Genomic DNA, 144,179 nt, shown 5'->3' with positions numbered 1-144,179 from the left:
GGGTTTCTTAAATAATTCTATACCATCTCTTTTAAATAAATAAGAACAATATTAAAGCACCTAAGAGTATGATTTCACACAAAAATACCAATACAAATAATAACTATGTGCTTTTTCTTTGTGTGATCACATAATTTATCATCCAAACTTTTAAGAGACATTTTAAGAGTGAAGCAGGTAGTTATTAATACTTATACTGAGATAACAAGCATATTCCAGGACTGTGTCTGGCAAACTGGAATATGTGGTCACTGTATTTCTGTCTCACATTTTTAAGCACAAAGAGAATGATTCCTCAAACATCTAGCTATAAGGTAAATATAGGCATAAATGCAGAAAGAAAAACAAAAAAATAGCTATAAAAGCATGGAGAGTAATCTAATAATCACAAATAGTCACTTTTCAGTTTGTCCAAGGATCAAAATCTTTTTGTAAAGTACATATACAATCTTTGGTATAATTTGTGAGTTGAAATATTAAATATTATTAATGACATTGTAATATATTTAAATCATTTTTGAAGACCAATCTTTGTTCTCTTGGTAATGAACAAACCTAAAATGTGATTCTTTTGGAATTGCTTCATTTTCCTAGGCAAAGTATTTGAATTTTAAGAGAGTCTTTATTTCTACTATGTTAAATTTATCATTTAGAACCAGGGAAAAGTGCTGAGAGAACAAAATGTTTCCCCCTGTGCGTTGAAAATGTAAGAGCACGAGTGGTTATTGTGTAAAATAAAGCACAATAGAAAGGGTATGTTATAATTGTTGGGGATTTATGGAGGCAAATAAATAATATTTCTTCCCCTTCCAATTTTGAAAATAATTGACAGATACAAATATCGCACAAAATATCACTTTTATTTTCTAATGAAACAGATTGGATGAACTTAGGCATGCAACTTTATCAGACACCTTAATGCTTTACCCTGAATTAGACAGACTTACGTTTTCAGGCAAATGCAGTACTGGATGGATGTAGGCTTACCCCCAAAGACAGTCAGAAGGACCTGAGTCCAAGCACTTGGCAGCAGTCAGGCTGAAGAACACAAGAGGTCTCACAGAGAGAAAGAGAATAAAGTTGCTCAGCTCCTTCTCTCAAACTCACTAGATAACCCACTCCTCTCTGGAGGAAATAATGAAGTGTAGCGAAAGAAACTAGAACATTACTGTCCATGATCCCTTTTTTATAAAAAGACAACAATAGGTATACATACAGAAATTGACATTCTTTGAAGGTTACCAGGGATGGGAAAATGAGGAAGGGGAAATCACTCTCTAGACAGTAGACACTTGTTAGTTTTGGTAATGGGAAAGGCAACACCGAATGTCTATGAAGTGAGCAAAACTTAACCAAGATAAATGATGACACTAAGAAATACACTAGAATAAGAGACATTTTTGGTAAATGCAATAACATATACAATTTGGCAACAATAGCAGTAACAACCAAAAAAAATATGTGGATGGTTATGTATATGAATATAGGAAGGTATATGTTTATATATGTGATCTTATATGGATTTGTCTACACTTTTCACAGGCTCACTTTCCAGAGACTGGGAGAATTAGATAGTACCTGGCTAGAACTATCAATCTTTCTGATTGGGGCCACAATAGATGATCACAAATAGAATGGGAGAAAATTGTAGAACAAAACTCAAGTTCTTTAAAAAAAAAAAATTCAGACTTAGTGAACTAAAGGAAATCCTGAGACTACCGCCCTGAGGTTCCCTTTAAACGCTGAACTGAAACTATCCCCGGAGGTCACCTTTCAGCTAAATAACAGATTGTCTCACAAAACAAACACTATCATCCTTGAGTACTGTGCTTTTAATTAAGAAAAACATCATCTATATCACACCAAAAGGTCAACAATTACTCTAAAGCAAAGATGAGAAGGGCAGGGGGTGGGGATGGCAGAGAAGCAAGAATAACGGAAATGGAATAACCAGAATGGAAATAATGAGAATGTCGACATAATGAGGAAAATGTAGCCAATGGCACTGAACAATATGTATAGAAATTGTTAGATTGAAATCTAATTTTCTGTGTCAACTTTCACTAGAAACTCAATAAAATATTTTTTAAAAGGAAAGGAAATAGCTGTGTGATTAAGGAAAATAATTAAATGTGAGAACAGGTAAAAATCATAGATCAAACATTCAAAAATATTTGAATGTGATGGAGAAGAGAGTCAGTAGGGTCAAATAAAAATTTTAGAGGATGGAGAATATTTGGCGAGGCCTAAAAATTTTGGAGATTTCCGTAAAAGCTAGAATAAGCTATACTGGAGAGGAATGGCTACAGTATTTATACTAAAGGTGTGCTCAAGCCTGTAACGCTTCCTAATAGTCCCTTTTATATTTTCCCAACATAGTACAATCAAAAAAAAAAAAAAAAAAACCAAACCAAAAGGCAGTGTAATTTCCATTTCTAGTTGTACAAAGTCTCTCTTCATATGGCTGTTGAACATCAAAGAACTGTAATAGTCCTTGTAAAAGGGACTGTTTTCTGTGTCAGAGTTTCTATTGCTTAATGGCCATCATAACGCCCTAGGAAAAAAAAAAAGAGTAGAGTATAATTTGACAGAATTGGTTCTGTGACTTACTACAGCAACTGCCTTAAAGTGACACATGATTTTAAGAATAACTTCCTGACTAAATGTTGATACATTTTTTGTACACTTAAACACTATCAATGTTTAGCTAAGAGAAACATATTTAAAATCATGCTCACTTTTATTCATATGTATCTTGGGATAAACTATCCAAATTTCTCATAATGTAGCAATTTATACAACTTCATCCCAGTTCTCATCTAAGCTTCTAAATAGCTAAAATTTTTTGAGTTCCGTTAGAGAGAAACACTTCGTTAAAGCCTACTTTTGAGATGCAGATGAAATCTCCCTATTTCATTGAAAAACGATCACTTATGAATTCCAATAATTTTTTCACAAAAATTTTTATTGTATTATAATCAGACATTTCAAAATCATTTCAATGTATCAGCTATTCTCAAAAGATAGTCAATAGTTAATATATACAATTGAACTGTAATAAGCATCATGTTGTCATTTATCAATATTACTTTCACCATATATTTCTAATTTTTTAATTATGAAATAAAATTGAAAGTATTCCTGATAACAAAAAGTAACATAAATATCAGATTTCATGCTAGAATTGAAAACATGTTTTTTACTTCTTAGCTTAATTCCATTTTTATATCAGGGCTGCTTCCTTGCTCAGAGAATGATGTTATTTTATCACTATAGTATTTAAGAGAGTCTGTTAGATTAATAGAATTCTATTTTTCAGTACAATTGCAAAAATATCTTCATACTTTGGACTCTAGTATCTCATCCACTTCTGAAACAACACTACTCAGTCATTGATACAGAGGAAAGAGTCTCATAAATCCCTAAGCCATTATGATTCCAGATGATTCTATTTTAGAGCAAATTTTAACAAAATTTGATCCCAGACATCTTGGAACTATATGCTCCTGGACACATATGTAAAGTTAAATTACCAGGGTTATCAGAAATGCATGTTCTTTTCCTTTGAGAAAATGAGCCAGAATTGACTCGACAGCAATGGGTTCTTATGGGAAAATAAAATAAAAAGAGAGCTGTTTTCCTTTCTGTAGTATCTAGTTGTAATTAATATGAAATTCTTCAACTCACAGCGAATAAAATAGCGTTTTCCAGGTGATAAGGCCATTAGGTGGTCCACTTAAGCCACTTGCTTTAGTCAAATATAATACCAAGTCAGAATGCTCTAGTTCTTATTAAATTTAATAAATATATTAAATAAATATAAATAAATAAATTTATAAAATGAAAGATTAATGCCATTTTGAATAAACAGATCAGTTAGCAAATATTTATTGGTCACCTTACATCAGGTTAAAAAAGCTTATGTGAGGTATCTGAAGGGAAATGTCCTGGTCTTATTAACCCGGGATGTGGGGAGGGGTACAAAATCCATTGCATCTTTTTGACCTTACCCACCAAACGACCTTAGGGTTATACATAACTCATCACCTCTAATCTCAATTACTCATCTCAATTAAGAAATCTCAAAAGATTCTCAAGTTGTTGGTAGAGTCAATAAGACATAATGATTATTGCCATGTTGTTATTTATTTTAAGGTGTTTTTCTTCTATTTTACAAAAAAAAATTCTTTGTAGAAATACTTGCTAAGGTGCATTGTTTTGTTAAGAGTTCTGCTTTAAACTGATACCGTCTCTACTTGTTATATAGGCTCCAGATCACACAGTGTAAGCTTATATGGGTCAATAAATTTTTCAATTCTCTGAGGCTGTACTATTTGCAGCCTTTCAAATGGACAGTGTTGGTCATAAAGCTAAAAAAGAAAAGAGCTCGAACTCTTCTCAGTTAATGAGATCACAATTCAAAGACCTTCAGGTTTCTAATGATATTTAACTAATAATTACTAGGTTTTTTAAGTAAAGAAAATCATATACTAAAGAAAGCTGAAATGTTCCCTGGCTCTTTAAAATATTCAAGATATATTAAGACAAATACAAATAAAATCAGTTCTAAGATTTTAATAGGATCAATTTATTCAGTCAATTCTGGTAGGTTAGGGAGGATTGTGAAAAATCCCCACTTGCTTTTAACTCTCAGCAGAAAATTGCAACAACAAATTTCTGAATAGAGAGGTAACCACAGTTAAATGATGTATTTCATACATTTCAGAGAAGCAATATAGAATAGTGTGGTTAAAATTGGTCTCTAAGGCCAGTTTATCTGGATTTGAATCCCAGCTCTGGCTCTCTCTAGCTTAGTAACATTGGACAATTTATTAACTCTGAGTTTCAATTTTCTCACACGTAAAATAGGAACAGCACTAGAAGCTAGATCTGGATTTGAATCCCAGCTCTGGCTCTCTCTAGCTTAGTAACATTGGACAATTTATTAACTCTGAGTTTCAATTTTCTCACACGTAAAATAGGAACAGCACTAGAAGCTAGAGTTGTAAGGAGGAGTTGTTAGGAGGTTAGGAATAGTGCCTGGTACATAGTAAGCCCCTGATAAGCATTAGCTAAGTGTAAATTGCCTGTACATTAAAGTTTTTATATCTTTCTTTAAAAAAAGATTTGGTGGTTGCTTTCACTAACTAAATCAGAAAAGAGTTACTTTTTAAATTTCTCAATGCAAAAATAAATTTACTAAATGTGAGCTTCAATGTGGGGCTAACTAGAGAAACGGGTAAAACAACAGAACATTTTGTGAAATCAATCAATAACTCAGTATGAAACATTCCTGATGCTTGCCTAATTGCATTGCCCTTGATATTCCTTCTGACAAACAAGCCAGTGACCTGAATTAAGTCTAGCCTTTCAGGCCACATCACCTTGCTAAATCTTACAGGTAACAGGGATCTACCAGCCTGTGCTCACTGTTTGCTCCTTTAGTAAATATATCCAGGAAAATTTCCTTACCCACAAACAAGCTCACCTGCTAATCATGGTTCCTTGCCTACACAGGGAAATAACTTTGCAAGGATTGAAATAAATTTCTCTTGTAACTTCTCTCCTAACACCAAATCTGGAGATGTCAACATCATTTTCATAATAAAAAGAACTCAATAGCCCAAAGTGTTGTTTAAGAAGTATTTCCTATTAAATTAAAATGCATATTTTGGCAACTTATTTTTCTCTTCTTTAAATGAACAATTACTTTAATCATAGGCATTTGCAAAACAGTTAGATTTTTCATAATTAGTGTCTGCTAAATTTGTTTACGATAGACACACTCATTTGCTAGAAGTAAAACAAATCAACTGTGTAGTTATTAGTCCCTAGTTAGCACCATAGAAAATTATTAATTGAGGTGGAATTCTTCTGCCAATGTACTTGTTTTTGGTTTTTTTTCCCAAACGAAAAGATGTAGGAGTGTGACTGCCATGCCCACCCAATGAAAGTAGTAATTTTTTGGTGCCTGTCAGCTTGAAGACAATGTTACACCCCATGATTTTCTTTCATGGAGCTCCAGAGGAAATTTAGCAAGATTAGGAAAGACACAATGGAATTATACAAAAGTTATTGGCTATTTTTCTTCTTTTACACATTCTATACACAATAGTGACATCTTCTGGTAGGCTGGAATATTGATGTTTGGATGCCTTGAAACCACATCCAGCTTTTTTTCTGATCATCAGTCAAAATATCCTGTTTGTAAAGACACTATATAAAATATTCCTTGATCAGTAACATGTCATCTTTGCTGTTAAGCAACAAAATCCCAATTTAAGTTTTTTAGAACAAAGCATAAAAGAAGAGCAGACACTATTTTTTTTAAATAAATTCAAGACACAGGTTAAATGATCAATACAAAATTAATAAAAAAAAAAACGGACCTTAAAAATTAACAAAGCATCTGCTATGAAATTTTAACTGTGTAGAAAGCTGAGTAACAATTGAAGAAAATAATAAAAACAGAAAAGTTCAACAACGTGATATTTTAGGGTTATTTCCAGTGGGAAATGAAAGAGACTTGGATTGTCTAAAAGGATTAAGAGTCTAACACTAATGGCACTCTTTTTCCCTCCATTTTTTTTTCATAAGGGCCTGTCCTTGTGCAGAACACCATGATCTCCTGAGGATACCCCAGATTGTAATCCACAGAGTGCTACTCTTAAACTGTCATTTCATCTTCTCCTAATGCAGGCAGCCAACCCAGAGAAGTGCTGGGTCAGAATTGGTTTCAGTGATTGCAAATTCATGGAACTAGAATCCTAATCCCTTCCATGAAGATTGAGGAACCAGGCATTGAGGAGATAATTCCTTCTCAAGACACACAGATTTATATTATGATCCTTTTCCTCAGACAACATGAGAAAGAGTGATTCCAAGATGATTTTCTTGTACCTATCACTGTTGTTGTTAGATCCCGTCAAGTCAGTTCCGACTCATAGCAACCCTATGTACAACAGAAGGAAACACTGCCTGGTCCTGGCCATCCTCACAATCATTGCTGTGTTTGAGCCCATTGCTACAGCCACGGTGTCAATCCATCTCTTTGAGGGTCTTCTCCTTTTATCACTGACTCTCTACCTTACTAAGCATGATGTCCTTCTCCAGGGACAGGTCCCTCCTGATAACATGTCCAAAGTATATCCTGGCTTACAAGGAGTACTCTGGATGTACTTCTTCCCAGACAGATTTGTTTGTTCTTCTGGCAGTCCATAGTATATCCAATAGTCTTTGCCAACACCATAATTCAAAGGCATCAATTCTTCTTCACTCTTTCTTATTCATTGTCCAGCTTTCAGATGCGTAAGAGGCAATTGAAAATATCACGGCTTGGGTCAGGTGCACCTTAGTCCTCAAAGTGACATCTTTTCTTTTCGACACTTTGAAGAGTACATCTCACTAGAGAAGATGAAAAGTACCACATATACTCATCGTAAATCAATCAAATAATTAACACCAGAAAATTCTAACCAAAGACTAAGGCAAACACCAATCTTATATTAGCAACTATATCTAAAAGTAGAATATAAAATTAAGAGAAATTGAATTAAAATTGTTCCATTAGTCATGAATGCAATACAGTGATGAGCATTATAAGTCTCCATCACGTATTTTTTAAAAAGAATTTAATCTTATGAAAAAATATGTAGATCAGGATGATTTTAAGTGGTTTAAATAACAATAAACCAGAAAAGCTTATTACCAGAGTTATACTAAACTGATTTATTCTATCATCTGGATCATCTAGCATTTCTCTTGATAATGACAGTTCTTTATAATTTCATTATTGTAAGACTAAATTTATATGATAAGAACAGACCATAAAAAATTTTAATATGAGAAAATATATTACAGAATATAGGTCATAGTCCTCTTTTCATTTAGACATTAAGGCATTAATGTTATCTGAAATTGCAAATCAAATTTTACCAAAGAAACTGCTATAAATATTGCATAATTATCCCTTATGTGTATATTTAAATGATGCATAAAACGTCATGATTAAGAGGAACTTACTACCATAATCATGATTGTAAGCTGAAATAAATTTCCGAATTAAGAAAAAATTATTATACTCAAAAGTGATAGAAACAATTTATTCATTTCTTAACTTAATAAAAACTCTTCTGGTTGTTTCTGGTATTGTTATTACTACATTACTCAGATTTCTAATTTCATTTTCAAAAATGTCCTGTGTGTAAAAAAATAAACAAGCTCCATAGAATATATATGGCCACATACATTTTCTCAAATAGAAAAAGATTAAAAACATCCTTCAAGTATAAAAAAAAACAAAACCAAACTCAGTGCCATGGAGTCGATTCCGACTCATAGCGACCCTATAGGACAGAGTAGAACTGCCCCATAGAGTTTCCAAGGAGCACCTGGTGGATTCGAACTGCCAACCCTTTGGTTAGCAGCCGTAGCACTTAACCAGTACACCACCAGGGTTTTCCCTTCAAGTATACAGTAGTAAAATAAGCAAGCTATAAAGTATGGGCCATTATCTGGATGACAATAAAATTGCAATATGTTCCATGTAAGAAATGTAGAAAATATAAAATAAAATTTGCTTTGCCTTTAGATACAATGTATACAGTCCATCAGCAATTTTACAATTTTACTTGAATATATTAGATAAATAGAAATTCTAATATTAACTTCCTAATCATAATTCATAAGAATGGGACTAGATCAAGAAAAGCTACAACATTGAATTCATCTGTACTATGATCTACTTAAGCTATTGTATTTACCAAAACAACTTTTTAAATGATCTAATACCAAGGAAACTAAAAGTAATTGAGCTACAAAATTACCAAGAACACCATTCTAAGATAGTTTTAGAATAGCTATTTCTGTAAAAAGATTAAGACATTTTTCAAAATAAAATTAAACACTGATTTTTAAAGATGTTCATCTCTTCCAAATTATTCGCAAGATTTAATATAATTCAAACCAAAATTTTAATGGAAATTTTTAAAATTTCATTGAAATTTGGGTGCTTTTTAGTTCTTAAAATAAGTGTTTACTGATGCATAGCACATGTATAGAGGAATGTACAACTCTTAAGTATATAACTGATTTAACTGTTCTTCACTATTCTAAGAATTTCATAACCCTCCTTTCAAACTCATTTTTAAAGCAAGAATTATTTAGTAGCTCTGGACTGGGTAAGACAGTGTGCTTTACAGGGGACTTTGGCAGGGATTTATTGAACCTCTTTGTGGCCTAGTCCATTGCCAACTTTTGTAAATATCTCATTGTACTTGAGAAGAATATTTTTCTCTCTCCTTGCTGGATGTAAAGTTATTTACACATAAGCAAAAACATCCATTAATACAATGAAACCTGTTAGAGCTAGAACTTGACAAGATTGTCTTGTTTTCCAGGACTCGCAAGTTTTCTGCCTTTGACAGGGTGCAGTCTTACCATATGATCAAAAACCAATGGTACTGAAGGAAGAAGTTCAAGCTGCTCTGAAGGCACTGGTGAAAAACAAGGCTCCAGGAATTGATGGAATATCAATTGAGATGTTTCAACAAACAGATGTAGTACTGGAGGTACTCACTCATCTATGCCAAGAAATATGGAAGACAGCTTCCTAGCCATTCTGGCCTACTATTGAGAATAAGATATTAGCATAATAAAGGGTTGTTAAGAGAAAATTCTAACGAAGTTAAAATTAAATTTGAACCATTTATTTGGTTTCAGAAAGGTTCATGAATCCAGTAGCACAGTCCCAGTGAAACCAGGAAGAGATCCATATTTATGCCTATTTCCAAGAAAGGTGATCCAACCAAATGTGGAAATTATACATCAATATCATTAATATCACATGCAAATGAAATTTTGCTGAAGATCATTCAAAAACAGCTGCAGCAGTATATCGACAGGGAACTGCCAGAAATTCAGGCCAGTTTCAGAAGAGGACATGGAACCAGGGATATCATTGCTGATGTCAGATGGATCCTGGCTGAAAGCAGAGACTATCAGAAGGATGCTTACCTGTGTTTTATTGACTATGCAAAGGCATTCAACTGTGTGGATCATAACAAATTATAGATAACATTGTGAAGAATAAGAATTCCAGAACACTTAATTGTGCTCATGAGAGACCTTTACATAGATCAAGAGGCAGTTGTTCAGACAGAACAAGGGGATACTGACTGGTTTAAAGTCAGGAAAGGTGTACGTCAGGGTTGTATCCTTTCACCGTACCTATTCGATCTGCATGCTGAGCAAATAATATGAGACGCTGGACTATATGAGGAGAACGGGGCATCAGGATTGGAAGAAGATTTATTAACAATCTGTGTTATGCAGATAATACAACCTTGCTTGCCAAAAGTGAAAAGGACTTGAAGCACTTATTAATGAAGATCAAGGACCACACCTTCAGTATGGACTGCACCTCAACTTTAAGAATACAAAAATCGTCACAAACGGACCAATGAGCAACATCATGGTAAACGAAGAGAAGATTGACGTTGTCAAGGATTTCATTTCACTTGGATCCACAAGCAACAGCCATGGAAACAGCAGTCAAGAAATCAAAAGATGCATTGCATTGGGTAAATCTTCTTCAAAGGACCTCTTGAGAGTGTTGAAAAGCAAAGATGTCACCTTGAAGACTAAGGTGTACCTGACCCAAGCCTTGGTATTTTCAATAGCATCATATGCCTTTGCAAGCTGGACGATGAATAAGGAAGACTGAAGAACTGATGCCTTTGAATTGGGTGTTGGTGAAGAATATTGAATACACCACGGACTGCCAAGAGAACGAACAAATCTGTCTTGGAAGAAGTACAACCAGAATGCTCCTTAGAAGCAAGAATGGAAAGACCACATCTTACATACTTACATACTTTGAACATGTTGTCAGTAGGGATCAGTCCTTGGAGAAGGACATAATGCTTGGCAAAGTACAGGGTCAGTGGAAAAGAGGAAGACCCTCAATGAGGTGGATTGACACAGTGGCTGCAACAATGAGCTCATGCGTAACAACGATTGTAAGGATGGCGCAGGACCGGGCAGTGTTTCATTCTGTTGTGCATAGGGTCATTATGAGTCAGAACCAACTTGACAGCACCTAACAACAACAAGGGTCTTACCACTTTTCTATTGTTCATTTTAGTGGAAAATACTTGTGTTTTCCTTCTCTGACAGGTTTCCACCTTGCACAGGTTGTGGCCTCCTTAGGTTTTACCACACAAGCTTACTAATTGTATAATTCAAATATATTTGTTATTTTTTTTTCCTGAGTATATTCTGATATTCTGAAAGACGTATGTTAAAATCTCCAGCTACATTTATTGGTTTAATTATTTATTCCTGTAGTTTCAGCAGTTATGTTTTGTGTGGGTCAAGGTTATATTATTAATAATCTTACTACTAAGTACTATGTGTTTGACCCAAGCCATGGTCTTTTAAATTCCCTTATACTCATGCAAAAGTTGCCTAATGGAAAAGGGAGACAGAAGAAGAATATAACTATGGTATTGGTGAAGAATATTGAATATACTGTGGACTGTCAAAAGAAAAAACAAATCCGTGTTAGAAGAAAAACAACCAGAATATTCCTCAGAAGTGAGGATGGTGAGACTTCAACTCACTTACTTTGAACACGTCATCAGGAAAGACCAATCGCTAGAAAAGAACACGTTTGGTAGACTGTCAGCAAAAATAAAGAAAACCCTCAGTAAAATGGATTTGACACAACAGCCACAAGAATAAACTCAAACATACCAACTATCACAAAGAAGGCACAGGACTGGGCAACACTTTGTTCTGTTACACGTAAGGCCATCATGAGTCAGAGTCATCTCAATAGAAACTAAAAACAACAACACAGAGTTCTACTTTTTGAGTGCTTTCCCATGTATTAGTCACATTTAGCATACAAATTTAATTTTTTGTCCTACATCTTAATATTCTTCAATCACTCCAACCATTCTGGCCTACTGTTGAGAATAAAGTATTAGCATAATAAAGGGTTGTTAAAAGAAAATTCTAACAAAGTTAAAATTAAATTTGAACGGTTTATTTGGTTTCAGAAAGATTCATGAATCCAGTAGCATAGTCCCAGTGAAACCAGGAAGTGCTTCCCTTCCCAACAAAGGCAAGCTGAGAGGTTATATAGAAAACAAAAGGCAGAGAAAAATCGAACCAAAGAATTTTTCATGTATTTTGATCATACTATCAGCGGAGAGGAAGATATACAGGATCCATAAAAATCTAAGCTTAGCTAAAATGTCTAAGCAAGTAGGCAAGTCAAAGTGTATGTGCAAGCAACAATATTTGTGCATGCCAATGAGATTAAAGGAATTAGGAACTTCAAACAGGGGCCTTGGAGGTGAAATCTTTCAGGCATTTCAGCTCTAGTAAGTCTGAAGGACAAAGTACAGTTTTCACAGGGATATAGAGTAGCACTCTGCTGGGGTATCTGTGTTCATGAATTTTATGCGGTAATGAGCTCCAAGCGTAAGGTGGTTCCATAAAGGAGATGGTGAATGCAGGAAAGAGCATGTTACTATAAGAACTAAAAAGTAGACAACTCGGAAAGGACAAAATAAAGCACACACACAAAACTCAATAGTCTGGTATGTACCAGTAAGATATAACTCTTAAAAGAAGAAGAAATTGACCCTCGGTTTGTATTTAGAAAGACATGTCAGCCTATAGTTCTCCAAATTCCGATGCCAGAAGTGAAGTAGTAACTCTTCACTACACCATACATAAGATATAAGATGAACTTTTGCTGTGCTTTTATCACCTCACCTCATTTCTTTCCTTCTATTGACTGAATCTGGGAATATGAATCCGGATTCTTTTTATCGTATTACCATTACCTTTAAAACATAATTTTCCTTTTTGATAATAATTTCTAGAATTTGCATTTAATTTTGTGCCAATATTTCAATTTCAACATCTCACTCCCCACAAGTCCTTTCATATCGTAAATTCCAATTCCTGAGTTTTCACTTTTGATCCTCTACCCGTTACATGGGATCTTTATCTATACCTCAGATAAATCCATGGGGATGGTCCCAGAAATTCCCCAACTGTTTTCCAAGAAATCTTTCTGCTTTGATTCAGAGGATGGAGCTTTTTAATCCACTTATCATGTTTCTAAAGCCATCTCATCAATTTTAAAGAACATGGGATTATCCATTTTTTTCATTCTTGTTGGAAAGTTTTGCCCCCATTTTTCCAGTAATCTTGTAGGTTTTACTTTATTTTCTTTTTTGTCTTTATTTGTATTCTAATCAAGGGACAAGAGAGGGTAGATTGGCTTTTTATTATGCCACCACGGTAAGTGCGAAAGTTTAATATTTTTCATTATTAGCATCACAGATCACAGAGACCAATTCCTAGTTCTTAATTTCCAGATGACCATCTTACTGGCCAGCTCTAACTCCTAAATATGAAGAAGCATTTTAAATTTACTTCTTTCATTTTTTAATGATGTAACCATAACAGAGTAATCTAATTGTAAACACTTTTTTTTATTCAGTCACTTCCTATACCTAGTTTTTCAGTTAACTTTCTTTTTCTTTATTAAGCCTGAAAAAAACAAAAAGTCTCATAATACTGTTTGTCTTGAATAAACAACACATGAATCCTCTAAGGTATGCCAGAATTATGCCTAAATGATGAATTAGGTACTTTGACAAAAGCAACACATTTCTATTACCATTCATAAGTAAATTAGTATTTTGTTGTCAAGAAATGAACATTTCTTAAAGAGTTGATTCTGACTGACTCATAGCGATCCCATAGGACAGAGTAAAACTGCTCCATAGGGTTTCCAAGGAACTCTTAACCGCTATGCATGAGGGCTTCCAACTTAGTATAAGGATTAAGAAATAAGAGAAGTTGAAGGATGTAGCCAGCACAACTTGTACAAGGCAGGGTCGTGGAAGCTCCATAGACACATCCAAACTCCCTGAGGGACCCAATAGCTGGGCTGAGGGCTTTGGGGACCATGGTCTCAGGGAACGTCTAGCTCAATTGGCATAACACAGTTTATAAAGAAAATGTTCTACATTCTACATTGGTGAGTAGCATCTGGAGTCTTAAAAGCCAGTGAATGGCTATCTGAGATACTCCACTGGTCTCACCCTTTCAGGAGCAAGGGATAATGAAGAAAACTAAAGATACAAAGGAAAGATTAGTCTGAAGGACTAATGGATCACATCTACCATGGCCTCCACCAGACTGACCAGTACAACCAGATGGTGCCCGGCTACCACCACCAACTGTTCTGACAGGGATCACAATAGAGGGTCGTAGACAGAGGTGGAGAAAAATGTAGAAAAAAATTCTAACTCACAAAAAATGACCAGATTTACTGTTGTGACAGAGACTGGAGAAACCCGAAGAGTATGGCCCCAAACACCCTTTAAGTCAGTAACGAAATCACTACCAAGGTTTACCCTTCAGTCGAAGATTAGAGAGGCCCATAAAATAAAACAAGACTAAAGGGGCACACCAGTTCACGGGCAAGGACTAGAAGGCAGGAGGGGACAGGAAAGCTGGTAATAGGTAACTCAAGGTCGAGAAGGAAGAGTGTTGACATGTTGTGGTGTTGTTAACCAATGTCATAAAACAATATGTGTACTAACTGTTTTAGTGAGAAACTAGTTTGCTCTGTAAACCTTCATCCAAAGTGCAATTAAAAAAAAATGAAATAAACCAAGACCATTAAAGTAACAAGCTTGTTTGCATTTCCACGTAATTTTTAAGGACCAGGGCCTCTTATAGTTTGAAAGCATTTTAGAGATTACCAATCCATCCTCTTATCTGGTGCTCTTACTAGTCCCTCTTCTGTTCCTGACTCTTTTAATTACTTGTGTTCTAATTTTCACATGATCCTTTAGGCTATGATCCTCAACCTTAGGAGTTTCTTGGAAGCAAAAATGGTGCAAAACACGTTGCTTTCATTATATGTCATGCACGTAACCAAAACCAAACCAAACCCATTACCGTCAAGTCAATTCCAACTTATCACGACCCTATCATAGATCTGGCTAAATATTTGTTAAAAGAAACTATGACTAGATGAACATGAGGATCCATTGTAGAAATCCCAGGCAGTTGTCTTCATCTATGAATACTGTCTTAAGGAAATCTGCTTTGTATTTGAACAATTTTAACTATGCAAAAGTTCTTCCAAACGATGAACTGAAATCTGCCTTTCTTTAAATTTTACTTATTACTGCTTTCTAGCATTGAGCCTAATTCATATCCTACATACCAGTTTATCAGTTTATTGAAAAACGCTATATTTCTCAAATACTTCTCCGAGACACACAGTCTCACTCCTTTTTACATTTCCTCAAATTGTACTGTATTTTTTCATTCGTGATTAATATTGAACTTGTAGGAGCCCTGGTGGTGTAGTGGTTAAGTGCCCAGCTACTAACTGAAAGGAAGCCAGTTTGAACCCACCAGCCACTCTATAGGCGAAAGATAGGGGAAAGACAAGTCAGTCTTTAAAAATTACATCCTTGGGAACTCTATGGGGCAGTTCTATTCTGTCATATACAGTTGTTATGAGGCAGAATTGACTCAACTGCAATGAGGGTTAATGTTGAACTTGTACTAACCTAAATCCCATGAGAATTTTTTTCACATGAACAAAGTCATTCACAAATTGCAATAAAACAAATGCTTTTGAGCCTACATTATGAAGTTTATATTTATCATTATTCAATTTTATCTTCTTATTTGTGGACCTGCACCAAAAACTATCAAGATCTTTCAAAATCATAAGTAACTCAATACTGTTGTTGTTACGTGCTGTCTAGTCAGTTCCGACTCATAGCGACCCTATGCACAACAGAGTGAAACACTGCCCAGTCCTGCACCACCCTTACAATTGTTGTTATGCTTAAGCCCATTGTTGCAGCCACTGTGTCAATCCTTCTCATTGAGGGTCTTCCTCTTTTTCGCTGATCCTTTACTTTACCAAGCATGATGTCCCTCTCCAGGGACTGATTCCTCCTGACAACATGTCCAAAGTATGTGAGACGTAGTCTCACCATCCCTTGCTTCTAAGGAGCATTCTGGCTGTACTTCTTCCAAGAAAGATGTATTCATTCTTTTGGCAGTGCATGGTATATTCAATATTCTTCACCAACACCACAAATCAAAGGCACCAATTCTTCTTTGGTCTTCCTGATTCATTGTCCAGCTTTCGCATGCATAGGAGGTGATTGAAAACACCATGGCCTGGGTCAGGCGCACTTTAGTCTTCAAGGCGACATCTTTGCTTTTCAACGCTTTTAAGAGTTCTTTTGCAGCAGATTTGCCCAATGCAAATAGGAAAACATTTATTGATGACCTCCTCTGAGTTGAGCCTGGTAATGGGGATAAAATGATAAACAAAACACTGTCTTAGTAGACAGCATTGGAGGTTAAAGACACAAAAATGTAGATAATATACATAACTTGGTAAGTTCTGTGAGAATGTCAAGTTTAAAAAAAAAATTAGTAAATGGAGCTGCTGGGAGAAAAATGGGAAGACAGTCAATACTCAGAACAGCCTTGAGTGGCTGTTTTCGGGGAACAGCAGACTAGGGGTTGAGAGATGATTGAATTCAGCAGAAGAGATGAGAGACGAAGAAAGAGATAGAGATGAAGATCAATTGGGAGGTTGGAAAAGGGCACAAAAATGTAAGACTGAGGGCCCAGTGGGAAGATTCTGAAAGGCCCAGAACCCTGACTCATAGTGACCCTCTGTACCACAAAACTAAACACTACCCAGTCCTGCAGTATGCTCACAATTTGTTGTTTATGTTTGAGCACGTTGTTGCAGATGCTGTGTCAGTCCATCGTGTTAAGGGTCTTCCTCTTTTTCGCTGATCCTCTACCTTATCAAGCATGGTGTCCTTCTTCAGGACTGATCTCTCCTGATAACATGTCCAAAGTAATTATCACTAAGATTATCACTAATACCTGTAAATACAGATTTTGAACTTCAGAAAGAGATTTGAGCTATATGTACTAAAGTCACCAGCGTACAGATGTCTATTGAAACTGTGGGAGATGGTGATATTTCCAAAGAAACACAAAGAGAAAATGTTCGAAAAGAAAGCTATGAGGAACACCAATTATAAGGTGAGCAGAGGGAAAAGGTATTTTTTGACACAATTCTGTTAAACTTTCCGAATTTCTATAAGCAAAAAAAACAGTCAATTTATCTTGTCATTAGGAATGGAGAAAAGAAAGAAATGCTGTTCTTTTTCACATTAATATTGTGTAAATTTTACAATTCGTGCAGAAAGACAACAGGTGATGCTGTCACAGATGACTGAATTCAGGCTAAAATTGCAAGGTAGTGAAATATTTTGTGAGCAGTAAAGTAGTTAGGACTTGCATTGAATAAATCATGTATATGTGATGGAGTCTATAATTTCCCTAGCAAATTAGTATGAGACCACAGACCAAAAGTGAAGGTACATGACCTATAAAGCATTATAAGATGAATGCCCTCCACACAGAGTTTACAAAGGATTGACAGGAGTTTTATTTTACTCTCATGACAACTTTCATCTCTGAACAAAGCTCACAGATCAAGTTATGAATTCAGACTGTTCCAGGTTAAAAATACATAAAGTACATTTAGTGAGAAAATCCTGGTAAATGTTATTTCATGAGAAGCAAAATACTTGTTCAAGTCTTCACCCAAAGAAATGTTTATCGAAGTATTCTTTGTGATTATATAATTGGATTTTTCCCTGATTTTAACTTTTGTTTGGTCACAGAAGCATAGTAAGTATGTCATTCTAAGCAATGGGTGTTAATTGATAGTAAAAGGGCAGTATGGTAGATTAGATGATCAGGAAATGTTTACTCCTTACCCCAAACTTTCATGGTAGGAGTATATTTTCCCACCATACTAATATTGGGCTTGGTCACATGACTTGCTTTGGCTAATGGTGTGTACGCAGGTAATAAGTGTCAGTTTCAAGCCCAGGGTGTAAGAGATTTCCACTCAGCCCTCTGGGAGCTTTTAAGTTCTCCCATCAAAGAAGCATTGCCCCAGGTAGCTACTTCCTTCCTGTCTGGGCCCAGAATGAGATATTTGGAGCAGAAGGGCTCCATCTGATTTACACACCTGCAGTCAGAAGCAGAGCCACTACAGAGACCTATAAGTGTGAGAATAAAGAATTGTTGTTTGAAGCTACTGAGTCAGGGGAGCATGATTGAAGAATTATCTTACTTTACCGAAATAGGTAGCTCACAAAAAAATTGATGACATTAATTTATATAAAAATATTTCTTACATTGAATATTTTATGAATGCATAATTTGTAAGAAGTAGGAAACATAAAGGTATGTCATATTTTTAACATAGTAAGACCACATCTGTGATAACAGTGGAAGAACATTATCTATTAGATATAATAGATAATCAAGGTAAAGCTAAAAAAGACTAATTTCTGAATGATTCATGTCTACATTTATAAGCAAAGTAAAATCATGAAAATTTAATAACTTCTCATCAATTTTATACATTCAGAAATTATAAATTTATATATTAATCAAAGAGTACATTAACATCTATTTCTCTGAATGGAAAAAAAGAAGTGAAAAAGAGAATGGTAAATATATACCAAAGTAGCTCTCCTAAAAGAAATAATGTATTGGTTTGAGCTCTCTAAAATTAGATGATGTCCTATTGTGAACATGAAGGCATTTGACTTGACCTGAACTTTTGACTTCTGTATTTAATTGGTTATTATCCAACCAGAAAAGTCATCAAAAGTCATTCAAGTCCTTCATAAATGAGAAACTGAAAAATCTCACTAAAACAAAGATGAATTAAATGTCTCACATGAATAAATAACTCATCTTTTTCTAAATTTCACAATGTACCTCCTGACATTTCCCAGAAAAAAGCAAACTTGGTGTCCTTTAAAATAAAAGTCTACATTTATCTCTAAATACAAAATATAAGTAGATTTTTAATCCCTTTTTTATGAAGAAAAATTAATTAAGATCTGCCTATTCCAGTGCCTCAGTGCAGAAAATAATTTGGAGATCATTTCACAATTAATATTTTCTAATGTTTATATACATGAAGATCAATTTTGGGGGATAAGGATAGCAAAAATCAAATCGAATTCATTCTCATGACACTTTGGAAACATTTAAAATAATACAATTTGGTGCTTTTCATTTTTAAGATCTTTAAAAATTACATTAGTTTGAATAAAAGCAAGCAAAGCCAGACCAGACTTTGTCAGATGATCATAAGCAAAGCAATATCCAAATACTCAAACCAGATTGAAAGAAGCCTGAAGAGGGAACCTATAGATGTGAAATACAAAATAGAAATGTTCCAAAATAGAAATGCTAGAGGTAGATAAATCCTGTGTTGTACAAGGGAAACATAAATGAAGACAAAACACTAAAATTAACGCTTAGTAATTGTAAATCTAAGTGTAAAAGGCAAAACAAAGCCTCTAGAAGAGTATTAGAAAAATAATTTCATGACTTGGGGTAAATAAAATCTTCTTAAACAAGATACTAAAAGCATCAACCAAAAAATAAATCGTTCATATATGCCATTAAAATTAAGAAATTATTTTCACCGGAAAACATCACTAAGAGAATTAAAAGAAAAGCCACAGCATAGGTGATATCTGCAACAAATTTAATTTTAAAAGATGTATTTAAAAGATTTTTTTTTAAACATACACTACTACAAATTAATAAGACAAAAAATAATCCAAAAGAAAATAGGCAAGAAAAAAAAAAAAAAGGCATAAAGATATGCTTGACCTTATTGGTACTCAGAGAAATTCAATGTAAAACCAGAAAGACATTATTTTACCACATATCAAAACTCATTGACATCAAGTCAGTTTCAACTCATAGTGACCCTCTAGGACAGAGCAGAACTGTCCCATAAGATTTCCAAGGAATGGCTGGTGGATTTGAACTGCCAACCTTTTAGTTAACAGTTGAGCCACCAGGACTCCATTTTGGACTGGTAGTAAAAAGAAATAGAATTTGACAATATCAAGTGTTAGAGAGGGTGTGTAGAACTGAAAGCGAGGAAGATTGTAATGGGAAGGGAAACAAGTACGCTTCTGTATTATTTGGCCATGTAAACAATGTTGTACTTCTTAAGTTGAGTGATACACATCTTTTTGTATGTATCATATGAAAAAAAAAAACAACTTATATTAAACCTTTAGTGGTTTCCTTTCTTTCTGCATAAGAATAAAATTCAGTAAGGATCCTAACGTTTTCCATTCTCATTAGGCTATAAGCATTTCTCAAACTCTCAAAAATTCATTTAGAAATAATTATTTTACAATTAGAATTAACCATTGTTCCTTCATGTGCTATGCCTTCTTTATTTTGTATCACAATTGATAAAGGACTTTTTTCTATTGCTTAATAAAAATTATAATATAAAATGTTGAAGTTAGGTAAGATTGTCTTTCTAATCCTTTGTAAATTTATGTAAGTATAAATATAAATGTTAGTTAAAAATGAGAAGTATTCAGTTGGAAGTGATAATCTGCATTGCAATAGAGGCCATTGCAGTGCAGCCAAATCTGTATTATGGAATTAATGATAAACATAATTGATCATAAGTGACTCAACTTGTGAAATTCAGCATCATTTCTATGCACTTAAATTTGCTTAGACAAAAATATGATTTGGAAAATTCCAGAAACCCACCTCTGCAAATATTAAAGTTATTTATGTTATTTTTAACAGCACTTGAGAGTTTTTGTTCACTGATTTCACACTTCAAAAAACCTGCCAGGACTAACCACAAAATCTATCAATTAAAGCAGACATTAAAGGACAATACAACCACAACTGTGATTTCTTGTCTGAACTTCTTTTTTAATCCCTCCTGGGGAAGAGAAGAGGAAAGCACAGAGGCTAGAGGTGGGAAGACTTCACACTCCTTGCATTATTGCACAGGCCCAACAATGTCACATAAGTTAATACTCTCTACCCAGGTTGACATGACTTGGCACCTGAGTTTCCTGGCTCTCAAACGTAAGTCTGAACTTAAAAGGGTTTTGTTTTTGTTTTTTTTTTCTTTAATACATTTCTTTCGACAGTACTTCTATGCTATTACAGGATGATATCTGAAGGATCCATGTATGCTTTTTTATTGCCTCTTCTTTGTAGTCTCTCTGTTGTTGATTTACCAGGCCTTGAAACTGGCTAACAACAAAAAATACAGGATTTGGGTTTGTTCCTTTATTTTTTATTATCTTAACCGACTTTGTCATTGGTTAAAATACTGCTACTTTAAAAAAAAAAAAAAAAGACAGAGAATTGAAATGAAACTACTAATTCTCTGTTCTTAAAAAAAAAAAAAAAGACCAAGTATTATGTTTGCTGGTTAACCTCACTATCATTATTTTTTAAAAACAAAGACTTTGAAACAGGACCCATACCTAGCACCATATATAAAATATAGTTCAAAATGGATCAAAGACCTAAATGTTAAAACTAAACCTATAAAGTTCCTAAATATAATACTGGAACAAAACCATGAGACCTAATTTTTTTTTAGATACAGATTACCAAACACAACTACTAATGCATGAGCAACAGAAGACAAACTAGATAAATGGGACCCCCAAAAATTAAATACTTATGTTCATCAAAAAACTTTATCAAAAGTGTAAAAACAGAACCTACAGATTGGGAAAAAATCTTTGGCGATGATATATCTGATAAGGGTATGATCACAATATAGTCTATAAAGTTTACATTCTACATCCTAGTTTGGTAAGTAGTGTCTTAAAAGCTTGCGATCAGCGATCTAAGATACAACTATTAGTCTCTACTCATCTGGAGCAAAAGAGAAAGAAGGAAACCAAAGACTCAAAAAAGAAACCAGTTTACAGGACCAAATGCCTGTGTGAACCACAGCCTCACCTATCCGGTGACAAGAAGAACTAGATGGTGCCCAGCTGCCACTACTGACCATTCTGACCTAGGCCACAATAGATGGTCCCAGATAGAATGGGAGAAAATTGTAGAACACAACAAAAAATCTTAAGAAAAAGAAGGCCACACTTTCTGGACTGGGGAACCTCCAAGACTATCGTCCTAAGATACCCTTTACACTTTGAACTGAAACTAATCCCAGAGGTCAATTTTCAACTAAATAATAGATTGAGTCATAAAATAAAAATATCAGCCATGAGTACCGTGCTCCTTTTATATAAATATAAAAAAACAAAAAAAGCAATCATCTATTTGAGAATCAAACCATAAAGCAAAGATAAGATGGTCAGGGGGGACAGACAGGAAAACAAGAATAATGGAAATGGAACAACCAGAACAGAAATAATAAGAATGTTAATACAATGTGGAAAATGTGACCAATGTCACTGAACAATATACACAGAAATCATTAAATGGAAGTCTAATGTGCTGTGTAAACTTTCACCAAAATATTGAAAAAGAATATTATGAATAAAATATTGAAAAAGAGCAAAGGCTTTTTATTACTTGCGAAAAAGGCCAGGGGAATGTAAAATTTTTAGTGTAATGAGAATTTTTCGTATGTTTCTCGCTCTCGTATTCTATAAAGTTTGAGTTCATTTTTATATACTTCCAAAGCAACATTCTATTTCATTCTACTAATGTTGCTCTTCAACTATAACCACTACACACAGCTCTCTTAAAAATTTCAAATTTTACTAATTTCTATAAATACTAGGAGGCCTGGTGTCATAGTGGTTAGTGGTTAGTTCCTATCAATGATGTATTATTGTTGACAGAGCAGGTTCACAGTGTTTTATACACATCTATATTCAGAAAATATTTCATCATCCCTAAACAACATGAGCTGTACTATATCTATCTGAGTCTGCAAATTTAATAGAGAAGATCAGAAAACACACCTACCACTAGCCATGAAAAGTTATCAATAAAAAGGAACATTTGATATCTAGGCATAAAATAATTTGGTCACGTTATAAAAAAAAAAAAGCCTAAATTTTAATTTCATTCCTATTGTATATCATTGTCTTAGGCTGGGTTCTCTAGAGAAGCAAAAACCAGTAAAGTGTATAAATATATACAGGAAGATTTATAGCAAGGAAATAGCTCACATGGTTGTAGAGGCTGTAATGATCCAAATCCATGGGTCAGGATAAAGGCTTCCCCTGATACACGTAGCTGCAGGGGCTGGCAAACCCAAGATCAGCAGGTCAGAGAGCAGAGCTCTTGCTCATAGGCTATGAAGATCGATGCCTCTAGGGAGCATTCTGGCCGCACTTCTTCCAGACGGATTTGTTCTTTCTTTTGGCAGTCCATGGTATACTCAATATTCTTCGCCAACACCACAATTCAAAGGCGTCAATTCTTCTTCATTGTCCAGCTTTCACATGAATATGATGTGATTGAAAATACCATGGCTTGGGCCAGGCGCACCTTAGTCTTCAGGGTGACATCTTTGCTCTTCAACACTTTGAAGAGGTCCTTTGTGGCAGATTTGCCCAATGCAATGCATCTTTTGATTTCTTGACTGCTGCTTCCACGGCTGTTGATTGTGAATCCAAGTAAAATGAAATCCTTGACAACTTCAATCTTTTCTCCATTTATCATGATGTTGCTCATTGGTCCAGTTGTGAGGATTTTTTTTTTCTTTATGTTGAGGTGTAATCCATACTGAAGGCTGTGGTCTTTGATCTTCATTAGTAAGTGCTTCAAGTCCTTTTCACTTTCAGCAAGCAAGGTTGTGTCATTTGCATACCGCAGGTTGTTAATGAGTCTTCCTCCAATCTTGATGCCCCGTTCTTCTTCATATAGTCCAGCTTCTCGTACTATATGCTCAGCATACAGATTGAATAGGTATGGTGAAAGAATACAACCCTGATGCATGCCTTTCCTGACTTTAAGCCAATTGGTATCCCCTTTTTCCGTCCAAACAACTGCCTTTTGATCCATGTAAAGGTTCCTCATGAGCACAATTAAGTGTTCGGGAATTCCCATTCTTCGCAATGTTATCCATAGTTTGTTATTATCCACACAGTCGAATGCCTTTGCATAGTCAATAAAACACAGGTAAACATCCTTCTGGTATTCTCTGCTTTCAGCCAGGATCCATCTGAGATCAGCAATGATATCTCTAGTTCCACGTCCACTTCTGAAACCGGCCTGAATTTCTGTCATTCCCCTGTCGATATACTGCTGCAGCCGTTTTTGAATGATCTTCAGTGAAATTTTGCTTGCGTGTGATATTACTGATATTGTATAATTTCCACATTTGGTTGGATCACCTTTCTGGGGAATAAGCATAAATATGGATCTCTTCCAGTCAGTTGGCCAGGAAGCTGTCTTCCATATTTCTTGGCATAGACAAGTGAGCACCTCCAGCACTGCATCTGTTTGTTGAAATATCTCAATTGAAATTCCATCAATTCCTGGAGCCTTGTTTTTTGCCAATGCCTTCAGAGCAGCTTGGACTTCTTCCTTCAGTACCATCAGTTTCTGATCATATGCCACGTCTTGAAATGGTTGAATATCGACTAATTCTTTTTGGTATAATGACTCTGTGTATTCCTTCCATCTTCTTTTGATGCTTCCTGTGTCATTTAATATTTTCCCCATAGAATCCTTCACTATTGCAACTTGAGGCTTGAATTTTTTCTTCAGTTCTTTCAGGTTGAGAAACACCGAGCATGTTCTTCCCTTTTGGTTTTCCATCTCCAACTCTTTGCACATGTCATAATACTTTACTTTGTCTTCTCAAGAAGCCCTTTGAAATCTTCTGTTCAGTTCTTTTACTTCATGAATTCTTCCTTTTGCTTTAGCTGCTTGACACTCAAGAGCAAGCTTCAGAGTCTCCTCTGACATCCATCTTGGTCTTTTCTTTCTTTCCTGTCTTTTCAGTGACCTCTTGCTTTCTTCAGGGATGATGTCCTTGATGTCATTCCACAACTCGTCTGGTCTTTGGTCATTAGTGTTCAATGCGTCAAATCTACTCTTCATATGGTCTTTAAATTCAGGTGGGATATACTCAAGTTCATATTTTGGCTCTCGTGGACTTGCTCTGATTTTCTTCAGTTTCAGCTTGAACTTGCATATGAGCAATTGATGGTGTCGGTCCCTGGCCTTGTTCTGACTGATGATATTGAGTTTTTCCATTGACTCTACACAGATGTAGTCAATTTGATTTCTGTGTGTTCCATCTGGTGAGGTCCATGTATATAGTTGCTGTTTATGTTGGTGAAAGAAGGTATTTGCAATGAAGAAGTCGTTGGTCTTGCAAAATTCTATCATTTGATCTCTGGCATTGTTTCTATCACCAAGGCCATATTTTCCAACTACTGATCCTTCTTCTTTGTTTCTAATTTTCGCATTCCAATCGCCAGTAATTATCAATGCGTCTTGACTGGATGTTCGAACAATTTCAGACTGCAGCAGCTGATAAAAATCTTCTATTTCTTCATCTTTGGCCCTCGTGGTTGGTATTAACTGGTCTTCCTTGTAGGCACATGGGTATTATCACTGACAGCATTGTACTTCAGGATAGATCTTGAAACATTCTTTTTGACAATGAATGCAACACTGTTCCTCTTTGAATTGTCATTCCCAGCATAGTAGACTATATGATTGTCCCATTCAAAATGGCCAATGCCAGTCCATTTCAGCTCACTAATGCCTAAGATATTGATGTTTATGCGTTCCATTTCATTTTTGACTATTTCCAATTTTCCTAGATTCATACTTTGTACATTCCAGGCTCCGATTATTAATGGATGTTTGCAGCTGTTTCTTCTCATTTTGAGTCATGCCACATCAGCAAATGAAGGTCCCGAAAGCTTGACTCCATCTACGTCATTAAGGTCGACTCTACTTTGAGGAGGGAGCTCTTCCCCAGTCATCTTTTGAGTGCCTTCCAACCTGGGGGGCTCATCTTCCAGCACTATATCAGACAATGTCCCGCTGCTATCCATAAGGTTTTCACTGACTAATGCTTTTCAGAAGTAGACTGCCAGGTCCTTCTTCATAGTCTGTCTTAGTCTGGAAGCTCAGCTGAAACCTGTCCTCCATGGGTGACCCTGCTGGTATCTGAATACCGGTGGCATAGTTTCCAGCATCACAGCAACACACAAGCCCCCACAGTACGACAAACCATATAATTTCAAAACAAAAATAAATAGTTAAAAAATATCATTTTTATAATAAAAGTATTTTTCCATAATGTCATGGACTGAATTATGTCCCCCCAAAAGTATGTGTTTCAATTTGACTGGGCCATGATTCCCCACATCGTGTGGTTGTTCTCTATTTTGTGATTGTAATGTTACCTTAAAGAGGATTAGGGTGGGATCGTAACACCCTTACTAAGGTCATATCGCTGATCCATAGTAAAGGGAGTTTCCCCAGAGGGTGTTCTGTACCATCTTTTATCTTACAAGAGATAAAAGGAAAGGGAAACAAGCAGAGAGTTGGGGACCTCATACCACCAAGAAAGAAGCACTGGGAGAAGAGCGCATCCTTTGGTCCTGGGGTTCCTGTGCGGAAAAGCTCCTAGTCCAGGGGAAGATTGATGACAGGATCTTCCTCCAGAGCCGACAGAGAAAGAAAGCCTTCCCCTGGAGCTGACACCCTAAATTTGGACTTCTAGCTTACTAGATTATGAGAAAATAAATTTCTCTTTGTTAAAGGCATCCACTTGTGGTATTTCTGTTACAGCAGCACAAGATCACTAAGACACATAAGAAGCAAAACAATTTTTTAGTCACTATTTCCACCTATATATGTCTCAGTCCTACATAGTAGAAGAAATCCGTGGCTAAAAGAACCCATCAATTAGATTAATTAATTAAATATATGATAGAGGAGTATAGGGAGCATCTGAAACATAATTTCACATGTTATACACGTCAAACACACCTACAAAGAATCATAGAGTCTTAAAGAGAGCAGAGCAGAGGAAGCTGCCAAGCCCAGACAAAATTGTGGGGTCCTTCAGTTTGTCCCCAGGGCCTATAGCTTCACTGCAAATCATTGTTTTCTCTTCCTGGCTCTTTCTCTTTTAAGGCAGCCAGTATCCTCAAGGTCTGTCCTCCTACCCCTGCCAAATAATGATGACAGCGATGGTACTTATCATTATAATAATGATAGCTGACCATATGCTCAGCACTAACCTAAGTGAGCTAATACATTAACTCATTTAGTCCTCATAACTGCCCATGAGGTTAAGTGTTATTATTGTCTGTATTTTAGAAAGGAGGAAGACACAGAGGCACGGTTGGAGTAAATAATTTGCCAAGACCACAGCTAATAAGTGGGAGAATCAATATTCACATCCTAGGCCATCCAGCACCAGACTCCATGTCTTAGTTACTACTCATGAAGTCAAGATTTTTTTTTCTCCCGAGAAAGAATTTTAGGGTTTCTCGGTAAATTCCAGGCTTAGAGTATTTAAGTGTAAGACTTTAAAAGCCCCATAACTTTTTATTTAAAGAGCTAAGACTGACCACCTATTTATATACCAAGATATTGATGACAGATAACAAAGTATTTTTCCCGATTTACTTGCTTTTAAAGAATCATCTTAAAGTTATTGTTGTTGTGTCTCATCATAATAGGATGGAATTCTAGAGCCAGACTTCTATATATCAGACTAGATTGGATTTTTTTTTTCTTATTGGAAACCACCAGAAAATCAGAGTTCAGCAGGTAATGATCTCCCTTGACACTTAGTTCCAACACGTGGTTAGCACAGTCTATGAAACACATGTCATAGTTCAAGTGAAATTAACATATCACATCAAATCTTTGCATTATCACCTAAGGTCCTAAACACTACTGTGAGGAAAAATCTAAGAGCCAACAATTTGTCCAGATTTGTATGACTTTTCTTATAAATTTAAAAAAATTAGGTAAATGTAATACTATTAAAAGTATCATATTAATATTGTTGGAGAACAAAGACCTAAAGAATTTGTTAAAAATCTTTTTAAAAACTATTTTGGTGCTATAGTTCCTCTTTGAACTCCAGAGTTAGGAAAGCAATACACTTTCCAGGCTGCTACTGAATTTCAAAATTCATTTCTGAGAGAATGCCAGAAACGTACGCCTATTTGAAATCGGGTGGGTCAACTATATGACCTGGATCTTCACTAAGGGGCATTGAACAAAAGCCAGCTCATTTTTTAGAGAAATGGTTTAGTGGGGTGGGAAACTACTGACCTAAAAACAAAAACCTCTGGAATCTTATCTGAAATAGTTTTCTTAACCCTTAATGTTTTTTCTGTGTGCCTATATTGTACCATTTTCTAAAGGAAAATAACAAATATAGTGACAAATCATTATGGAATAATGGGATATACTTAATTTTACTCTCTGCTATATCTTATGTTCTGGAGATTCCATCTGAAGCCTTCATTATCTCTCTTGAGGAGAGTGCACTGACATAAAATAACTTCTGTGAAATAAATAGGAGATATAAGCAAGGTGTAAAGAAATACAAAAGTATACACTGCTGAAATCATTTTTGTTACTTTATCTCAAAACCTTGTCTGTTTTACCATAATGTTACAGATTGAATGGTGTCCCTCAAAAAGATAAGTTGAAGTCCTAACCCCTGTACCTATGAATATGACCTCGTTTGGAATTAGGATTTTTCTTTAAAGTTAACAAGGTCATAGTGGAGTGTAGTGAGTCCTAATAGTAATCACTCCTGAGTGGTGTGTTAGAAGGAAGAACAAACACAGAGACAGGCTCACAGGCCTGTGAGAAGAAAACGGATGAAAGTACATCTACATGCCAAAGCACACGAAAAAATGACTGGGGCTACCAGAAGATGAACAAGAAAACAGGAAGAGTGTTCCCCTACAGTCAATTGAGAGAGAGAGCATAGCCCTACTGATGCCCAGAATTGGAATTTCTAGCCACCAGAATTTATTGTGAACAATAACTTTGTGTTTTATAAAGCCACCCACTTTGTGGTATTAGTTATGGGCCCTCCCCTCCCCAAAAAAACCCATTGCCATCAAGTTTATTCCAACTCATAGCAACCCTATTGGACAGAGTGGAACTGCCCCATAGAGTTTCCAAGGCTGTAATCTATGGAAGTAAGTTGCCACATCTTTCTCCCATGGAGTTGCTGGTTGGTTTGAAGCACTGAACTTTCAGTTAGGAGCCCAGCACTTAACCACTGCACCACTAGGGGTCCCCATCCATAAGACAGGAGCTTATTAATTCATTTAATATTACATAAGGAAACCGTGGTGGCCTAGTGGTTAAGTGCTATGGCTGCTACATAAGAGGTTGGCAGTTCCATTCCTCCAGGTGCTCCTTGGAAACTCTATAGGGCAGTTCTACTCTGTTCTATAGGGTCGCTATGAGTCAGAATTGACTTGACGGCAGTGGGTTTGGTTTTGGTTTTTATTAGCGTGCCAAGGATCCAAGAATCAAACTACTGAAAATTAATTACTGAATGATCTCTATGAAATTTACTCATGTTTCCCACACAATTTAATGCTTTGTCCTTCTTCCTGAGTGAGAGGACCCTTTGCATAACTTTTGGGTCAAACCAATCCTTACTCTCACACAGTTGAATGGACATACCACTAGACTTAGACTGTGTTTTAAGGACCAGGAGTTCTAAAGCAGGTGTGAGGAAGAGATGACTCATAGAAAACAGTGTCAGAGTTAATGGAAGAGGCAACCTCTACTGGATAATCCAAAATCAAAGTAAAACAGTTCAATAAAAAAAATCATCAAACCACAAGAACAAGGTAGGGCAGGAAAATCTAGATACAAGGCTCCAGGATGGAAACTCAGAAACAGACAAAAGTAAGGGTTCAAAATTTAGAAAATTATATCTTGAGTCAATGTACATAGCTTTAGCCACTTTATACAGAGTGTGTGTGGCTTTCAAGGAAGTATAATACTCTCAAATGATACAGAAATTAAGACTGAAAATGTCCATTACATTTGGCACTTATGAGATAACTGGAAACTTTAGGAACATCAGTTGCAATGGAGTAGTGAAAACAGTGTTTCTGTAGGTAGGAGGATAAAAGATAAGTTATTGACAGAGTAAATTTAGTCTATAAATCTTGGCTGAGAAAGAGTGGAGACAGTACAAATAGAGAGATATTTTTAGATTGAAAAAACATATATTAATGTGCTTAGATAGAAAGAGAAACTGAAGATACAGGAGAGGGAAAGAGAAAAAGAGAGAAAAGGTGGGGGAGAAAGAGAAAGAAGTTAATAGAGCAAGATCGTAAAAAAGAATGATTATAATTCAGAATTGCATCAAAAGCACAAGTTGAAGGATATACCTTGAACAGACAAATCAACATGTCTTCCCATAAGACAAGAGAAAAGGACAAGCAGTATTCTGCAAATATAGCCATGTTGCCCAATGGTAGTCTTAGATTTGAGGGCATTTCCACATTTTCTGTAGGAATGTAGGCAATGAGCTCATTATCTGAATACAAAGATATGAGTCTTAGGTTGAAGACTTGAGAAGGACATGGTTTTGAAATAACAAACAATTAGAAGCCAGAGGAACTAAACAAAGACAAGAGGATATTTAAAGTATGTTGGGAGCTCAAATGGGATAGAAACTGAACTTATAGGAGAACCAATACATCAACATGTAATTTTATCTGCTGACTCAGTACTTAGGCAACTGAGCAAAGAAGCCAGATAATGGGAAATATGAAATAATTTATAAGGTGGACAAGGGGATGAAGGAGTTAGTGATACAGAGAAGAGAGTAACAAATAAACTTGAGAGGTCAAGAATCTGAAGGACAAAGTACAGGAAAAATGGAGAAGGAAATGAATATTTACGAACAGTCTGCAATGAGCTGGCCACACTGCCGGGCATTTTGCCTACATGATCTCACTTAGTTCTCACAATCACCCTACGAAATCATGTTTACTTTAATAATAGATAAATGAAGTTCAAAGAGTTAAAGTGAACTTGACTAGATTACTAATCTGGAAGGGTAGATTATGATGAAAGAATGGAATATTTAGGTTTAAGATTTTAGTCATAAAATCAAAGAACATGTGTGTACTTGAACATAATTTAAGATTGAAATCAAATAAAACCTAGAGTAATAATTTGACAGATATTAATGATATTCATCGTAGTTCTTACATATAAGGTAATTACCCATAGATGATAAGCAGTTTCATTATTTTTATTGATGACTCTCATTAGTATTAATTTTATATACCAAAGTCAACCTATCTTTTTCCCCCTCTTATTAGTCCTAAGACAGCTATGAAAACCCTCAGTGGTGACACATATCCTTGATAATAAAAAGAGTGAAATTATTATCACATAAGTGTCACATAATGATAGAAAATTGCTTCTGAGCTAATTTGTTTACTTTACAGAGCTCCTCTTTCATTTCCTCCCAGTCAACTCAGTAACACCAATGGCCAATAAGTACATGAAAAGATGATCAACATATTTAGTCATAAAAACCAAAACCCATTGCTGTCAAGTCAATTCTGACTCATAGAGACCCTACAGGACGGAGTAGATCTGACCCATACCGTTTCCAAGGCTGTAAATATTTACCAAAGCAGATTGCCACATCTTCCATAAAGTGGCTGGTTGGTTCAAACTACCAACCTTTCAGTTAGCAGCCGAGCACTTAACCAATATGCCACCAGGGCTCATTTCATTAGTCATTAAGGAAATGTTAATCAAAACTGCAATGAAATACCACTTCACACAGACAGGATGAGTATAATCAAAAAGACAGTTGAGGATATGGAGAAATCAGAACTCTCATATTCTGCTGGTGGCAATGTAAAATGGTGCAGCCACTTTGGAAAATAGTTTGGCAGTTCCTTAAAATGTTAAACACAGAGTTATCATATGACACAGCAAAGTATACCCCAAAGAAATGAAAGCATACATCCACATAAAAACATGTTCCAAAATGTTCATAGCAGCATTATCTGTTATAGCAAAAAAGTAGAGATAACCCAAATGCCCAAATGCTGAAAGTGTGCTAAATCTGAATCTTCCATAGTTGGAAGACAACAAGAAAAAAAATTAGTTGCCATCACGTCAATTCCCACTTATGGTGGTCCCATGTGTACAGAATAGATCTGCTCCATGGGGTTTTCATAACCGCAACCTTTCAGAAGCAGATCAGCAGGCCTGTCTTCCAGGGCACGTCTGAGTAGGTTCAAACCGCCAACGTTTCAGTTAGTAGCTCAAGATTTAACCCCATTGCACCCACTCAGGGGTTGTGCTTTGTCTTCATTTCCCCAACTTCCCTGCTTCTGGGGGAGGTATGGGAACCCTCATGGCATAGTGGTTAAGAGCTATGGCTGCTAACCAAAAGGTCACCAGTTCAAATCCACCAGGTGCTCCTTGGAAACCCTATGGGGCAGTTCTACTCTGTCCTATAGGGTCACTATGAGTTAGAATCAACTCAATGGCAATAGGGGGTAGGTATGAGGGGTCACCCTTGGAAGCCCAACCTGGACAGAATCTGTTCCTCCCTCTCTTCCAGTGATTTTGTAAACACCTAATTCTATCTAAGAAAACCCTTTCTGTAAAAAATCGTTTATTTATAATGAGAAAAGAGAGACAGGAGAAATGTCAGTGCCTTAGTCAAGACCGCATAGTTATTTACTGACAAAAATGGGATAAAATTTAGGTTTTCTGCATGTCAGGCTAGCCTAATGTCTCCTTTAACATGCATCCAAATGATATCGAGTGTCTTTTATGTTTTAGTCATGGAACTAAGCAATGATGCTAAATCATCAAAGGACTCCTGGGGTGGCCTGCCCTCACGAAGCACATAGTTTAACAGGAAGAAAGACATTAAACAAGCAATAACATCATAACAATAAAATCACAATTATACAAAGAAGAAAACATAGATAAACCATTACAACATATAACCAAGGAATTTAATCTCAGACTGGGAGCTCAGGAAAATTCTCCATGAGACAGTGATGCTTAAAATAAGGCCTAAGGATAAATCATATATTGGTTATGCAAAAAAGGTAGAACAATATGTAGCACACGTTTGTGATAGACAGTAGGGCATAGGTGAAGATATGTAAGTAGGAAAATTTTTAAGTGTTCAAGGTCAAAGCGAAGGGGAGTTTAACAGGAATATGGGAAAGGAGAGGTGATATCAGATAAGGCACTGTAGGCCACAGTAACGATTCTAAATTTTACACCAAAGAATTAGAAAACATTGAAGGGTTTTAATAGAGGTACTGATATCACCAGATTTAAAAATACATATATATATTACTCTGCTCTGTAGAGAATACATTAGAGGACTACAAGAACAGATGTAGAGAGAGATTAACTAGGAGGCTCTTGTAGCAGTCTGAAAAGAAGATGTTTGACTGTGGGCAGTAGCAATGGAAATGGAGTGAAGCAGATGGGGCTAGGCAAGTTTTGGTAGTAGAACTTGGTTGACAGGGTGTGAGAGGTAAGAGAAAGGGGTGAAGGATGATTCATAGATTTCCAGCATGAAGAAATAGATGGATGATGTTTCCATTTAAAGATAGAAAAAAAAATGGGAGGAGAAATCAAGAGTGTGGTAGTGGATACCTTAATCATTCTAAGAGCAAGAGCATCTAAGAGGAGACAGACATATAGTCCTAGGTGGTGCAACGGTCTAGCACTTGGCTACTAACCAAAGGCTGGCAATTCAAATTCACCCAGAAGTTCCTCAGAAGAAAGTCCTGGTGATTTACTTCTGAAAGGACACAGCCATTAAAAACCCTGTGGAGCGCAGTTATACTCTGAAACACACGCAGTTACCGTGAGTGGGAACCAACTCAGTAGCAGCTGGTCGTGTATACTCCCTTTGCTCTGTTACCTTGCTAACAAACATTGTTTAGCTAGTGGGGTTTTTCTCCACTACTTTCCACCCTCCTCAAGAATTCATTCTATAAACTGTACATAAAATGTTTTATATTTTAATTAAATTAACAGAATTAGAATGTTTTATACACAATATTACACTGAACAGAGATTGAATTTTAATACTGCATTTTCCTCTATAGCAACATAAAAATACATTGTATATAATTGTCTGTGGAAGGAGAAAATGGATAGAAGCGAACCTTAACTAGTTTCTTTTTTTTTTTCATCCTATAACCGAAGTTCAATTGTATAGTTGCAGGGTAAAACTGAACTTACATAGCCATTCAATTTCTGAGAAAAAATGAAATCTTTATAAGTTTCCTGTCTAGGACTTTTCTTCTTGACTGGTACAGAATTGAAATTCCCTTCACATTGATCTAGATTTAAGTGTCACTTCTCTTTCAATCATACAAGCATAGGTAATAGGTGTTCTTCTCAATTCTATTTTGCATCATATATGTTTCACTTTTAGTAGTGGCAGCAAAAATACTCAAATTCATGATTTCATATCATAGAAGCAAAAACCTCAAAATTGAATATTGCAGACACTGCATTATTGTATTTTATTTCCTGTTGAATTCCATGTAAGGGCATGAAAGTGTATTTAGAATTTTCCCTTGTAAATTTTTTTAAACATTTGTCACCATTGTAATATGTTCAAAAATTGTTTCAAATCATTTGTGTGTGTAGGAAATTAAGTAAAAACATGAAATTAGAAATTATGTGTGATTCTTGATGAACCCTGGATGATCACAACTTTGGTCCCTGCTCTCTCAAAAAAAAAAAAATGAGCTATACTTTGTGTAACGTGCTCAATTCTTACCCTCTGCTAGGAACTATCACACATATTATTTGATTGAACACTCTAAACAATGTAGATGAGGAAAGTGAGGAAAAGAGAGGTTGAGTAACTTAACCAGAGTCACCCAGCTAGTAGATGGTAGCAGTGTGACTCACATTCAGTTCATCTGCCTGCAAAGTCCAGGTTCTCCTCACAGAAGAAAATATAACTATTTTTAAATAGCTGGAGAAAGCAGGAAGGAAAAATTAGAATTTAACTTCTCAAAATACTTTGTCAAAACCTTTTTAAATAAGGAAAACATTGAACTGGTTAATATGAAAAATTAACTTCATATTCTTCATGGCTCTTTTTCCTCTCAGCTGAAGCTAATATTTGAAACGAGACTCATAATGCCAAAAGGGAAGACACTAGTTATTTTCCTTAAAGTGCTCAAAGGCATTGTGAAATTAAAAAAAAGAATTAATATTCCAGTAAATTAAATAAAGTGAAAAGGGTCAGAAATCCAAATCACATCAAAATATAAAATTCTCTGCAGATTAATACTCTAAAAATTGATAACTTATTTTATTAAATGTAGAATTACTGTTTTTTAAAATCTAACTAAATGATGGTAAATGAAATTGCATCAAACCAAAGAATATTTCCCGTTAAAAGAAAATGCTGAGAGCTGGGTAGTCAGGCTGGAGAAGTAGCAACTGTTACCATGGAGGCAAATTGGAAGAGATAGAAAAGACTACGATATATCAAACTGAACACCGCAACTTGCGTCTTGGTAATTACTTCATACCAACATCCCATTGCTTTAAAGGCATTCTGTGCTGGTTTGTTATAAGAGCATGCTGTCATATCCTTAGGCTTCAGGCTTGCACAGCTCTTGTTAAAGTTTTTAGTATGGTTCTTCTTGTTAATCTTCCTTATGTTTTTGCATTGACCTTGACAACCATAACTGTCAACTGCTGAATTTTTAAAACATAGATTCTGACATTTTCATCAAAAATATTACAGTTTCTAACCCAATATGTTGATATGGAAAAGAAAAATGTACTGAATCCAAAATTAAAATAAATGTGATCATTTTTAGGGAATGAATGATCTTTGCTGTTTTATTCTCATACTACTATAAAAGATCTGTTAAATAGGATATGCAATGAATTAAAAAAAATTGTTATGATTCTTCATTGATTGGTTCCTGGTAACTAGTAACTTCCATGTACATAGTTTAGACGAGATCACAAATTAAAGAAATGCTCTGCATGCCTAATAAGCTAGAATATGCATGATAGCCACAGTATGTCTATCAACATTTACATATTTTCCCAATAGCACTTTTTTTTTAGTTAAATATCCAACCCTTTCACAGTAAAGATAAGAAGATTTATTCATGTTCCCTATCCCTAAGCAATCATTAAACCAACCGAAACCAAACCCACTGCCGTGGAGTTGATTCCGACTCATAGTGACCCTATAGGACAGAGTAGAACTGTCCCATAGAGTTTCCAAGGAGCGCCTGCCAGATTCCAACTGCCGACCCTTTGGCTAGCAGCCATAGCACGTAACCACTATGCCACCAGGGTTTCCGAAATGCATATAGATTACAAAATTACAAATAAAAATAGTTTTATTTCCTCCAATTGCATTATGTTAACTGAAACTTACTCATTCTGGCATGTCAGTTTATTTGAACATCTATTCTTCATATAACTAGATTGACCTAATTTACTGAGCATCTCATTATAATATTATACCACTTCTTTTTCTTTGGTTATTCCCAGTGCCAGAAATTGTAGCAATAAAAATGAAATAATAAGCAGAAGTAATAACTTTGTTACTGCAGCTATGTACACACTTTTTCTCTTATATTCAGTTCTCATCAAAAACGCTAAATTAATTTTCTCATCTCACTGTTTCAGTCATGTGACATTAGAAATTAATTCCTCATAAGATTGCATACAGGCATTTTGTTATAGAGGTATCAGTAGTGACAGGAATCAATATAGTGCAATGTGAGCTGCTCAACTTTCTCTACCTCCTGTTTGAGTGAAAATCACTAATACACATTCAATAGATTAGACCAGCAAAGAAATCTAGGTTTTCCCTTCTCTCTAACTTCCTCCCAACAAGTAGTCCCCAGTCTCCCCTTCCAGTTCTCCATCAGTCCCTACTTCAATATCCACACTACCATTTTTTTAATTTAGATTTTTAATACTTTTCACTTGGATTATTACAACCCTGTTAGCTTGTCTCCCTCTCTGCTTCCTCTGACGTCCCCCTTCTCTCTACTCTCCACTAAGTTACCTGAGTAAACTTTCTAAAACTCAAAGTTGTTCGTATTCCCCCAACAAAATCTACCAATGTCTCCCAATTGCTTTCAGGATAAAACCTAAACTCTTTAGCAACTCTCCATGGCTTTCAAGTTGTGGTCCCTGCTTATCTGTCCAACTTCATCCCCCATCATCTTGTAAAACCTGATAATATAATAGTACTTGAAACTCTACAGAAATAATGTTCTATCATATCCTCAGGTTTCTGTAAGACTCAGTCCCAACTCAGTCTCCCTCCCAGTCCCTCCGCCTCCCCTCTTTCCCAAACTGAGTTAGGTGTAAATCCTTCAGATTATGCGCCTACAGTATTTACCCACATCACACTGATTGTGTGCTTGTCTTCTCCTCTAAACTCTGCTTCCTGACTGTGGGCCCTTAAAGGCTGAAATGGTTTTTAACTTCTAGATAATGTGTTCAACATATAGCAGCAAGGGTATTGTTTCTACATCACCCGGATTCTTGAAGATAGTCTTTATTTTATGGTACGGTTCACTTCATTGTTCCTGTAAGTACATGATAATATTTTAGGTATGCCACCACTCCGATTTTGTACAGAAAATATTACCAACATAAACATAGATTTAAGTAGCTATGATTTAGCCTGGATACGGGTCTGAAAAAGAAAATAAAATCACATGCTGTGGTACTTTATACTTTTTTTCTAGAAAAATTCAACTCTTCGTTAAACTAACATTGAGAGTAAAAATCACTTTTCCAAGCCTCAAAAAGAAATAGAAATTTACATTTGTTTTACTGTTAGAAGTCTTCTGGCTGTAGGCCAGAACTTGGGCAGCCTTTGCTTCCAACTTATTCTAAAAATATTTAATTTCCTTTTTACTACAATTGCCAATTAAGATTATCTGACAAAAAAGACATTAACTTGCTTCTTTTACACTCTCAAGTAGCTTGAAGGAACTCAATTCTCAGTTGCATAGTTTCTTACTGTTTGTTTTCAGTGATAACAGAGAAACATCAGACCATATCAGTGATGACACAGCCCTCAATCAGAATGACTGCCATTTCTCTAATTTTGAGACATTTTCCTGGGCACTTAATTTGTATGTGTCTCACTCTCAATCCTACCACCTCCTAATAGGTCACATCAGCATTAAACTTGACTAAACTCTGTGCTTCAGCATTTTTAGCATGTATTTTGTATATACCTATAATAGTGGTAGAAACCCTGATGGTGTAGTGGTTAAAAGCAATGGCTGCTAATCAAAAGGTCGGCAGTTCGAATTCACCAGATGCTCCTTGGAAACTCTATGGGGCAGTTCTACTCTGTTTCATAGGGTCATTATGAGTCGGAATCAACTCAACGGCAATAGGTTTTTGGTTTACACATGGTGGCACAGTGGTTAAGAGCTATGGCTGCTTACCAAAATGTCAGCAGTTCAGATCTACCAGCCACTCCTTGGAAACCGTATGGGGGCAGTTCTACTCTGTCCTATAGGTTGCTATGAGTCAGAATGACTCGATGGCAATGGGTTTAGTTCATTTTTGGTTTTGTTTTTTATGCATATACTTAAGGAGCCCTGGTAGGTCAGTGGTCAAGCACCGGGCTACTAACTAAAGGTCAACAATTCAAACCCACCAGCCACTCTGTGGGAGAAAGATGTGGCAGTCTGCTCCCATAAAGATTATAGCCTTGGAATAGGTCTGTTTTACTCTGTCTAAAAAGGTCACTATGAGTTGGAGTCCACTCAACAGCAACAGGAACACATATGCATATGTATACATATACAGGAGTCCCTGGGTGGCACAAACAATTAAGGACTCAACTACTAACCAAAAGGTTGGTGGTTGGAACACATTTACAGATGCATTGGAGGAAAGGCTTGGCCATCTGCTTTCAAAAGGTCACAGCCTTGAAAATCATACGGAGCAGTTCTACTCTGTAACACATGGGGTCCCCATGAGTCTAAATTGACTAACAGCAACTGATACCCGCTACCTGCTGACGTAGAGTCGATTCAGACTCATAGTGACTCTATAGGGCAGAGTAGAACTCCCCCAAAGAGTTTCCAAGGAGTGCCTGGTGGATTCAAACTGTTGACCTTTTGGTTAGCAGCTGTAGCACTTAACCACTACGCCACCAGGGTTTCCATATGTGTGTGTGTGCGTGATGGATTGAATTGTGTCTCCTACAAATATCTGTCAACTTGGCTAGGTCCTGATTCCCAGTATTGTATGATTGTCTGCCATTTTATTTGATTTTCCTTTATGTTGTAAATCCTTTCACTATGATGTAATAAAATGGATTAGCGGCAATAATATTGATGAGATCTACAAGATTAGTTAGTGTCATAAGCCAATCTCTTTTGAGATATAAAAGAGAGAAGCAAGCAGAGAGATGGGGACCTCCCACCACCAAGACAGCTGTGCCAGGAGCAAAGTGTGTCCTTTGGACCTGAGGTTCCTGTGCTGAGATGCTCCCAGACCACCAGAAGACTGATGACAAGGACCTTGCTCCAGAGCCGACAAAGAGAGAGAGACTTCCCCTGGAGCTGAAGCCCTGAATTTGGACTTGTAGCCTAATAGGCTGTGAGAGAATAAATGTCTCTTTGTTAAAGCCATCTACTTGTGGTATTTCTGTTACAGCAGCATTAGATGACTAAGACTATATCTATGCGTGTGTGTATATATATATATACACATATGGAACACTGGTGGCACAGTGGTTAAGAGCTTAGGCTGCTAAGCAAAAGGTCCTTAGTTCAAATCCACCAGCTGCTCTTTGGAAACTCTATGGGGCAATTCTATTCCATCCTATAGGGTTACTATGAGTCTGAATTGACTCAATGGCAACAGGTTTTATATATGTATATGGAACCCTGGTGGTGTAGTGGCTAAATGCTACGGCTGCTAACCAAAAGGTTGGCAGTTCGAATGCACCAGGTACTCCTTGGAAACTCTACAGGGCAGTTCTACTCTGTCCTATAGGGTTGCTATGAGTCAGAATCGACTTGATGGCAGTGGGTTTGGTTTTTTTTTCCTTTCGTTATATGGAGCTCCGGTGATGCAGTGCTTAAGTGTTTGGCTGCTAACCAAAAGGTTGGCAATTTGAGCCCACAAGCCACTCTGAGGGAGAAAAATGTGGCAGTTTGCTTCCATAAAGATTACAGCCTTGGACACCTTATGGAGCAGTTCTACTATGAGTTGGAATCAATTCAATGGCAATGGGTTTGGTTTTTAGTTTTACATATATATATATATACACACACACACACACACACACATATAGTTATATTTGTTGTTGTATGCCATCAAGTCAATTCTGACTCATGGCAATCTTATGTGACAGAGTAAAGCTGTCCTTCTAGCTGTAATCTTTATAGGAACAGATCACTAGGTCTTTTCTCCCTGGGAGCAGCTGCTGGGTTCAGACCACTGACCTTTCAGTTAGCATCTGATCACTTAACTATCACTCCACAAGAGCTCTTATATGTACATATTGTAAAATACTAAAGTTTTAATTATTTTTTTCCTTGGTAGATAACCTATCATGGAGCATGGTGATTGACAAAATAATTCCTGCTTCTTCTGTTAGATCTTTCCCTTTGGATTCCTTCACTCTAATTACCGTCACCACTACACTGTTGGTCCCCAGACCACTCACCCTTTTAAGCTTTGACTCTTCAATAACCTCAAAAAATCCTTCAGTGGACCTCCTATCCCTGCTTCCGAGTCTTTACATTTTCACAAAGGCTTTACAAAAATGCTAAGTGAAAACAAAAAAGAAGCAATGAATCCTAACAGACATAAAATATCCCAGCTTGCAAAATGATATGCCCTAAAACTCTCTTAAATGTGTAAATAATAGGTATAAATTTACCCCAAAATTCAAAAACTAAATAACTTCACAAGAATTATTACATACCTATTTAACAAGAAGTAGAGATTACAGAGTCACATTGTAATGTTGCTTCGTGGCAGCTAGCTAACTTCACTTTCCAGATAATTTACTTGTTCCAGCTCTGCTGTTTTGTAACACCTTAAATTCAAATAGATGCCTCAGCAACATTGCAAATGATCCTCTCAGGGGGATAAATGTGGAAACGTTGCTAACAGAAGTAACTTAAAATATGGAAATGCATGAATAACCACTAACATTTTTTTCTTAAGGAATACATATTTCTTTCGAATGCATTATGTAAACACAAATATTATTTTTCTTCCTGACTCCTTGAACAGTCTAAGATAATGATAAACAGTAGTACCTTTAAACACCTTTTGTTCACTAACACTTTCTCCAGGCCCAGAATACTGAGTGACATTCAGCAGACCCTCAATATATATTTTTTAAGTGGATGAAAAAATGAATTTAAGAACTCTAAGCACGATTCAATACCTGAGTGGTACATACGATTAAGCACTCAGCTATTAGTGAAAAAGTTGGCAGTTCAAACCCACCCAAAGGAACCTGGGATGACAGGCCTAAACAATCTGCTTCTGAAAGGCCACAGCCTTAAAAACTCCATGGAACAGCTCTACTCTGAGCACTTGGAGTCCTGTGATAAAGTGAGTTTCTTTATGTGGCCTTTTGCCTTAGTTCTTTGGAAAAACAGCTTGAGAGATTTTTCCTCTAAGCCCTAAGAAGTCACCTTTGCCCTAGTTTTCTACCCCAGAGGTTTTGTTACTTTTATCTGTGCTAATTGACATTTTCTGGGCAAGCTGTAAACAACTAGACTTTTTGTCTTGTCCTGCAGCCAGCCCTGTGATTGGTATGCACCTTGCAGGGATTGGTCAATATATCTATGCAAACAAAGTGACTATGGACTATGCAAATGAGGTAATGATAGCCCACTATGCAAATGAAGTGTCTGTGGTATACTGACAGGGGATCTGTCAGTTTGTGGCTCCTGCTGGACAAGGAATTCTATATATATATGCAGCCAGCCCCACAGAGGCTTTTTAGAGACAGAAAGAAGCATGAAGAGAATTAGGAAGAAGCAGAGGGACAAGAGAAGAGAGAAGAAGCAGAGAGAAAGGAGCGAGGAATTCCCCAAAAGAGCTGTAACACAGGTCAAGGGCTGCAATGCTAAAGACAGCGAAAGGTCTAGAAGGGGCCAGGTGATAGAGTCAGTGATGACAGACAGCAGGGCCAAGAGAAGCCTGTCTTGAGGAGAATGAGGGGAGACTGTCCTGAGGTGGCTGAGAGGAGACCATTGCAACAGAATATCAAATCCAGCAGATTAGAGAGTGCCATGGGAGGGATGACTGGTGTCAGAATTGGTAAAAAGGTTGGAGCATGAAGGTATTGTCTGACACTCCACATCGTGGGAATCAGCTTTGGGGTGATCCTGGTCACTATCCTCTCTGAAGTTAGACAGGTGCTGATGCTACAACTACTCCTACCATGTCACAAGTCCCCATGAGTCACAAGCAACAAACAACAACAAAGCATTATTCTGTTGGAAGTTTTTTAATTACCTTTTCAATCTCTTCTTCTGTCATGGGTTTATTTAGTTGTTCTACCTCGGTTTGTGTTAATTTAGGTAGGTAATGTGTTTCTTGAAATTCACCCATTTCTTCTAGGTTTTCACATTTGTTAGAGTACAATTTTTCATAGTAATCTGACATGATTCTTTTCATTTTAGTTGGGTCTGTTGTGATATGGCCGATCTTATTTCTTATTCAGGTTATTTGCTTCCTCTCCTGTTTTTCATTTGTCAGTTTGGCCAATGGTTTATCAATTTTGTTAATTTTTTCAAAGAACCAGCTTTTGGTCTTGTTAACTCTTTCAATTGTTTTTCTGTTCTCTATTTCGTTTAATTCTGCTCTAATTTTTATTTGCTTTCTTCTGATGCCTAAGGGTTTCTTTTGTTGCTCTTTTTCTATTCAAGTTGTAGGGATAATTCTTTGATTTTGGCCCTTTCTTCTTTTTGGATGTGTGCATTTATTGATATAAATTGACCTCTGAGTACTGCTTTTGCTGTGTCCCAAAGGTTCTGATAGGAAGTGTTTTATTCTCATTGGGTTCTATGAATTTCTTTATTCCATCCTTAATGTTTTCTATAACCCAGTCGTTTTTGAGCAGGGTATTGTTCAGTTTCCAAGTGTTTGATTTCTTTTCCCTGAAAAGCATTATTTTGTTCGAAAAGAATGTGCCCTGTAGTACTGTTCCATTTCATAAATAAAAGGTGAAAATTTGAAAAACTAGCTGTGTAATTTGGGTGTAGATAGAACAGAATCCTACAGAGAATAAGAGTTTTGACAATTAATCATTACCAAAACTTATTGTAAATCATTACAAGGTTCCCAGTCTGCACTTAATTCCTATTACTGTGTTTTAAAGAAACAAATTTTGTGAAGTTTTAAAAAGAATTTCTGGTAAAATTTAAAGGTGTTTTCACTAATTCACACAGGATGTGTTCAGTCAATGAAACAATTGTTTGGGTGTTTTATTTGCTGCACCTGTTAAAATACAGTTAAATAAATCACCTTTTGTTCTATTAAAATAGTTTAAAAGAATGTTGCATAGGTTGGAAGGGTAAACACAGATCTTTAAAATTTTTTAATTTTTAATTTTCTCTGGTATGAACTTCCGAACCCTCTCCTCTCTTTAGCATTTCTTTTAGAAGACTTGAAATTTTAGATGGTTTCTCTGTCTTTTTAAGATGTATGTAAACCTTTTCAAAGGCTAAATGAGCCTCTTGCCAGTTTCAAATCCTAAGAAGGTCTTTCTTATGAGTCTTGGAACCATCTCTTTGAAATGTGGAACATCAGGGAAGTTGGCTCCCTGTCTCTCTGTGTCTGTGGGAGTTTAACCTAGGAACTTGGTTCCAAGCTGTAATGTCCTGACTGCTGAAAAGATAAAAGAAGTTCTATTTTTCCTTTGGATAAAAACAATTAGCATGTATGCAATGGATTGTGTCTGCCTGGTTATATAAAAGGGTAGGAATTCTTTTTGTCTTTGTAATCTCTTTAGCAGATAGCCTGTGATGTGCATCCCAGTGTGGTTTAATACTTATGCAATAATAAAACTATTTTTATTCTCTTCTATATTTTGTGAAAAGGAATCACTGGGTTGGCAGGAGATTTTATTTTTAATTATCTTCCCCCAACGAGATTCGGATACACTAATTTTTTCATAATTTTTTTTTATAAGCTTGGAATTGAGAAAAAAAAAGTAAGTTAAAACAAGAAGACTGGGTAAAAGGAAACAAAATAAACAATCCAACTAAGACATTAGAAATGTTTCTTATCTTCTTGTTCATAAAACAAAACAAGACTAAATGGGCACAGCAGGCCAGGGTCAAGGACAAGAAGGCAAGAGATGACAGGAAAGCTGGTAATGGGGAACCCAAGATCGAGAAAGGGAGAGCACTGTTGTGGGGTTAGCAACCAATATCACAAAACAATATGTGTATTAATTGTTTAATAAGAAACTAATTTGCTCGGTAAACCTTCATCAAAAGCACAGTTTAAAAAAATGTGAAAAGAAATGTTTCCTGTCTTTTGAAAATGGAGTATATGCTATGCGCTTGTCCTGGCAAAACTAATGTTCTATAGTCTGGACCTTGGAAAGCAGAGGTTGAAAATCTCAAAAAGTACAGGTTTTTGTGTTTTTCTTTTTGTTTTGTCTTAGCTAAATTCACTCGTGTAGGTTAATAAAAGGAAACTTAATGGTTCTCGCATCAAAAGCAACATATTTATTCCAATGACAACTACAGAGGAATGAAACTACATGCTAATGAAAATAATTAATGAGAAGTGGGGAAAATTTTTCTCAAAAAAAAAAAAACCTAAAACGGCAAAGGAAATACTCTCTCACCTATTAGTACTTCAAAACCTCACTGTAGGATAGGTCTAAGGAAATTTCATTACAAAAAAAAAAAAAAACCTCAAATAAGGTGATCCTCTACTATCTGTATTATCACTAATTAGCACTTGATTACATTTTAGGTCATCTAGTCCACAACAAGAAGAAATCATGCAGTAGATCAAAACGGCATTTATAAACTTCTTCAATGTCAAAGTATTGTGTCTCTAATTAGGAACTTCAGGTTTATAAACAAAAAGTTCTAACCAATCTGTTCAAACAAAACTTATCCTAAGGATTCCTAAAATCTGGACCAAAGTAGTGATTTTTTTTTATTATAAAGACATTTTTTCTTAAATTTAGTAAAAGTTTTAGCAAGCTTGAAAGGGTTGAGAACTATTTATGCACCTATTTCCTTTCTGTTCCTGAAAGAATTTTTTTGATTGTAGATAGATAGCATAGATACATAGTATAGTATGTATGCATATTGTACATACATAATTGCATATATATGTGTGTATGCATGTGTGTATGTGTAAATATGTATATATACATATACAAATACCAAAGTGTGTGTGTGTGTGTGTGTGTAAAACTTAACTGAAACTATCATTAAAACATTTTTCTCAATTCTTTATTAGGAACTGTCAAAGGAAATTGCCCTGAACAATATTAAATAGGCTAAAATAGACTTTATTCAACACTATTGCAATAGGGGAATGAGACCAGAACTAAGATTGAACTCAACTCCTCTGAAGCAAAGGGTGGGATGGTTTTTGAAGACTGCAGTGAGCTATTGGAAAAGTATTGAAGGTCATTAGGGAGAAGCAATGGAATGTGTCAATCACTAGGCATTATCTACTGAGTCTACTGTTAAGGCCAGAATGAAAATGTTCCTTCTTTACCATTCAGTAAAGATTAAGGAGAGAGAAAGATCAGGGGCTGAGAGTCAGGAAAAAGTCTGCCTAAAGATTAGTCAGGCTGAGGAGAAATATTAAGGCTGTCTACATCATAACATAAAAATGAAATGCTCTGAAGTTCTCCCAGCTTACCTTTTTTGCTATCTCTAGAAAATGAACTTTCCTGACTATTTCTGTCTAAAAGTCTAAATTCATTAGCATGTAGTTTGATTCCTTTGTAGTTGTCATTGGAATAAACAGGCTGCTTTTCATATAATAATCATTTGGTTTCCTTTTATTATTGTAATGAAAACCAAAAAAAAACCTCACTGTGTTTGTTGGTTCCCCTCGAGTAAATTCCGACTCGTGCCAACCCCACGTGTGCAGAGTAGAACTGCTCCATAGTGTTTTCAAGACTGTGTGACCTTTCAGAAGCAGATTGCCAGGTTTCCAAGGTGCCTCTGGGTGGGTTTGAACCACCAACTTTTCAGCTAGTAGTCAAGTATTTAATCATTTGCGTGACCCAGGGACTCCCTCCAAAAAATCTCATTATACCCTTACAATTTTTTCTATTTCTCTATTTCCCTCAATTCTGTCTTAAAGACAAATTTTTTGATACTGGGTTTTAAAAAAAAGCTTAATTTGGCACTAAATTTTTAATTTTGCCTTCTACACTTCTGAATAAGAATTTTTTTTAAACATATTGTGTTCTGAAGACTTCATATAACCATGGTTTTCTTAATACCTATTGAGCCATTATGGCTTTCAGATCCATAATATTCCAAGCAAAGACTTCTAAACATTCTTCCCTAACCCAGTAAACATTCCTATATCTTGAGCTAAGTTTCTTTTTTAATTACTCACATAACAAAGGATCTCTTCATATTTTGATTGAGAAATTTTTATTATCCTACACACTTAGTTGAAAATATTCCTTTGATGAAGGTTTATTTAAAGCCCACTAGAAGTTTAAAGATCTTAAGCAAAGAATGAAAGAACAAAGGGACCCACGGGCACCCAACGATCAAGCCACGTAAGTAATCATCAATTGATATACTTTCATGTGGATATACGTACCCATGTAACTTACTATATACCTAAACTCTGGTTCATCTCAAACATTTTGCACTGAAAGGCAGAACAAATGAGGACAAGCAGATTTCAGAACATGAATGGAGTAAAGCTTTCAGAAACTTTGTTTGCTCAGATGGCACAACTCAAAATGAGAAGAAACAGCTGCAAACATCCACGAGTAATTGGGACATGAAATGTACAAACTATGAATCTAGGAAAATTTGAAAGTCATCAGAAATGAAATGGGCCACATAAAGATCAATATACTAGCCATTAGTGAGGTAAAATGGACTGGTATTGGCCATTTTGAATCCATAAATCATATGGTATACCATGCCAGGAATGAAAAATTGAAGAGGAATGGCATCGTGTTCATCATCCAAATGAACATTTCAAGATCCATCCTGAAGTAAAACGCTGTCAGTAATAGGATAATATCCAAACGCAGACAAGGAAGACCAGTCAATAAGAGTATTATTCAAATTTTTGCACTGATCACTAATGCCAAAGATAAGGAAATTGAAGATTACTACCAACTTCTGCAGTCTGAAATTGATCAAACATGCAATCAAGATGTATTGACAATTACTGGTGATTGGAATGCGAAAGTCAGAAACAAAGAAGGATTGGTAGTTAGAAAGCATAGCCTTGGTGATAGAAAGGATGACAGAGATCGCATGATAAAATTTTGCAAGACCAACAACTTCTTCATTGCAAATACTTTTTTTTCAGCAACATAAACAGCAACTATACCTGTGGACCTGATTGGATAGAATGAACAGGAATCAACTCGGCCACATTTGCAGAAAGAAACAATGGAAAAGCTCAATATCACTAGTCAGAACAAGGCCAGGGACTGACTGTAGAACAGACCATCAATTGCTCATATGCAAGTTCAATTTGAAGTTGAAGAAATTAGAACAAGTCCATGACAGCCAAAACACTACCTTGAGTATATCCCACCTGAATTTAGAAACCAAGAATAGACTTGACGCATTGAACACGAATAACCTAAGACCAGATGAGTTGTGGAATTATATCAAGGACTTCATACATGAAAAAAGCAAAAGGTCATTAAAAAGACAAGAAAGATCTCACAACATGGATGAATCTGAAGTGCATTATGCTGAGTGAAATTAGTCGTAAAAGGACAAATATTATATGAGATCACTGTTATGAGAACTCGAGAAAAGGTTTAAACACAGAAGAAAACATTTTTAATGGTTATAAGGATGGGGAGGGAGGGAGAAGGAAATTCACTAACTAGATAGTAGACAAGAATCATCTTAGGTGAAGGGAAGGACAACACACAATACAAAGGAAGTAAAAACAACTGGACTAAACCAAAAGTTAAAAAGTTTCCTGAACACAACCACTTTGAGGGATAGAGTAGCTGGGGCTGGGACCTGGGGACCATGGTTTTGGGGGACATTGAGGTCAATTGGAATAACAAAGTTTATTAAGGAAATGTTCTGAGTCCCATTTTCTTGAATGGTGTCTGGGGTCTTAAAAGCTTGCAAGCGTCCATCTAAGATGCATCAATTGGTCTCGACCCACTTGAAGCAAAGGAGAATGAAACACACCAAAGACACAAGGAAAATATTAGCCCAAGAGACAAAAGGGTACATAAACCAGAGACTCCAACTGCCTAAGACCAGAAGAACTAGATAGTGCCCAGCTACCACCAATGACTGCCCTGACAGGGAACACGACAGAGAGTCCTTGAAGGAGGGGGAGAAAAGCATGGAGTAAAACTCAAATTCACATAAAAAGAACAGACTTAATGGTCTGGCTAAGACTAGAGGAACCCCGGAAGCCAAGGCCCTAGGATGCTTTGTTAACTCAGAACTGAAACCATTCCCAAAGCCCACTCTTCATATAAAGATTAGACTGGACTATAAAACATAAAATAATACTTGTGGAGAGTGTGTTTCTTAGTTCAAGCAAATAGATGAGACCAAATGGGCAGCCCTTGTCTGAAGGCAGGATAAGAAGGCAGGAAAGGAGAGGAACTGGTTGAATGGACACAAGAAACCTAGGGTGGAAAGAAGGAGTGTGCTGTCACATTATAGGGATTGTAACACTTGTCACATAACAATATGTGTATAAATTTTTTATGGGATATTAACTTGAGCCATAAACTTTCCCCTAAAGCACAATAAAAAAAAAAAAATACAGGAAAGAAAGAAAAGCCCAAAATGGAAGTCAGAAAAGACTCTGAAATTTGCTCTTCAACATAGAGTAACTAAAGCAAAAGGAAGAAATGATGAAGTAAAAGAGCTGAACAGAAGATTTCAAATGGAGTCTTGAGAAGATAAAGCAAAGTATTATAATGAAATGTGTGAAGACCTGGTGTTAGAAAACCAAAAGGGAAGAACAAGCTCAGCATTTCTCAAGCTGAAAGAACTGAAAATTCAAGCTTCGAGTTGCAATATTGAAGGAATCTATGGGGAAAATACTGAATGAATGAATGAATGAATGAATGAAGCATGAAAAAAAGATGGAAGGAATACACAGGGTCACTGTATCAAAAAGAAGTGGTCAATGTTCAAACATTTCAGGAGATAGCATATGATCAAGAACCAATAGTACTGAAGGAAAAAGTCTAAGCTGCATGGGAGACAACGGTGAAAAACAAGGCTCCAGGAATTGATGGAATACAAATTGAGATGTTTCAACAAACAGATGCAGCACTGGAGGTGCTCACTCATCTATGTCAAGAAATTGGGAAGACAGTTACCTGGCTAATTGCCTGGAAGAGATCCATATTTGTATCCATTCCAAACAAAGATGAGCCAACAGAATGTGGAAATTATCAAACAATCTGAATAATATCACATGCAAGTAAAATTTTGCTGAAGATCATTCAAAAGCAGTTACAGTAGTGCATTGACAAGAAACTGCCAGGAATTCAGGCTGGTTTCAGAAGAGGATGTGGAACCAGGGATATCATTGCTGATGTCAGGTTGATCCTGGTTGAAAGCAGAAAATACCAGAAAGATGTTTACCTGTCTTTTATTGGCTATGCAAAGGCATTCGACTGGGTAAATCATAACAAATTATGGATAACATTGCGAAGAATGGGAATTCCAAAACACTTAATTGTGCTCATGAGGAATCTGTACATAAACCAGGAGGCAGTCATTCGAAGAGAACAAGGGAATACTGCGTGTTTTAAAATCAGGAAAGGTGTGCGTCAGGGTTGTATCCTTTCACAATACCTATTCAACCTGTATGCTGAGCAAATAGTCCGAGAAGCTAGACTATATGAAGAAGAATGTGATATCAAAGTTGGAGGAAGGCTCATTTACAATCTGCAATATGCACATGACACAACATTGCTTGCTGAAAGCAAAGAGGACTTGAAGCACTTACTGATGAAGATCAAAAACTACAGCCTTCAGGATGGATTACACCACAATATAAAAAAAACAAAAATCCTCAAAACTGGACCAATAAGCAACATCATGATAAATAGAGAAAAGGTTGAAGTTGTCAAGGATTTCATTGTACTTGGATCTGCAATCAACATTCATGGAAGCAGCAGTCAGTCAGGACATCAAACGACACCTCATATGCATGCAAAAGATAGACAATGAATAAGGAACACCAAAGAAGAATTGATGCCTTTGAATTATGGTGTTGGCAAAAAATTTTTTTAATTGAGTTTTAATTGGAAGTTTACAATTCAAATCAGTTTCTCATACAAAAACTTACACACACATTATGTGACCCTAGTTGCTCTCCCTTCAATGTGACAGCACACTCCTTCTCTCCACCTTGTATTTCGCGTGTCCTTTCAACTAGCTCCTGTGCCCCTCTGCCTTCCCATCTCACCTCCAGACAGGAGCTGTCTGAATAGTCTCATGTGTCTACTTGAACTAAGAAGCATACTCCTCACCAGTATCATTTTATGTCTTATAGTACAGTCTAATCTTTGTCTGAAGAGTTGACTTGGGGAATGGTTCCAGTTTTGGGCTAACAGAGAGTCCAGGGGCCATGACTTCTGGGGTCCCTCTAGTCTCAATCACACCATTGTCTGGTCTTTTTACTAGAATTTGAGATCTGCATTCAACTTTTCTGCTGCTCCATCAGGGATTCTCTGTTGTGTTCCCTCTGTCAGGGAAGCAATTGGTGGTAGCCGGGCACCATCTATTTCTTCCAGCCTCAGGCTGATGGAATCTCTGGTTTATGTGGCCCTTTCTGTTTCTTAGGCTCATATTTTCCATGTGTCTTTGGTGTTCTTCATTCGTCAAGTGCTGGCAAAGACTATTAAATATACTGTGGACTGCCAGAAGAAGGAACAAATCTGTCTTGAAAGAAGTACAGCCAGAATGGTCTTTAGAAGCAAGGTAGGCAAAACTTCATCTCATGTACTTTGTACATGTTTTTAGGAGGGACCATTCCCTGGAGAAGGGCATCATGCTTAGTAAAGTAAAATGTCAGTGAAAAATAGGAAGACCCTCAATGAGCTGGATTGACACAGTGGCTGCAACAATGGGCTCAAGCTTAACAACTGTGACGATGGCACAGGATAGGAGTGCTGCATTCTGTTGTACATAGGGTCTCTATGAGTCAGAACCAACAAGATGGCACCTAACAACAACAATAACAAACAGAATTACAGGGAGCTCTGGTAGCTTAATGGCTGCTAATGAAAGGTGAGTGATTTGAACTACCAGCCACTCTGGGGGAGAAAACACTTGATCACCTGCTCCCGTAAAGTTCTACTCTGTCCTATAGTATTGCTATGAGTTGGAATCAACTGAATGGCACATGACAAGAACAAAACATAGTTACTGCAAGTGCTCCTGCCACTGTTTCCTCCCTAACTCTAAAGGCAAGTTTAAAAGGACATTAGAAACCTGACTTCAAACCTTCCTGAAGAACAGCAAAAAAAAAAAAAAAAAAGGAAATGTAATTAAAAAAATCTAAAACCAATATTCTGAAATAGCATGAATTAAAACTGATAGAGAAGAGGACAGTATAGCAAGCAAATGAGGAGGGAAAATATTCTTAGTGCTACCAAAAAAAAAAAAGTTTTTTGCTAACTGAGACATATGGAGAAATAACAGAGAATGAGGCATCTCTCACAGGCTTTTCCTGAAACCAACAAATTCTAAAAGTGAAAGAAAAATTATTAATTCTGAATATTTGACAATTCATAAGCTTTACAGCCTCAAATTAAAACATGTGAAGTTATGCTGTATTTTTCCAGCCAATGAATTTATTGCAGATGTGATTACAGTTTTCTAATATTTTAGTATTTCATGGCTTACTAAGAATAAAAATATTTGTGCATTATTGCCTAACACTAAATCATCACAGTCTATGCCCTAGAAAGAATCCTATGCCTGCAAAAGATAGATTAAAGGTGATTAATGACTCCCTTTGTTGAGTATTATCATTTACTATAATTCAATTACTTTAAGAATTTGGCCTAGTAATATACTATTATTAAATATATACAGAACAGTGCGAGCAAAATGTGCCAAAGAAACAATGCCCTTGACCTTGAAAAACTCACAGTTTAATTAACCAATTCAATTTATGATCAACAATACAGAACACTTTTCAATGTAAATTGCAAACACTTCCAGCCGTTTCTTCAACTCGTTATATATCACGATCTATCAAACCCTGGTGGGGTAGTGGTTAAGTGCTACGGCTGCTAACCAAGAGGTCGGCAGTTTGAATCCGCCAGGCGCTCCTTGGAAACTCTATGGAGCAGTTCTACTCTGTCTATAGAGTCGCTATGAGTCGGAATCGACTCGACGGCACTGGGCTTTACTAGGTATCAAACACAAGTCTCTCATTGCTGTATATGTTTGAATTTCACATGCTATTTATACCTAAGTAATATAGTCTTTTCTCAAAATGACCTTTCAAGATTAGCAGATTATTGTGTCTTTACCATTGTTTATTTTGAGGTGGGAAGGGAAGTTTACATTTAATGTGGATTCAATTTTAAATAACTTTTTTTTTTTTGCAATTTACTAAAGAAAATAATTTAAAAAACTATTAAATTTTTTTTATTAAATTAGAGTATATAATAATTGGACTAAATTGTAACATTGATAAAACTGTTAAGTAAATTTGTGACTTGTAAAGTTAATATATTGAATTGTACTAACTGGACAGGGTCTTCAAATATGTTTTTTTTTTTTTTTTTCTTCTTCCCCAAATCTGAAGGATTTTTTATCTATTTATCTTTGTAACAAGAATTTTACTTTCTGCATTCGTTTTTTAGCAACTTTAAGTGAGGTATATTTTGCATATAATAAAATCCATCCATTTCAAGTGTACAAGTCAATGATTTTTAGTAACTTTACCAAGTGGAGCAAAAATCACTATAAAACAGTTTTAGAATATTCTCAGGTCCCTAGTAAGACCCCTCATGCCAGCGTATAACCAACCCCTACTCCGCCTCCAGTCCCAGGAAAGTACTAATTTACTTCCTGTTTTATAAATTTGCCTTTTCTGGACAGCTAAGGTAAAATATAAATTAAATTTTGGTATTAGACTTAGCTTATTGGAGACAAATGAGTTAAAACAACTGGACTGTGATTATTTTCCCTCCTGATTTGGTGAAGGAAAGAAGAAAAGGGATGATTCTCCTGGGAAAGAAATAAGGGATGTGACCTGGTCTAATCTCCTTTTACAATGTTAGTAACCGAAGCCAGGGGCAGCTTATTCATCTGTCCTTCATCTGTAGTGAACAATTTCACATGAGTTCCACCACATCAATGATGTTCACTACAGATTAGTAAGTAAGCACAAGTAAGCTTGTGCTTACCTTGCTTACTGGGTCATCCACCCCCATCAGAGATTGTAAATTTGAAAAGAGGCTTTGATTCTGTAGGAAGGTGCTGTGGGGGTAGGAGAGAGACAGATGCCAGCCAAAACTAGAGCAGAATCTTTGATGTGGTGAAAAAATGTGAAATTGTTCACTACAGATGATCTTGGAAGCAATGTAAGCACCCTGCCCACTGTGCTTACCTTGTCTATTGGATATTCTGTCCTTGACTGAAGCTACTGTTAACTAGAATAATGATATTTGATATAAGGAGAGTTCTTGCTTGTAGAATGCTCTTAGCAGGATGTCCATGATTTAGGATTGTTTCTGGTAACCAAGGAATCCCTGGGTGGTGCAAATGACTAATGCAGTTGACTGCTGTCTGAAGTTTGAATCCACCCAGGGGCACCTCAGAAGAAAAGCCTGGAGATCTACTTGCATTCAAGAGACAAGCAATCCAGGTGTGTTGAGGCTGTCTACACAACTAGGGGCTGGGACGCTCAGAAACAAAAATCTTTTTTTAAGACTATATATATTACACACCCACCAGAATAGCTAAAATTAAAACGACAACATAAAATTTTTACAGGAGTGTAGAATATCCAGAACTCTCTTGCATTGCTGGTTGGTAGTGTAAAGTGGTACAACCTGTTTCAAAAAAGGTCTGGGGGTTCTTGCAGAACTAAACATATACCTACTCTACAACCCAGCCATTGTACTCATTGGTATTTATTCAAGAAAAGTAAAAAGATGTGTCCACACAAAAACTTGTATAATAATGTTCATTATAGCTTTCTTAACAATAGCCAAAGACTAGAAACAGCCCAAATGTCCTTGTAAAGGAGAATGGATAAGCAAGCTGTGGTGTATCCATACGATGGAAACAACTCCAATATAAAGGAACAAAAATTAATACCTCAAACAACATAGATGGATTTCAAAAGCAGTACACTAAGTGAAAAAAGCTTTGCCCAAAATAGTATATAATACACGATCCCGTTTACATAGAGTTCTAGAAAAGGCAAAATGAATCTATAATGAACAAAAAATCATAATATTGGTATTACCTCTAGAGGGCTGGGGACAGGATTGACTGGGAATAGACCCAAGGAAACATTCTGGAATAATGCTGATAACAGTCAATATCTTGATAGAGATTTGGTTTACACAGGAGGGTGCTTTTGTCAAAACTCAGAAAATATAACTTAAGTTCTATGCATTTTATTGTGACTACAGAAACACTTTAAAAGTACTGAACTCTAGTTAATGATATTTATGCTGACGTATTTAGAGAGAAATGTACCGATGTTGGCAATAGACTTTAAAATGCATCAAAAGAGATGGATTAATAATAGACAAAGGGATGAGTATAATAAATGATAAAGCAGTATAGCAAGAGGCTCATGGGAGAATCAAGATGCTGTGTACACTAGTGTTTAAAACTCCATCAACATTGCTGTATGTTTGAAATTCGTATATTGAAATTGTGTGCATTTGTGTGTGTGTAATGGCCAATGCAAATACTATGTTATTTTTCAAACATAATATTGACATCTAATTTAAAGTGCTCTGTTATATCCAATTGTACCTGCCAACTTTATATCTAGTGACTTTTTCCCCAACATGATCCAAACTACTAGTTGATCAGCTAAGCGAGGTGTCAGTTAAAAAAGGAAATGACAAGTATTGATGCATGCATATCTTAAACATTTTATTTTAACTTTAAACATAAATATATAAAATATTTTTCAATGTTTTGGTGTAGGGTACCTTTTTGTTATTACACTTCTAATGAACACAGTGCTACGTCACTTTTCTTACATGGACCACTCCCATAATGCATCACGTACTATTTCCTTTTATGGTTTCTTCAAATTAGAGAAAAAACTGAATCTTACAAGTAACTGAATGCAGAATAATTATACATTTTCATTATTGCTATTGGAGCCATATAATTCAAATTCTTCCATAAAACATAAAAACTAAATCTGGTTTTAGTATTTTTAAAACTTTAGTTAAACAGAAAAAAATCAAATAACTACACTTTCTTTCAAAGTCTTTCAAAGACTATGGTTTGTCTGTATTGAAGCTGTAAATTCCCTTCATCACAGTCCCACTTGATTCCTACTGAGGATTTCTCTCTTGATAAATTCTTCAAAACCTGTACTGCCTGTTTCTCTTATTACTGCCACCACCCCAGCCACAGCCCCAGTGCTCACCTTTGCCTGATTGTTACAGCCTGGAGTATTTCTCTTTCTCTCTCCCTTTTTCTCCCCCCAGTTCCCCACATCTTCAGTCCCTCTTGTGCATATTTCTCAACCATTATCGGTATGGTAGATACTGTAGGTTGGTTCACCCAACACCTATCCAAAATAATCAGATTCTCAGGCTGCCTTCTACCTAAGCATGGCCACATGGCTTTTGGCTCTGGCCATTGAAATATAAGCAGAAGTCCTTAGGAAGTGCTTACCTTCCTGAATAAAGACAAACAGGGCTCTTAAGGAACTTCCAGTTTTCAATCAACCAAAAAATATTCAATTATTTTTTGCATCCAATATTGTCCAAGTCAAGAAAATATTACAAAGAGATTTTTAACAAGGCTTAAAGTAAAAAAGGGATTTTCTGTTTAACAAATGACTAACACACTTTATTATATTATCTAAATGCCCTGTTCCATAAGTAGACTGAATTATTCATATATAGAGTATATAATGAAGAAACAGGAAAAAAGTAGCCATACATTTTGACTAGATACAATAAGATATTGCTTCTTAAATTAGGATAATGTATTTAGTACTATGCCAAGGAGTTTGTGAAATAACAGAATAACCCTGCCACATCTTAGTGATGTATTCATTTTCTTTGAGAGTAAGTCATTTTAAGCATGACATTCATTTTAAAACGACATGGGGCGTTGGAATAGAATAAAAACCTTGCATGAATATATATTTTAAAACAGGAGAATTATGTTTCGAATGATGTCATGAAAAAGAATACTAAAGTTGAGTTTCTGGATACAGATGACCTTTTGCTTCTTCCACTGACTCTGTTCAAGTCAATGTGAATAATAAATCATAAATTTGATATCTATGCTGTCTCTCCAACATCACTGTATGAAATAAAACCCCAGCGATCAGGAACTCTCTACTGCCTTATATACGGATTCAAAACAGTCTAAGCAATCTGCTTTTAGGATATCTCTCCCACCCCGAATGGTACAAAGAGTTAATGAAATAGGCTGCTAACTAAAAGGTTGGAGGTTTCAGTCACACAGAGGTGGCTCAGAAGAAAGGCCTGGTGATCTACGTCTGAAAAATCAGCCACTGAAAACCCTATGGAGCACAGTTCTACTCTGACACACATGGCGTGAACTTCATGGCGACTGGTTTTTTCTATATCACCAGCCCAGAGTGGGGTATAGAACAAAGAATAAACACTTTCCCCCGGATTTTGACTCTTCAGCAAGGAGACAGGGTCAGTTGCTCTCAGGGTCTTCTCGGTGTCACAGGCAACAGCAGAAGGATGAGACCCAACCTCTTCCTGCAGGGCGACCTCAGAGGCAGTTTCTCTGCCAGGCCGCACCCCTACCCAATCTGCCCTGAGAACTGCTCTTTTTCCAAGACTGGTCCTTCAGCCTCTCAACAATTCTCTAAGCCTGGAAGATTTTTGAGTAGATTTATTTATTTTATTTATTTATTTTTGCTTAAGTTAATTAGAGTCGATTTCTCTTTCTAAACAATAAAGAACCGATAACCCAAACAACAGAGATGGCAAGATGCCTCAAACATGCAACCATCAATATTAGGCCAAGCAATCACAGCACCACGGATTTAATTGTAAGGGATGGTACCAAGCTCTAAACTGATATTATCTGATAATATTATTTGATAGTAACCACTTATTTTTTTGTTGAGAGTAGTTGTCCTGTTTTTCAGACATTCCAAAGTTATGGTAGCACTCTGGAGGAATGTGCCAACCTAAAAACCTGCCAGTGCTTCACCAACCACCCACATCTGAATCACAGAGGATGCTGGTTTAAAATGCAGCTTCCAGAGCCCTTCCCAAAAGTGAATACAAACCTTAAGAAGAAGCCTGAAACTGAATTTTAACCAGCGAGCATGGATTCATAGGCAAACTAAGGTTTGAGAACAATTGGCCTAGGTGACTTTTTTAAGATATACTAAAACAAACATCACATATGTTTTATTAAGAGTTGTTTAAAAAATTTGTTCTTGATCATTGGTTTAAAAAAAGTCCTTAATATGGTCATGCTGCTGTAAAACTAATGGCTGAATGTCCTGTTCTAGCTCCATAAATAGCAATTTGTTATCCTCTAGAATTAATAAAGTATAAAGCTTTCTCTCCTCAATTTCTCCTCTCTATATCCTCCTCTTCATATTTTCTGCCCTCATAAAACCTTTAAAATAAATAATCAGAAGGCAAAAGCACACCTGCTTCTTACCTGTTGTAGCACATAGCTTTTAGGTGATGAATAGTATATATATGCTTGCTAGTGGCTCAACAACTTAAAGTTAGCTGTTTTAGAGCTTGCGGTCAGCCTTCTTGATTTATCAGCAGTGGGAGATAACAACACACTCCAAGATCACGGAGATATCTCTGTATGTATGTTAAAACAGAAGATAAATTATCTTCCAGACTCTAGGATACAAGGGCAACCACTATACATTAACATGAACAACACAGGCTCTTCCCATTTTTATAATACCATTTTATAGTACCAAGAATGAAGAGAATAAGTAAAAAAAAAAAAAAGAGGATAAACAACTACTCTATTTTTTCCACAGAAATGCTTTATCTTTAATCAAGTGATCTAAAAGTCCCACTTTTATGCATCATGATATCAAATATACCATTAGATTTTTAAAAGAACATTTGGATGGGAAACCTCTTACTGAGATGAGTTTATAGCACTATAAAACAAAAGGAATACATAAAAGGATGCCAGAGGCTTATTGATCTCAGGAAGATCTTAGGACCCTCTCTTTGCTCACTCCTTTCCCCAGTCCTCCCTCCAAGATAGGTCAGGGTGAAGGGCAAACATGTTTTGATGGGTTTCAGTGCTTCAGGTTGTGATATTCTCAGTCTGAGTGTGGAAGTTAAAGGTCTGAGCCTGTCCGAATGCTCTCCTCTCAGCTCCGCCTTATAGCCTCAGAGTCTGTTCCGCTGAGGCTGCACAAGAAGAATCATCTGCTTCTTGGGAGCTGAGCCACTCTAAAAAGGCCTCTAATGAAGTATCTGAGCCAACTCTGCTCTGAATCCTAAGGGCAGCCCAGAAGCACTGCCTCTTCTACTGGCTGTCAGGCTACTGCTGGCTGGGCTTTTCAAACGTGTAAAGGGTAAATCAGAGAAACCTGGGATTACTTGGGTTTTGCTGGCAGCTGAACACTTAACCACTGTGCCACCAGGGCTCCTTAAACAGAAAAAATTTTGATTCTAGGCTTAGTTCTATCTACTTTAAAGAATCCTCTACACGATCCAGCCTAGCTAACTGCCTGAATCAGGATCTGGGGGAAATTCTATAATAATGAGTCACAGCTCAGGACAAAGTGCTCTTCTGCCATTGCTTGTCTCCTAAATACATATACTTTCTCAAAGATAATGGAAAATCATGAGTTGGAGGGTAGAAGATGGGGAGGTTCCTCTTTAAGTACATGGATTTGCAGTCCTGTGTTCCAGTTTACTCTGTCTCAGACTCCACCCTTTCACTAGATTGAAGTGGCTGCTAGGGAGTTTTCCCCCAAAGTTTGAGTTTAATTATGTTTTACATATATAAACTGAAGATTGTGTGTGTATGCATGTGTTTGTGTACTCAATCCAGAATTGTGATTATTTGTATCCTACATCCAGCAGTAATTCAAAATACTATCTCTCTTACAGCATGTTGTAATAAGAGAATATACAATGTGCTGTGATTAATAGTGGTAATTTACAAAATGAATAAAGACACTTTTTAAAAGTCAAAATTCTCTTATGTTTTAGAATGTATCGTATACCTACACACTTGCACACTGTAAAATTTAATCATCTTTCCTCACCAAAAAATTATTTAAATTACAAAATTAACATGACAATAAGAATTGTTCTGATAAATATTCCTTCTAAAACACATCACATAGATTTTCCTTAAGAAGCAGTTTATGAGTATATGGAATATATAAGCAAAATAGTATGCTGTTTACCTATATTATTGATTACCTATTGCTGTGTATAGTTCATGGAAAAAAACATTTAGTTTAAATAACTGTGAAATCTTCATCAGTTCAGATAAGCTTTCCTTTACGCAGCATTCGTTTTCTAGAAAAACCAATGAAATGCCCTATGTAACAGATTACGGCTCTTCTCAAATTTATACGAAAAAAGAAATCAGTGTCATATATTCCCTGCAATTAGAAAAAGCATAGAATTTGCTTAGTATCTCAGATACAGAAGTTAAAGACCAAGCTTCATCAGAATAAACACAAATTGAATACTTCTTGGTTGAGAAATACTGACACTAGCCAGAAACCTGGTGCGCAGTTAGAAATAAAAAGGACAATTCAATTTGAGAAAAATCATGCAGAATGCAGTGAAGTGGGAAAGTAGAACAGGCCAAACATGAGTCACCTCCACCACAAACGAATGCCTGAATAGACGTCCTATCAGCAATATCTTCTCAGAACATTGTGGGTAATAGATATACAGAGAAAAGAGACTAAATACTGTTTAAGAGTACACCTACTGCGTCTCCTACATGTTCACTAATAATAGTTGGAGTGCTTTCTACAAGGGCCTGCATTGTATTTATTAAGATTTAATAATAACATCCAATAATTAATGAGTGTGTATGTGGGCCAGAGACTGTTAAATACTTTACTGTACAAAACAAGCCCACATTTTCACCTATTAAATAAGAGTCTTAGATTAAGTAGACTGAGCAAAATCACACAGCTCTGAAGTGTTGGAGCCAAAATTCAAATCCAGCCTGTTTGATCTAAGAGCCCCCTTTCATAAATACTATATGATATTTCAAAAAGTATTTTAGAAATTTACAAAGGGGGAAAATGAGTCTCAAAGTTTCTAAATAATTTTCTAAAGAACTAAGAGGTAGTTAAAAGTGGAGCTTTATGTTGGGCTCAAAGTATTTATGTTCTTTTGAGTAAGCTACATACTACTGTTCTATGAACAAACAAATACAATCAGAAAAAAAAAATTGAGCTTCAGGAACAAAGATTGGACTTGAAAAGGTAACCTCTAAAATGAGACGCAGATTTCACCATTTTCAATAATCCTTCTTTTATTTATGATTACAATGTTCTCTGGATGCAAACAGCAGGAAGCAGCATGCCCAAGTTTTATCACTCACCAGGCAGGGAAGAACAACAGTTTCCAGATTAAATATTATTTTGAAATCATTTTATACTAAGATTGCCAGAAGAAGCTGTCACAGCTTTGCAATAAGGAAACAAACACATGACTCCTGTTGTGCGTAATACTCAGACCCATGATAAGCAATGAATTAAAGGATTCAAATTCCAAACTGATATCCAAGCCACAATAACTGGCTGCAAAGTTCCGATGATAAATGGAACTTTTTAAATATTTTTTCTGATAACTTTACATGTAATTTTCATTTTAAATGGCTTATATTGAATGGTTTGTATCGATCTACTAATATCCCTAAAGTAATCTTAAAGTGGTTGCTAGCACATAGCGTGTACATCTGGTAGTTTGGATAAGCTCAGAATGAGTGACATTATCACTAACTGAGAAACAGAGACAGCTCAATTATTCTGAGCATGAGTTAAAAAAATACAGACGTTTGGAATTCGAGGAACCTCAAAGGTTATCTAGTCTACCTAGTAGGAGAAATTAAAACTCATGGGTTCAATTTTCTCGGTAAAATGGCATTTAACTAGAAAACCCTAACATAATTCTCTCTGTATAAAACATTCAGCTACAAGATCATAACAGAACTTTCTCACTGAAATAATGATGAAGAGAGAATATACATGAAAACTCAGCACCATAAAAACTTATACTTACATTCAGCCTACTGAATTCAGCCTACTCTAACATTCGCCAGCTTGTTGCAGTTACTATGTCAATCCATGTCACTAAGAGCCCCGTTGCCCTCACTGTCCTTTTACTTCACCAAACGGGATGTCTTCCTCTAGTGATTGATTCATCCTAGAGATGGGCCAAAGCAATCAAGTCAGACAATGCTCTGTTGTGATCCATAAGATTTTCATTAGGTAATTTTCAGAATTAGATAGCCAAGCCTTTCTTCCTAGCCTATCTTAGTTTGGAAATTCTGCTGAAATCTGCCCACCATGGGTGACCCTCCTGGTATTTGAAATACCAGTGGTATAGCTTTCTGGATCAGAGCAACATGCAAGCCACCACAATACAACATATTGGCAGACAGGTGGTAGAAAATGGACTGGACTCACTGCCAAAGATAAGCCACAATCATTGTGTTGGCAAATATTGACTCTACAGACTCTATTGACTCAACAGGTATCTGCTCGTATTCCAGAACGAAATAATTAAAAATAAAATAAATAAAAGACTGCATGAGGCCAATAAAAATATGGCAAGTTGATGGAAACAGAAAGTCACCTAAAATCAAGATGAGCGTATCGATGATTAGCAGTCTATCATTTTCATAATTGTTTTTAATACTGCTCAGTGTACTGTGTGAAGTACAAAGCAACATGAATATGATAAATGAGAGGCAGGGACTTCTGGTTAACCCGAAGAATTGAACACATTTATTTTCATTTGTTCATGAAACATCACTGAAAAACAATAAAGAAATTTTGAAGTATAAATTTTTATAAGGTATAGTTGATTCTTGCTATTCATGAATTCTGTGTTTCTGTATCATGCACACTGCACTTGACTACTACCCTAAAGGTTGATGATTCAAACCCACCCCGTGGCATTGCAGAAGAAAGGCCTGGCAATCTGCTTCCATAGATTACAGCCAAGAAAACCCTCTGGAGCAGTTCTACTCTGTAACATATCATGTCTTCATGAGTCAGAACTGACTTGATGGCAGCATGGTTTTTGTTTGTTAATTTTTTGTTTGTTTGGTGGGGGCATTATTCGTGAATTTGCCTACTCACTAAAATTTATTTGTAACCATAAAATCAATACTCACTATGATTTTGTGGTCATTTGCAAAGGTATATAAAGCAGGAAAAAATTTGAGTCATCTGACACATATGTTTCCAGGTGAGGTCAAAGAAGGCGATACACTGCTGTCTTTTTTCAGCTCTCATGCAATTCTTTTTGTAGTCTGTTTAGTGTCAGATTTTTTGCATTTTTGTGCTTTGTTGGTGATGGCACCATTTTAAATGGCCCCGAAATGCAGTGCTGAAGTGTTGTCTGGTGTTCTTAAGTGCTGTGATGTGCCTTACAGGGAAAATTTGTGTGTTAGATAAATTTCATGCAGGCATGAGTTTTACTACTGCTCAACATTAATGAAGCTACAATATATATTAAATAAGGTGTTTCTAGGCAGAAACACTCATAAAGCAAGGTTATGAATTAAATGGTTGATGAAAATATTATGACTAGAGGCTCACAGGTGCCAAACCCGTATTTCCCTTTGGAATTAATTCAGTGTTCACAGAAACTACTTAAAGCATGACTACCGTGAATAATGAGAAAGAACAGTATAAATGTAAAAGGAAATAAAGTGAAATATAGAGACAATAATAGAAGATGAGTGACATCAATAAAATTAGGGTAAATGAAAACTGCAAATGAGTGATAACTGAATTATCATACTACAGAAAACCTAAATGAATCCTACAGAATTAAAAGTCAACAATATATCATAGACAAAGTATTGAGAATCAAAATGGTATCAGACTTTTAAAAGCAAAATTGAAAGCTAGAAGACAATGAAAAAAACTATTCAAATCCTGACAGAAAAATGATTTTCCAAAATTTTAATTCTTTCTTTATCTTTGCAAAATATTGATCAAATACAAGGATGGAATAAAGATATTTACAGACATGCAATGTCTCAAAAAATTGTTTCCCATCCACTCTGTCTCTACAGTCTCCTACAGGATTTAGTGCCACTAAAATAGCAGGATGGACTCAAAAACAGAAATGCATGGAATCAAGGAAATTAGTAAAAAGGTAAAGGAGGTTCCCTTGAATAAATGAAATTCCTAGGATAACACACTGCAACAAACCTAGAGAGCAACTCATCCACACTGGAATAGGGGAAGAACCCAGGACAGATACATCAAGAAAGAAAAACCTAGATCGGTAGATTACCCAGAAGAGAGTCCCATCTGTGGAGGGTTTGGAGAAAGACTATTGCTATATACACAAAAAGTTTAGCAAACAAAAAATTAATTATTAAATCCAATAATAAAATTAGCAATAGAAATGTAATCATAGTATATATGTGACTCAGTTATGAAAAATATCTGTATAGAGTAATGTGAACATGAAAAATTAATTTAACAACAGAACAAAACAAAAAGATGATATAACTCTATTGACAGACGAGGACAAGGGAAATATGTGAACATGAGGGAAGTGACGGTAAGAAGCAAAGCTCGATTCTCATCTTTCACGATAAGAAGCCAAGGCAATATCAGACTTAAAATCAAGAAATTGCAGTGTAAACTTACTTTGTAGAAATATGGCAGTAATAATTGAAGAATTATATAGCTAAAATACTTTACAGTGGTTACCCAAAGTGAGATGAGCTAGGTGAGTTAAAGGTTATAAGAATATGAAAAATGGCAAATTTCAGCAGACTTAGAAAGCAGAATGCTGAATATAAACTTGAGATAAAAAAAAAATATATCAATGGCATTGAGAAGAAATTTGAGAAGTCCTTCCAAAAATATAGAGGAAAAAGTAAAATTGACAACAGTAATGAGAAAGATAATAAAGATGCCAAAATTTTGAGTTGTATAACTGATGTTTCCAAAGTAGAAAACAGTAGAGCACAACGATTAAAATAGAAATTTCTTAAGTGAAAGAAATGCCTAAATCTTTAAAACTATTAAAAAAAAAAAAAAGAAGAATGAAAACAGAACACTTGTATAAGTCTTGGCAAAAAAGGTAAAATAATTTTACTTAATGTGTATAAAAAATATTTATTGATGTAGGCTCACCAAAGACTATTTCCTAGGAACACTAAGTACCAGAAGACAATGAAGCAATCTATAGCACATACTTAAGGAAAAAATTCATAAGAGGTAAATATATACATATAATGAAAAAATTATATATATGTACAAAAAATTGTGTGTGTATATATATATATATATATATATATATATATATATAGAGAGAGAGGAAGATCAAAGATTACAGCCTTCAGTATGGATTACACCTCAACATAAAGAAAACAAAAATCCTCACAACTGGACCAATAAGCAAAATCATGATAAATGGAGAAAAGATTGAAGTTGTAAAGGATTTCATTTCACTTAGATCCACAACCAGCGACTACGGAAGTAGCAATTAAGAAATCAAATGATGGGTTGCACTGGGCAAATCTGCTGCAAAACACCACTTTAAAGTGCTGGAAAGCAAAGACATCACTTTGAAGACCCAAGCCATGATATTTGCAGTTGCCTCACATGCATGTGAAAGTTGGACAATGAATAAGGAAGACCAAAGAAGATTTGATGCCTTTGAATTATGGTGTTGGTGAAAAATATTGAATATACCATGGACACCAGAAGAACACACAAGTCTGTCTTGGAAGAAGTACAGCCAGAATGCTCCTTGGAAGTGAGCTGACACCTTGAATTTGGACTTTGTCTCATGTACTTTGGACATGTTATCAGCAGCAACCAGTCTCTGGAAAAGGACATCATGCTTGGTAAGAGGAAGACCCTCTACAAGATGTATTGACTCAGTGGCTGCAACAATGGGCTCGAACATAGCAACAACTGTTAGGATGACACACGAGTAGGCAGTGTTTCGTTGTACATAGAGTCACTATGAGTCAGAACCCACTCAATGGCACCTAACAACAACTAACAACTATGTGTATATATACACCTTCATAATGGGTGTGTGATGTGATGTGATGTATATTCTCCATCCAACACTTTTATAATATCTCAGTAAATAAATAGGCTAAAATCCATTTTGGGATTATGGGAAAGAATTTGGCGATACCAAAAATTTCCAAAGTATTTAAACAGGGTCTATTTGTATGATACTTGTATGAATCCATATTGATGAAATAAACAGAAAAAGATGTGGTTCAAGACTTATATACAAGATTTTTACTATGACAAAGCCCCTGGGTGGTTGTTTTAGTTATCTAGTCCTGCTATAACAGAAATACCACAAGTGGATGGTTTTAACAAAGAGAAATTTATTTATCCACAGTAAAGTAGGCTGAAAGTCCAAATTCAAGGTGTCAGCTCCAGGGGAAGCCTTTCTCTCTCTGTCAGCCTTCTCATCAATCTTCCCCAGGACTAGGAGCTTCTCTGTACAGGAACCCCAGGTCCAAAGGACACAATCTTCTCCTGGCACTGTTTTCTTGGTGGTATGAAGTGCCCCCATCTCTCTGATCACTTCTTTCCTTTATATCTCAAGAGATTGCCTCAAGACACAATCCAATCTTGTAGATTGAGTCCTGTCTCACTAACACCACTGCCACATATCCTCCCTCATTAACATCACAGAAGCAGGATTTACAACATATAGGAAAATCACACAATACCAGGAATCATGGCCCAGCCAAATTGATACACATATTCTTGGGGGAACATAATCCAAACCATGACAGTGGTGCAAAAGGCTGCTCGGCTGCTAACCAAAGGTTGGAAGTTCAAGTCAACCCAGAGGTGCCTCAGAAGAAAGGCCTGGCTATCAACTTCCAAAAATCAGCCATTGAAAACCCTATGAAACACAGTTCTCTGACATACGTGGCATCAGTCTGAGTCCGAATTCCCTCGATGGCAACTGGTTTTGTTATGGCAGTATTTCTAATTCTTAAAAATCATTAAAACACTTGAGTGGCCAAAACAAAGACATATTTCTACAACCATGAAAGAGATATTTTCTATAATTATGTAAGGATATACATGGAATGAGGCAGGATCCAAAGTTGTATATATAGTATAATCACAATATTGCTTAAAATGAATATAGTGTTATGGGTGTACATGGAAAACTCTGGAAGAGAATAAAATGCATTATTATGGGAACTGTACTTCTCTCCAAATGGTAAAACTACGAATAATTTGTCTTTCTTTATACTACCCTAAAAATGCTGAACTTTCTATGATTGACATGAATTATTTTTATGATCTAAATAAAATAGTTTTAGAAGAGTCCCCAGCTTGTGTTTCGGCTTTGAAATCAGTTAACTTAAATATTCTCACTCACTTTTTCATGATTATCTTAAAGAAAATATAGTCATTATTGTCTATAAATTGCTCTTTGATTTAAAAAGTGCTTTTTTCAAGATTAAACAAACTTTTCCTTATATTTTAATTTTGGGTAAATATTTCATAGGACCAATAGTCACTGTCATTAAAAACTTTTGCTCCTGGAACCTGACAAAGTGTTGGGGCAAGACAAATTCATCGCCTGAATTACTACCAGCTGTATCTTTCCTACCCCATCACTTCCACTGAACCTTCTGAACATTTCTGATCTGTGCCTAACGCACAGTGTCTTTGTCTGTGGGACAAACCTAGGGAAGTGCTACAGTATGTCAGCAATGGAATGCAGTGCTGGTCACTGGAACACTGTTAGTCACAAGCCTCTGTGTTGAGATTAGACACTCAATTACAGTTGTTTTATTTCACAAAACCACTTAGAGCTTAAGTTAAAAGCAGGCAAATATATTTTTGTTTCAAGAATTTTTAAAATTGTTGCAATGCAAATTAGCATAAGGAGCACTCAGGAAGGCATTCATATTTTCAACATAGCTTCAATAGGAATAAATAATAATACCCTCCAATGTGAAAATTGGACAACAGTGGTGTCTATGGATTTGTCTTCAGTCTCACTAGTCTGTTTTCCATTGTTTCAAATTTGCTACTAAAATCTTCCATTGAGTTGTACGTTTCTGAAATTTTATTATATTTTTGATTTCTAGTTGCTATTTTTGTGTGATTTCTAATCGTTTATTTATTTTGACATTTTGTTCTTGTATTATTTTCCTGAATTCTTTTATTGTTTCATCTGTGTTTTCCTTGATTTTGGCTATGTTTTCATTGGTTTTGTCTGTGCTTTCCTTGATCTCTCTCCTAATCTCTTCAGGAGCCCTAAATATTACTGTTTTGAATTCCATATCAGATACTTCCACCATCTTTTCTTTTACTAGAAAGTTATCTGATTGTTTAGTCACTGGAGCCATCTTGCCCTGCTTTTTATATGTTTTGATATTGTCTGCTGTCTCCAACACATTAAGGTATTGTCTTCTTTATTTATTGATTGTATGTTCACTTGTTTTGTCCTGCTTTTTGGTTTTTGTTTGTTTGTTTTTGACATGCCAGGGCAGGCAGGCCGAGCGTGCTTTGCTGCTTACTCATCTGTCAGCATGATACTCTTCTCACCTTGTCCAGGTGGGCAGGGCAGCAGCAGGCAAGGCAAGTTCATTTTGCTGTACACTGTTTGATGAGGTGGCTGAGGAAGATCTGGGCAGGTGCTGTATACCTCCTGTGTTGGTCCAGCAGCATGGGTGCATTCACAGCCCCTCACCAGATGGGCAGGGGTGTCAGATAGAAGTGGTCCAGACTCTCTTCCCATCGTTCAGCAGCTGATCGGGTGGCAGGAGGGAAGAGATGGTGCAGGCCTGGTGCACCTGAAGGAAGGGAGGGAGGTAGTGTATGGGTGTAGGTGAGGGAGAGAGAAAGAAAAAAGGAAACTAAATGGGAGGGGGAAAGAAAAGTAAAAGGGGGCAAAAAGCCACATTGCTGGAGGGGGCAGGGGCAGGCCCAGGGGAGCTCGTACTGTGGACCCTGGCAGTGGGGGCTGTCAGGATGGTGGGATTCTTGCTTCAACTCATCAGAAGGGTGAGGGGTGGGGAAGCATGTTCCTCTGATTACTGGGTGCTTTGTCTCCTTTGGGAGCTCTGTGAATTTGCCTTCCTGTACTCTGTGCCTGGGATCATTGCTGGATGTGTTCCAAGATAATGATATTATGCCATGGTTGGCAGCAGACTTCTACTCATTATCTCTTCTTTTTCTCTGTTTTACATCAGTTTCTTCTTCCATTTGGTGTTTGGTCTAGTTCTTTATCCCTTCATCTGATGCTTAGGTTTCCAGGATTGAAGTCTGTATCTGTTTTACTCAGTTTTTCAGGTCTTTGCTGCAGAGGGATGGCATGGTGTGTCTGTCTGGAGCACCATAATGGCCAGGAATAAAAATTTTACAAATAGAAGATATTTAGAGACTTACTATTTCAACCATATCATTTTTCAGATGAAACTGAGGATCATAGGACTAAGAAATTTGTCCAAATTCAAGTCTAATTATGACAGTGCCACTGTGTGTCTATTCTACTATTTTTTTTAACAACTAGTTCTGCTCAACTACCCTATAGGGTCACTATGAGTCGGAATTGACTCAATGGCACTAGGTTTGGCTTGGTTTTGGTTCACCTGAAATCAAAGATGATATATGGTTTCTATCACTCAGAAAAAAAAAAAGGTCATATAAAAAAGAGGAAACAGCTGAGGGAGAGTTTCACACCAGGTAATTATCTCTATCCTGACAAAACAAAACGTGTTTTCCTGAGTAGTAAAAGGGTTGTATTTATACAAGGTTTGCTTATATTCATCATTAACTTTTCTACTAAAATTCTGTGAGTGATTATAGTGGGACATTTTTCTTCTGTTAATGAGCCAATGTGTATGTATTACCTCTAGTTAATTAATCTTAACAATCAAGCCAATGTTTCAGCTTGGATTTTGATACATGCACAATAACTCACTTTTCAAAACTGATCCTGGCATAATTTAAAAAATAGCAAACCAGGAGTCATTCACCTAATGGCCTCACTATACCAGAACATAAAATTCCAGTACCAAAACAAAGCAAAACAAATTATATTCTACTGCTTATAAAACGGTAAATTGAAGACATCACAATTTATGAAGAGATATATTAGTGAATAGGTAAGTACTCATTTAAAAAGACAGGCTTGTGTATTGCTGCAAATCATGCCTACAATAACTAACCTATAATTTAGAGCAACCTTTGCACGTACTACTGCACACGGAAAAATTACCAATAAATCAGGAGTTGAGATTATCAACATTTTGAATAATAACTTCCGATATTTTATGTTTATCTGTGATTTATTTGTTTTCTGCCTTGTTCCTATTGTGATCTAAGGGTAGCTTGCAAAAATACAAAAAAAACAGCAAGATAACAGAAATCTACAGTTTTTAAGAAAAATGAAGCAAAGTAATATCAGCTGAGGAAAGTATGGAGATGTAAGGGAGGTGGAGACAGGAAGAAAGGAAAAGTCTAAGTTTGCTAATGTCCTCATTCTTAACTGAAGATCTATGAGTAACTACTCACTAGCAGTGAAAAAAATGTAGTTGAAACAATGAAATGACCCCAACATCTTAAATTTTTTAGACTTTTTTTTTTTAAGAGATACTACAGGGACTACTATTGCTTTATGATTGAAAAGCAAATAAACATTTAATCTGAAATCTGAACACATTACTTCAGTTTCTTTTTTTTGTTAAACCCATGTTAAATGCTATATTTTTAATTAAAAATAGCATGCAGAATATTATCCCATCTGCTCCAAGATTATTTCTACCTGTCTTTCTTTTTATATATATACATAAACACATATCTTAAATGCTGTTCAGCAAATGTTTACAATAATTATTTCTGTCACAAAGGTTTGGCTGATTTTTACCTTCTCCTTTATAATTTTATGTATTTAGTTTTTTATGTATACATAATGAAACTATGCCGTTTTTATAAAAACAATACTCTACACTTTCTTGAAAACTATGTTGTATGTATTCATTTGTCATGACTCATCAGACTGTAAACTTGAAAAGTATTTTGTTCCATGAAAATTATAACTCACTAAAGAATTTAAGGAGCCCTGGTGGTGCAGTGGTTAAGAGCTGCAGCTGCTAACCAAAAAGTCAGCAGCTTGAATCCACCAGCTGCTGCTTGAAAGCTCTATGGGCAACTCTACTCTGTCCTATAGGGTTACTATGAGTCGGAATCAACTTGATGGCAATGGGTTTAAAGAATTTAAAGCTTGTCATTCTTGGTTATTTAAAGAAATAGAGAGAGAAGTTGCATATTGAAATATATATAGATGAAACAACATTAAAATATTCCACAAAAAAATGGTCCATATAAAAAAATTATTGAAAAATATTGATAAATCTCATAGCTCAATAATGGATATGTGAAGATTCATTATACTATTCTTTGTACTTTTACGTATACATAAAATTTTCCATAATTAAATACTTTATCAAATAAAAACTTCATGGGAAAAAACTATAGGTTGTGATTTTAAAAATATTTTAATGTAGGTTATCGGCATTTGAATGAGTTTACATGTGTGCAATGCAATTTAATGTGCTAGTAATCTTACTCTCCAAATTACATCATATTTTGAGATAATCAAGAGCTAAGGTGTAAACTACAATGATATAGGGCTCCAAATCCCACCCAGTTTCATAAATACCACCTTTACCAGTTACGCACATATGCGCATTGACACACACATTCCTCACCATTTTGGGAATGATTTCAACTTCCTTAAAGTGAGCAAGTTTTGAAGCCAAAGAATAAAAATCAATTTTTCCATCACTTCTGAGAGGTCGTACATTATTTTCATTTCTACTGTTCCTGTTAATACCAATGAAAGTCTTCCCTCAATTCTTTCAGACTATCTTCAGCAATCAGACCACTAAGAACATATAGCTGGCCTTATTTTTTCAGGGCCCTCTCTACTAAGGAACCCATTGAAGTTCCCAAAGGCAAACGCTATAAGGCAATTTGAATCAACCTAGTGAGAAGGATCCAATAGTCAAAGCAGTACTTACAATCTGTGAACTAACATTCTGAGAAATGCTATATATTTAATGTGCCTTTTCTCCTGCCCCAGAAGATACCAGATCTGGGTATAAATCTATAAAAATGGAGTGGGGAGGTGTCTGACCTCCTTCAATTCCACAAGGCAGGAGAAGAACCAGAATCGACAACCCAAGGCTGATTCCTATCAGGCAAGGGTCAGGCATGCCTCCTCTCTCTGGCATCTTTAGCAGTTCTGACTCCAACCATGCTTCCCACAGCACTCTCTACCAAGTTTGATAGTTCATCGCAATGACCACACAGAGCTCAAAGACCATACTCACAATTATGGTGTTTATTATAAGAGAATAAACAGTTACACTTCAGGCTCAGGAGCACTCAGGATACAGTTCTTTCATCAGGACAGCCTCTTCCCAACCGTGCTCAGTCACACCTCTCTCTGGCCCTAAGCTTCTTCCCAAAGGCACTCAACTTTCTCTCTCTGTGGGCCAGGAAACCCACTGTGCCATCACCTGTTGCTAGGTCTCTGCTCAGGTCTCTCCTGCCACCACTTCTCACCATCTTCAGCATTACACCTTGCTCTCTCTTTCTCTCTCAGTTTCCTGCTTCCAAAAGTTTCTCAGTGCAGGGATCCCAGGTCCAAAGAACACGTTCTCTGCTCCTGGGTGTTCTTCCTTGGTGGTGGTAGGATCCTCCTCTCTGCTCTGGGATTGACTCTCTTTTAAGGCAAAACTGACCGATCCCCTAGGTAAGCCTCAATTACCCTATCACACAGTGCCACCCAATTACCTGGGTGGGAGTTACAAGACCATGACTAGAAAGGCCACTTAAAAGTAATCAATCGCACCGTAGAGTCCTAGTCCTGAACACTAAGTATGGGACTTGAGCACACAACTTAACCACAATACACCTCATCTCCTCATCTGAAAAATGAGGATGACTTCCAAAGTTGTGAGGATTAAATGAGATAGTTAAAATGTCCAACACAATATCTAATACGCCGGAACTGAATAAACTCCAGGTCAGACTTTCCTGACTTACATCATGATTCTGTCTTTCTTCCCCTTAATAGTGTCCTTGCTCTTCTTCCTCTTTCTTCTGCTATACTTTTCTTTTCACTTTTCTCTTTTTCTCCATCCCCCTTTCCCTCCATTCTAAGATTTTCAGGCATCCTTCACATTATCTTCTTGGCAAGTTCTAATCCAGGGCTCCTGAGGACCTGACAATCTGATAAAACTCCTCCCAGCAACTCTTCCAGGATGTATAGAGAATCCAATGAAAATAAAATAACTGGAGTTAGACTTGATATTCCCTAGGCCCTGAGTTGAGTAACTACTTAAGGCACTGTAAATCATAGTTACTGTGCAAAGGTGAAGGTAAAGTTGCCATTACTATCAAGCTGCACCAGCGAGGTTACCCAGGCCCCTGGACTGCACCCAGGCCCATGCCACAGCCCTGCCCTCTGAGCACCACAACCTCAAGTGGCACTGGCATAAACCCCCTGACTCCCAGCCTCTACCTCATGCCACACCCCACTCCCAACCCACCAAGCACCATGCCCCCGAGTGGCACCAGTGCACAAGCCTAGACACCCAAACCTAATATCTCTTATTAATATACATAAAAAAAAAAATCTCAACAAAATTCTGGTCAATAGCTTTCAGCAAAATATAAAAGAAAAAAAAAATAACGCACCATGACCAAGTGGGATGCATCAATCAATGTAATCCATCACATAAATAGAACAAAAGAAAAGAATCACATGATCATCTCAAAGGATGCAGAAAAGGCTTTCAATAAAGTTAAACACCCATTCCTGATAAAAACTCTCAATAAAATAGAAGAGCAGGGAAATCATTCAGCATAATAAAGGACATTTATACAAAATGAACAGCCAACAACATTTTTAACAGAGAAAGGCTAAAAGCATTCCCCCTGAGAATGGGAACAAGAAAAGGACGGTATTTACCACCATTCCCTTTAACATAGTGATGGAAGTCCTAGCTAGAGTAATAAGACAAGAAAAAGAAATAAAAGGCATCCAAATTGGAAAGGAAGAAGTAAAACTATCCCTATTTGCAGACGATACAATACTATTCTTAGAGAACCCAAAAGATTCCACAAAAAAACTATTGGAGCTAATAGGAAGATTCAGCAGAGTAGCAGGATCCAAGATCAACATACAAGAATCAGTTAGATTCCTATATACCAAGAAAGAGAACTTCAAAAAAGGAAATCAATAAAACAATACCATTTATAATCACCTCTAAAAAATAAAATACTTAGGAATAAATCTGACCAGAGACATCGAAAGAATTGAGAACCCAGGCATAAATCCATCCATCTATGGTCAGCTGATCTTTGACAAAGGCTCAAAGTCCATTAAATGGGGAAAAGACAGTGTCTTTAACAAATGGTGCTAACAAAACCAGATGCCCGTCTCTAAAAAAATGAAACTGGAACCATACTTCACACCATACACAATGAATCAAAGACCTAAATATAAACCCTAAAAATGATAATTATCATGGAAGAAAAATAGAGGCAATGCTAGGGGCCCTCATACATGGCATTAATACAATACAAACCATAGCTAACAATACACAAACACCAGAAGATAAACTAGATAACTGGGAGGTCCTAGTATTAAACTCTTAAGCTCATCAAAAGACTTCACCAAAAGAGTAAAAAGAGAACCTAGAGACTGGGAAAAAAAATTTGGCTATGACATATCTGACAAAGGTCTAATCTCTAAAATCTGTAAGATACTGCAACACCTCAACAACAAAAGGCAAATAATCCAATTAAAACATGGGCAAAGGATATAAACAGACATTTCACCAAAGAAGACATTCAAGCAGCTAACAGACACGTGAGGAAATGCTCACTATCATTAGCCATTAGAGAAATGCAAATCAAAACTACATTGAGATACTATCTTAACCCTACACTACTGGCACTAATCAAAAAAAGAAAATTACAAATGTTGGAGATGTTATAGGTAGATTGGAACACTTATGTCCTGCTGGTGGGAATTCAAAAGGGTACAACCGCTATGGAAACAACATGGTGCTTCTTTAAAAAGTTATAAATAAAAATACCATATGATCCAGTAATCCCACTCATAGGAGTATATCCTAGAGAAATAAGAGCCATCACAGAATAGACATATGCACACCCACATTCATTGAAGCATTATTCACAATAGCAAAAAGATAAAAACAACCTAAGTGTTCATTAACAGATGAATGGATAAACAAATTATGGTACATACACAATGGAATACTACACAATGATAAAGAGCAATGATGAATCCATGAAACATCTCTCAACATGGGTGAGTATGGAGGGCATTATGCTGAGTGAGACCGCTATTATAAATTACAAACGCTGTATAAGACCACTACTATAAAAACCCAAGAAAAGGTTTACACACAGGAAGAAACAATCTTTGATGTTTACAAGGGAGGGGAAGATTGAGGAAAGGAAATCATCAACTAGATAGTACCAGTTGCCATCAAGTCAATTTCAACTCATAGTAGATAAGTGTTAACTTTGGTGAGAGGAAAGAGTGACAATGTAGGGGAAGTCAGCACAGCTCGACCAAGGCAAAGTCATAGAAGCTTCTTAGACACATCCAAACACCCTGAGGGACTGAATTACTGCATTCAAGGGCTGGGGACCATGGTCACCATGGTTATCTAGGTCAATTGGCATAACAAAGTTCATAAAGAAAATGTTCTACACCTTACCTTGGTTAGTATCATCTGGGGTCTTAAAACTTTGCAAGTGGCCATCTAAGATACATCTACTGGTCCCATCCTTCCGGAGCAAAGAAAACCAAAGACATAAGGGAAATATTAGCCCAAAGGACTAATGGACCACAAGTACCACAGCCTCCACCAGGCTGAGTCCAACACAACTAGATGGTGTCTGGTTACCACCACCAAATGCTCTGACAAGGATCACAATATAAGGTCCCAGACAAAGCTGGAGGAAAATGTAGAACAAAATTCTAATTCACACACACACAGAAAAAAGACCAGACTTACTGGTTTGACAGAGACTGGAGAAACCCTGTGACTATGACCCCTGTACACTCTTTTAACTCAATACCGAAGTTGCTTCTGAGGTTCACCCTTCAGCCAAAGATTAGACAGGCTCATAAAACAAACAACACACATAGTTCAACCACATATATGAGACTAAATGGGCACACCAGCCCAGGGGAAAGCACAAGAAAGCAAGTGGGGACAGGAAAGCTGCACAAATGGAGATGGAGAACGCAAGGTCCAGAAGGGGAGAGTGTTGACATGCCACAGGGTTGGCAACCAATGTGACAAAACAATATGTGTATTAATTGTTTAAGGATAAACTAATTTGTTCTGTAAACCTTCATCTAAATCACACTAAAAAAAAAGATTAGACAGGTCTATAAAACAAACAATAACACACACGAGGAACATGCTTCTTAGTTCAATTGTGTATAAGACACCAAAAGGGTGACACTTTCCCAAAAGCAATCACGAGAAGGAAGGAAGAGACAAGAATAATAGATGGATGGAAACAGGAAATTGGAGTATGGAAGAGAGAGTGTTGACATATCACGGGGATTGCAACCAACATCATAAAACAATTTGTGTATGGATTGTTGAATGAGAAACTAATTTGCTCTGTACAGTTTCACCTAAAGCACAATATAAATTAAAAATTTGTGAAAGCTTGGTTTAAAGTATAAAAGTAATATAAAATGTGACACATAATTATAAACCAGGAAATCAATAAATATGTGCATATAATTAATCTATTGAAAATGGACATAACAGACATGGCCCTGCTTGGTTCACAGAGTATGATCTTCGCCAGGACTTAAAACAAGAGGGGGGAATTTTAGTTAGGATGTCTGTCTGACTCTATCCCAGCTCCAACACTAGAGCTGTGTCACCCTTAGTTAGTAGTTTAACATTTTTGACCCTCAATTCCATCATTTATAAGAAGAGGTCTTCGAATTATAGAATCCAAACAGCCCTTCCTGCCGAAGAATTCAATAGAACAGTTACTTTCTACTTCTTATTTGCAAGAATAAGATAACCACAATGGGTGCCACACAACATTTCATTAGAGAATCATTGATCCATATGGCCCTTGCTTGTAACTATTGGGCATGTAATGATAGCTCAGTGCATCTTCTTTTTTTATATAGTATCTACACGATAGCACAAAAGAGCAACATTAATTACTCCCTGGAAACTTTGCCTGCCTTCTTAGTGCTCATTATCCACAACTAAATGAAAGGCAATGGTATCTGTGAGTAAACATCTCTTTGGTTTATTGGTAATTTCTATCAAAACATAAATGATATATACAAAGCAGAGGTAAAGCAGATAACTAGTTGATATTCAACCTTCTGTCAGAAATTATTCACACCAATTAACTAGAATGCTAAGGTGTACCATTTATTTTAAAACACTCATTTTCTAGCCCAGTAGGTTTAGAATTTCAAGAAACAACGTCTGTGTTCTACCAAGCTCAAGGAAAATTATGCTTTTTCAAATATCTCTAGATATTTTCTTAACATTTTGCTTAGAGTAACCATTCATTCCTTTGTTCAACATTTAAGGATTATCTATGACTGTGTTAGGTGCTAATGACATCAAGATGAAGAAGATAAATTCTCTGCTCTCTGGAAGCACATGGTTCAGTAAAAGAGGAATAAAAATATGCAAATATTGACAATTCAGTTGTATAACAGAGATGTGCACAGGTCAAAATGAGAAGTGCCTTGAAGTCAAGGAATTAGTCAGAAAAAATTGCCTAGCACAGTGCCTGGCACATACCTGTTGCTGTCTAGTTAATACTGACTCATGGCTACCCCACATGCTACAGAATTTTCTTGGCTATAATCTTTATGGAAGCAGATGACGAGGCCTTTCTTGCTTTTTTTTTTAAATAACATTTTATTGTGTTTTTGGTGAAAGCTTACACAGCAAATTGGGTTCCTGTTAGACAATTTCTACACAAATTGTTCAGTGACATTATTCACATTTTTCTCAATGTGTCAGCAGCCTCTTTAATTGGTTCTGGTTGTTCCATTTCCAGTACTCTAGTTTCCCTGCCCCCCTTTCTTCTAATCTTTGCTTTAGAGTAATTGTTGATCTTGTGTTCTCATATACCTGTTTTTTTAATGAAGCCCTATACTCATGGTGGGTGGGATACTCATGGGTAATACCCTTTATTTTGTTTGCCAGTCTGTTATTTCACTAAAAGGTGACCTCAGAAGATAGTTTCAGTTCAAGGTTTAAATAGTATCTCAGGGCGATAGTCTCAGGGAGTCCTCTAGATTCAACTGGTCCAGTTTAAGTCTGGTCTTTTTTAGAATTTGAGCTCTGTTCCACAATTTTCTACTGTTCTATCAGGGCCCATCTACTGTGGCCTTAATCAGAATGATCAGTAGTGGTAGCTGGGCACTAATTAGCTCTTCTAGTCTCAGGTAAGGTGATGCAGTGGCTTGTGTAGGTTATTAGCCCTGTAGATTAGCTTCTTCTCTGAGACTTTGTTTTCCTTCTTTCTCTTTTGCTCCTGTGAGTAGAGACCAATAGTTGTATCTTAGATGGCTGCTTGCAAGCTTTTAAGATCCCAGATGCTCACTTCACTAGAATGCAGAACATGAACTTTGTACACTATATTATGTCAAATGACTGAGTTGCTCCTGCTGGGTGGGTTCAAATCGCCAACCTTTAGGTTAGTAGTCAAGCACAAACCATTCACTCCAACCAGGGAACATAGTTAAGGCTAATAAGAACCTGCTGTATGCTAAATAAGTTGATTAGGGGGCTTAGAGTTAAAGGACATGTAGAAATTTTCCAGGCAGACTAGACAAGGGAGGACATACTAAATAGAGAAAATAATTTCTGCAAAAGAGGATTTTAGTATTGCACTCTGAGAAATGCAATAGTTCTGTGAGATAGATGAGGCCCAAGAAGTAGGCAAGGCCTGACCACTCACGGCCTTGTATGTCAAGCTAAGAAGTTTGAATTTTACCCTGATGAACATGGGGATCATGTTTACACTCTAGAAAAATAACCCTAGAGGAACCTGCAGAGAGGAAAAACAGAATGCCAGTAAACACGTCAGAATGATATTATAATAATCCATACAAAGTGGGCCTGAACTAAAGCCGTAGCAGAAAGATGGATAAGAAGAGTATATTGGAAAAATTTAGGAAGCTGCAATTGATTGCTAGTAGAAGGTAAGACAGAGGGGAGTGTCTAAACAATTTCCTAGGTTTCTGGTTTGAAAAAGTCAGTTAATAGTGACACCATTTACTGAGAATTTAAGAGGGAATTGCACAGGAAAGGGAGAAAGATAATTCACTTAGCTTTGCACATATTAAAGCTTAAGCACTTGAGTAGTATTTAGGAGTATGTATAAAAAAAAGAAAAAAATTTTTTTCTTTTTTTTATGGTCAGTAGGGGAAACCCTGGTGGTGTAGTGGTTAAGTGCTACGGCTGCTAACCAAAGTGTTGGCAGTTCGAACCCATCAGGCGCTTCTTGGAAACTCTATGGGGCAGTTCTACTCTGTCCTATAGGGTCACTATGAGTCGGAATCGACTCGACGGCACTGGGTTTTTTTTTTTTTTTTTTATGTTCAATAAGCCGTAGGAAAAATGGATGTGGAACTAAAGAGAGCAGTCTACTAAACATAAAACTTTGGAACCTGGGTTTTCACATTTTTGCCAGGTGAAAACCCCAGGTTTTGCTTGGCGTGACTTGTTATAGCCGATAAACAAGAGGCTGAGGTGGGAGATCAGAAAGATGCTTTTATTTCATTGCATAAGGAAAGGAGCAATTTGGGCTGCTGCCTCCAAGACTGCTTGTGCGCAGTTTGGGGAGGTGGGCTTTTATAGAGAGGAGACAAGGAAACGCGAATTCATCATGAATATTCAGGATTGACCTTCGCACAGGCGCTCAGAGCTTGGAGATAACTATGCATTTTTTTAGACAAGTGTTTGATCCCCCAGGATGGAGGAAGGGATGAAAGTTTCTTCATCAAGATGTTAGGTCTCCACCCAGAGGCAGGTGGAGGCCATCTATGGCCCGTTCTGTGGTTATCTTGTCAAGGACAATTTCAGAAGAAAGAGCAGCTTAGTTAGCTCGGTGTAGGAGATAAGTCAGAGCAGGTGTCTCTTAGAAGGGCTGGGCTCTGAGGCTGCCTGCCTCAATATAACCCGTTGCCACTGAGTTGATTCCAACTTATGATGAACCTATAGGACAGAGTAGAACTGCCTCATAGCGTTTCCAAGGAGCAGCTAGTGGTTTCGAACTGCCGATATTTTTTGGTTAGCAGCCAATCTCATAACCACTGTGCCACCAGGGCTCCCATTTTCATATAGTAGTTGGAATTCTGAGCCCTAGAATGATCATCTAGGGAGAGTATGGAGAGAAGAGGGCTGAGACTAGGGCTCCAGGAAAGGCCAATAGATAAGGTCAAAGAGGAGTGTGAGAAGAACAATCTTCCACTAGGTGGTAGAGAAGAGGAAGGAGGGAGGGATATTTAAAGAAAGAAATCATCAATTGTCATGTTCTGCAAAAGGTCAATAACATGAGGAGGAAATCCAGCATTGTTTACTGATCATCCATGTGAGCAAGCCAGTAAGCTAGGTTCTTTACATAATTTATCTCATTGAACATCCCCCAAAATGTATTTTTTTTTCTCATTTACAATCAAGAAATGGAGACTCACAGAAATTATGCCTTTCCTAATAAAGGTGAAAACTAGAACTCAAACACAAGTCTGAGTGATTCTGAAGTCCATGCTCTTACCAGAGAAATCAAGATTTCCAGAAAACTAAAATTTTTGAGTTGGAATCATTTTCTGTTTTTTAGTTTAAATTAGGGAAAAATGAGGTGGTAAATTGCCTGGCTTCAATATTAAAGGTTAGAAAACAATGAAGGCTATGTTGGTTTGCAATGAGCTACAAGTTAAATAAATAAGCACAAAGAGTGATAATTAGTCTCTGAACACTTCTGGGGTCACTTAGGAAATGAGAGGCTCAGGTCCTGGCAAAGTACAGCCACTTCTACCGTGTGGAATGCCACAATGCCATCCTACCCTCTCCACATACAAGCTGCTGCTGCAAGGAAACCACTGCGCACCTCGTCCTCTCCAGCCATCAATGCATTCTACACACCACTGTCTGATTATATTTTCTAAAACTCGGGTCCCTTCATTTTACTGTCCAACTCAAAAGAATTTTATAGTGGTCCACTATCTTTGGAAGTCCAAGTTTCAGAGCCAGTATTCAAGTCTATTCACAATATCTTTCCTATTCTATCTTTATCACACCTATAGATACTCAGTTAAACTGAACTCATATCAGCTCCAGACAGACACCTGAGCTTTCCTTCTCAATCCTGATTCTGTTTTCTCCACCTGGTCTTCCCTTTCCCCACCTTCTCTTATGGAACCCCTACTTATGCTTGAAGGCACTTCAATACCACTTCTTCCTTAAAGCTGTGCCTGATTTCTCATTTCTCCATCAGCTTTCCTTCTTTCAAACCACCATTTTTTAACTCTCTAGTTCAAAACCTCTAGTTTTGAACTCTCTCAGACCATGTTTTAATTATATTTGTACTCCATTCAGGAAAAAAAAAAAATCTCCCAAGTCCTGAACTCAGTAGACTTACGTAATACAGATATTCAATGGATTCTTCCTTGTAAGAATAATAACATTCCTGGCATTGAAATAAATTCAGTCCTGGCACTTTTTTTCATTACATGGTTCATATTCAATTTAATATTATAAATGAAGAGCAAATATCAATTTTATATTCCATAGACTTCTCTTGCATTCAGATGCCTTCAAGTTATTGTGAACAAAACGTCTTTTCTTCTGTTAATTCAAACCTTCTACGTATTAAGAAAATTACTTTGGATAACTATTATCCATGTGACATTAACTAAATGTTTAGGTAAATATAATTAATTCATTAAAATTACAATCATTGCCTTGATGGCTATATGACTATGTGTATTCAATAGTGTCTTCAGTGAAAGACAATGAAAATGTTGTGTACTGAATGCCCGGTGTTCAGTTGGTAAATCAGACATTCCAATCTATGTTTCCACTCTTAAGTATATGTCACTAATTAAAATTCATACAGTTAATCTCACCCTGGACCATTAATATCTTATTGGACTTTATTGCATTTGATTAATTACTCAATAAAAGCATGTTTTCTACATAGCTGTCAGCAATTGGCAGGAGTAAAATATTTCTACTAATAGCTACTTTACATTTAAAGAATCTGGAACAGACAAATTTCCAAAGGGGTTTACTCCTATAAAATTTACTTTGACCCTGGAACAATTGTCAACCGTAGGCAAAATATTGCCTTTGTGAGAACTTACTCTGTTCAACTTTATGGAAATTTGGAAGAGGGCCAAGTTTACAACACACTACTTAAAGACCACCCAAGTGAAGGTGTCGATAAGGAATTTAGAGATGTGAGCTTGCAGCCTGAAGTTGAAAGTGGATTAAGATGTAAATGCATGTATCACTCACACTGAAGGTCTAATTGAAGCCATAAGACAGCAGGACAATTGATATTCAGAAAATAAAGACTGAAGATAAAAAAATAAGACAAAAAAAAAAAGTGGCTTTGCCAAACACAATTTGAGGAAAGTCAGAAGAGAGACAACCTGTAAAAGAACATGTTAAAAGAAAACCAATATATTAGAGTGTCATGAATGATAAGGGAGGAGAAAGTCACTGGAACAATTTCAAATGCTTCAGATTAGTCTAGGAGAATAAAATCTAATTAGACAGTCATTTGGATCCCTGGAGACACAGTGGTTAAGAGGTCAGGCTGTTAACCAAAAGGATCGGCAGGTTGAGTCTACCAGCTATTTCTTGGAAACCCTATGGAGCAGTTCTACTCTGTCCTATAGGGCCACTATGAGTTGGAATCAACTCGATGGCAATGGGTATGGTATGGTAGGCAGTCATTGGTGACCACCGAGAGAGCAGTTTACTAGAGTGGTAGAGGTGGATCTAGAGTAGCATAGGGATAAAGTCGAGTGGTTGGAATATAGTTTACTGTTTTGGGAAGATTAGTTGTAAAAGAAAATTTAGACTGTAGCTCAAAAGTGTGTTTGAATTGAAGGGAGATTTTGGTTATTATCATTTTGGGGTTTTTTTAATATGCTTCCTTTGTTCTGTTTTTGTTTTGTTGATGTTGTTGGATTTTTGTATATTCCATTTTTATTTTGGTTAATTCTACATATATCTTTAAGTTCCTCTTGTTCTCTCTTTAACTCACACCTATCCCCACCAATTTCATCCCTACCTACCTGAGACTCTTCTTGTTAAGATCACTGTACTCTCCATGCTATTAAATATCAAAGTTTCCTTCATTGTCCATACCTTATTTAAAATTTAAACTGCTGCATTTAAAATAGCTGATCCTTGGAAACCCTATGAGACATTTCTACTCTGACCTACAGGGTAGCTATAGTCAGAATCAATTTGATGGCAATGCTGTTTTGTTTTGTGCATGCCCTAAGCAATGCCATAATTTTTACCAAAGTGGTCACAGCAGTTGGCATTCCAAATGCTTTGTATCGTCAGTAACAAGGTGGTATTTCAGACACATCAGTTTGGTTGGGCAGTTACCTAATATATAATTGTAGCTTGTCTTGTATTTAATTTGTATTTCCCTGACCACATTTTCTTATGTGTATTGCCCACTTGGATTTCCACTTTTTTGGAGTGCCTTTGCAAGTCTTTTACTGATTTTCCCCTTTGGTCACCTGCCCTTTCACTATTGACTTCTACTACTTCTTTATATATTTAGTATGTATGTAGTCTTCATATATGTAGTCTTCACTTGGTTTATGGTGTATTTTCTTGAACAGAAATTAATTATGAATCTTAATATAAATTGTATCTATCTTTCCCTTAAAAAAAAATGGTGATCATTCTTTCCTTGTTGAAATGTCTTTTCAGGTTTCTATGACCCAACTTTCTCCTGCTTTCCTTCTACCTCACTCATCAGATTCCTTTGCTCTCTCCTCTTCTTCTAATTAACTTCTAAATGTTGAGAGTGCTCTGGTGTTGGCTATGGGCTTCCATATTAACTCTGAATACTCCTTAACTCTAAGAAATTCTATGGCTTTAAATCCCATCCTTAAGTCAATAACTCTAAAATCTATACCTGTTCAGGACAGCTCTCTTAAATGCCAGACTCATATATCCAATTGTCTACTTGACATCTCCATAGGCTATCTAGTAGGCATAGCAAACAGTATATGCTCAAAAGAAAATCCTCAATCTTCTTACTCCCGCACTTTTTAATTCTCTCTATCCCATTTTCATGTCTCCCTTAACTCAGTAAACTACACTATTAACAATTCAGTTACTCATGCCAAAACCTAGGGGCACTCTTGATTTCTCACCTTCAACCCATCATCAAATTCTATTGACTCTGCTTTTCAAAACATTCCCTAACTGGTCCATGTTGCTCCATCTCCATTACTACTACCTCAGCCCAAGCCAACACCATATCTCACTTGGACTACACAGTAGCTTCCTAAGTGCTTTCTGCCTGACATTTATCCCACTTTAATCCATTATCATTCTCCAAATGACAGCTAAAGAAATCTTTTAAAACATAAATCAGATCATACCACTGCCCTTCTCATTATACTTAAAATGAAGTCTAAAATGTATTTAAATTCTGTCCTAAAATTCTCTACACCATCAAACCCAGCCTACTTTTTAACCTCATCCCATGCCACTCTTTCCCTTGCCTACTACGCTCCAGCTCCAGCCTCAGTTTATAGTCTTAGTATTGCCTAGTCTCTCCACCTGGAATACACTTTCCTCTGAACATTGACTTGAGGACTCTCTCTTGTCAATTAACTGCATCTAGTTACTTTTATGAATAAGTATAAAGAAAAAAAAGCATTTGCCTGATCAGTAGCTAAGTACCAGGACAGAGTTTGTTACTCAAGGAAAAAAAAAAAAAATCACATTCAAATTAGGTTTCCATCTGATTAAGTTTATCATACTCCCCTGTTCTTCTCCAAGGTCTAGCTATCTTTTGCACTGGACAAATAGATGACTTGAATAAGGGTGTAATATGCATCATCATCCCCGCTTCTTTCAAGTGTTTTATGGTGCCACTAATCTCTGAAATCCCTCCAGGCAAGGAGTATTGCTTTCATTTACTACCATGGCAGGGAGAGGCAGTTCCAGGACCCTCCATTTGGCCTTACCACTCACTAAATCAGGGAACCAATACGGGGATTCTGCTAATTGCTGAGTATATTCATTCTAGCTTTTGCTCTGGTCTGTTTGAGTCCAGCAGCAGCTGCAGTTGGCAATCTAACTTGTTACTGGGTTAAAAAAAAAAAAAAGCTATCCTTATTTATGACCTATAAAAAAAACAAAGCTTATTTGGACATGGCTGGCCTTGAACTATCCTGCTGTGCTGGCTGCCATCAACGTCAGCTTCTGAACATAGGTACTCCTTTGTATGTGTATGAACACAATGACGGACACAACTTTGTTTTGAAATTACTGAGACAAATTAATATGTTTCTCCTGATGCCCAGACAACCTGGGTTATGCCATGTATGGTGATCAAGGCTGCAACTACTTGATGACATCATCTGTGGGGCTTAGCTAAACCAGTGGTCATCTAAATCAGGTTTACCACAAATCTCAAATGGGAGTTACCTGTGCTTATCAAGCTTTATGCTTGTGGGGGAAAGTGGACCAAAGACTATCTCTCCGTTGTGGATGAAAATTGTTTTTTGTCCATCTATTGCCCCTGTAATTATTGGCAATGAAACCGAAGATCAGGAGGTGAATCTAAACTCTTTTGTACAATCCATAATGGATAATAGATTGGCCTTGGATTAGATCCTGCCTGGTTGAAATGAGACCTACTGATCCTATTAAGACCAATCACAGTTGGCTAAGTTCAGGATCTGGGGTGTGTATTTGAGGTCAATACTGCAGGTTGGTCTCATCCTGCTGCTTGGAGTCTTATTGATAGTGTCCTTAATTAAACGATGTATGAAACAAGTTAAACGGATCTAGTGTTAGCCTCTGTCCGTCAGATTAATCGAGTGACCAATGAAGTGGCACACTGATGTGAAAATTCAAGTTTGGTCCAGAGGTAGATTTCTGGGAGCTGCAATCCACCTTGGGCTCTGGGTATAGCTGCATACCCTTGCTAAGTATTACATAAAGTAAGGCCCTGACTGCTGTTCACCTGGGCCATTTCTCAAGGTTGTGCTTACAGTGAGCAACCTGAAAAGATCAGGTAATGCTTCCTTCCAGTCAAATAACAGGCTTGCTATAAAATAGGTGGATTCCTCAAGCTCATCATTCTTCAGCTACAACATAAATCCACTGCATGCCCACTATCCACCTGAGTCTGTCTGCATCGACCTTAGGACTGGGGGAATACGGGGAATTGATGCAAACATGATGCTCAGGCTGCCTGATATGTTAGGAGTAATAACATCCTTTATCTATTAACTCAGGAATTTCATGTAATCCATGAAACTGTAACAGGTTAATTTATTAGCTTATAAGGAGTGTAAAGTCAAAGTCCAGGCCCTGACAATAGCCCTCTTGAGTTTGGCTTTTAGTCAACCAACTCAGCAAACTCTTAGGGCCTTTCCCAGCTGCTCATCAAGAAAACACATTGAATACAGAATCTTTGTTCGTGTGTGTGTGTGTGTGTGTGTGTGTGTATGTGTGTAGCTATAGATAGATGATAGATAAATATTATAACTTTATTAACTTTATTATTCACATCATACTAAGCAGCATGAGTATACAAATGGTAAGGTGGTGACCTTCTCTAGCTTCACAAGGAGGAAAGAGGATCAAGACTAACAAACCAAGGCTGATTCCTATGGGGTGGAAGTCAGACATGCCTCCTCTCTCCACCACCTTTACCAATTCTGACACCAACCATCCCTCCCACAGCACTCTCTACTTCTCTGCTGGATTTCGTAATTCATTGCAATGGCCACACAGAACTTACAAACCATGCTCACAGTTATGGGGTTTATTAGAGAAGTAAACCCAAACCAAAACTCACTGCCATTGAGTGGATTACAACTCACAGCGACCCTATAGGACAGAGTAGAACTTCCCCATAGGGTTTTCAAGGAGCAGCTGGTTCATTTGAACCGCAGACATTTTGGTTAGCAGTTATAACTCTTAACCACTGCACCACCAGGACTCTGTATACATATATGTACATATATGGAGCACTGGTGCTACAGTGGTTATTATATATATATATAATATATGCATAGAAGTGGTCATTATATATATATATATATATGAAAAATCCAGATCTCAGTTTTTTGATTTATTAATGTGAAGAGTAACTACATTCTGATGGAAATCAAGTATGATATCTTTGTTTCGAAGTAGTATTGGGGGAGTTGTTTTTTTTTTTTGCATCAATAGCACTGGTTACTTTGAACAAATAAATAATTTTTTATGGTTGCTTCATTTATCAGAAAAGAAAAGGAAACTGCCTATAATTAGCTTTCTTGAAGGAATCACCTTTCAGGAGAACAGTGATCACTCTCAAAACTCAACCAACCCCCTCTCATTTCTTCTAGACCTGTAACTAGGCATAAAGCCCAATAGGCCTCAGGAAGATGGGCACAAAGTGTGACCTAAGAGGGGATACCAATCATGTCAAAAGTGATAAGATTTTGCAAATTTATTTTGGTAGAAACCTGAGGAAAATATGGGAATGGATTCTAGAGAAGTTAGAGCAGGTAGAAAGACTATAATATTGAATTGGGCAGAATGTCTTGAGATTATATATATATACATATATAATGAAAGGGAACTGATGCAAACGTGATGTTCATTAGACCTTTCTCACCATGGTCTTGTAACTACCACCCAAGTGATTGGGTGGGACTATGTAAATAAGGTAATTGTGGTCCACAAAGGGGATTGGTCATTTGTCATTCTACTAGGCTTGAAATGAGCCATCCCAGAAGCAGGAGTAGAGGATCTCACCACCACCAAGGAAGAAGAATCAGGACCAGAGTGTGTCCTTTGGATCTGGGATCCCTGCACTGAGACCCTCCTAGACCCAGGAGACAGAGAGAGAGCTGTAACACCAAAAAATGGCGAGATTGTGAGAAGCGGTATCAGAGAAACAGAGACAGCAAAGGCAGTAGATCGGCAGGAAGCAGTACAATGGGCTTCCTGGACCGTGGAGTGAGAAAGCTTGCTGACAGAGTAGGGTGCCTCCAGATACTTGGAGGAGCTAGGTCTGCAGACCCATGGAGCTAGAGCTGAGCACCTTTTGGCCAAAACTTTCTGATGGAGTGGGGTGCCTCTGAGCATTTTTCTATCAGCAGAGCTAAATGAGATTTGTAACACTTGTCTGAGCAGGGCAGAGGCCAAGGGGCCAGAGAGAGTCATGCCTGTGGGAACAGCTGAAAAGAGGCTGTACTGATGAAAGAACTGTATCCTGAGTGTTCCTAAACCTGAGTTGTAATCTGTTAAAACCCTGGTGTCATAGTGGTTAAGAGCTATGGCTGCCAACTAGAGGGTCGGCAGTTCAAATCCACCAGGCGCTTCTATATGGTTACTAAGAATCAGAATCAACTCAATGGCAACAGGTTTGGATATATACATATTATATATATACACGCACACATATATATGGAGTACTGGTGGCTCAGTGGTTAAGAGTTATAGTTGGTAACCAAATGGTTGGCAGTTTAAATCCACCAGCCACTCCTTAGACACCATATGGGGTAGTTCTACTCTGTCCTCTAGGGTCTATATCGGTCAGAATCAACTTGTTGGCAACAGGTTATACATATATATACAGCAAAGCAATACATTGCTATATATATTCATTTATACATATATATACATATAGCAATGCAAGCAATTATTGAGCTTCATCTTCTGAACAAGAATGCCATGTTAGTCTCTCTCCATAAAACGCAATTACACCCTGAGAACACTTCCTGTTTGCCTCTTTTGCCGGCACCAAGTCTGCCTCATCTGAATCTTTCCATTTCATGAAACATATTAACTCTCCACTGCTGTCTGTGGCACCAATTATTTGTTCATGATCAAGACCTCTGGCAAAGCTTCTTGGTTTGTGAGTGGCATCTCTATTCTTCTTTGATTTGCTGTCATCAGATTCACTGTCAGATAAAGGTTTTCTTTTTGTACCATCTTTTTCTTTACCAGTTTTTTGAGAATTAAGAAATGCTTCAATTAATTCTGGACAACCTCAATTTTTTTCAGTTTCTCAGGTATTGTCAGCATCTGTAAACTCCTTCCACTTCAAGAAATCACCTTCCCACTCACTACACTTCGATCCAGTACTTCTTCTACCACGAACTCTTCAGGTTTTGCCTCTTCACCTTTTTACTCTTTCCATTCTTTTTTTTTTTTTTTTTCTCATTTTTTTGCAACATAGTTTTTGTTTGAGATCATTTTTGTTGCAGACTTGACTAGCCATTATTCACTCCCTCCAAACTGCTCGGGGTCCAGGTCTGCGGCTTCTCTAATTACAGGTTCTTCATGCAGCAGGAAGCTAATCCCCTTAGCCGGGGTGGAATAATTGCTTCTACTGGCAAGGGAGGCCCAGTGGAATTTGGAAAACTTTAACTGGAATCTTTCAAGGAAGAGCATTTTTTAAAACAGAGTTGCCAGCCTTGGAAAGGAGTGGTGATGGTACTGGACCAACATCACACAATCCAGCACAAGTTGTGATACGCAATCACTTACCGCAAGATTTTCAAGCAAAATGGTAAACTTACATTTCCCCACTCCAACGCATGCTAATTTGCATTTCACTTATGGGTGTAAGCAAAATTAAGACTTTGCTCTGTGTTAAAATGGTAATTTATAAAGTTTAATAAAATGTCTGGAAACACCGCTGGCACAGTGGCTAAGTGCTATAGCTGCTAACCAAAAGGTCGGCAGTTCAAATCCACCAGGCTCTCCTTGGAAACTCTACGGGGCAGCTCTGCTATGTCCTATATGGTCTCTATGAGTCAGCATTGCCTCAACAGCAATAGGTTTTTTTAATACAATGTCTATGCAAATTTTAATGAATCAATAAGAGACTTTCTTGAGATTGATTTTTAAAGAGAGGGAGAAAGGAACAAAGAACACACAGGAGCTTTAGGCTTCTGAGAAGGGTCAACACCACTAAGTAAAAACAAGAGAAGAAAAGAGTAGAACACAACATTGGAGTGGAGACTAGCTACAGTTTTGCCCAAGGGTAGCCTAAATGGAGTGAGGGAAAAATTGTGTATGATTCCAAGACAAAATGAATACAATAATGTAAACTATACTTGTTAAATTGTTATAGTGAAATTATTGGTCTCAAAAATAGGTCATTTTACAGAGAAATTGACTTTCCATCTTATTTTATAATTAAACTTTTAATCATTGGAGCACAAAACAAACAAATTTAACATGAAACATGTTATAAAAGACAACTGTGTCTTCATCAGACAATATTGAATTCCGCTGTGCTCCTTTAAATAGTTGATGAGGATTGTTTTTATGGCTCCCTCCTAACAAAAGAAAGCAAACATGAATTTTTTTTTTTTTTCTGAGTAAAATCATTTACCAGCTGTTGATCTGTAGAAGTCAATAATCTGGGAGCAGTCATGCAATTGGAAAAGCTGTATCTCTTGATGTGTTTATTACGAATATGAAAGAACTGCTTGCTGCAAGGTTGGACTAGCACACCCACAAATCAACAAAGCTGGAATCCCTAATTCCTTTCACTTGCTATTAGAAGAGACTCCAGGGTATATAAAAGAAAGTGCAGTCCCCAAAGAAATGCCTAGACAGAATTGCCAGAAAGATAGGAAGAAGATAGCTTGGTAAGGGAAAAAAGAGAGGATTAAAATAAATGCCAGAGTTTTCAGAACACAATCAGGAGAGCTGAGACCAGTAATCCCTTGCTGATATACGATAGGAAGCACTGATGCAAAGTGCCTTTCAAGATACTGGCATTATGAACTGAATTCATTCAAGAACATTATTTACCTGTGCTTCATCTGTGAATGTACTCCGTAGAAAATAATGAAGGAGACCAAAAATTTCAATCTTACTGACAGTGTCTAGGGATGATGCCCTGAGATTGTGCTGGCAACTTCATTCTGAAGTTCCGCTTTGAATTGTTATAAATTTTCTCAAAAAATAATACTTCAGTGCTGATATTTTCAACTGGTCTCTTGCTGGCTGTTGTAAGCAAGATTGAGCAAAATCTATTCAACTGCTTTGTGTATTTCATCTAGTAAATATTTATTATTTCCTGATTTTAATCCATAAACCTGTCATCATATGATTCCCCGTACTGATCAAAATACATTCCCGAGGGCCTGGGATTAGATATATTCTGTAAGCACAATAAATAGTAATTTAAGATTTTAACAAAACAGAAAGTGAAAAATACAGGAATGGGCAAGAAATACACAAAATAAATAAGTATAACCAAATGTACTGGCCCATGTCACATTCGTAGGTAATATTTATTATTAGAAGACTATTAAGCGGTTTTGAGGACTAAGTTTACTTGGATAATTTCAAATATTTCCCACCTTCTTCTCTAACTGACATCTTACCTAACATCTAAAATTTCATAATTGAAAATTTCTCTTTGGATTAAAACATTAAAAAGGGTTGTCATTTTATATTCAAGTATTTGAAATAGTTCATAAAATACTAAGAAAAATCAAACAACATAATTTATGCAAGTGAAGAATATTTGTGATTATTTTTAAGTATGTCATGCTTTAGAATTACATTTTAATCTTGGTTCTTTAAATAACCCTCAAGAGTTAAAAATAATAATAATAATACTTCCCTTTGCTGTCAATGTCAAGGCTTCCTAAGATTTGTCTAGCTCTTTTTATGATAATATCTGAAATTACTATCCTGTTTTTTGATATTCTTATTGTACTTCATGATATATCTTTTCTGAATTTCTCAATACTGAAAAATTCTGAACACTGAGAGTAAGAAAACAAAAGCCAAGTACTTGTGTGAGTATTCAGCACAGAGAGGTGCAATCAAAGTCCTCATCATTAGTTGATTCTCTCTTGGAATGTTTTCAAAAAATTAAAGCCCATCTATGGGCACTGGTTGATGAAAGGGAATTATTGTAAGTTCTAGAATGTAATTTTGTAAACTGCTAGATGCTTATTAATTATGCTGATGATTTAATAGTGCTACATATTAGTCTACTTGTATTTAGAAAAAAGCAGAGATACTAAAATTTGATGACAACATGAAAAAATGTTCTTCTCACTAAACAAAGATATTTGTTTCAGTATCTTATAGATGTCTGTTTGGTATGTGCTAATATAACATTTATACATATTTTACAGTGGTGATATTCAAAATATTTAACAAACTGTATGTCATGAGCATCAAACAATCAGAAAATCGAACTGACCAATCAGAACAGAAGTTAACCATGAACAAAGGACAAATCAGACCCTACTCTTAAGAAACTAAGAAAAGATGAAAATAATTATTACTTCTTTACTATATATGAACCTGTTTTGTCATTTGATAGCAATGCTTCTCAAACTTCAATGTGCATATGAGTCAAGGGGGTATCTTGATAAACTGCAGATTCTACCTCAGTTAACCTAGAGTGGATGTTGCTATTGTTAGGTGCCATCCAGTCGGTTCCAACTCATAGCAACCCTATGCACAACAGAATGAAACGCTGCCTGCTTCTGCGCCATCCTCACAATTATTGTTGTGTTTGAGTTCATTGTTGCAGCCACTATGTCAATCCATCTCATTAAGAATTTTCCTCTTTTTTGCTGATCCTCTACTTTACCAAGCATAATGTCCTTCTCCAGGGACTGTCCCTCCTGATAACATGCCCAAATTACTTAAGGTGAAGTCTTACCAGCTTCAATTCCAAGGAGCGTTCTGGCTGTACTTCTTCCAAGACAGATTTATTCATTCTTCTGGTCTTCTGGAAGTCCGTGATGTAGTCAACATTCTTCACCAACACCATAATTCGGAGGCATTGATTCTTCTTTGGTAGTCCTTATTCGCTGTCCAGCTTTCACGTATATATGAAAGGCAATTGAAAATACCATGACTTGGGTCAGGTGCACATTAGTCCTCAAGCTAATATCTTTGCTTTTCAACACTTTAAGAGGTCTTTTGCAGCAGATTTGCCCCCACGCAATGCATCTTTTGATTTCTCGACTGCTCCTTCCATAGGTGTTGATTGTGGATCCAAGTAAAATGAAATCCTTGAAAACATCAAACTTTTCTCCATTTATCATGGTGTTGCTTATTGGTCTAGCTGTGAGGATTTTTGTTTTCTTTATGTTGAGGTGTAATCCATACTGAAGGTTGTGGTCTTTGATCTTCGTCACTAAGTGCTTCAAGTCCTCTTCACTTTCAGCAACTGAGGTTGTGTCATCTGCATACGATGTGTTGTTTATGAGTCTTCCTCCAATTCTGATGTAATCTTCTTCATACAGTCCAGCTTCTCTGATTATTTGCTCAGCATACGGATTGAATAAGGTTGGTGAAAGAATACAACCCTGATGCACACCTTTCCTGATTTTAAATCACTCAGAATCCCCTCGTTCTGTTCAAACAACTTCCACTTGGTCTGTGTAGAGTGTTCTGGAATTCCCATTCTTCACCATGTTATACATAATTTATTATGATCCACACAGTCAAATACCTTTACATAGTCAATAAAAATCAGGTAAACATCTTTCTGGTATTCTCTGCTTTCAACCAAGATCCGTCTGACATCAGTAATGAGTGGGCTATAGAGACTTGCTACTTAAAAGTGTGATCTTCAGAACACCAAACTAGGCATCATCTGTAGCTTGTTAGAAATACAGAATCTCAGGGCCCTTCCCAGACCTACAAAAGAAAATCTGCATTTTTACAAGATCACTGAAAAATTCATACCTCAAATTAAAGTTTGAGAATTACTATTCTACAGGACATGTGATCTGGTACAAAAATAAATAAGTGGGGGAAGTGTTACTACAGAATAAAAACAAACAAGAGACATAACAACCAAATGCAACATAAGAACTTGCCTAGATCTTAATTCAAAAACAGCAACTACAAAAACATATCTTGAGACAATCAGGTAAATTTCAATATGTCCTGGATATTGATGAATGGGTTGGAATGACATTAAATAATTATTTTTATTTCCATTAGGTGTGCTGATGGCTTTTCATTATAAAAAAAGGGGTTAGTAAAAAGTTCACAATTGTTGAAATTAAATATTGGGCACATGGAGTTCTATACACTAATGTCTCTACTTTGTGATTATTTGAAATTTTCCATAATAAAAGGCAATGATTCCCAGGGTTATTAATTGATTAATTCAAAAATAGATACAGGAACATTGTGCTAAATTTCTTAAATCAAAGAGACATTTAAGGTATTCCCATATGAAACTTTTCCTGAGTGACAAGTTCAAAATGTTATTTATTTATTCAATCTTCAATTTTTATAACATATGTGTATTTATTGTCTTCTGAATAAATAGCCAATATAAGCTACAAGTGATAACAATTTTAAAAAGGTTGTGAAAATTTTATACAGTAAATTCTCATTATTTGCAGTAGTCATGTACTATGAAACCACCAACAATTAGCGAATATTGAACCATTGCTCTAATGGAAATATGAAGTTAGTTTCCTGCGAGCCTCTGATTACAGTATTTTCAACCAATAAATGTATAGCCTTATTTGATGTGTATTTCTGTTTAAAGTCACCTTACTTAATATATACTGTTGATTCATTAACCTTGAAATCTCAGCCAACAGCAGTATAACTGGTGCCTGAGCGAAGTTTATATAAGGGACATATTCTTTTCCACGCATCACAGCTTTCTTGTGCTTAGGAAGACTGGACAGAACTTCAGCACTATGTTTGGGAGCTATTTTAAACAATGAATTCACCAATAAAAAACGCAAAAATGCAAAAGATGTAGCAGTAAGTAGACCATGAAAGGAACACTTGTTTAAAGTATGAGAGCTGAAACAACATGGCAGAGCATCACTGCCTTGTTCAACCTCAGCTGGGAACGTACACACTGAGTGACTTAAATTTTTCTCCATTTTTTTCATTCCTGGGAAAGTGTAATTAAAAACAAAATCTTCTGCCAACCCAGACTAACTCTCCACAAAAGTATAAGAGAGAGAAAACATCTTTATTATTTAATAAGTATTAAATCAAATGTGATGTGCATCACATGTAATCCACTAGAGACTGCAAAGACAGAAAGCAATTTTATCCTATACAGCAAAGCAGATGCAAACCATTTCATACATGTTCTTAAGATTAATGATAAGTAGGCCTCAGAGGATTTGACATCACTATTTGTCATACGGAAACTCTGGTGGTGTAGTGGTTAAGTGCTACAGCTACTAACCAAGAGGTCGGCAGTTCAAATCCACCAGGCGCTCCTTGGAAACTCTACGGGGCCGTTCTACTCTGTCCTATAGGGTCGCTATGAGTGGAAATTGACTCAACAGCAGTGGGTTATTTGTCATACATAGCTCATCCTAAAGCCACCCAGTAATTATTTACTAATTGTCTTTATCCAAAGAAGGAAATTAATTTCTCATAGTTTATGATAAGAGGTAGGTTCAGAACATGGAACCAAAGCACCGGGTCAAGTTAGTCTCCTATCTTCCCAAGAAACTGGCAGATAAAGGTGCTATCTTCCTTCATTGATTATATTTCAAAGAAATGACTTCCAAGTCCTTGAGAAAACATTCCTGGGTTGCAAAATTGGCAAGAGATTTATTTAACCTTTAAAAAGGTTTATATACATTTCAAAGAGACAGAGAGAACTTCAATTAAAACTTTCCTAAATTAAATGCTCTAAGAAAGGGAAGGAAGGGAAGTCTCTTTGCATTTAGTTAAAACGTATGTTGTAAACTCTAGGGCAACCACCAATAAATAAATAAATAACTTTAAAAGAAGTATAACTGATATGGTAAGAGAGGAAATAAAATGGAACTATACAGAATGCTCAGGTAAAACCACAAAATGCAGGAAATGAGAGGAAAAGGAAACAAAGACTAAATGCAATACATAGAAAGCAGAAACATGGTAGGTATTAATCCAATCCATTTTAAATGTGAATAGTGTACATACACCAATTAAAAGTCAGAGATCATCGTAGTAGATTAAAAAAAAAAAAAAAACAGGATCCAATCATGCATTGTCTGTAAGAAACTCACTTTAAATAAAAACTCGGGTTAAAAGTAAGGAAATAACCTAAGTTAACTCTTAAAATGAGTGGAATCTGTACAACTAAAGGCAAAAGAAATGACATAAACACCGTATTCTAGTTGACAAAGTTATTTCCCATGGGAGTATGGGTTAGTAATTCTGATACTCCTATACCTGTATACTGGAATTGAACAATTCAATAGGAGGTTACAGGGAAGGAGGCTATCATGTAATAGTGGATTAGAGTTGGAGACATCAATGTGAACTCATGTATATGTTAATATAGCAGCCCAGGTGGTGCAGTGGTTAAGAGCTTGGCTCCTAACTGAAAGGTTAGTGGTTTGAACCCATCAGCACTCCATGGGAGAATATGTGGCTGTCTGCTTCCATAAAGATTACAGCCTTGGAAACCCAATGGGGTAGTTCTACTCTGTCCTAGAGTGTTGTTGAGTCAGAATCAACTCAAAGGCAATGAGTTTTCTTAATATAGATAAAAATGATCACATGAAGAATATTTGTGGATTTGTGTATACATATAGGCTAGTACCTTCACATATATTTGCTTGGTCTTTCAGCTCAGAAGGCCTAGAAGTGATGACATCCCAGTGGCAGCAAGCAAACCTAGTGCCTAGATCTTGGCTTCCAATACTTCTCTCTAATGAAAGGAACCAGGGGCCATTAGAAAAATGCCTGATTCTAGCAGTGGACCAGGAAACACTCTTGATGAGTCTTGAGCATCTTATAGTACCAAACCCAAAAACCCAGTGCCATCGAATCGATTCCGACTCGTAGCAACCCTGTAGGACAGAGTAGAACTGTCCGATAGAGTTTCCAAGGAGCGCTTGGTGGATTCAAACTGCTGACCTCTTGGTTAGCAGCCGCTGCACTTAACCACTACACCACCAGGGTTTCCTCTTATAGTGCCAGGAAGTAAATAAATGCTAAAAGAAAAACCCAAAATGATGGTGGTATGCCAAGGGGATGGAGGAGTCAAATGAAAGAGCTCCCAATGGCCAGAGTGGAACAACTTGAGGAACAAAATAATGTTTTAATTTACACAGAAGGACATGGAGATCTAGGGAGATAAACATTTCACAGTACCAGTCAGCCTGCAACCAGAATTTATGTGGTCTAACTTCCATCTCAGTGCTCATTCATGTCTATCAGATGGCAACAATTTAATCTCACTCCTACTCTGTTTTCTCCATTGCTTGTTTGCCCTTTAAGCTGAGTCGGTTTTAAATTCAAACACCAAAGTGGACTCAAACATGAAATGATAGAAACTAAGCTGCTGGTAAATCATACAACCAAAAATTGCTTCAAAGGCAAGTTTATTAGGGGTTCAGATGAATACTATGTATAAGTTCATAAACATGTAAAATGTTTTAAATTATCCCCCTTAAATAAGAAGTGATAAATGAATTGTATTCAATTGTCTGCGCAGAGATAACTCAGTGGTAAAGTCTTAGCTCTTGGTGTTGATTCTTGTATGCCACAGCTACACATTTTCTTGTTTCCTAATGAACATCGGATTTTCTTAATTAAACAAATGTATCATTTATACCTTGCAATTACAGCTCAACAATTAAAATCTTGGAATTAGAAGAAGCATCATTTATTTTTGAGTATGTAGAGTTGTTCATCTTTCCAAATAACTAGAGAAAATAGGCTCCCCACTATTCATATGCTGTGTGTAGAGGTAATACTGTGTAATTCATCACTAGATACTATGTGACAGGCAAGTTCAAAGTAAGCAACGCATTTTAACTTTTAAGCTTGATGAAGAATACATGAGTAAAACATTCTGCTCCTCACTATTTCATTGTATTAGAGCATGAACTTTCTTTCACCTTAGGTCTCAGTTAATGTTACTGTTTATAACTTCGATGTTATCTTTAAACTAAATTTTATTTATCTTCCCACATCACCTACATAAATAAATCTACGTTTTCATTTACTACTTTTGATTATACTATGTAGTTTACAATTATTTTCTTTCACCTTTCCTTTGCAAATTCTTTTTCTCATTCCTAGACCTCATAATACTTGATAGATAATAGTCTATGCCCTCATGAAGAATTTGTCTTGTCCTCATGAAGTAAACACATTTCTACCTCAAACGAAGTTAAATGTTTGTGGCTCAAAGAAAAATTATCTGTGTTGAACTCCAAATGGACCATATACAAAAAGTGTGTCTATTAGCAACTCAGATCACCCAAAGATGCAACTAAAGATGAGACAACCTCTATCTCCAGGAGGCTCCAACTTGATAAGAAAATCCCACCCTAAACCCAGACTCTGAAGAATCGGATGAGGATTTTTAACATAAAATCTAACATTCTTCGTTATTTCCTATGACTGGGAGCCAGTATGATTATGGGTTTGTTTTACCATCTTACATATCAAAAAAGGCACAAAAAGCTGAAATGATCTTGAATTCTAGAAAACTCCAGGAACATAAATTATAACGCAAAAACTATTTAGAAAGCTTAGGAGGTAACACGATGAGCAGGAAAATTTACCGTATGATATATACCTGTTGCCACCGAGTCAATTCTGACTCACAGCAACCTGATAGGACAGAGTAGAACTGCCTCATAGGATTTCCAAGGCTGTAAATCTTTACAGTCGTGGATTGCCACATCTTTCTCCCTTGGAGCTCCTGATGGGTTCAAACTGTTGACCTTGTGGTCAGCAGCTGAACGCTTTAACCAAGGTGTCAACAGGGCTCCTATATAGAATATAGGTATGTTCAAATTCAAATAATATTTTAGAAATAAGTAGCTTTAATCATCTGAGGAAAAAAAAAAGGCTTTTACGAAAAACAGAACCAAAAAAAAAAGACTCTAGAAAAAATAGGTCAATTTAATGCTAATTGATGTCTGTAAGATAAACAGAAAATAAATAGCTTGAGTTATTTATTTATTTGTTTGTTTTGCACAATTTAGACTATAGAAGCATAACAGTGTTTGAGCACATTTGGAAGGACACCAACCAGGATTAGAATTATCATTGGGTAAGGACTGTGATGCTCCCAAACAAAGTAGCCTAAAGACTCCAAACTTCTCCCCAGATTGTACTAGCATGGTAGCACAAAAAAGCAGATGTCCAAGCCTAATAATGGCACAAAAAAAAAAGCAACACTTTGAGGGCTATCCAGGAAGTGGCATGTATTGTTCATAGGGTAAAATTAAGAAAAAATCTGGTGGAGTCAAAAGAGGGAACAAAGAAAGGAAGCGTGATTGGATTTGTAAAAACACACAAATAGAGGCATGTTTGTGGCCCAGTGGTTAAGAGCTACAGCTGCAAACCAAAGGTCAACAGTCTGAATCCACCAGACACTCCTTGGAAATGCTAAGGGGCAGTTCTACTCTGTCCTATAGGGTCGCTCTGAGTTGGAATTGATGGAAGGGCTGTAGGAGGGGCCCTAGTGGCACACCGCTTAAGTGCTTGACTGCTAACCAAAAGGTGGGCAGTGCAAAACCCACTAGCCACTTCACAAGAGAAAGATGTGGCAGTCTGCTTCCATAAAAATTACAACCTTGGAAGCCCTTCAAGGCAGTTCTACTCTGTTCTATAGAGTCACTATGAGTTTAAGGCAACAAGCAAGGACTGTAGACCAGTCACTGCTGCCTCTGATCCAGTGTAATAAATCAGTGTTAACAGATTCATACTGCTTCTCTACTCCTCACTCAGACCACTGGTACCTCTACAGATTCTTAGACTGGGAAACAAAGGGGTAACTCCTTGAGCAGTACTTGGGAGTTGAGTTGGCTTTATAGCAACCCTGGTAGCCCACTATTTTTGGATTCCTTAAAGCTGCCTAGGAAAGGTGAGATTGCCTAAATTAAGAGAAAAACAAGAGGGCAGAAAATGAAATGTATAAGTGTAGGACAGAGAGGTCATAATGATATTGAGTGCTAGCTAAGAACTGGAATGACACTGGGAGGAAACAACTAACAGAAACTTCATCAAGGAAACTATTAATTAGATAAACTGTAAATTAGTTTTTCTCAAATATTATGCATGTTTATTATGCTTATTACTTAAAAAAAAAAATTGCCATTGAGTCAATGCCAGCTTGTAGTGACCCTACAGGACAGAGTAGAACTGTCCCATGGGGTTTCCAAGGCTGTAATCTTTATGGAAGCAGCCTGCCACATCTTTTTCCAGTGGAGTAGCTGATGGAGTCAAACCACCAATCTTTCAGTTAGCAGCTGAGAGCTTAACCACTGTTCTCCCAGGGCTCCTTCTATTAATCATAGTCAGGTAAAAAAAAAAATCTACTTTCAGTATCTGAATTAATGGTATTTGATTCTACATCTTCATAAACTGTGCTATATTGTTAAGTAAATTTTCAAAAAGCATTATTTTATGATGATAACAACAAGTGTTAAATTTGTGGCACTGCATATAAAACATACACACGGCATGGAGAGATGTGCTTGTGAAGATTACATCACATGTGGATATAGGTAGAGAAATAGTGAGAGATGATATAAATATAGACAGATACAGATTAGATCTCACTGTAAAATTTTTGAAGCATAGTTCAAATTCAATTAAAGTGGTGAGAAATTAATTATAGAATATTTCCAGAATTTATTATTCTTCATATTTGTTATGGATTGAATTGCATCCCACAAAAATATGTGCTACCTTGGCTAGGATATGATTCCCAGTATTGTGTGATTGTCCACCGTTTTGTCATCTGATGTGATTTTCCTGCGTTGTAAATCCTACCTCTAGGATGTTAATGAGCCAGTATTACAGGCAGTGATGTTAATGAAGCAGGACTCAATCTAGAAGTCTAGGATGTGCCTTAAATCAATTTCTTTTGAGATATAAAAGAGGGAAAGGAGCAGAGAGACGGGGAATACCATATCACCAAGAAATTAGAGCCAGGAGCACACTTCCTTTGAGCCCAGGGTCCTTGCACTTAGAAGCTCCTTAGAGCAGCGAAGATTGATGAAAAGAATCTTCCCCCAAAGCCCACAGAGATAGAAAGCCTCCCCCTGGAGCTGGCACCCTGAATTTGGACTTGTATTATGTTGTTGTTGTTGCTAGGTGCTGTCGAGTTGGTTCCAACTCATAGCAACCGCATGCACAGCAGAATGAAACACTGCCCGGTCCTATGCCATCCTCACAATTGTTGCCACGCGTGGGGCCGCTGTTACAGCCACTGTGTCAATCTATTATATTAAGATATTATATTAAGACAGAGCCTCAGGAAGCCAGTTTATATCAGAAAAAATTTAATGCAAGTGAATAGAGAAATTACGTACACTGAGAGTCTGGAGACCTGATTTTTAACCAAGAATTTGTCACTAAAGAGCTAAGCTACCTTAAGAAAAAAAAGCCTTTCTGTATGTCAATTTCCTTACCTTGAAAATTGTCTTTTTCTTTTAAATTATGTCTTTTAGCATGAAAATTCTATAACTAGACTATATCAAACTTTCAACAGCAAAAGAAACTCAGGGTTGAGTTCTAAGTGCCCTGAGTTCTTTGCCCTTGACTTCAGCTATGACATTGAGCCTCTAACATCACAGACCTCTACAACATTATATGCTGCTTTTTTTTTTTTTTTTTTGGTCCTCCTTTCCCACTTCTCTTCCTTCCTGATTGTTTTCTTTCCAAGGTGCCCAACATCACATATTGATTAACATCTGGCAGTCACTGAAGACTGACTTACTGGTCATCATAAAGTGGCCTATGAATCTTTTTTGAACCTGGTCTGAATCCCAGAGTTTTGGAAATGGCAGATGGCCACAGGTCTAATATATTACAAGTTATAGAATATAGAAAAAGTAATCTTTTCTCAAAGATTATAAAGGATAAAACCAATATATCTTGAATAGTAATTTCAGAATGTTATGAACATTCCTATATAAAATAATTTTTTAAACTTTCCCCCCTTTTCCATTCTCTCTCTCTCTTTCACACACACACACACACGCAAACTCACACTCACACTTACCCACATACCTCTGCCTACCCAATATTCTGTAGCTTCTCCAAGAGCAATATTCTCCCCAGAATCTTTTCAGAGGAAAGATAAAAATATCACCTTGGAATAAAAGCTTGGAAAAGCAGTTAACAAAAAGTAGTTTGTAATCACTATGCAACTTCTTATAAGTTCCCTAGAAAAAAATCCATATAAATACATTCAGTATTTCTAGAAAACAACATCTGTTCTTACCTTCAATTTTACCGGCCATTTCCTAAAAAAAAAAAGACTACCAAAAATGAGAGAAAAGCTTAAACTTTTGTTTAAAATAAAAAGACAGACAAAGAAATAGTGGAATCCAGTAGGCCACATTTCTATCCCACTGTTGTCACCCACAAAAATTCATGTAGGAAGCATTTCTATTTAAAATACACATGAAGTATCATAATAAAAAGAAACAATGTCCAAAGACAAAAGTGATTTCAGTTATAAGTTACTGGAAAGAACTTGTTCAATAGATGACTATGTATTTTATTATATTCATATAAAGTTGCTCAGATCAACTTATATTCGAGCATGGTATACTTAAAGTATTAACTTTCAAAACATCTTGTTAGAGAGTAAACAGGTAATAGCCAAATGAAATCAAGTCACATTATTATCTGAATCCTGTCTTGCAGAAAACTTTTGAAAAAATGAAACATTCTTGTTGGAGAAATGTGACTGATTGCTTGCTAGAATCACAAAGGACTATGTTTATGGTTCCATTTTCTTCAACAAAGGAATTTTTCCTTTGCTCCAACTCTGATCCCACTCCTACCCTCAATGACCCTTAAATACATATCTTCATATATACACAGATACACAAACAAATACAAAGCAGCAGAACAAATATTTATCCAAATGTATACCTTTAGTTATCTTATGCTTCTTTATTAAATGGTTGCAGTGGTACATCGACAGAAAACTGCCAGAAATTCAAGCTGGATTCAGAAGAGGACATGGAACCAGGAATATCATTTCTGATATCAGATGGATCTTGGGTGAAAGCAGAGAATATCAGAAAGATGTTTTTCTGTGTTTTATTGACTATGCAAAAGTATTTGACTGTGTAGATCCTAACAAATTATGGATAACACTGTGAAGAATGGAAATTTCAGAACACTTAATCGTGCTCATGCGGAACCTGTGCATAGACAAAGAGGCAGTCATTCAAACAGAACAAGGGGATACTGCAGGGTTTAAAATCAGAAAATGTGTGCATCAGAGTTGTGTCCTTTCACCATACTTATTTAATCTGTATGCTGAGCAAATAATCCAAGAAGCTGGACTACATGGAAAAGAACGCAGGATCAGGATTGAAGGAGGACTCGTTAATAACTTGCAATATCCAGATGACACAACCTTGCTTGCTGAAAAGGAAGAGGACGAGAAGTACTTACTGCTGAAGATCAAAGACTACAGCCTTCAGTATGGATTAGACCCCAACATAAAGAAAACAAAAATCCTCACAACTAGACCAATAAGCAACATCATGATAAAAGAAGAAAAGATTGAAGTTGTCAAGGATTTCATTTTTCATTTTTCTTGGTGGTATGAAGTCCACACCCCAGGGAAACTCCCTTTACGTTGGATCTGAATAAGGGTGGTGTTACAATCCCACCCTAATCCTCTCAACATAAAATTACAATCATAAAAGGTAGGACAACCACAGAATACTGGGGATCAGACCTATCCAAATTAATACACACATTTTAGGGGACATAATTTAATCCATGACATTCTACCCTTTGGCCCCCCAAAAATCACATTCTTACAACATGCAAAATATATTCATCCCATCATATTATAGCAAAAGTCTTAAATAAGCTCCAAGTCCAATATCCAAAACTTCTCTTCATCTGTGAAATCTAGAATACACGTTATCTGCTTCCAAAGGTATAACGGCAGAACAGGCACAAGCTAAACATTTCCATTACAAATGGGAGAAATTGAAGGAAAAGAAGGGATAACAGGTACCAGGCAAGCCAGCAGAACACATTACATTAGCCCTCAAGGTTTTGAAAATAAGCCTCTGTTCTCTGAGACCATTTAAACAATAGCCCTTGCCCTCCAGCCTCTAGGTGTTAGCCACACTCTCTGGATTCAGAGTAGGGGTCCTTGGCCCTGGGCTTTAGCTCTGCCTTCCAGGCCCACTGGGACAGCAGTGCTGCTCCCTCGGCTTTAGGCACACAATTATCCTAGTCTGAGTGGCGACTCCACCCTTAGAAATACCAGAGGCCATGGCTCCACCCTTTGAAACCCCTGAGATCATGGCCCTACCTTTTGAAACTGAGGCAGCTTGGCTTCTTATGTTGTCTCTTTAGGTTCTTCTAAGACAGGGAGCAAAAGCCCTGAGATCAGAGGGTGCCTGTTTGAGAAACAGCAAAGAAACTGCTGTGGTTAAAGGAGAAACAAAAGAGAAATAGACTATACTATTTAGATGTTCTACTCTGTCCTATATGGTCGCTATGAGTCGGAATCGACTCAATGGCAATGGGTTTGTTGTTTTTTTTTTTGTTATCAGGGAGGTAACAGGGGGTTGAGTGTGGAACCTAGAGACTTAGTAAGACAAGAAACAGAGGGGCTCCCAAACCTGCGAACAAAATAACAAGAAATGGGCCAGGGCGCAGAAACAAAGCCATTCCCCAGAACAATGGGGCAGGGTATCTAAAAATAGCCCGCAAACTTCTTTAAAGTTGCCTTTCAGAAGCAGTTGGAGAAGACCAGGCCCAGGACATGTACAGAACATCCACCTATAGCCACTGTGTGACCTTCCACCCGGGCAGAAAGGAGCTACAGTGCCAGCTGGGGAATGAACCCTGGGAGGGGGAGACTGTGCAGGTGCAACACCCAGTAATAAGTCCTGCTACGAATCCCAGAGGCCTCCAGGACAGGAGTCGTCTTGGAAAGCTGCTGTGTGCACTTTAGTTAACATATCCCCACCTGTGTTTATGAATAAACATGAATCTTTTCCCCCTCAAGAACTTTAAAAACTTGGGCCTGTCTTTTGTTCTGTGAGATGAGGGTGTGCATTACTCGAGGCCCTCCCCCTCTCCGCTTGCAAGCCTCTTCCATAAAGCTTTGCTCGTGTGGAAACTACATGCCTTACCTGCTCATTCTTGACCAGTGAGAGGCATTAACCTTATTCTGGTAACACTTCTTCCTGGTTTCTTGGCCTCTTGGCTCCTCGGGCTTCACACACACTTCTGCCCTGCTGGGGCAAGGGTTCCAAAGCTCTGTAGCTCCACCAATAAGTGCCCAGAGGCACCCCACTCCGCCAGGAAGCCTCCTGCACACAGGCACTCAGCTCTCTCGCTCCGGTCTCCTGGTTCTGCTGCTGTTGGTTCTTTGCTGCTGCCACTTCTCTGCCGCTTCAGGTTCTCTGCTGCGCTGGTCCTCTGCCACTGTCCCAACTCTATCCATTCAGTTTCGAAAGCATTTCCACATTTTAGGTATCTGTTAGAGCAGCACCCCGCTCCCTCAGTACGAAATTCTGTCTTAGTCATCTAGTGCTGCCAGAACAGAAATACCACAAGTGGATGGCTTTAAGAAAGAGAAATTTATTTTCTCACAGTCTAGTAGGTTACAAGTTCAAATTCAGGGCGTTGGCTCCAGAGGAAGGCTTTATCTCTCTCTGTGGGCTCTCAAGAAAGGTCCTTGTCCTCAATCTTCCCCTGGTCGAGGAGCTTCTCAGGCGCAAGGACCCCGTGTCCAAAGGAGGCGCTCTGTTCCTAATGCTGTTTTCTTGGTGGTACGAGGTCCCCAACTCTCTGCTTGCTTCCCTTTCCTTTTATCTCTAAGAGAGAAAAGGTGGTGCAGGCCACACCCCACGGAAACTCCCTTTGCATTGGATCTGAGTAAGGGTGGTGTTACAGTCTCACCCTAATCCTCTCAACATAAATTACAATCACAACATGAAGCACAACCACACAATACTGGGAATCATGGCTTAACCAAGTTAATGCACACATTTGGGGGGACATAATTCAATCCATGACAAGTATCCTTACATTTGTATAACAAAGAAAAGAAATAAAGAACAAATATTTACTTTGGTTTGCATGTGCACTGAAATTATCTGGAAGAATAAACTAGAAAATAAGAGTGGTAACCTGTTGTGAGAATGAGAACTGAGCCATGGAGGACAGAGATAAAAGGGATAGGTATTCGCTGAACATCTTTTTACATTTTTGTTGTTTGCTCATAGACTACATAGCCTATTTTTTTTTTAATTATGTTTTAAAAAATCAGTGCAGAATACTAATCTGCCATGATACTTCCAAATCACCATTTCTGATTTCCTGTCTACCCCTTAGCTTATTCTATGCATATTTTTTAATTTCCAAATTTTTTAGTTGATTTTTTTTTCATATCCACTCTTTTTTGTTTCACAATTTCTTTTTTTTTCCCCAGGGAGGGTTTTCCCTCATTTATCACTGTAAAAAAAAAAAAAACTAGTGCCATTAAGGATCCCCACTATATAAAATTATGATGAAATGTTTTTTAAAATTAATTTTATCTAACTGATGTCATGGTCCCATTTTTATTTATGTTGGCTCTCCTCGCATTATATTTCTTCTTGTTTTCTAGGATTTGTGTTTGTAGACTTTTTTTGAATGGAGGGATGCCTGCCTCTGTTTTTGCTGTTTCACTTTTTCTTCCTCTCTCTCTCTCTCTGTTTATTTTCCCAGTTCAGGGCTTTTCAGTTGCCTCCACCTAACTGCGAGCTGTACAAAATCAAATCTTATAAAATCTGGGGGACTGCAGTCCCTCAGTGATATGGAAGCTATGACAGATAAAGACAGAGAAAAATGTAATTTGATGCAATTCTGTGTCTGAAACTGAGTCTGTCCTAGCCTCCTAACTCTCTAAACCCAGGATATTATATAAGCCTTACCTACAACTTTTTCAACCTCATTTCTTAAGCCTCTGAACTCCATCCCCAAGTACTAACTCCTGCTCTGGTTCCTTTTAAACTCCTGAATCAGTTTTAGATCTGGAGCTGAATTCTCAGCACCTATTATTTGCTTCAGGAGTCACTGAGTAGCGCAAATGGTTAAGCGCTAGACTACTCACTGAAATATTGGCCATTCAAATCCACTTAGAGGCACCTCAGAAGAAAGGCCTGGCAATCTACTTCTAAAAGGTTCACAGCCATTGGAAATCCTATGTTCTTTTCTACTCTGAAACACATGGGGTCACTGTAAATCAGAATCCACTAAATAGCAACTGGTTTGAGTTTTTTGTTTGTTTTTTGTTTTATTATTTGCTTCAGAACCTTGAATACATAGCCCTCTACCTTAATCCCACTCACTGCTCTTAAGAAACAAGCTATGCCTTTCTCATTTTATGTTTTAACATTTTATCTATAATTGGCTTAAACAGAAGTATTGCATGAAACTAAATTTGTTAAATGATGTTAACGAAAACACCAGTGAAAACATGAGGAATTTTTTTTTAATGTATAAAATACATTGAATAGAAAAATAAAGATAAATTTAAATTAAGATCTAGAGAAAACATAGATATAATAGAAAGATAAAAGCAGAGGGAAACAATATCAGCTGTGCATGCAATAAAACTCTCAGTGGTTACCAAATTCAGGCTTCAATTTATTACTCATTTTCTTTCTGTCAAAATAAGAAGAGAAATAAAATCCGTTACAAAATTTGGGTCACAAAGGAAAAAGAGTATATCTCATTCTTGAAAGAGCCTTTCTTGATTCTTAAATTGAGACGAAATTTTGGCATTTGTCGTCATATACAAGTCATTGAATATGAAAAGGTTAATTTCCTCAACAGCATTTCCACAGGAAACGCACTGTAGGTGTATAAAAAAGGTTTTTATTGCTTTCTCAATGCAATCTGAGATCATGACACCAAAGTATAACTTGGTGAAGGCAATTCTGTTGGAGACAAAACCAGCCTAGCCAAATATACATCTTCCTGATTACCCTGCTTCATACAGAGATAAAAATCTAGAATATCTGTCAAAATGGTTGGAAGTCAGAAGTTTAAGACCATTTCCATGTTTCACATTTCTTTCAACAATGTTTTTTAAAAAGCTGAAAAGCAAAAAGTTTAGTTTTTTTACTGACTAGGGAGAATACTGATAATCTCTGTAATACGTATGCTACAAAATTAATGCTAGAACATAATAAGGCTGACATCCTATTATAGAAGATAACTTAAAGCAAACAGATGCTCTGCAATGGTCTAAGTAAGCAGTTCTTAAACTTTCGGTCTCAGGATCCTTTTATACTTTCAAAAAGGGAAAACTCCAAAGAGCTTTAATTATATCGATTATATCCTTAAATATTTAACATGTTAGATATGAAAATGGAGAAATATTTAAAATATGTTTATTTTAAAACAATAATAAACCCTTTACAACTTAATATAAATGATATATTTTCAAGAAAAAATAATTTTTCCAACAAAAAAATTTAATGATAAGAGTGGCGTTGTTTTATATTTTTACAAATCTCTTTAATGTTTGGTTTAACAGAAAACAATTGCATTCTCATATCTGATTGCACATTCAATCTTTTGAAAAATGTTATTTTAATGAAAATATGTTATTAAAAACCTAAGCTCACATAAATATAATTGAAAAATGGACAAGTATTTTTAATAGTATTTGGAGGTATTGGGGGGCATCTTCTTTGATACCACAACAAAGCTTGATAAGTAGGTACTTATTAAAGGTTACCTATGATGTGAAAACCCTGGTGGTGTAGTGGTTAAATGCTTCGGCTGCCAAAAGGTCAGCATTTGAATCCACCAGTTGCTCTGTGGGGCAGTTCTACTTGGACTCGAAAGCAACGTTTTTTTTTTTTTTTTCCAACTGCAACATGGAAGCTGACACTCCAATGATTAACTTGCATTTTGAATGGATTTTTTGCTCATGCATGATTTTGCAACATCATGTATTGGTCATTTGGAAGACAGTTAACTGAGTTACGCATGTCTTCCAAATGTGGATACGTTTCACTTTACAATGTAAAAAAAAAACAAAGAACACGTTCTTTAATATTACCACTCATCTCATTAATAAAGCTTTTAATTATTGGGAAGCTGTCAAGCTCACAGTGATAGATATAAGTTTTCCAAAATTCTAAGTTTCACTTGAAAGCCCAAATTTTGTTATTGACAACAAATACTGTTAGCTGCGAAATGACAGGCTCACCTTAGTGATTCTTGAGATTTCTGCAAATATCTAAATCTGAATAACCATAGTTTGTCAATCATTCTTTCAAGTAAAAATGCTATTTCAAAAAATTGAACACATGCTTTTCCTCAAGACAACCATCATAGTTCAATATGCAGCAGTGCATTTCCTGTTTTATCATACAGAATATTTAAAGAAAGAGTACTCATGAGTCAGTTTTTAATAATTTTCACTGCTTCCTCAAAGACATTCTTAAGTAAAATTGGCTTTTTTTTTTTAATGTGAGTACATGGCAGTGAAAAGTACAATAACTACTAGTATAGTTTGGTGTCACTGTCCTGATGTGTGATAAAGTGCCAGGAATTTTATCCACCAGTGTTTCTGCAACACCAGTGCAAATGTCAACACAGTGAAAAAGGAAAATAACATATCAGTATTACTATGACAATAGTTTCAACCTCTTATACCCCCTGGGATATCCAAGGGTGCACGGATAATGATTGGAAAACCTCAGTCTAAAATTTTTGTCTTTGTTTCACATTTCTGTAGAGGACAAAGCATAGCTGTTGTTTTCTGTCAAAGCAAGTTTAAGACAAGATCCTAGACTTAGGTGCCTATGGGTAGGAATTGACTCGACAGCAATGGGTTTGATTTTTTGGTTTGGTGAAACAAGTTCTGTACTGCTTTGGCAGCACATATACTAAAATTGGAACAATACAGAGGAGATTAACATGACCCCTGTGCAAATTTATGAAACGTTCCATATTTTTTTGAAAATCTGGCATGCAGTGGTTAAAGCGTTCAGCTGCTAACAGGAAAGGTCTGTGGACGGAAACCACCAGCTGCTCTGCGGGAGAAACATGTGGCAGTCTGTTTCCATAAAGATTACAGCCTTGGAATCCCTATGGGGAAGTTTTGCTCTGTCCTATAGGGTCACTATGAGTTGGAATGGACTCCACGGCAATGAGTTTAAGGAGCCCTGGTAGCACAGTCACTAAAGAGGCTCAACTGCTAACCAAAAGTCAGCAGTTCAAAACCACCAGCAGCTCTGTGGCAGAAAGATAGGACAGTCTGTTCCACAGAGATTTACAGCCTTGAAAACTCGACGGGGTTACACGAGTCAGAATCCACTTGACAGCAGTGGGGTTTTTTTTTTTTTTTTTTTGGTCTGTTTGTTCAGTGGAACAATTCTACTGAATTATTATGTTAAAAGTAATAATTTTGCTCAATAGCAAAGAAACAAATATCGATAGGAAAGAAACAAAGATTTAACTGATCAAAATAATTAAAAAGTATCATAGCAAAGACTATAGCTAGAAAACTTTCTTTTGGAACTGTTTTTAATGTGTTTATTTAAAACCTTCTTTCAATGCTGGGTAATTTTAACTTGGCACTTGAGTTCTTTGGTACTGTAAATTTATTATTTATTACAATTAATAATCATTTAAACAATGATGACATTTTATTTGGGGAGAGGGTTGACATTTGGTTGAAAATCATATTTTTGCTATAACCACTTAATAAACTAAGTTTATTTAAGTCTAAATGCTTAATTTTAAGGCAAGATTTTACTCTAAACTCTATTAACAGAGTTTTTACTCAAAAAATGCATTCTAAAGGTATTATTTTACAGTAAAGACTACTTTTGACAGCAAGTAGCTGTTCTCCACTGCTGATAGTACACTTCTTTCTTTTGTAATAAATCTGAATTTTAGCTGGACTCACGTTTGAGCCCTTTGCTACAGCCACTGTGTCAATCCATCTCATTGTGGATGTTCCTCTTTTTAGCCGACCTTCTACTTTACCAAGCATGATATCCTTCTCCAGGGACTGGTCCCTCTTGATCATGTAACCAACAGTGTTAAACTGTTCCCCCTCCTTCCATCATACCCAGGTCTGTGTGAGTTCCTGATAAGACGTTCTGTGTAAAAGCCTAAGTTCCTCTTACTGCTTCTCTGCTTAAGGCCGCTTCACTAACTGCCCTCCCTCTATTTGGACATAAGTGGACATGAGCAATAAGCCACAAAGCTGTTCTTAGATAAACTTCACGCGTCATAAGCCCCAAAAAGCACACACCCCAGCCGCCATATTGCACCCCCAGTGTACCCCCATAGATGTTAATCAGTTCCTGAAACTTCATGAATTATGTATAAGTTCCCTATCTTGAACCCTATAACTGCCCTAGAATTCTCAACTTCAGGAAGTTTGATTTGAGACTTAATCTCCAAGCTCCTTGCTTGACTGGCTTGCAGTAAAGTCTGCTTTCTCTTTCTCAAAGGCCTGGTGTCTCTCCATTAACTGGAGGGGTCACACCAGGCAGGACACACTCTTATCAGGTTACAATAACATATCCAAAGTATATGAAGTCTCACCATCCTCGCTTCTAAGGAGCATTCTGGCTGTACTTCTTCCAAAACAGATTTGTTCCTCCTTCTGGCAGTCCATGGTATATTCAATATTCTTTGCCAATACCATAACTTATAATGCATCAATTCTTCTTTGGTCTTCCTTATTCACCATATTCAATTATGAGATGATGTTGGAAATGGATGAAAAACACAAGAAAGAGAAGGTAGGAGTAACTTAACTGTTCTGTATCCTACTTCCAGATATTTACAGGAGACAGAAATACATTACTGTCTTATTTAAGCCTCAGAAATTTTGGATTTTCTGTTCATTTTGAATAACATAAAATACATTGCCCTTTCCTGTTGCCCTTGCCCTCACTCTACTACCAGTAACATTTGACTTATGAGATCCTAAACCAGTAAAAATTTAGAATCTGAGACAATTCCCCTTAGAAGTAACTCTCCAGAGGCACTTGTATTCTTGGCTACAGTATTTTTTTTTTCTGAAAACTGAATGTTAATAATCATAAGAATAAAAAAAGTTACTGATAAGTTTTTACCCTTCATTAGCATAAGAGCCCCGGTAGGGCAATAGTTAATGCAACTGACTGCTAACTGAAAGGTCAGAGGTTTGAAACCACCAGCAGCTCCTCGAAAAAGACGTGGCAGTCGGCTTCTGTAAAGATTTATAGCCCTGGAAGCCCTGTGGGGTTGCCATGAGTTGGACTAGGCTCGACAGCAGTGGGCTTGGTTTGGGTTTAGCGTAAGTAAACATGTTGTCACTAAAAATTATACATATTTAGTTTAGTTTTAGGCATCCCTGAGTGGTGCAAACTGTAAGTACTCAAATATTAGCCAAAAGGTTGGCAGTTCAAACCCAACCAGAAGATCCTCAAAAAACAGGCCTAGCAATCTGCTTCTGAAAGGTCCCAGCCTTGAAAACCTCATGGAGTAGTTCTACTCCGCACACATGGGGTTGTCATGGGTCAGGATCGACTCAATGGCAACTAACAATAACAAAAATTTCCATTTTAATTTTCCCAAGGCTTCAATACTGATAATAATCAGAATATGACTCTAAGAATTTGAATAGAATAAGATTCTCTCCTAATGCTGACAAGTGGTCTTGTATGATTCACTTCAGCAAATATAACCTGTTGGTCTGACTCCTTACCTATGGAGAAATGGTCTCAATAGAAGCTTTTTGAGAAATTAAATATAATCTCTATAGTGTATGTTTTAGAAAAGCATAGAAACTTTCTTACAAATTCTGTCCTGAAGGAAAGTGAAGAAAAGGTTTTTAAAGTTATTGGTCATAGACCCAGTTCTAATATGTAATACACAAGTGTATTCATCCCTTCCATAAAAAATATTTTATAGTTTGATCTGGGTTTTTTTTTTTAATTATGTATCACAGGTATCAAATATCAGTTGTATTCCTAAGGATATTTTAAGAAATATCCCCTTGAAATAAGGAAGTTTTAATATCAGAGTTATGATTTAAAAAATAGAATAAACGTTAATCAAGAAATTCACAATAATTTTTTTTTATAAGGATATACTATACTTTTCCACCTTTGGATATATTATCACTACTGCTAAAAGTCTTATACATGAATTTTTAAAAAGTAGCAACTCATCTCATGCTTTTATAATCTAGAATAGATTAAATGTTTTGGAAAAAGAACCACATACATGTTCTAGAAGCAATACTACATAACAGATATTAACATAAGCTTGTGAAAAGATTTTATTTAGAAATGCCACTGTTATAGATGTCAATGTTTAGATTCCCCCAGACTCTAATTATGCTTCAACAGCGCTGTAGTAACTGAGCGGAGTATTATTCTTAATTGAGTAAGCTTTTTAAAGGTAAAGAATCATTAACATTTCCAAGCATCAAGTTGTTAATTTGCTAAATTTTATTTACTACTAATATTTGAATGGCAGAGTTTGGCTGCTAACCAAAAGGTCTTCAGTTCAAATCTACCAGCTCCTCCTTGAAAACCCTATGGGGCAGCTCTACTCTGTCTACTCATAGGGTCAGTATGAGTTGGAATTGACTCAACAGCATCGGGTTTGGTTTGGTTTGGTTTAGTGGGATATAGTAGATATGTTCAGGAGATGTAGTTTCTAGTTGTAAACTTCTATTGCTGATGTGATTTGAACAAATCATTGTGCTTCAGTTTTTACTGGTAAATGAGGTGATTCATGTTGAATCCTAGGATCACTTACAGGTAGAAAATGCTTTGAAATCATAAATCTGTAGTCTAGAATGTCCTTCTCCAATTTAAAAGTAAAAAGTGAGACAATGACACTGATTGCAAGAGAAATAGATGGCATCACAAGACGTGGCATGCTTATTGGTTCCTATTTGAGGCCAAATAAGTATAATCTTTTTTTTTCTTTTCTTTTTTTTACCAAAGACAAATACTGAATGGCACTTTGTCCAAGTTGCATAATAGTTGATTTCTGTGAGGGGGCTAGTGAGTTTCCCACAGCGATATCTGAATTTTTTTTCTGCATTCCAAAATCTCAGACCTTTCTCCTCCCCCCCCCTTCCCCACCAAATGAAGCTGGAAAATAGGATGGCCAGATCAAGGTTAAAATGTATCACCTCTTATCATAAGACCTGAGCCAAACTCAGGCCACCACAGGTATTCTTCATGCACTTGTGTTATTAGTTGCCATCAAATTGATTCTGATTCATGACAACTCCGTGTGTGCAGAGTAGAACTGCTCCACAGGGTTGTCAAGGCTGTAACCCTTTGGAAATAAATTGCCAAGCCTGTCTTCTGAGAAGCCTCTGGGTGGGTTTGGTCCACCAAACTTTCACCTAGTATTCAAGCACTTAACCATGTGCACCACCCAGGGACTCCCCTTAATGTACTGTTGTTGTCGTTAGGTGCCATCAAGTCAGTTCTGACTCATAGCGACCCTCTAGGACAGAGTAGAATTGCCCCATAGGGTTTCCAAGAATAGCTGGTGAGTTCAAACTGCCCACCTTTGGGTTAGCAGCCGAGCTCTTAACCACCACACACACCACCAGGGATCCTTCATCTACATATTATTATTCAGATTATAATGTCTAATTCTAAAAATAAATGTTTGTTTTCGTAGACATGACTCCCCTAGTTTACAAGAAAAATCGGGTAAGCTTTACATACATTCATTTAGAGTAACAAAATAAATGGGTTTTTTTTTAGCAAAACTTTCTTCTCAAATAAATATTGGACTTTTCCCTGCCTCTTTGTACAACAGGATTCTGTGATCTTTTTTGGTTTGAAAGGTGATGGCAGAGCACAGAGATGTGGGAGCCATGACAGAATGCATGCCAGCCATATCTACTAAATATTCATACCCGAGAAACTCCTAGAGCACCGTCACTTTTCAATAAAATGTCATTTTTGATCAATGATTTTTAAATTATTAGCCAAAGAAAACTGTGAAAGAAATACGTTGGTCCGTCTAGTCTAATTCCTAAGTATTATGAATGGCTAACTAAAATACAACATGATTTTCATAAAGTAATTGAGATATCAACCAAATCGAATCCATTGCTGTCGATTCTGACTTATAGTGGCCTTATAGGACAGGGTAAAACTGTCCCAGAGGGTTTCCAAAGTTGTAAATCTTTACGGAAGCAGACTGCCACATCTTTCTCCTGCCGAGCTGCTGGTGGGTTCAAACTGATGACCTTTCAATTAGCAGCTGAGTGCTTAACCACTGCGCCACCAGGGCTCCTAATTGAGATATTTTGCTATTGTTAAGTGCCGTTGAATCAGTTCCAACTCATATCGACCCTATGCACAACATAATGAAACACTGCCCAGTCCTGTGCCATCCTCACATTGTTGCTATGCTTAAGTCCATTGTTGTAGCCACTTTGTCAATCCACTTTATTGAGGGTCTTCTTTCTTCTTTTCTGCTGACCTTCTACTTTACCAGGCATGATGTCCTTCTCCAGGGACTGATCCCTCATGATAACCTGTCCAAAGTATGTGAGACATAGTCTCGTCGTCCTTTCTTCTGAGGAGCACTCTGGTTGTACTTCTTCCAAGACAGATTTGTTCGTTCTTTTGGCAGTCCATGGTATGTATATTCGACATTCTTTGCCAACACCACAATTCAAAGGCATCAATTCTTCTTCAGTCTTCCTTATTCATTGTCCAGTTTTTGCATGTATATGAGGTGATTGAAAACATCACGGCTTGGGTAAGGCGTACCTTAGTCCTCAAGGTGACATCTTTGCTTTTCAACATTTTAAAGAGGTCTTTTGCAGCCAATTTGCCTAATGCAATGTGTCTTTTGATTTCTTGACTGCTGCTTCCATGGGATTTTCAAGATATTGTCACTTTCATTTTCTCCAATACTCCTGCAGTAATAATTCTTGATGATTTCAATAGCCATGCAGTTCCTTGACTTCTACTCTAGTAATTAATTAATCAACCCAAACCTCTCCCCTGAACTCGAAGCTCATGTACACAACTGCCTCTTCAATATTCTTTTGGATGAACAATAGGCATATGTCCAAAGCAAAACCTTGGATTACCTAATCCCCAAATCTGCTCCTCTGGCAGGATTTTTATTTCAGTAAATGGGATCTTCATCATTCCAACTGCACAGCACTAAGACTCAGGTTCATCCTTGACTCCTCTCTTTCTTGCACACCACACACCGAATTCACCAGCAAATTCTGTTGGCCCCACCTTCAGAATAGACCCAGAAACTAACAACTTCTAATCATTTCACCATTGCTACCTTAGACCAAGCTATCACACATCTAGCCTAGGCTGTTCAATAACTTCAGAACTGATCTTCCTTCTTCCATACTTGCCCTCTTAAAAATTATTTTTAACACAATAGGCAGGGTAATCCATTTTATAACATAAGTTATGTAATATTACTCCTCTTCTCAAAACTCTCCAATGACTTCCCAACTCTTTTAGGATAAAATCTAAAGTCCTTAAAATGGCCAAGTCCTACATGCTCTGCATCAGTTTTCCACTCTCCCTCTCCTGAAGACCTCTATGATATCATCTCCTCCCACTCTTCTTTCTGCCAAATCTGTGTGAGCCACATTGGCCTCTTTGCTTGTTTATGGACATGCCAATCATGCTCCTACCTCAGAGGCTCTGTATTCCCTTGATCCCTCTTCAGTAAGGACTTTTCTTACTACCCTGTATGAAATAAGACAGACACCCCCATCCTAGACACTCCATCTCCAATCCCTTTCACCATGCTTATTTTTCATACAGTACTTAGCATCTGCTATGTTATTGCTGTGTGCCATTGAGTAGATTCTGACCCAAAGTGACCCTGGAGGATACAGTAGAACTGCCCTGTAGGGTTTCCTAGGTTATAATCTTTGTGTGGGCATATTGCCACGTATTTTCTCCTGTGGAGCAGCTGGTGAGCTTGAACCAGCAAACTTTCAGTTAGCAACTGAGAGCTTAATCATTGCACCACCAGGGCTCCTTAGCATCTGATATACTACATCTTTATGTGTTCATTTTTCTATTGCCTATCATCCCTCACTAAATGTAGGCTCCATGAGGGAACGTATATTTATTTGTCGGGTTGTTTCTTCATTCACTTCTCTATCTCCAGCACCTAAGCAATGCCTGGTATATTGTAGCAGCTCAATAAATATTTGTAAATGAATGCATAATTTTACATAGCCCAAAATAAGAATTTGAACCAAGGAGAGCCTGTCATTATTTAAAAGCACAGAATCTTCAGTACTGAATATTTTGATCAAAGATTGTATAGAAAAATCCTGATCTAAAGTGGGAAAATGCAGAACAGAATTTCAAATTCTTATGGAATCCAGACTTTCTGGAGCCACGGAGGCTGAATGAACCCCTAAAACTATTGCCCTGAGATAATCTTTAAACCAAAAGTATTCCCTGAAGTCTTCTTAAAACCAAACAATAGTTTAGCTTAACTAATAAAGAATGTCTGCCTTGAGCATCATGGTCTTTTAAGATCTACCTACGTGGGATTAAATTGACAACAGTAACTTGAAAGGTTAAACAGCAAACTTAACAGCAGTGAGTTTATGTTACTGGGGGAGAAACAACTCAGAAAAAGAGGATGAGAATGGTTGCACAGCTCAAAAAATGTAATCCATGTCACTGAATTGGACATGTAGAAACTTGAATTGTCATACATTCTGTTGCTGTGTGTTTCTCAGCAACAACAAAAATAAATAGAATAAATTATTTTTAAAAAAATCACAAAATTTCATAATATTAAACTGGGAAAGAACCTTAGGGACTAGCTACAAAAAGATTAAAAAATCCCATTGTCTTCTTTCAAACTGCTCATATTAGCCACAGGAGCTTGAGGACCAGAGAAAGGTAAGTGCTCGGTTACCCCCCCAACCAAACCAGCCCGATTTTCATTTGTTTTATATCTCAGTCTTATACGTAATGGTTTAAGAAATAATCTTGAAGAACATTCTGAAACCTAAAAACTAGAACTATAGATCTGGTATAAATCACCAATCATAGGTGAGGAGACTGAGTCATGGAAAATGAAGTGAGTTAACTCAAGCAAAATTACCAGTGTTCAGAAAAACCAGGGCTAGAAATAAGGGCTTCTCTTTCCCATACTTATGCTCTCCCCACTCTGTGCCAAGGGTTCTCCTTGGAGAGCTGTTCATTCATGGCATAATGCTTGAATAATAAGATTTTTGTTGCCTTTCCAAATGATCCAATTATTATCAAGTTTGATAAACCTAATTTTTTAGTTTTTTTTATTTCAAACTCAACTTTATTTCATTCTTTCAGATGGCTGAAAATAATATACATGTAGATGAATTTTTTTATATAATTTTAGGAGAATACTATTCTATGTTCACATTGTTAAAACACTGCAAAAGGCCTGATTACAGTTTGCTTTATTTAAATATTTCCCTAAAAAGATTATATGATATACATTTTCTGCATGCTATTACTCAATTTTTCTTTGAGCATCTATGAACAGAGTCTTCAGTACACAGCTAAGAAAGCTGAATTGGTTTGTGATTGTAACAAATGAAAAAGAAAATGTATGACCCATGTGCATTCTACTAAGCTAACAAAATGCATGTGTTTCTCTGCCAGGTTTAGATTAACCACTGATTTGATGCACCAACTGTCCCATTTCTTGTAAATAGGTTTTCTTCTATTCAGTGTTTAGTAAGCTCCTTGTCAACAAGATAACTCCCTAGGGTAAATAAAAGTCCCCTTAGACCCTAACTGCCTTGAAGGATTATTTGCTCACCAGTGATGCTTAGAGCCCTGTGACAACTCAATTTTGATGTATTTTCCAAGAAAGTAATTACCAAAGACCCCAAGCACTTAAGCACTTGCACTACTAAAGTCTTAATGCTCAGAGAAAAAGTGGGAATCATACCAGGATTTTTTATGGCAATTTAGAAGATGGGATGCAATATATCCCTTCATTTGTTGCAAAGAGGATAAATTCAAGGTAGCAGTAATTTGCTTGATCAAAAGTCTTCTGCCCCAAAGGGCTGTTTGTGGTTTTCATAATTGGTCCTGCAAAAAAAAAGCAATAGTGTGAGGGCAAAGGCCTCTCCCACCATGGAACCCACACATCACCTACTTTTCCAAGATTCTATTTGTTAGAAGTTAAATGTTGAAAACTAAAATAATAATAATAATAAATGCAACTCACAAATATAGTTGTAGGGTAATGCTATTCAGCTATATGCACCCCCTCCCTAATAGAATCAGCTTTGCTCTTTCCCGAAGCATGCTGGGGATGAATTCGGGATGGACTTGGGCTATGGTACAAGGCCAGAAGGGGCATGACTAGGCCAGCAGCCAAGGCCGAAGAATGCTTTAGCAACAAGAAGGAAAACATCTGCGCCTGGATGTGAAGTCCCTGGGGACACTGACTACCCAAGGATGTGGGAGAAAAACGATGAGCCTTGGTCCCAATTAGAATGGTATATAAGCTTGGATCCCTTGCTAGGTGGTTGAGGAAAATCCTCCAGCCGGCCACCACTGGAGAGCAGCTGCTTGCCCGTGTCAGTAAGTTTCCCTGAACTCATGAATCTGAAAGGGTTATGTGTCAGTTCTTTGGATTATCTGCCAGGACGCACAATGAGGGCCTATCCCTTACTGGGGCTGTCCTCCAACTTAGTCCATAAAATATAGACACTAAGCCAAATATATAATAGGTAACTATTTACAACGCTATACAATTCATTACTTCCTCACTAGTAGCCAGAGATCCTGGGGTATCTAACATTATTTGCTATATAAATTCATTATACTCAGACTTTGGGAAATCTATCTTTGTCACTAATTAGCAGAATGACTCTGATCTTGGTCATGTAGGTATATGATAATTAAATAGGATACTGTATTCAGCACAGTGCATGACACATAATGGTTTGCCATCCAATGTTAATTTCCTTCCTTCCTCTTGGCTGTTTCGTCAAGTTCATACAACCTTGCTATATACAACACCGTAATTTCATTTATTCAAAAAACGTTTATTGAGTACACATTATGTGCCAGTTTCTGTTCATGGCACTGGGCATAAAAAAATCATAGAGCTCATAAATTCCCTGTCCTCATGTAATTTACACTTTAGTGGGAGACACAGACTGAAGAGGAGTCATGTTTTACCTTAAGTAGTGAGTCAAGAAGGCTTCTCTAAAGAGGTGAAACAAAAGAAGCGTGCAAGTCTGAAAAGGCACTTTCCAAAGAGAATGATGAAAGCATAGGCCTGAAGGGCAAATGGGAGTTAAAGAACTTAACACTAAGTGGGGTAGTATAGCCAAAATCCCTGATGAAAGACAGTACAATTTCCCCACTTCCGAAGTCAGATCATTCTCAGAGACACATAACACTGGCTGTATTATAAACACTTTGACTCATGATCAAGAACCTTCCATGGCCGAAGTAAATGAGCTTGACCTTCAGCATCCTGGGTGATCTGCCTCAGGGCCCATTTCTAGCTTCGCCTTATATCATCTTCTTTCCTTCTCTCCTTTGTTTCATTTAAGCATCTGCAAGCCCGGGCCAAAGGACTTCGTGTCCAAAAAATGTAGAGAGCCACAGTCACTACTGCACCACACTGATGAAGCCACCTATCAGAGAAACAACGTGCACACTGAAACTAGGCATTCCTCTTCCATCTTTTTTTTTTTTCCTGATTTTGCCTTAGGTAAAAGTTTACAGAGCAAATTAGTTTCTCATTACACAATTAATACATAAACTGTCTTGTGACATTTACTGCCAACTCCGCAATCTGTCAACACTCTTCCATTCTCTACCCCAGACTTTCTTTTTCCATTTGTCCAGTTTTTCTGTTCCTTCCTACCTTCTTGTCTTTGCTTTTGGGCTGGTGTGCCCATTTAATCTTGTATACGTGATTGAACTACAAAGCACATTCCTGACATGTGTTATTGTTTGCCCTATACACCTGTCTAATATTGGGCTGAAGGGTGAACCTAGGGAGTGACTTCAGTACTGAGTTAAAAGGGTGTCCGGGGGCCGTACTCTTGGGGTTTCTCCAGTCTGTGCCCATAATGGATTGAATTGTGTCCCCCCAAAATATGCGTCAACTTGGTTAGGCCATGTGTAGTTGTCCTCCATTTTGTGATTTTCCTATGTGTTATAAATCAGTCTCTGCCTGTGGTTAAAAGTATTACTCAGGTCACCTCCCTGATCCAAAAGGGAGTTTCCCTGGGGTGTGGCCTGTACCACCTTTTATCTCTCAAGAGATCAAACGAAAGTGAAGCAAGCAGAGAGTTGGGGACCTCATACCACCAAGAACGCAGCACCAGGAGCAGAGCGCATCCTTTAGACACTGGGTCTCTGCACCTGAGAAGCTCCTTGACCAGGGGAAGTTTGAGGACGAGGAATCTTCCTTCAGAGCTGACAGAGAAATCATTCCCCTGGAGTTGATGCCCTGAATTTACACCTGTAACCTAACAAGACTGTGAGAAAATAAATTTCTCTTTGTTAAAGCTATCCACTTGTGGCATTTCTGTTACGGCAGTACTAGATAACTAAGACACTGTCAGACCAGCAAGTCTGGTCTTTTTTTTTTTTTTTTTTTTTTTGCGAGTTAGAATTTTGCTCTACATTTTCCTCCAGGTCTGTCTGGGACCCTCTATTGTGATCCCTGTCAGAGCAGTTGGTGGTGGTAGCCAGGCACCATCTGGTTGTTCTGGGTTCGGTCTGGTAGAGGTTGTGTTATATGCGGTCTATTAGTCCTTTGGACTGATCTTTCCCTTGTGTTTTTGGTTTTCTTCATTCTCCTTTGCTCCAGCTGGGATGGGACCAGTAGATATATCTTAGATGGCTGCTGTCAGGCTTTTAAGACCCCAGGTGCTATTCACCACAGTCAGATGTAGGATACTTTCTTTATAGATTGTGTTATGCCAATTGAGCTAGATGTCCCCAGAGACCATGGTCCCCAGGCCTCAGCCCAGTAACGCAGTCCCTCAGGAAGTTTGGATGTGTCTGTGGAGCTTCTATGACCTTGCCTTGGTGAAGTTGTGCTGGCTTCCCCAGTATTGTGTACTGTCGTACCCTTCACTAAAGCTACCTCTGATCTATTGTCTATTTAGAGTTTTTCCCTTCCCACGCCTCCCCTCCCTTTTAACCGTCAAAGATTGTTTCTTTCTGGGTAAACCTTTTCATGAGTTTTTATAATAGTGGTCTCATGCAGTATTTGTCCTTCTATGACTGACTTATTTCACTCAGCATAATACATTCCAGATTCATCCATGAGATGTTTCGCAGACTCATCATTGTTCTTTATGGTTGCATAGTATTCCATTGTGTATATGTACCATAATTTGTTTACCCATTCATCTGTTGATGGGCACTTAAGTTGTTTCCATCATTTTTGCTATTGTGAATAATGCTGCAATGAACATAGGTATGCATATGTCTATTTCTGTGACAGCTCTTATTTCTCTAGGATATATTCCTAGGAGCGGGATTGCTGGATCATATGGTATTTGTATTTCTAGCTTCTTAAGGAAGCACCATATTATTTTCCAAAATGGCTGTACCATTTTGCATTCCCACCAGCAGTGCATAAGAGTTCTGATTTCCCCCACAACCTCTCCAACATGTTTTTTTTTTTTTGTCTCCCCCCTTTTTAATTGTATCTCCCTCTTTGCATACCTTCCTTCAAAGCCTCCAGTTCAAAAATATCTGCATCTCTCAACTCCTCTTCACATCCATATCACAGCTTCAGGCTATGTGAAAAACAAATCCGAGCAAGTTGCTCTGTTCCTCTGAATTTTAAAGCACTCATCAGCAAAATGAAAACCTTTTTAAACAGCCAAACAATTCTTTCTCTTCTATTTGCTTGATGCCAAAACAAAAACCAAACCCACGGCAGTTAAGTCCATTCTAACTGATAGCAACCCTACAGAACAGAGTAGAACTGCCCCATAGAGTTTCCAAGGAACGCCTGGCAGATTAGAACTGCTGACCCTTTGGTTAGCAGCGGTAGCACTTAACCACTATGCCAGCAGGGTTTCCATTTGCTTGACAGTTACTAAAATTAAAATACAAATGTCTTTGGAAGCTGAGAGCCATGTGAGACAGAACGCTCACTTTTCTTCTCATGATGACTCTCTGAGGTAGCCTCTTTGTCCCCATTTTATTGTATTTATACAATTTATTCTGTATGTCTAGCATTTTAAAAAAATCCATTAATATATTTAAGAAAATTAATTTAAGGCATGACAGGATAAAACCATGAATAAAAATTCCATACAGCGAAAACCTAAAGGAAAAGATAAACTTTATTTCATAATTCAAGACCCAAATGATTAAGAACTGTTTGTTTAAAAAAATAAAAACTAAATTAAGCCTCATTCAGAGAGGTTAAGTAACTGGCCCCAGATCATACAGCTACGAAATAACAGAGGTGATATTTGAATCTACAACTCTCTGCCCTCAAGCTTAAGAGATGAACCTTTTTCCCACAAGCTTCGTAGCCCAGATCTTTCTAGCTATGACTTCAGCCCACCTGCTCTCCATTTGTGCTTCCAAATACAAAACGTAGAGTAGAAACCACCTTTCAAATAACAAATCTAAACTTTGAATAATGGTGTGAACTGGTTTGTGATGATGACTATTGCCAGACTCCATGTTGAACAATTTGCTAACTTTACGTCATTCCATAAAAGCAAAAACGTGCACAGAGGAACAGAGGCAGAACTCTGGCTGTTTCAGGAAGATAAAGTAGGTTTGTCTTGTCAGGATCCAAAGTGAGTGTGGGTATATGGAAGAAGAGTCTGCAAATGCATGTTATTCTCAAAGCCAGGCTTTTGCATACTACCTGACTTTACACCATGAAGGAAACGAGGGGCTGGAGGATTTTAAACAGATACATAACGTAACATAAGATGTTTTAAAATACTGCTCTGGACAATGCAAGAAAGATGTTTTGTAAAAGTAAAAGGATTTTCTGCTAAATATTGTTAAATGTTAACCGTCTTGACATTTAACAAGGAAAGATGATGCATTTAGTCAAAAGTACATGGGCTTGGAGTTAGGCGGACCAGAGTTTAACTCTGCCTCCTAAATTTGCTATGAGAATTAAATGGTTTGTATATAAAACTTCTAGCACAACTGTAGCAAAAGACCTCTTTAAAGTGCTAAAAAGCAGAGATGTCGCTTTGAGGACTAAGGTGCGCCTGACCAAAGTGACAGTATTTTCAATCACCTCATATGCATTGGAAAGCTGGAAAATGAATAAGGAAGACCAAAGAAGAACTGATGGTTTTGAATTATGGTGTTAGTGAAGAATATTGACTATACCATGGACTGCCAGAAGAGTGAACAAATCTGTCTTGGCAGAAGTACAGCCGGAATGCCGCTCAGAAGCAACTATGGCAAGACTTCATCTCACGCACTTTGGACATGTTATCAGGAGGGAGCAGTCCCTGGAGAAGGACATCATGCTTGGTAAAGTAGAAGTCAATGAACGAGAGGAAGGCCCTCAACGAGATGGACTGACACTGTGGCTACAATGGGCTCAAACATAACAACAGTTGAGAAGATGGCACAGGACAGGGCAGTGTTTCATTCTGTTGTATAGCAAGAACAGCCAATGTATGACAAATGGCATCTGCTCAAAGAAAAATTGAGCTCCTATCTTTCTTCTCTGAACAATAAAATAAATAGAAAGCATTAATTTATCTGAGAACAAGAGAAAAAATTGAATGTGTTGAAGCTCTGACTTTTGAACACAGTTTCATATTGATAATACCCTTTGTGAACAGTTGTGCCCTTTAAAGTAACAGCATGTAGCAAACAAATTCAACCTCTAAGTGAGTAATTCTAGCCCAAGTGCTTGGCAATATAAATTAGCTGAGGTTGAAGAGTTGAGATAGAGTATTTAAAGAGGATACTAATACTGAGCCCCAATGTTAATACTGAGATACATTGACAATTCAGAGTAATTGATAGTAAAAGACAAGAAGTCAGAAGGTACTTTTGTATTGAGATTAGAATCTTGACATCAACCAGCTGCATGAGTATATTCCTTACATCCCATTCATTTTTTAATGTGGTATTTGTCTCTTAATGAAAAGTTTGCATTTCATAATTAAAAAAAAAATTTTTTTTTTAATTAGATACATAAAATTCAAGCCTTGTGAATCCCCATGGGAGACAATTTATTCTGTATGGCTAGCTTTTTTAAAAAATCAATCAATATATTTAAGAAAATTAATTTAAGGCATGACAAGATGAAAGCATGAATAAAAATTCCATACGGTGAAAATCTAAAGAAGACAAACTTTATTTCACAATTTAAGACCCAAATGAGTACAAACTATTTGTTTAAAAAAAAAAAAAAGCTAAACCAAAGTTTTTTGTATGTTTGTTTTTATTGTGCTGTAGGTGAAAGTTTATAGCTCAAGTTAATTTCTCATTCAAAAATTTATACACATATTGTTTTGTGACATTGGTTGCAGTCCCCACAGTGTGACAGCACATTCTCCCTTTCCACTCCAGGTTTCCTGCGTCCATTCGACCAGTCCCAGTCCATTCCAGACTTCTCATCCTGCTTTTGGACAGGCGCTGCCCATTTGGTCTCATATATCTGATTGAACTAAGAAGCACATTTCTAACATGCATTATTTTTTGTTTTATAATCCTGACTAACCTTTGAAGAGTAGGCTTTGGGAATGGTTTTAATTCTAGGTTACCAGAGCGTTCTGGGGCCGTAGTTTTGGGAGCTCTTACAGTCACTGTCAGAGACCATTAAGTCTGGTCTTTTTACATGAATTTGAATTCTGTCCTACATTTTTTCTCCGGCTCTGTCTGGGAGTATCTGTTATGTTCCTGTCAGGGCGGCCGTTGATAGTGGGCTATCGTTGATAGTAGCCAAGCACCATATAGTTCTGGGCTCGGGCTGGTAGAACCTCTGGTTCATTTGGTCCTTTAGTTCTTTGAGCTAGCATTTTCTTTACGTCTTTGGTTTTCTTCATTCTCCTTTGCTCTGAGTGGGATGGGATCAACAGATGTATGTTAGATGGCCACTCACAAGCTTTTAAGGCCCCAGACACTACTCACCAAAGTGGGATGTAGAATATTTTCTTTATAAATTGTGTTATGCCAATTCACCTAGATCTCCCCCAAAACTATGGTCCCCAGGCTCCAGGCCCAGCTACTCTGTCCCTCAAAGTTTGGATGTGTCTAGGACACTTCTATGTTTTTGGTTTTGTCCAGTTACGCTGACTTCGGTTGTTCTTCCCTTCACTGAAGTTGACTCTTGTCTACTATTTAGTTAGTAGTTTTCCCTCCCTATCCTTCCTCACTCTCACAACCATCAAAGAAAGCTTTTTTCTGTACTTAAACTTTTTCTTGAGTTCTTATAACAGCGGTCTCATACAATATTTGTCGTTTTGTGACTGACTTGTTTTACTCAGCATAATGCCCTCCAGATTCATCCACGTTGTGAGATGTTTCATGGATTCATCGTTGTTCTTTATGGTTCCACAGTATTCCACTGTATGTATGTTCCATAATTTGTTTATCCATTCATCTGTTGATGGGCATTTAGGTTGTTTCTATCATTTTGCTATTGTGAATAGTGTTGCAGAGAACATGGGTGTGCATATGTCTATTCATGTGACAGCTCTTATTTCTCTAGGATATATTTCTCAGAGTGGGATTACTGGATCATATGGTATTTCCATTTCTAGCCTTTTAAGGACACACCATATGGTTTTCCAAAGTGGTTGTACCATTTCACATTCCCACCAGCAGTGCATAAGAGTTCCAATCTCCCCACAACCTCGCCAACATTTGTTATTTTGTGTGTTTTGGATTAGTGCCAATTTTGTTAGGGAGAAATGGTATCTCATTGTAGTTTTGATTTGTGTTTCTCTAATGGCTAATTGGAAACCCTGGTGGCGTAGTGGTTAAGTGCTACCGCTGCTAACCAAGAGGTTGACAGTTCGAATCCGCCAGGCGCTTCTTGGAAACTCTATCAGGCAGTTCTAGCCTGTCCTATAGGGTCGCTATGAGTCAGAATCAACTCGACGGCAGTGGGTTTCAGTGGGTGGAACAGCTAATTATCGTGAGCATTTCCTCAGATGTCTGTTAGCTACCTGAGTGTCTTCTTTGGAGAAGTGTCTGTTCATATCCTTTGCCCATTTTTAATTAGGTTATTTGTCTTTCTGTTGTTGAGGTGTTGCTGTATCTTATAGATTTTAGAAATTAGACCCTTATTGGATATGTCATAGCCAAAAATTTTTTCCCAGTATGTAGGTTCTCTTTTTACTCTTTTGATGTGCATAAATGTTTGATTTTTCAAAGCTCCCAGTTGTCTAGTTTCTCTTCTAGTGTTTGTGCATTGTTAGCTATGGTTTCTATACTATTTATGCCGTGTATTAGGGCCCCAAATGTTGTCCTTTCTTTTTTTCCATGATCTTTATCATTTTAGATTTTATATTTAGGTCTTTGATCCATTTTGAGTTAGTATTTGTACATGGTGTGAGGTATGGGTCTACTTTCATTTTTTTGCAGGTAGATATCCAGTTATGCCAGCACCATTTGTTAAAGAGACTGTCTTTTCCCCATTTAACAGATTTGAGGCCTTTGTCAAATATCAACTGCTCATGGGTGGATGAATTTACATCTGGGTTCTCAATTCTGTTCTGTTGGTCTATGTATCTGTTACTGTACCAATACCAGGCTGTTTTGACTACCACGGCCGTAAAATGAGTTCTAAAATCAGGGAGTGTGAGGCCTCCCACTTTGTTCTCCTTCAATAATGCTTTACTTATCCATTACCTCTTCCCTTTCCATATGAAGTTGGTGATTTGTTTCTCCATCTCATTAAAAAATGCTACTGCATGGGGTATTATGCAATGATAAAGAACAATGATGAATCTGTGAAGCATCTCATAACGTGGATGAATCTGGAGGGCATTATGCTAAGTGAAATAAGTCAATAACAAAAAGACAAATACTGTTTGAGACCACTACTGTAAAAAGTCATGAAAAGGTTTACACACAAAAAGAAACAATCTTTGATGGTTACAAGGGAGGGGAGAGGTGTGGATGGAAAAACACTAAATAGACAATAGATAAGTGGTAACTTTGGTGAAGGGTAAGACAGTACACAGTACTGGAGAAGCCAGCACAACTTGTACAAGGCAAGGTCATGGAAGCTCCATAGACACATCCAAACTCCCTGAGGGACCAAATTACTGGGCTGAGGGCTGTGGGGACTATGGTTTCAGGGGACATCTAGCTCATGGCATAACACAGTTTATAAAGAAAACGTTCTACATTCTACTTTGGTGAGTAGCATCTGGGGTCTTAAAAGCCTGTGAGCAGCCATCTAAGATACATTATTGGTCTCACTCCTTTGGGATCAAGGAAGAATGAAGAAAACTAAAGACATAAGGGAAAGATTAGTCCAAAGAGTCCAAAGGACTAATAGACCACATCTACCATGGCCTCCACTCAACTGAGTCCAGTACAACTAGATGGTGCCCGGCTACCACCACTGACTGCTCTGACAGGGATCACAATAGAGGGTCCCAGACAAAACTGGAGGAAAATGTAGAACAGAGTTTTAACTCACAAAAAAAAGATCAGACTTACCGGCCTGACAGAGACTGGAGAAACCTGAAGAATATGGCCCCAGACACCCTTTTAGCTCAGGAATGAAGTCACTCCCAAGGTTCACCCTTCAGGCAACGATTACACAGGCCTGTAAAACAAAACAAGACTAAAGGAGTACACTAGCCCAGGGGCAAGGACTAGAAGGCAGGAGAGTACAGGAAACCTGATAAAAGGGAACCCAAAGTGGAGATGTGGAGACTGATGACATGTCAGTCGGATTGTTAACCAATGTCACAAAACAATACGTGTACTGTTTAATGAGAAATTAGTTTGTTCTGTAAACCATCTAAAGTACATTTTTTTTTTAATGTTTAAAAAAAAAAAACCGTTGTAATTTAGATCGAGATTGCATTGTATCTGTAGATCACTTTGGGTATAATTGACATTTTCACAATGTTGAGTCTTCCTATCCACGAGCATGGTATGTTTTTCCACTTATGTAGGTCTCTTGATTTCTTACTGTGGTGTCTTGTAGTCTTCTCTGTATAGGTCTTTTACGCCTCTGGTTAGGTTTATTCCTAACTACTTTATCTTCTTGGGGCTATTGTAAATGGTATTGATTTGGTGATTTCATTTTCAAAGTTCTCTTTGTTGGTGTGGAGAAGCCCAACTGATTCTTGTATGTTTATCTTGTGTCCCGACGCTTTGCTGAAATCTTGTATTAGTTCCAGTAGTTTTCTTGTGGATTCTTTGTGGTTTTCTGTGTATAAGATCATATGATCTGTGAATAGGGATAGTTTTACTTCTTCCTTGCCAATTTAGATGCCCTTAATTTCTTTCTCTTGCCTTATTGCTATGGCTAGGACCTACATACAGCACAATGTTGAGTAAGAGTGGAGATAAAGGGCATCTTGTCTGGTTCCTGTTCTCAAGGGGAATGCTTTCAGACTCTCTCTATTTAGAATGATGTTGGCTGCTGGCTTTGCATAAATGCCCTTTTTTTACTTTGAGGAATTACCCTTCTCTTCCTGTTTTGCTGAGAGTTTTTATCATGAATGGGTGTTGGGCTTTGTCAAATGCTTTTTCTGCATCGATTCATAAGATCATGTGGTCCTTATCTTTTGTTTTATTTATGTGATGGCTTACACTGATTGTTCTTCTAATGTTGAACCATCCCTGCATACCTGGTACGAATCCTACTTGGTCATGATGATTTTTTTTTTGGATATGCTGTTGAATTCTATTGGGTAGAATTTTGTTGAGAATTTTTGCATATATGTACATGAGGGATATTGGTCTGTAATTTTTTTTGTGGTGTCTTTACCTGGTTTTGGTATCAAGGTTATGCTGGTTTCATAGAATGAGTTTGGGAGTATTCCTTCTTTTTCTATGCTCTGAAATACCTTTAGTAGTAGTGGTGCTAACTCTTCTCTCAAAGTCTGGTGGAATTCTCCGGTGAAGCCTTCAGGGCCAGGGCATTTTTTGTTGGGAGTTTTTTATTACCTCTCCAATCTCTCCTTTTGTTATGGGTTTATTCAGTTTTTCTACCTCAATTTGTGTTAGTTTAGGTAGGTAGTGTGTTTCTAGAAATTTGTCCATTTCCTCTAGGTTTTAAAATTTGTTGGAGTACCATTTTTCATAGTATTCTATTATGATCCTTTTAATTTCAGTTGGGACTTTTGCCTATTTTTTAATTGGATTATTTGTCTTTTTGTTGTTGAGGTGTTGCAATATCTTGTAGATTTTAGAGATTAGACCCTTATCCAATATGCTGTAGCCAAAAATTTTTTCCCAGGCTGTAGGTTCTCTTTTCACTCTTTTGGTGAAGTCTTTTGATGAGCATAAGTATTTGATTTTTAGGAGCTCCCAGTTATCTAGTTCCTCTTCTGGAGTTTGTGCATTGTTAGTTATGGTTTGTACACTATTTATGCCATATATTAGAGTTCCTAACATTGTCCCTATTTTTTCTTCCATGATCTTTATCATTTTAGGTTTTATATTTAGGTCTTTCATTCATTTTTGGGTATGGTGTAAGGCATAGATCCTGTGTCATTTTTTTGCAGATGGATATCCAATTATATCAGTGCCATTTGTTAAAGAAACTGTTTTTTCTCATTAAATGGACTTTGGGCTTTTGTCAAAGATCAGGTGACATATGCAGATGGAATTACTTCTGGGTTCTCAACTCTGTCCCACTTGTCTATGTGTCTGTTGTTGTATCAGTACCAGGCTGTTCTGACTACTGTGGCAGTAAAATCGGTTCTAAAATCAGGTAGCATGAGGCCTCCCACTTTGTTCTTCTTCAGTAATGCTTTACTATCCAGGTCTCCTTCCCTTTCCATGTAACGTTGGTGATTCTTTTCTCCATCTTGTTAAAAAGTGCAATTGGAACTTGGATCAAGATTGCATTGTCTAAATCAAAGTTTTCAAATGAATAGTGTCATTTTCACATAATTAAGACTCTAAATCACTTTTGTGCTGCTGTCATCTCACATCCTTATTTACTTTTACTCCACCTTACAAATATTAAATATGAAACCTATTTACAGGCTTCCAATCTCTAGAGCAGTGGTTCTCAAACTTGGCTACATACTTAGAATCATCAGGAGAACTTTTTAAAAAATTTTCCATTTCACCTCAGATCCATTGGAAAAAAATGTTTGGGAGTGAAGCCTGAGCATAAAAATCATTTTTAAAATCTGCCCAGGTTGTGAAGAAACTTGCAACTCTCATCATTCTTTTTCACACTGAAACGCCACTATTCAGACCTTCAGTATCTCTCACCTGGACTCTTACAGTAGCCATCCAAAGTGTCTCCTCACCATCCTACTCACCATTGCCAAGTTAAATGTCCTAGAACAGTACTTATCAGACTTTACATACTACAAATTACATAAGGGTCTTGGTAAAGTGAAGATTCTTAATTCAGTACATCTTAGAGCCTGAGATTCTGCATTTCTTTCAAGTTCCCAAGTGTTGTCCATGCTGAAGTAAAAAAACCAAACCTATTGCCATCGAGTTGATTCCAACTCACAGTGACCCTAAAGATCATAGTAGAACTGCCCCAAAGAGTTTCCAAGGTGCATGTGGTGGATTCGAACTGCCAACCTTTTTGTTAGCAGATGTAGATCTTCACCACTATGCCACAAAGCATGCTTTCACGATCGCATCCTAATTCTTATTGTGTTAACAAATGAAATGTTTAATCATTAAAATAAGATTTGCTTTTATTATTTACCACACTAGAGTGATATAATAACATTTTTTAAAAAATAAAGTAGAAAAAAAAGTACTTTCTTACAAGATAGGAAATATGTGTGTATGTATATATATGTTTATGTGTTTATGCATGTAATATTCGTATATATATATTCAAATTACCAGAATAGAGGTTCTTAACTGTTTTAACTACTGATCACTCTCTAGTCTTTTTTTCAGATTTTATCCAAATCCCTAGTTCTTGCCTTATTTTCCTTCAATTTAAGCTATAAAATTATTTCAACCAATTAACAAAGATGTATTGTTTGACATATCATATGTTAAGACTCCAGAGTTTTGAAGAATACTACTGGTTACCAGTTACCATGGAGTCTACTCTGATTCATGGGGATCCCATGTGTGTCGAAGTAAAACTGTGTTCCAAAGGGTTTTCAATGGCTGATTTTTCAAAAGTACATCCCCAGGCCCTTCTTTCAAGGTGACTCTGGATGGATTTGAATCTCCAACCTTTTGGTTAGCAGCCAAGAACATTAAACATTTAAACCACCCAGGGACTCTATACTCCTGGTACCAGTTTCTAATTCTTCCTATATTTTAATTTCTTTTAATTTCATTTGATATTTACATATAAAAATTAGAATTTTTCTCGTGCTGTTTAGTGAAGATTTTATCTTAATATGTTCAGGTAAGGACACAGTTTCATTAAGGTCTTGAAGCTCACTGGACAACTGTGATGTACGATGGAGCGCTCCATCCCCTCTATGAACCAGCACTGCAAGACTTAAAATTTCTCTCTTGAGCAAGTTCAGAGTCATATTAACTAAATATGCCAAAGGTTGACAAATATTATTAAAATATTTATTAAAAATTATAGCTTTTAGTGGGTGAGGGAGGAAAGGAACTACTACAAACACAAAATTGAAAGATTAGATAAAGACATTCTCATTGACTTATACTTGACTCCACAATCTTTTTAACCATCTATTATTTGGATTTTTTTAAATCTTCTTATTATGATAGTCTAGTAATTAGTCATGCTGTCTAGAAATTAATACATAACTAGTATTATACACTCAATTTAAATATCAATAAGTGGAAATGCACAGGAATTGTTTACAAATATTATTTAATCATAGTGTAATCAGATATTTCCTGCCTTTATGTTTGCCTGAAATTCATAATTAGAAAATAATTATCTTGGGTGCTTGGCTGTCTCAATACTCTTCCATCATTTATACCGAAAATTAAGGATTTATTTATTAAAATGAAACATATTTTATTTACACATTCATATACAAGTAGTATAGACCTAGAAGTTCAGAGCTAAAAAGGGCCTCAAAAATCCTTTCAGACACTCAGAGAAGACCAGCTTATTTTTCCTATAGGATAAATTAATGAATTGAAATCTTAATAAATGAACTGCAACATTTAGAACTTAGTTATCTATAGATGTTGGTAGGAAGTAAAGAAGCATGGACTCTAAACTAGAATGGTAATATAGGATCTGCCCCCTCCACACACAAAAGTGAGTGAAATGTCATTTATTATATTTAATTTTCAAATTGTTCTACTTTACATATACATTAGATAGACTTTTATCAAGGTTTTAAAAAATTATTCCTAAACTCAAATCCACTAACATCACTAAAAGGTCCATTAAAAATGATTGAAAACCAAATTATGATTTTCCCAGTTGGGAAGCAGGTAAATGGTGACTATAAAGCAATGAAGCTTTGGCTTTTTTTTTTTCTTTTTTTATGGTGCTTTTTTAAATTATTATTATGCTTTAGGTGAAAGTTTATAGCTCAAGTTAATTTCTTATACAAAAATTCATACACATATTGTTATGTGACCCTAGTTGCAATCCCCATAATGTGACAGCATGCTCCCCCTTTCCACCCTGTGTTTCCCGTGTCCATTCAACCAGCTCCAGTCCCCTTCTACCTTCTCATCCCGCCTCTGGACAGAAGCTGCCCTTTTAGTCTCATGTATCTACTTGAACTAAGAAGCACAAGCACACTCTCCACAAGTATCATTTTATGTCTTATAGTCCAGTCTAATCTTTGTCTAAAGAGCTGGCTTTGGGAATGGTTTTAGTTCTGGGTTAACAGAGAGTCCAGGGAGTGGCTTTATTTTAACAATACTAATGATAACATACATTCTCATATGTAATTTTAAAATTCTTATATTAGAATTATTTTTAGTCCCACTTCATTAGTCTCTTAAGAGATAAATGTTCTTATGCTTTATGATCAAAATGTAGCTTTTATCCAAAACAGTAATATCCAGTCGATCTGAGTTTTGTTGTTGTTAACTAAACTTGGGTCTAGTCCACAAAGGGGTAAGAATCACTACAATTGAAACTGTGTTAAAGAAGTCTTAAAGGATTCCCATAGATGAGGGCCAACATATTTTGAGCAATGGTAGAGTCATTGAAATAAGTATACAAACTCCCAAGGCAACACCCTGAAGAAGATAACGCTTAAATATACAAGTTCTGATATTTCTAAATTCTCTCATTACATTGCTGGTATCTAACCTAAGTTATATTTTACTATTTGTGGGTTTTATCACTAGAAAATAAGGAGCTTTGGATATGCATTAAGATGTGTTAAGACTGGATTTTCAAAACATCAACTACTAAATTGTAGGAAGTGTTTTTTTAAGCAGTCAGTTGCTGTTTCCTATTTAGTTATCAATACTGGCTCCAATGTAAATACCGTGACAGCAGCAGTTTTAATATTTAGAGTCATCATTAGCATCACAGACACATCACAAGCTTTTACACCTGGGATCTCTTGAAAGTGAAACCTGAGAGTCCTTCCAACTTGAAATAAATTAAAAGAAATGAAGTAAATTACAAATATGTCCCCAGCCTATGGTTAGAAAGCTCATGAATTACTATACCAAAAAAGCCCCAAGCTCTAGCTATTACTGTAAACCTTGTCTACTTTGTTATTATTCGTAGAACTATTTATAATAACAAAATAATATGATATTTGGGATTTTTTCTGTAATTTCAGTATTTGTAATTGTTATAATTTGCTTCTCAAACTACCCTTGAGAAAAAACATTGACATTATCATAATGAAGTCACTGAAGGACTACTGTTGCCTGGGAACATCAAAGAATTTTAGCTTGGAGTAAGGATTTATTATTCCATGAGCCATTCAAATCAGCAATTGGGTTCTTTTCCTTTGATTACATGCTATATATCAATCTGGCATCTCTAATACTTCCCTTAAGCTGATAAATGAATTCGATTTTAAATTATATTATTCCATGTCTGCTGTTTAATTTGGCAATATAATTGTACCCTTATAAATCTGAAGATACAAACTATAGAAATGTAAATACAACATAATAAGTCCTTGGCTTTCTTTCGTAAATCTTTTTATTGCATTCAAAATTTTGCTTATTTCCATCCTTCTAGTTCTCCTTGTCACCTTTCCTCTTTATCAGAGAAAACACAGAACTGATGCATTTCTCAAAGGTTACTGATGCAAGCACTTACTCAAAGGGCTATTTCTGATCATTAACGTATTACATGCCATGGTGATTTATGTTTACAGTTGTAGAAATAAATGGCTCAGGTTTCAGCTTATCATACAAAAAGATAAGTCTGCAAACTCAGAATTTTATCATATATAGCATTAGTTTTAAAAGTGACTTTTTAATGTAAAAAATGAAAAATAAATAAGAACATTTCAACCATTTGTTTTGTCAGCTAACCTTTACAGTTATGTATCAAATCATTTTTCTCAGATTTGCTCAACATATTAGTCAGTTTGGGGGAAATATAGCTCATCTCATGCTCCATTTAAAACCTATTCGTTGGTGTAGAACCTGGAATGCGTGACCAGAGCCTAACTGTTCCTGCCCCCTCCTTTGTATTCTGTGTATCATTATTACGATGCAAGAATGGCAAGAAAAGGATGGGGGAGGACAAGGAATATTGGATATATTACAAAGTCAAAACTCTGAAAAAACAAAAGGGAAATTAATGTTTCCTATTTTATTTCAAATACCAGATTAATTATTACAATAAGATAAAGAACAATTTGCCTCATTGTTTGGAAATTTACTTATATGAGCATACTGATATAATTCTAGGTTCAAGCTAAAAATTATGACTCAATCATACAGAAAACACTTTCTAATAATCAAGAAACTATCTCAGATCATTCTGACACAAAATCATTCATTCTTATCTCAGGAGTATCTAATTTCACAATTCAGTCTTCTATTTGATCTGTCAACAAATATTTATTGAGCTTCTTATTGCGGCTAGGTGCTGTTCTAGATGTTGATAATAGAACTATGATCAATACAGACAAAAACCCGTGCCCTCTGGATCTTTTCTTCTAGTAGGAGAGATAAGCAACAAATAGATAACACAATGTCAAGCAATGATAAGCTCTTCAAAGAAAAATAAAACAAAATGGAATAGAGACTTATTTAGGAGAGTTTTTACTTTTAGAGTAGATAAGAAAAGCTTTTCTGAAGAGATTACATTTGAACAGATAGCCCAGTGAAGTAAGGGAATGGGCCACATGAATATCCAGGGAGTAGGAGCAACAAGTGCAAAAGCCCTGTGGTAGAAGTATGCCTGGCCCGTTTACAAACAGTAAAGAGATTGGTATGGCTAGCACAGTGAATGAAGAGGAAGAATAACATAAAATTATAGGGCAAAGAGCTAACCAAGAGCAGAATTACACAAATCCTATCAACTAAAAGAACTGTGATTCAGCTATTGAGGCAGGGGAACACTGGGAAAGAAATAGGTTTGGGTGAAGGATTTCTGTTTGAGTCGTGAGATACATTAAAACTCCAAGTGAAGATGTTGAAAAGGCATTTTGGGATAAATGAGACTTACAACTCATAGAGATATAAGTTAGTGTATTGATGGAAACCAAAGCCACAAAACTGAAGAAAATGATCTTGGGAGTGAAGGTAGCTAGAGAAGGAATGAGGGACAACAGAGAAGCTGGCAAGAAGAGAGGCGGCAAGGAAAAATGAAAAGGCCTGACCAGTGAAGTGTGGGTAAAACCAGAAGGGAATAGTATTCTAAGTCAAAGAAAGAGAATGTTCAAGACATAGGGACGAATTGTGTCTAGTGATGCTGATAAATCAGGTAAAATGAGGACTGATTTTGGCAATTTGAATGCCATTAATGATCTTAACAAGAGTGATTCTAGGGGAACAGAGAAAATGAAAGTCCTGTTGGAGTATGTTCAAGAGAGAGTTGTGGTAAGGGCGTTAAAACAGTGAATAGAGATAACCCTTCTTGGAAGTAGTTTTTCTATTTAAAACAAACAACAAAAAAAAAACTGTTACTGATGTGCCGATTCCGACTCACAGCGGCCCTATAGGACAAAGTAGAACTGCCCCATAGGGTTTCCAAGGAGCAGCTGGTGGATTCGAACCGCTGACCTTTTTGGTTAATGGCCGAGCTCTTCATCACTGGCCTAAAGGGATATATGAGTGAGGTAAGGGAGGGTTGTTTTAAAGATGGGAGATATATTGGTATGTTGGTGGCAATATTCCAGTTGGGAAAAAGAAACTGTTGATAAAGAAGAGAGAATGCTAGAACCAAAATCTTTGAACAGGGTGGGATCCAGTATATAGGTGGAAGTGTTGGTTCTAATAACAGTAGAGAGAATGGACCCCTGGTAACAAGTGGTAGGGCAGTGTATATAGTTACAGATACAGGAAGGTTGTAGTTTTGCTGATAATATCCTAAAATAAAGTACTTATTTTCTGATTGCTGGAATATCTGTCAATACTTGTCTTTAGCTAATCAGGTTAGTGAGCCAGTTTCACTCCATACAAATCAATTTGAGGGTGGAGCTACAACTCTATGGCTAATTGATTGTCTTGTTCCATGGCTACAAACCATATCCCACGTAAGACACATACCCTTCTACAAATGCAAACCAGGGGTCTCATTATGGAGTCCTCTAAGGGAAGTAAATGAGTTAGTGAGAATCTATTACTACCAATCCCCAACTACTTTCATGTTTCTCAATTTGGTTAATGATAGCCGGTTTTCTATAAGCTCAGGTACATTCAATTCCTGAATCAGAGAAAGTCTTCTTTAATTAATAATAGAAGTTTCTTCCCCAGTAATGAATAGAGTTGAGAAATAGGTGAATGGTCCCTCCCCAAACTCTAACTTATATGTAGGAGGTGGGAAAGGAAAGCAGGTGGAGTGGAGAGGTGTGGAAAGGGGTAATTTTGATTCCTGGGCATTAAAACAAGCATTAAGTAGCAACCTCCACCCAGGTCTCTGATTCCCCATGCTTAAGTAACTGGGCCCTGATCCCTCCAGTCAGTTAACAAAGAATACTGACCCTTATCTAGTTCCTTCTACCCCCTTTCCAGGCACTATTCTGTGCTCCTTGTATCTTGCCCACCACCAGTGGGTCTCTCCTGATCCACTCCTGACCTGCCCACCAGAGGTAACAGTTCCCAAGACACAGTCATTCTAAGTCTAACCCTGGTTTCAATACTTTGAATATCAAACCTGACCTAAGTCTATCAAAAGTTTGTCTTCCAAAACCAAAGGCACAAGGGAAAAATTAGTCCAAAGGACTAATGGACCACAACTACCACAGCCTTTACCAGACTGAGTTCAGCACAACTAGATGGTGCCTGGCTACCACCACCAGCTGTTCTGACAGGGATCACAACAGAGGGTCCCAGACAGAGTTAGAGGAAAATGTAGAACAAATTCTAACTTATAAAAAAAAAAAGGGGGGGAGGGTTTTGGCCAAGATGGCTGACTAGGTAGATGCTACCTCTGATCCCTCTTGCAACAAAGATTCAGAAAAACAAGTGAATCGATCACATACATGACAATCTACGAACCCTGAACAACAAACACAGATTTAAAGAGTTGACCTGAGTGACAGAGACGGAGAACGAACAACTACAGGGAAGCAGCAACTGTTTTTGGACCCTGGAGCCAGTGTCCCAGTCAGGTAACCTTGGCGCTGGGCTTAGGACTGGGTGCAGGGGAGCTGAACACAACATCCTGTGACAGCGCAAACACGGGGCGCAGCCCTACCCCCCTGAACTGACCCAGGGAGGGGGCCCAGTCGGTCAGCACGGGCGGCGCGGTGACGCAGCTGGCGGGAGGAGAAGTCGCCGGGAGGCAGCAACTGGTTTTGGAGCCGGGAGTGCAGCGTCCCAGCTGGGGAACCTTGACGCTGGGCTTTGGACTGGCAGCGGAGGAACTGATCGCAGCTTCTGAGGGCCAGACCCTCGGGGCAACCTCTACACAGCCAGCACACATAGGCGACACGCCCCTAGGGAATCTCAGATAAAATAGTCATCTCAAGCAAGATAAGCAACTTTGTCTATATTCCGGGGTGCTACTCTCTCCTGTTTTTCTGAACCCTCCCCTCCCCTTCCCGGGCAGCTTCATTAACATTGGAATTTCCTGAGCCAGAGGGAGAACGGCTCCACGGCTTTTCTTTTACGTTTTTTTTGTTTTGTTTTTTGTCTTTTCCTAACCCATTCTTCTGGCCTGAGAGAAGCAACCACAAAAAACCCAGGGACCAAAAATCCTTCCCTAATTGGACTAAAAACACAGAACCAGCTCCAGCCAAGCATATGTGATCCATATCTCGGGCTTTCATCCCTGCAGGGAATAAGGTGGGTATTATAATGCAAAGGCATTTCTGATAGGGATCTGACTGCATTTTTTTTTTTTTTTTTTAGCGGATTTACTGGAAAAACACATTTCCCAGGTCTGATATCTCTGCGTATTCAACAGAGCCCTAACTGGTCCACAACAGGGAACTGAGGGATGAATCTTCCCCCAGACCACCTAGCCTCTTGCCTTAGGGGTCTAAGGAGGGTGACGCCTACCAATCAGTAGAGGTACTTGCATTGGGGGCCTAAGGTACAGCTGCAGAGCTCTCCCACCAAGGTGCTTTAGAAATAGAGACACACCTACCTCACTGACACTTGGGGGAAGCCTGTCAGCATCCTGCCTCCCCTGGAGGGAGAACCCCAGCTGCTAATAGAATCTGGTGCACACAACTATCACCACTACTTCTCAAGGTGGATAGGTGTTAGGGTGCAGCACACACTTGATGACCCAAAATCAGATTCTACTCAAGAATAGTGAATAGACTCAGGCATATATATCTGGCAACAGCCCAAACCAGCTGGTAATAGGTCATAAGTAAGTCAAGGGCTACAACAATCAAGACAGCACAATCTAGTACCCCATCCACATATATTGAAAAAAAAAAAAAACAAGATAAGACTCAGTGAGCAGATATAGAATAAATCACTACAATATCTTAGTGATGGCTCGGAGACAGCAGTCGATATCAAACCACATAAAGAAGCAGACCGTGACAGCTTCTACAACCTGCCAAACAAAAGAATCAAAATCTTTCCCAAATGAAGATACAATCCTGGAATTATCAGATACAGAATATAAAAAACTAATTTACAGAATGCTTCAAGACATCAGGGATGACCTCAGAAATGAAATAAGGCTATCTGCAGAAAAAGCCAAGGAACACACTGATAAAACTGTTGAAGAACTCAAAAAGATTATTCAAGAACATAGTGGAAAAATTAATAAGTTGCAAGAATCCATAGAGAGACAGCATTCAGAAATCCAAAAGATTAACAATAAGATTACAGAATTAGACAACGCAATAGGAAGTCAGGGGAGCAGACTCGAGCAATTAGAATGCAGACTGGGACATCTGGAGGACCAGGGAATTAACACCAATATAGCTGAAAAAAAATCAGATAAAAGAATTAAAAAAAAATGAAGAAACCCTAAGAATCATGTGGGACTCTATCAAGAAGGGTAACTTGCGTCTGATTGGAGTCCCAGAACAGGGAGGGAGGACAGAAAACACAGAGAGAATAGTTGAAGATCTGCTGACAGAAAACTTCCCTGATATCATGAAAGACGAAAGGATATCTATCCAAGATGCTCATCGAACCCCATTTAAGATTGATCCAAAAAGAAAAACACCAAGACATATTATCATCAAACTTGCCAAAACCAAAGATAAAGAGAAAATTTTAAAAGCAGCCAAGGATAAAAGAAAGGTCTCCTACAAGGGAGAATCAATAATAAGTTCAGACTACTCAGCAGAAACCATGCAGGCAAGAAGGCAATGGGATGACATACACAGAGCACTGAAGGAGAAAAACTGCCAGCCAAGGATCATATATCAAGCAAAACTCTCTCTGAAATATGAAGGCAAAATTAAGATATTTACAGATAAACACAAGCTTAGAGAATTTGCAAAACCCAAACCAAAGCTATAAGAAATACTAAAGGAAATTGTTTGGTCAGAAAACCAATAATATCAGATACCAGCACAACACAAGGTCACAGAACAGAACATCCTGATATCAACTCAAATAGGGAAATCACAAAAACAAATTAAGATTAATTAAAAAAAAAAATGCTCAAAACAGGGAATCATTGAAGTCAATATGTAAAAGATCACAATAATCAAAAAGAGGGACTAAATACAGGTGGCATAGAACTGCCATATGGAGAGGGATACAAAGCGACATAGGACAATACAAGCTAGGTTTTTACTTAGAAAAATAGGGGTAGTCATTAAGGTAACCACAAAGAGGTCTAACAATTCCATAACTCAAAATAAAAACGAAGAAAAACGTAACAACTCAGCAAACATAAAGTCAAACACTATGAAAATGAGGAACACACAATTTACAAAGAAAAACGTCTCAGCACAAAAAAGTAAGTGGAAAAATGAAATTGTCAACAACACACATAAAAAGGCATCTAAATGACAACACTAAACACATATCTATAATTACCCTGAATGTAAATGGACTAAATGCACCAATAAAGAGACAGAGAGTCTCAGACTGGATAAAGAAACATGATCCGTCTATATGCTGCCTACAAGAGACACACCTTAGACTTAGAGACACAAACAAACTAAAACTCAAAGGATGGAAAAAAATACATCAAGCAAACAATAAGCAAAAAAGAAGAGGAGTAGCAATGTTAATTTCTCACAAAATAGATTTTAAACTTAAATCCACCACAAAGGATAAAGAAGGACACTGCATAATGATAAAAGGGACAAGTGACCAGGAAGATACAACCATATTAAATACTTATGCACCCAATGACAGGGCTGCAAGATACATAAATCAAATTTTAACAGAATTGAAAAGTGAGATAGACACCTCCACAATTATAGTAGGGGACTTCAACACACCACTTTCAGAGGACAGGACAACCAGTACGAAGCTCAATAGAGACACAGAAGACCTAACTACAAAAATCAACCAACTTGACCTCATTGACTTATACAGAACTCTCCACCCAACTGCTCCAAAGTATACTTTTTTTTCTAGCACACATGGAACAATCTCTAGAATAGACCACGTATTAGGTCATTAAACAAACCTTTGCAGAATCCAAAACATCGAAATATTACAAAGCATCTTCTCAGACCACAAGGCCATAAAAGAGGAAATCAATAACAGAAAAACTAGGGAAAAGAAATCAAATACTTGGAAACTGAACAATACCCTCCTGAAAAAAGACTGGGTTATAGAACACATTAGAAGGGAATACGGAAATTCATAGAACGCAACAAGGATGAAAATAGTTCCTATCAAAACCTCTGGGACACAGCAAAAGCAGTGCTCAGAGGCCAATTTATATCCATAAATGCACACACACAAAAAGAAGAAAGAGCCAAAATCAGAGAACTGTTCCTACAACTTGAACAAATAGAAAGTGAGCAACAAAAGAATCCATCAGGCACCAGAAGAAAACAAATAATAAAAATTAGAGCTGAACTAAATGAATTAGAGAAAAGAAAAACAATTGAAAGAATTAACAAAGCCAAAAGCTGGTTCTTTGAAAAAATTAACAAAATTGATAAACCATTGGCCAGACTGACTAAAGAAATACAGGAAAGAAACAAATAACCCGAATAAGAAACGAGAAGGGCCACATCACAACAGACCCAACTGAAATTAAAAGAATCATATCAGATTATTACAAAAAATTTTACTCTAACAAATTTGCAAACCTAGAAGAAATGGATGAATTCCTGGAAAAATACTACCTACCTAAACTAACACAATCAGAAGTAGGACAACTAAATAGACTCATAACAAAAAAAGAGATTGAAACGGTAATCAAAAAACTCCCAACCAAAAAAAGCCCTGGCCCGGATGGCTATACTGCAGAGTTCCACCAAACTTTCAGAGAAGAGTTAACACCACTACTACTAAAGGTATTTCAAAGCATAGAAAATGACGGAATACTACCTAACTCATTCTATGAAGCCACCATATCCCTGATACCAAAACCAGGTAAAGACATCACAAAAAAAGAAAATTACAGACCTATATCCCTTATAAACATAGATGCAAAAATCCTCAACAAAATTCTAGCCAATAGAATTCAACAACATATCAAAAAAATAATTCACCACGACCAAGTGGGATTTATACCAGGTATTCAAGGCTGGTTTAATATTAGAAAAACCATTAATGTAATCCACCATATAAATAAAACACAAAAAAAACACATGATCTTATCAATTGATGCAGAAAAGGCATTTGACAAAGTCCAACACCCATTTATGAGAAAAACTCTCACCAAAATAGGAATCGAAGGAAAATTCCCCAACATAATAAAGGGCATCTAATTTTTTTATACAAAGCCAACAGCCAACATCACTCTAAATGGAGAGAGCCTGAAAGCATTTCCCTTGAGAACGGGAACCAGACAAGGATGCCCTTTATCGCCGCTCTTATTCAACATCATGCTAGAAGTCCTAGCCAGAGCAATTAGGCTAGACAAAGAAATAAAGGGCATCCGGATTGGCAAGGAGGAAGTAAAATTATCTCTATTCGCAGATGACATGATCTTATACACAGAAAACCCTAAGGAATCCTCCAGAAAACTACTGAAACTAATAGAAGAGTTTGGCAGAGTCTCAGGTTATAAGATAAACATAAAAATCACTTGGATTCCTCTACATCAACAAAAAGAACATTGAAGAGGAAATAACCAAATCAATACCATTCACAGTAGCCCCCAAGAATATAAAATACTTATGAATAAATCTTACCAAAGATGTAAAAGACCTATACAAAGAAAACTACAAAGCTCTACTACAAGAAATTAAAAAGGATCTACTTAAGTGGAAAAACATACCTTGCTCATGGATAGGAAGACTTAACATAGTAAAAATGTCTATTCTACCAAAAGCCATCTATACATACAATGCACTTCCGATCCAAATTCCAATGTCATTTTTTAATGTGATAGAGAAACAAATCACCAACTTCATATGGAAGGGAAAGAAGCCTCGGATAAGCAAAGCATTACTGAAAAAGAAGAAGAAAGTGGGAGGCCTCACTCTACCTGATTTCAGAACCTATTATACAGCCACAGTAGTCAAAACAGCCTGGTACTGGTACAACAACAGGCACATAGACC

At 36.9% G+C, this 144,179-nt stretch overlaps 2 pseudogenes; one reads left to right on the top strand and one right to left on the bottom strand.

The window, feature by feature from the left end:
* Nucleotides 1-88,439: 88,439 nt before the first annotated feature.
* LOC100671824 (chromobox protein homolog 3-like) lies at nt 88,440-138,986 on the bottom strand (annotated as a pseudogene).
* On the top strand, nt 109,722-109,814 carry LOC111749509 (U6 spliceosomal RNA; annotated as a pseudogene).
* Nucleotides 138,987-144,179: the final 5,193 nt, after the last annotated feature.

The sequence above is a fragment of the Loxodonta africana genome, chromosome 6 (genome assembly GCF_030014295.1).
Source record: "Loxodonta africana isolate mLoxAfr1 chromosome 6, mLoxAfr1.hap2, whole genome shotgun sequence".
Lineage (NCBI taxonomy): Eukaryota > Metazoa > Chordata > Mammalia > Proboscidea > Elephantidae > Loxodonta > Loxodonta africana.
Note: the sequence above shows the minus strand (reverse complement) of the source record. Positions and strands in the feature narration are given on the sequence as shown.